Raw genomic sequence first — 137450 nt, forward strand, 5'->3', positions numbered from 1 at the left:
GTGATTGCTATTTTATGTAAGTCAGATTTGACAGTAGGAACGGCCCTAACTGAATTAAGACACCTAATTTCAATGGGGCCAAGTGGCGGCATTCAATCAACAAAGATAAAAGGGGCGTGGTTACTGTAATGGACAGAGGAGTCAAAGCAGTCCTCAAAAGAGTCTGACTTGTATGGATTTATGGCATTGGCTACTTACTCATGGTGTCCCTAGGAGTGAAATAGATACAAAACCTAATAAATATTTACTTGATATATATAAGTAGAAGAATTCTAGGTCAAATGAACAGCAGTGTAATTGAAATCACCAGAATACAGAGTCACGGCCTCTAATCAATTCCTACGCTTGACAGAGTTTAAAGACCCACAATACCTTGAATGAAGGGAAGGCTGGGTCCCCTTGAGGAAAGATTGCAATACACTGTCAAAAGCTTATACTGTTAATATTTCTCCCAACCTTCTTCAAAGGGATCTAGGGCCTATTACGAGAAAAAAAAAAAAAATTTTTTTTTTTTTTGAGAGTGGCTATTACTTAGGGAAAAGGAAATAATCAGACTTATCAGGGATTACTGGATAACTGGCTCTGAACTGACATTAATTCCAGGAGACTCAAAACGTCACTGTGGCCCACCAGGCAGAGTGGGTGCATATGGAGGTCAAGTTATTAATGGAGTCTTAGCTTATGTCCATCTCACCACAGGCCAAATGGGTACCTAAACCCATCCTGTAGTGAGTTCCCCAGCTCAGGAATGCATAATTGGAATAGATATGCTCAACAACTGGAAGAACCTCCACACTGGACCCCTGACAAATACAGTAAGGGCTATTATGGTAGGAAAAGCCAAGTGGAAGCCGTTAGAACTTCACCTACCTAGGAAAATAGTAATATCACATTCCTGGAGGGATGGTGGGATTACTGTCACCATCGAGAACTTGAAGGATGCAGGGGTGATGATTCCCACCACATCCTCATTCAACTAGCCTATTTGGCCTGTGCAAAAAAAAGATGGATCTTAGAGAATGACAGTGGAATATTGAAAACTTAACCAGGTGTTGATTACAATTGCAGCTGTTGTTCCAGATGTAGTTTCATTCTTTGAGCAAATTAATACATCTGATGGTACCTGGTATGCAGCTCTTGATCTGGCTAATGTCTTTTTTTCCGTACTTGTTTCAAAGGACCATCACAAGCAGTGTACCTTCAGGTGGCAGGACCAGCAACACACCTTCAGTTGTCTACCTCTCATCTACTTCAACTCTACAACCCTATGTCATAATTTAGTCCTCAGGGACCTTGATTGCCTTTCCCTTACACAAGATGTCACACTGGTCCATCACATTGATGCTATTAGGCTGATTTGGCCTAGTAAGGAAGAAGTTTCAAGGATTCTGGATTTATCAGTAAAACATTTGCTTGCTTAACAAAAAGAAAGAAAACCCATTGCTGTCAAGTCGATTCTGACTCATTTGCCTGCTGTTGTTGTTAGGTGCCATCGACTCAGTTCCAACTCATAGCAACCCTATGCACAACAGAATGAAACATTGCCCGGTCCTGCGCCATCCTTACAATCGTTGTTATGTTTGAGCATTGTTGCAGCCACTGTGTCAATCAATCCACCTCGCTGAGGGTCTTCCTCTTTTCTGCTGACCCTGTACTCTGCCAAGCATGATGTCCTTCTGCAGGGACTGATCCCTCCTGACAACGTGTCCAAAGTATGTAAGGGTCAGTCTCGCCATCCTTGCTTCTAAGGAGCATTCTGGTTGTACTTCTTCTAAGACAGGTATGTTCGTTCTTTTGGCAGTCCATGGTATGTTCGATATTCTTTGCCAACACCACAATTCAAAGGCATCGACTCTTCTTCGGTCTTCCTTATTCATTGTCCAGCTTTCACATGCATATGATGCGATTGAAAATACCATGGCTTCGGTCAGGCATACCTTAGTCTTCAGGGTGACATCTTTGCTCTTCAACACTTTGAAGAGGTCCTTTGCAGCAGATTTGCCCAATGCAATGCATCTTTTGATTTCTTGACTACTGCTTCCATGGCTGTTGATTGTGGATCCAAGTCAAATGGAATCCTTGACAACTTCAATCTTTTCTCCATTTATCATGATGTTGCTCATTGGTCCAGTTGGGAGGATTTTTGTTTTCTTTATGTTGATGAGTAATCCATACTGAAGGCTGTGGTCTTTGATCTTCATTAGTAAGTGCTTCAAGTCCTCTTCACTTTCAGCAAGCAAAGTTGTGTCATCTGCATAATGCAGGTTGTTAATGAGTTGTCCTCCAATCTTGGTGCCCTGTTCTTCTTCATATAGTCTTCTCGTATTATTTGTTCAGCATACAGATTAAATAGGTATGGTGAAAGAATACAACCCTGACGCTCACCTTTCCTGACTTTAAACCAATCAGTATCCCCTTGTTCTGTCCAAACAACTGCCTCTTGATCTATGTAAAGGTTCCTCATGAGCACAATTAAGTGTTCAGGAATTCCCATTCTTCGCAGTGTTATCCATAGTTTGTTATGCTCCACACAGTCGAATGCCTTTGTATAATCAATAAAACACAGGTAAATATCCTTCTGGTACTCTCTGCTTTCAACCAGAATCCATCTGACATCAGCAATGATATCCCTGGCTCCATGTCCTCTTCTGAAACCGGCGTGAATTTCTGGCAGTTCCCGGTCGATAAACTGCTGCAGCCATTTTTGAATGATCTTCAGCAGAATTTTGCTTGCTTATGATATTAATGATATTGTTCTATGATTTCCCCATACAGTTGGATCACCTTTCTTGAGAATAGGCATAAATATGGATCTCTTCCAGTCAGTTGGCCAGGAAGCTGTCTTCCATATCTCTTGGCATAGACAAGTGAGCACCTCCAGTGCTGCATCTGTTTGTTGAAACATCTCAATTGATATTCCATCAATTTCTGGAGCCTTGTTTTTCTCCAATGCCTTCAGAGCAGCTTGGACTTCTTCCTTCAGTACCATCGGTTCCTGATCATATGCCACCTCTTGAAATGCTTGAGTATCGACTAATTCTTTTTGGTATAATGACTCTGTGTATTCCTTCCATCTTCTTTTGATGCTTCCTGCATCATTTAATATTTTCCCCATGTAATCCTTCACTATTGCAACTACAGGCTTGAATTTTTTCTTCAGTTCTTTCAACTTTTGGTTTTCCATCTCCAGCTCTTTACACATGTCATTATAATACTTTATTTTGTCTTCTTGAGAGGCCCTTTGAAATCTTCTGTTCAGTTCTTTTACTTCATCAATTCTTCCTTTTGCTTTAGCTGCTCGACGCTCAAGAGCAAGTTTCAGAGTCTCCTCTGACATCCACCTTGGTCTTTTCTTTGTTTCCTGTCTTTTCAGTGACCTCTTGATTTCTTCATGGATGATGTCCTTGATGTCATTCCACAACTCGTCTGGTCTTTGGTCACTAGTGTTCAATGTGTCAAATCTATTCTTGAGATGGTCTCTAAATTCAGGTGGGATATATTCAAGGTCATATTTTGGCTCTCGTGGACTTGCTCTGATTTTCTTCAGTTTCAGCTTGAGCTTGCATATGAGCAATTGCTGGTCTGTTCCACAGTTGGCCCTGGCCTTGTTCCGACTGATGGTATTGAGCTTTTCCATCATCTCTTTCCACAGATGTAGTCAATTTGATTTCTGTGTGTTCCATCTGGTGAGGTCCATGTGTATAGTCTCTGTTTGTGTTGGTGAAAGAAGGTATTTGCAACGAAGAAGTTGTTGGTATTGCAAAATTCTATCATTCAGTCTCTGGCATTGTTTCTGTTACCAAGACCATATTTTCCAACTAGTGATCCGTCTTCTTTGTTTCCAACTTTCGCATTCCAATCACCAGTAATTATCAATGCATCTTGATTGTATGTTGGATCAATTTCAGACTGCAGCAGCTGATAAAAATCTTCTATTTCTTCTTCTTTGGCCCTAGTGGTTGGTGCGTAAATTTGAATAATAATTGTATTAACCGGTCTTCCTTGTAGGTGTATGGTTATTATCCTATCACTGACAGCGTTGTTCTTCAGGATAGATCTTGAAATGTTCTTTTCGACAATGAATGCGACACCATTCCTCTCTGAGTTTTCATTCCCAGCATAGACTATATGATTGTCTGATTCAAAATGGCCCATACTAGTCCATTTCAGCTCACTAATGCCTAGGATATCGATGTTTATGTGTTCCATTTCATTTTTGATGATTTCCAATTTTCCTAGATTCATACTTCGTACATTCCAGGTTCTGATTATTAATGGATGTTTCCAGCTGTTTATTCTCATTTTGAATCGTGCCACATCAGCAAATGTAGGTCCCAAAAGCTTTACTCCATCCACGTCATTAAGGTCACCTCTACTTTGAGGAGGCAGCTCTTCCCCACTCATCTTTTGAGTGCCTTCCAACCTGGGGGGCTCATCTTCCAGCACTATATCAGACAATGTTCCACTGCTATTCATAAGGTTTTCACTGGCTAATGCTTTTCAGAAGTAAACTGCTAGGTCCTTCTTCCTAGTCTGTCTTAGTCTGGAAGCTCAGCTGAAACCTATCCTCCATGGGTGGCCCTGCTGGTATCTGAATACCTGTGGCATAGCTTCCAGCATCACAGCAACACGCAAGACCCCACAGTACGACAAACTGACAGACACGTGGGGGATTTGTCTGCTAGAGGGTGGGAAATCAATTCCACAAAAATTTGGGTATCTTCCACCTCAGAGAAGTTTCTAGGGGTGCAGTGGTATGGGGCTTGTAGAGATATTCCTTTGTAAGTGAAGATAAGGTACTGTATCTGGCTCCTCCCGCAACTAAAAAGGAAGGACAATGTCTAGTGGGCCTCTTTGAATTTTGGAGGGAACATATTCCTCATTTGGGTGTGCTACTCTGGCCTATTTATGAAGTAACTCAAAAAGCTGCTAGTTTTGAGCTCTGTTTACAAGAGCAAAAAGCTGGAAGCAACCAAGGTGTCCATCAATGGATGAATGGTTAAATAAATTGTGGTATATTCACACAATGGAATACTACGCATCGATAAAGAACAGTGATGAATCTGTGAAACATTTCATAACATGGAGGAACCTGGAAGGCATTATGCTGAGCGAAATTAGTCAGAGGCAAAAGGACAAATATTGTATAAGACCACTATTATAAGATCTTGAGAAATAGTATAAACTGAGAAGAACACATACTTTTGTGGTTACAAAGGGGGGAGGGAGGGAGGGAGAGGGTTTTTTATTGATTAATCAGTAGATAAGAACTGCTTTGGGTGAAGGGAAAGACAACACTCAATACATGGAAGGTCAGCTCAATTGGACTGGACCAAAAGCAAAGAAGTTTCTGGGATAAAATGAATGCTTCAAAGGTCAGCGGAGCAGGGGCGGGGGTCTGGGGAACATGGTTTGAGGGGACTTCTAAGTCAATTGGCAAAATAATTCTATTATGAAATCATTCTGCATCCCACTTTGAAATGTGGCGTCTGGGGTCTTAAATGCTAACAAGCGGCCATCTAAGATGCATCAATTGGTCTCAACCCACCTGGAGCAAAGGAAAATGAAGAACACCAAGGTCACACGACAACTAAGAGCCCAAGAGACAGAAAGGGCCACATGAACCAGAGACCTACATCATCCTGAGACCAGAAGAACTAGTTGGTGCCCGGCCACAATCGATGACTGCCCTGACAGGGAGCACAACAGAGAACCCCTGAGGGAGCAGGAGATCAGTGGGATGCAGACCCCAAATTCTCATAAAAAGACCAGACTTAATGGTCTGACTGAGACTAGAGGAATCCCGGAGGCCATGCTCCCCAGACCCTCTGTTGGCACAGGACAGGAACCATCCCCGAAGACAACTCATCAGACATGAAAGGGACTGGTCAGCGGGTGGGAGAGAGATGCTGATGAAGAGTGAGCTAATTATATCAGGTGGACACTTGAGATTGTGTTGGCAACTCTTGTCTGGAGGGGGGATGGGAGGATAGAGAGAGAGGGAAGCTGACAAAATTGTCACGAAAGGAGAGACTGAAAGGGCTGACTCAATAGGGGGAGAGCAAGTGGGAGTACAGAGTAAGATGTATGTAAACTTATATGTGACAGACTGATTGGATTTGTAAACGTTCACTTGCAGCTTAATAAAAGTTAATAAAAACAAAAAAAGCTGCTAGTTTTGAGTGGGGCCCAGAATAAAAGAAAGCTCTGCAACAGATTTAGGACGCCATGCAAGCAGCTCTGCCCACTGGGCCATGTGAACCAGCTAACCCAATGGTGCTTGAAGTGTCACTGGCAGATAGTGATGCTGCTTGGAGACTCTGGCAGGCCCCTATTGGTGAATCACAGAGCAGACCCTTAGGATTTTGGAGCAAAGCCCTGGTATCCTGTGCATATGACTACTTTTGAGAAATAGCTTTTGGCTTGTTACTAGGTCTTAGTAGACTCTGAATGCTTAACCGTGGAACACCAAGTCACTGTGCAGCCTGAGCTGGTCATCATGAACTGAGTGTTGTCTGACCCACAGAATCATAAATTTGGATGTGCACAGCAGCACTGCATCTTTAAGTGGAAGTGGAATATTCGAGATCAGGCCCAAACAGGACCTGAATGTGCAGGTAAGTTGCATGAGGAAGTGGCCCAAATGCCCAGGGTCTCCACTCCTGTCACATTACCTTCCATACCCCAGTGTGCACACATGCCTCATGGAGAGTTCCTTATGATCAGTTCACAGAGGAAGAGAAAACTAGTGCTTGGTTTACAGATGGTTCTGTTTGATATGCAGTCACCCCTTGAAAGTTTGCAGCAGCAGTACTCCAGCCTCCTTCTGGGACTTCCCTGAAGGACAGTGGTGGAGGGAAATCCTCCCAATGGGCAGAACTTCGAGCAGTGCACCTGGCTGTTCACTTAACTTGGAAGGAGAAATAGCCAGATATGCGATTGTATACTGATTCATGGGCTGTGGCCAATGGTTTGGCTGAATGATCAGGGACTTGGAAAGAACATGATTGGAAAACTGGGGACGAGGAGGTATGAGGAAGAGGTGTATGGATAGACCTCTCTAAATGGTCCAAAGTAGTGAAGATATTTGTGTCTCATGTGAATGCTGACCAAAGAGTGACTTCAGCAGAGGAGGGTTTTAAAAATCAAGTGGATAGGGTGACCTGTTCTGTAGAAACCTGTCATCCTCTTTCCCCAGCTACTCTTGTCATTGCTCAATGGGCTCATGAACAAAGTGACCCTGGTGGCAGGGTGAAGGTTATGCATGGGCTCAGGATAACCTTCCACTCACCAAGGTTGACTTGGCTACAGCCATTGCTGACTGTCCAATACGCCAGTAGCAGAGTTCAGCACAGAGCCCCTGATACATCACCATCTCTTGAGGTGATCACAAGCAACCCATGGCAGGTTTATCACACTTGACCACTTCCATCATGGAAAGGGAATAGACACTCTGGATATGGATTTGCCTTCTCTGCATGCAGTGCTTCTGTCAAAACTACCATCCATGGACATATGGAATGTCTTATCCAGCATCATTGTATGCCACACAGCATTGCCTTGGATCAAGGGACTCACTTCACAGAAAATGAAGTGCAATAGTGGGCCCATGTTCATGGAATTCACTGGTCTTACCACGTCCCCATCATCCTGAAGTAGCTGGCTTGATAGAAGAATGGAATGGCCTTCTAAAGACACAATTACAACATCAGGTAGGTGGCAATACCTTGCAGGGTTGGGGCGATGCTCTCCAGGAGGCTGTATATGCTCTAAATCAGCATCCAGTATATGGTGCTGTTTCTCCCATAGCCAAGATTCATGGGCCCAGGAATGAAGGGGTGAAAATGGGAGTAGCACCACTCACTATTACCCCTAGTGGCCTATTTGCAAGATTTTTGCTTCCTGTCCTCACAAACGTATGCTCTGCAGGTCTAGAGTTCTTAAACCCAAAGGCAGGAATGCTCCCACCTGGGCACTGATCACTGATTCCATTAAACTGGAACCTAAGAAAGCCACCTGGCCACTTTGGTCTCCTTATGCCTCTGGATCATCAGGCAAAGAATGGAGTTACCATCAGGCTGGTGTAATTTATCCTTATTACCAAGAGGAAACTGAGTTGATATTACATAATGGAGGGAAAGAAGAGTATGTCTGGAATGCAGGAGATCCCTTTGGACGTCTCTTAGTACTACCATGCCCTATGATTAAAGTCAGTGGAAAACTACAGCAACCCAGTTCTGACATGACTACTAATGGCCCAGACCCTTTAGGAATGAAGGTTTGGGTCACCCCACCAGGTAAAGAACCACCACCAGCTAAGGTGCTTGCTGAGGGCAAGGAGAACACAGAATGGGTTGTGGAAGAAAGGAGTTCTAAATACCAGTGGCAGCCATGTGACCCATTGCAGAAACAAGAAATGTAATTGTTATCAGTATTTCTGCTTTATATGTGTGCATCAAATATTTTTGTTTTAACTGATGACTGCCCTGACAGGGAACACAGCAGAGAATCCCTGATGGAGCAGGAAAGAAGTGGGTTGCAGACCTCAAATTCTCATTAAAAAGACCAGACTTAACGGTCTGACTGAGTCTAGAAGGACCCTGGAGGTCATGGTCCCCAGACCTTTTGTTAGCCCAAGGCTAAATCCACTCCCATAGCCAACTCTTCAGACAGGGATTGGAGTGGACTATAAGATAGAAAATGATACATGTGAGGAGTGAGCTTCTTGGCTGAAGTAGACACGTAAGACTACGTGGGCAGCTCCTGTCTGGAGGGGAGATGAGAAGGCAGAGGGGGACAGAGCTGACTGAATGGACATGGGGAATACAGGGTGGAGAGAAGTGTGCTGTCTCATTAGGGGGAGAGCAACTAGGAGTACATAGCAAGGTGTATAAAAATTTCTGTATGAGAGACAGACTTTATTTAGTGAAGCTTCACTTAAAGCATAATAATAATTTTTTTGTTTTCTTCACTTATATAAGATGTAAACAGGGCTAGTGCACTTTTGATTGCATGTGTGTTCGTTGTATCGTGTTAGTTACACATATGACTTTATAATTTTCTTTATTCAGAGATCGTGTTTGGCTTAAGGAGATGTATACAGATGCAAAATGGACCAGTGGTGGACTATGTTGGTTAAGGTTGTGTGTCAACTAAGCTGGGCCATGATTCTCAGTGTTTTGGCACTTAAGATGTAGTTTGGCAGTTATGCAATGTTGTGATCACTTCCTTGGGAGATTCCTTGGGCATCAAATATAAGTGGACTCTCTGGACTTGAAAGAATGAATTTCCCTTTGTTAAATCCATCTGATTGTGGTATTTCTGTTATAGCAGCAGTAGATAACTAGGACAATATGCCGTCTCTACAAGGCCTACTTGTACAGTTCAGTAACACTGATTGCATTCTTGTGTTATGCACCCATTCTTGCTATTGTTTTCCAAACCATTCCTACCACTATTAATCTAAACTTAATGCCACCTAAGCAAAAACTTCCCTTTTCCCCTCTTTTCCACATCTGGTAACCACTAATGATCTTTAGTGTCTAGGCTCTTACTTATTTCATATAAGAGAGACCATACAGTATTTGTCCTTTGTCATTGGCTTATTTTCTTCAGCATAATATTTTCAAGATTCATCAATGTTGTGGCACACATCAGGACTTCATTTCTCTTTATGGTTGAGTACTATTCCATTGTGTATATAGACCACATTTTGTTTATCCATTCATGTATTGATGGGCACAAAGACTTCTTAATGCTGGGACAGGAAAAAGGACATGAACCCATGGCCTCTCCTGTACCTTCTAGTCTGATGCTACATCCATCCTGGCCCAGCTTGATCCTCCACTCATCTCTGGGCCTGTCTATTTCCACCTCCATCCTCTTATCCCATCTTAAGTATACTTTGGAAAATCTTTGGAATATTTCAAGTATGTTGTTCCTAGCAGAACCAAAATATCAACTGTGTGTATCTTCAACTCCTTAGAAACCTCAGTTCTGACCCCTATAATTTCCAAGGCCTTGGAAGTTTGATGTTTTCCCAGGATTTTCTTCTAATTCCCGGGCATTGACATTACCAGGACTCCATTTTACTCACTTTAGACTTCCCTGCAAAATCTGTTTTTGCTCATACCAACCCCAACCACAGAACTCAGTTTTCCCTTTATTATCTCCCAAAGAATCCAGTTTAAGAAATAAAGAATTCTCAGTGAACCATGTGGCATTTGTTAAATTCACTGTAGGGTTACACAGGGAAGAGGTGGCAGGACGCCCATAGAAAATAATAAACTCTTAGAGTAATGGTTCTCCCAAAACCTTTCTAGATGCTCTGTCCACGAGGCCTCTCAGCTCTCCTCCTTCCCCATTCAGTCAATGTCCCACCTGACTGGTCACTCTCTGCTGTCTCTCAGGTTCCCTTCCCGACCTAACATTTCACATTCTTTCCCATTTTTATACTGATCAATTTGCTGTCCAAGTTTATGTCTCACCTGCACATCTAAACGTGTCCTGATTTGGAGAGTGGGTGAGCCTTCTGAGCCTTCCCTTTAGCATAATCCAAATAAGAGAATATATATGTATATATTCTGACTCCAGGTGACTCCTTGTGTTACAGAGTAGACGTATGCTCCATGGGGTTTTCTTGGCTTTGATCTTTGTAGAGGAGATCACAAGGTTTTTCTTCTGAGGTGCCACTGGATGTGTTTGAACCACCAACCTTTAGGTTAGCAGTGGAGCACAAACTGTTTGCATCATCTTGGGAGCCCTGGTGGTACAGTGATTAAGTGTTTGCTGGTTAACCAAAAGCTTGGCAGTTCAAATCCACCAGCTGCTCCTTGGAATCCCTACAGGGCAGTTTTACTCTGTCCTATAGGGTCGCTGTGACTAGGAGTAGACTCGACAGCAATGGGTTTTTTTTTAATATACATGTGTGTATATATATACTCACAAACATATTGTTGTTGTTAGGTGCTGTTGAGTTAGTTGTGACTCAAAGCAACCCTATGTTCAACAGAATGAAACACTGCCTTGTCCTGCACCATCTGCATACTTGCTGGTATGTTTAAGCCCTTGTAGCCACTGTGTCAATCCATCTCATTGATACACACACACATATATATACATACATATATACACACATACATATAAATATACATATACTGTATATATATATATACGCACATACTATACACATATATATACGTACATACACACACACATATATATACTATATATATGCACATACTGTGTATATATATGGAATCCTGGGCAGTGCAGTGGTTAAGAGTTCAGCTGTTAACCAAAAGGTCAGCAGTTCAAATCCACCAGCTGCTCCTTGGGAACACTGTGGGGCAGTTCTACTCTGCTCCGTAGGGGTGTTATGAGTTGGAATCAACTCGATGGCTACACATTTGGGTTATATATACATACACATACACACTACAGGTACTACAGGTATTCCCCTACTTACTATGGATTCCTTTCCAACGACCGTTGTAAGTCAGTTCTGACTTAAGTCTAATACTTCTTTTTTGTTTGTTGGTTTTAATTATTATTGCAACACCTGCTATACATCAGTGTTTTGAACAGTGAATGATAGATAACACTAAACAACTGCAAGTGAATATCTAAGGATAATGACATCAGCAAATTACACACTGCCACAGGTCTTTAGTTCGACTCTCCAGACCCTGACTCCTTAACCACCAACCTCTTACCTCTTCCACAATGAGCCGCAGTGATTGTTTTTAGAATGAACACACTGACCTTTCTCCCCACAGGTGCAGCCACCCCTCCACAGGCCCATGTTCCAGCCTGCATGGGCTCATCTGCCAACACTCCAGCCCCCATGGAGATCCTGTCCTCCCAGCAGGTCTTGGGGCCCAGATAGTAAAGCTGGAGTACCCAGCAACCACGAAAGGCCTGGCCCTAGACTCACCCTGATTCTGCTTCTGCCAGTTCCACCTCGGCGATGTACCTGCTCCCTGGGATGCGCTGGGCCTGCTCCCACCCTGTGCTGCTCCTGGCTGTGCAGCAAGGTGCACACCAACGAGCAGATGCCGGAGCTTCTGGTAACTGAGAAGTTCCTGGGTGTCATATCCTCTGCCGTTAAGGCCTGGTGTCTGGCCAGTGGTCCTACAGCTGGGTGGAGGCCATGGCCCTACTGGAAGACATGTAGGCACTTCTGTGCCACGCCAGCAGGGTCAGACATAGTCTGTCCTTGGCAATTTCATGGTCTGCTCTCAAAGGTGGAAAATGCAGCCCACATGCAAACAAATGCATTTGTGGTTGTTAGTTGCTGTCCATTCGATTCCCACTCATGGTGACCCCGTATGTGGCAGGGTAGAACTGTGCTCCATAGGATTTTCAGTGGCAGATTTTTCAAGCATGTCTTCCGAAGCACCTCTGGGTGGGTTGCACTGCCCTCCCCATGTTAGTAGTCAATTGCTTAGCTATTTGTGCTACGAGGAGAACTAGAGAAACTCTGTCTTAGAGTAACCATCCATATACCCTGGTTAATATAAAACTGAGAGATTTATAGAAAGCAAAGACAGAGCTGGAGCTGGAGATTGACTGAATTCCATAAAATATGGTGACTCAGCAGAGACATTTTATAAGGGGGAAACAAAGGACATGAAGCACAGTACTTGATTGGTATTTACAAACTTAGATCATTGAAAGACATACCCTGATTGGTAATTACAGGCTTTGACCATTGGAAGACATTACAGGCACACCTTGGAGATATCGGTGGTTAGGTTTCAGACCACCGCAATAAAGTGAATCATATAAATTTTTTGGTTTCCAAGTGCATATGAAAGTTATGCTTACACTGTACTGCAGTCTATTAAGGGTGCAATAGTATTATATCTAAAAAAAAAACTTACATAGCTTAATTAAAAATACTTCATTTCTAAAAAATGCTAACCACCATTTGAGACTTCAGTAGCTTGTAATCTTTTTGTTGGTGTAGGTTCTTGCCTTGATGTTGATGGCTGCTGACTGATCAGGGTGGTGGTAGCCAAAGGTTGGGTTGGCTGTGACAATTTCTTAAGACAACAGTGAAGTTTGTTGTATCATAGCATTCAATGCTGTTTGATAGCATTTTACCCACAGTAGAACTTTCAAAATTGGAGTCAATCCTCTCAAGCCTTGAAGCTGCTTTATGAACTCAGTTGATATAATATTCTAAATCCTTTGTTGTCATTTCAACAATGATCAGAGCATCTTCACCAGGAGTAGATTCCATCTCAAAGAACCACTTTCTTTGCTCATCCAAAAGAACCATCTCCATACCTGTTAAAGTTCTGTCATGAGGTTGCAGCAATTCAGTCACATCTTTAGGCTTCACTTCTAATTCTAATTCTCTTGCTATTTCCATCACTTCTGCAGTTACTTTCTCCACTGAAGTCTTGACCTCCTCAAAATCATCTGTGAGGGTAGGAATCAGCTTCTTTCAAACTCCTGTTAATGCTGATATTTTTACTTCCTCCCGTGAATCACAAATGTTCTTAATGTCATCTATAATGGTGAATCCTTTCCAGAAAATTTTTAATTTACTTTGCCCAGATCCACCAGAAGAATCACTATTTATGGCAGCTATAGCCTTCCAAAATGAATTTCTTAGATAATAAGACTTGAAAATCAAAATTACTTCTTGATCCATGGGCTGTAGAGTAGATGTTGTATTAGCAGGCATGAAAACAACTTTGATCTCCACATATATCTCCATCAGAGCTCTTGGGTGACCAGGTACATTATCAATGAGCAGTAATATTTTTAAAGAATTTTTTTTTCTGAGTAGTAGGTCTCAACAGTGGGCTTAAGATATTCAGCAAACCTTGTTGCAAACAGATGTGCTGTCATTCAGGCTTTGTGTTCCATTTACAAAGCACAGGCAGAGTAGATTTAGCATAATTCTTAAGGGCCTTAGGATTTTTGGAATGGTAAATGACCTTTGGCTTCAACTTAAAGTCACCAGCTGCATTAGCCCCTAACAAGAGAGTCAGCCTGTCCTTTGGAGCTTTGAAGCCAGGCATTGAATTCGTTCCAGCTATGAAAGTCCTGGATGACATCTTCTTCCAGTATAAGGACGTTTTGTCTACACTGAAAATCTGTTGTTTAGAGTAGTCACCTTATCAGTTATCTTAGTGAGATCTTCTGGATAACTTGCTGCAGCTACGTCAACACTTGCTGCCTCACCTTGCACTTTTATGTTATGGAGAGGACTTTTTTCCTTAAACCTCAAGAACCAACCCCTGTTAGCTTCATACTTTTCTTCTGCAGCTTCCTCACCTCTCTCAGCCTTCGTAGTGTTGAAGAGAGTTAGGGCCTTGTTCTGGATCAGGCTTTGGCTTAAGCGAATGTTGTGACTGGTTTGATCTTCCATCCAGACCACTAAAACTGTCTCCATATCAGCAACAAGGCTGTTGTGCTTTCTTATTCTTGTGTTCACTGGAGTAGCACTTTCAATTTCCTTCAAGAACTTCTTTGCATTCACAGCTTGGGTAACTGGCACTAGATTTTGGCCTATCTGGGCTTTCGACATGCCTTCCTTACCAAGCTTAATCATTTCTAGCTTTGATTCAAGGTGAGAGACATGCAACTCTTCCGTTCAGTTGAACACTCAGAGGCCATTGTAGGGTAATTCATTGGCATAATTTCAATATTGTCATGTCCCAGGGAATAGACAGGCCCGAGGAAAGGGAGAGAGATGGGGGAATGGCCAGTCTGTGGAGTAATGGGTACACACATAACATTTACTGATTAAGTTTTGTCTTATATAAGCATGGTTCGTCCTGCCCGAAAACAATTACAATAGTGACACCAAAGATCACCAATCACAGACCCCCATAACAGATACAATACTAATGAAAAAATTTGAAGCATTGCGAGAATTACCAAAATGTGATACAGAGACACAAAGTGAGCACGTGTTGTTGAAAAAATGGAACCTATAGATTTGCTCAAAGCAGGGTTTCCACAACATTAGTTTGTAAAACTACAATGTCTGTGAACCACAATAAAGCAAAGCACAATAAAATGAGGTATGCCAGTACCAGATTGGTAGTAGATCATTTCGAGGTGGGATTTCCTGTGTCAGGAACTCCTAAAGTAGGATGTCCTGTAGCTGAAGCTCAAAAGGTGGTTGGCTTAAAAGGGTATACTTGTCTTAGATTGGTCGCAATGCAGCGATCATAAGAATATGTGATGGAGGTGTTTCCCAGTGTAGCTATGTCATCATTACTGGGCATTCTTTCTCAGGTGAGTTGCAGCACAGTTACATCACCATTGCTAGACATTGCTTAGTTTCATGATTATGTCTATGCGGGAAATTGCTGTTGCTAGGATGGAAATTGAACTAGTCACAGAGGATCACACTCAAACCTCATGTTGGCCACTTCAGATCTTCTCAGGTACCTCAACTTTTAAAATTCCCTTACACATTCCTTAATGGTTAAACAGGCCTTGTTGAGTTTGTTTCTTTTTTTCTTTTTGGTTCTCAAAGGATATTTATTGAAATATTTTCCTTTGTATTCTTAGCTAGCTGGGCATTCCACCGAACTACTGTCAATGCCATCTATGACATCATGAGGGTGGTGGCCATCAACATTGCAGCCCACAGACTGGGAAATCCTCAGAATCTCTTTAATAGTTCCAGACAGTTCTCTGGCTAAAAATCAGTGCCTCATGTGCCACCCAACATTGACAATCTCATCAATGTTCTCTTTCTACTGTGCTTAATATTTTTCTACTTCTTCCTGTCTCTGGGTAATTCCTTGATGACTTTAATGATCAGGGTGGATGAGAAGATGCCATCTCAACCTGGGCTTGTCTGTTCTGAATGGTCACCTTCACAGTAAACTTTAGACCCTTCCAGTCACCTGTTGCTTTGGCAATGTCTTATGTTTCTTTTTTTGGTTTATAAATAATATTTTATTGTGTTTTCATTGAAGATTTATATAGTAGTCTGGGTTCCCATTCAACAATTTCTGCACAAGTTGTTCAGTGACATTGCTCACATTTTTCACAATGTTCTGGTTCTTCTGTTTCCATAAACCTAGCTTCACTGCTCCCTTACATTCTCATCCCTTTTTTTTTTTTTTTTTAAAGTAATTGTCAACTGTTTGGTTTTCATATAAGTGATTTTTTTTTTAAGGAGCACAGTACACATGGGTGATATTCTTTACTTTTTGATGTCATCACTACCTTATTTTGAGAGGGACTCAGGGGACTGGTATTGGGGGCCGGGGAGGACATGGCACCAACTTTCCCACCTGTGCACCTCAGGTCCAAAACTTTGATTGCATTGGGGTCGAACTTGTGGTCCATTGCAAGGGCAGTGGGTGTTGGATGAACCAGATGCTGGATAACTGAAGAAAGTTGCATGTAGGCCAACTCCAAACTGAAAGCAGAGGTTGTTTCTTATTTTTTATGATACCCGTAGGCCTTGGAATCCACTCTGCGGAAACTAATACTCATAACTACAGTGTAGACCCAATGAGGGCAGGGCTTGCCTTTCTGGTTTACCGATATGTCCTAGGTGCTTAGAGTACATAGTAAAGAAGCCCTGGTGGCACAGTGGAGATGCACTTGGCTGTTATCCAAAAGGCTGGTAGCTCAAACTCACAAGCCACTCCAAGGGAGAAAGACGTGGCAATCAGCTTCTGCAAAGACTACAGCTTTGAAGATCTTATTTGGTAGATCCACTCTGTCCTGTAGGGTCACTATGAGTCAGAATCAACTCAGTGGCAACGGGTTTGAGGTGTTTTGGTTTGGTTTGGTTTGGTTTGGTTTATTGATATGGATGCTGTGAGAGTGGTTGAGGGAGGGGAGCATGGGTGGAGTATTAGCTATCTATTGCTGGGTTTACACCAAAATTAAGGTGCTTGAGACAGTAAGCATTTACTGAGTTATGAACACAAATTATGCCAAAATTTAGAATCTTAAAACAATGAACATAATCTCTCACGGTTACTTTGGGTAGGAGTTTGGGAGTAGCTTACCTGGGTAGTTCTGTCTTGGGGTTTTCATGAGTTTGCAGTCAAGACGTCAGCCACGCCTGTAGTCATCTTAGGGCTAGACTGGGGCTGGAGGGTTTACCTCCAACGTGGTGCACTTGCATGACCATCAAGCTGTGGTGGGAGCCCTCAAGTCTGCTTGAGTTTCCTCACAATATTGCTGTCAGTTGCTCCCGGAGGGAGTGATCCAAGAGAGCAAGGTGAAGCTGCAGTGACTTTCTGCTGCTGCTTCTTCTTTTTTTTTTTTTTTTAAATAATTCTTCATTGTGTTTTCCGTGAATGTTTAGATTTCTTTGGAGAATGTCTACACAAATTTTTCAGTGACATTAGTTACAATCTTTACAATGTGTGAACAGTCTTATTATTTCAGTTCTGGTTGTTCTGTTACCATTAGCCTAGCTTCCCTGTCCCTTTACAGTCTCACTTTTGTTTTAAAGTAATTGTTCACTATTTTTCAATGCCTGTCATCGACACTCACCGTTATTTCCTCAATAGTCTATTCCTTAGAAATTATTCAATATATCTAGCTCACGTTCAAGGGAAGGATAGTTAGCTTCACCTCTTGAAAGGAGAAGTGTCTACAAATCGGTGAACCTATTTTAAAACCAGCACAGAGCATGTATGTATATCACAGATGTGTGCGTCTGAATGGCCAGAGTGGGGCTTCAGAAGCAAGGGTGCTGAGAGAGGTCAGCCTCTATGTAACAGCAGCAGTGCCTGTGACAAGCCCTTGGAAACCCATTGAGAGTTAGTTCAGAAAGGAACCATGGTGGCGCAACTGTTACATGCTCAGCTGCTAACTGACAGGTTGGTGATTCCAACCTACCCAGCGTCTCCATGATCTGCTCTGGTAAAGATTACAGCCTAGAAAACCCTACAGAGCAGTTGTACTCTGTCACAGGTATCGCTATGAGTTGAAATCAACTTGATGGCTTCTTTTTTTTTTAACACACAGGCCAGAGCTGAACATGTCTTAGACCGGGGTTCTCAAATGCAGGTACACGCGGGGACCAGGCAGGTCAGGGAGTGGGAGCTGGTTGTGAATTAGGAAATGGGACGGCTCAAGAGAGGCTGCCCCTGCTCTCATCTAGCCCAGGTTGTCATAGGAGAATGTGATCCCAGTACATCTACTATTTTTCCTTAAGAATATTCACAAAGGTGGATTTTTAAAATGTGAAATTGCCTAATTTTAAAATATTTTTCACATTTTTAAAAAGTTGTAAAGATGCTGTTTTACATCTTTTGGCCGCCAGAGGGCACACTCTGCTTTCTTCAGGCTTAGGTATCACAGAGGCAGAAACTGAGGCCCAGGGAGTTCAGCAGTTCTCCTGGGGTCACACAGGAAGCAAAGGCCAGAGCCCAGGCGTGAGATGGATGTCTCTGCCCAGGCTATCTTTCCAACCATATCAGCACCTCCCCGCCTCGGATAGGTCAGTGAAGGCCAGGATTTCTGCAGCTTGGGATCTGAGTGACAGTATGTGTGAGTGTGAGTGCGTGTGTGTGTGTGTGAGTTCAAGCTCTGGTTGTACTAGTAACCTCCTTCTCAGACTGCACCATGAGCAGAAGCTCTTGAGGTAAAACAGGTAAAAACAAAGATGGCTTACCTCCCTGGACTTCCATCGGGCAGTTTGAAAACCAATGGAACAGGGATATAGGTAGTTACCTGTCCATAGCACTTACACACAGACCATGCATCACCCAGGTACCCACTCAGACATATATCCACCCACTCATACATCATACCACCAACTCATCCATCCACCTGCCATTCATCTATCACTGTACCCTCCCACCCATCTATTCATCTATCTCACCTACCCACCCATCCATGTGTCCACCCAGATACCTACTCACACTCCTGCCTGCCCACTCATCATACCACCTACCCACCGACACTTCCACCCACCCACCCACCCATGCATCCATCCGATTTCTCCCTCCATTCATGCATCACTCTACCCACCCACCCTTCTATGCATCTGTCCATTGCACCTACTCACCCACCAAGTGTCTATCCAGATACCCACTCTGACACCTGTCCCCACACTCTTACTTCATGCCACCAGCCCATCCATTCATCCCACCCATTCATCCATCTGTGCCATTCATCTACCCCTCCATTCATCCATCACTCTATCCTCTCACCCATCTATTCATTTGCATATTCCATCTATCCACCACTCATGTGTATACCCACATACCCACTCAGACACCTATCTGCACACTCATACATCTTACTACCAACCCATCCATCCACTCACCCATCCATCCATCCATCTCCCTTCCATTCACCCATCATTCTATCGTCCCACACATGTATCCATCTGTTCATTGCACCTACACAGTTACCCGTGTGTCTACCCAGATACCCACCCGACACCTGCCTGCCCATTTGTACATCATACCACCCACCCATACAACAGCAGCCCACTCATCCATCCTTCCATCCACATGCCATTCATTTATAACACTACGCTCCCAATCATCTCTTCATTGCACGTGCTCACCTACCTATGTGTCTACCCAGATACCCACTCAGACACCTACCCACACACTCATGTATCATACCACCAACCAATCCATCCATCCATTCATCCACCTGCCATTCATCCATCACTTTACCCTCCCACCCACCTATTCATCTGTCTGTCTCACCTACCAACCCACCCATGTGTCTACCAAATACTCACTGAGACACTCATCCTACCACCAGCCTATTCACCCACCCATCCATGCAGCCAACCATCCATCCTACCGTTCATTCATTGATTCATCCATTCATCCATCCCTCCATTCTTCCATCTGTCATCAATCCATCCCTCCATTCATCCATCACTTTACCTTCCCCACATCTACTTAGCTAGCCACTTACAGCCTTAAACCACCCCCCGACCCATTCATCTACCCATGCATCCATCCACCACTCTAACCTCCCACCTGTCTGGCCATCTGTCCATTTCACCTACCCACCCCCCATATGTTTACCCAGATAGCCACTCAGACACCTCCCTGCCCACTTATCATACCATCAGCCCAACCATCCATCATTTTTCCATTCTGAAGATCTAATCATCTATCTGCTTACCCCTTCCATCCACCCATCCATGCACTCACCATCTGTCTACCCAGATGCCTAGTCAAACACCTACCTGCCCTCTCATACATTATACACCAACCAACCCACCGGTCTACCTGCCTTTCATCCAACACTCTACCTTTCTGCCACTTACCCTCTACATCCACCCATCCATCCCCTCACCTATCCATCTATTTACCTGCCATTCATCCATCACTCTACCTTCCCGCTAATATAATCATCTACTTACTCCCTCTACCCACCCACCCACACATCCATCCATCCACCCATTCATCCACCTATGCACCTGCCATTCATATATCAGTCTACACTTCCACCCATCTATCCATCTGTCTACCCACTTCCCCAGTACACTCACCCATCCATCTATCCATCCATCCCTCCACCCACTATTTGTCATTTACTTTATGCCCTGCGTGGTTAGCTACAGGGGATACAGGGATGAACAGAAAGCCTCCAGAGCCTTCCCATGTGGAGCTCACAACCCAATACTCTTCCCACTCCAACAGCCCCCTGGCTGTAACTATTCCCACCTACCCCTGCCCTGTTCCTGACACCATCTGGATTTTCTTCCCAACTGTGACCTATTGGAATTCCTGACCAGCTTGTGCCCCACCTGAGCCTGCCCGGAGCTACCCAGCATGATTCTGTGCCTTTGCCCAGCAGAAAACACAGTGCTAGAGCCCAAGGTGCTGGATAAATGGGACTTGCAGGCCACCAGCCTGCCTGGCTTCCTGGAGCCCTGGGGCACTGAGTCCTGCCAGGGTGCGGCAAGAGGGTGGCAAAGCTCACACACCTGATGCACGACCACCAGGCCAACAAACTACATAAGTGTCCCAAGCATAGCAAAGCCTTCCAGCACAAGGAGCCCCTGCAGCACCATCACGCAGTCACTCTAGTGATACTGGTCTTGCCCTGCACCAGCTGCCCACACACAACTGCCAGCATGCCTGCTGCGAGTGCAGTAAGACCTTCTACTGGCACGAGCACCTGGTGAGCCACCACAAGACTACTCACTCAGGCTCAAGCATCATGACCACGTGCTCAGGAGTGGCCTCATTACTGAGATGAAGGGGTGTCTGGTGGCCATACTCTCAGGAGGCCTCCAGTCTCTGTCAGGCCAGCAAGTCTGGTCTTTCTTTTTGAGTTAGAGTTTCATGCTACATTTTTTCTCCAGCTCTGTCCAGGACCCTCTATTGCGATCCCTGTCAGACCAGTCAGTCGTGGTAGCCAGGCACCATCTCATTGTACTGGACTCAGTCTGTTGGAGGCCGTGGTAGACGTGGTCCATTAGTCCTTTGGACTAATCTTTCCCATGTATCTTTAGTTTCCTTCACTGTTCCTTGCTCCCGAAAAGGTGAGACCAGTGGAGTATCCTAAATGGCCGTTCACAGGCTTTTAAGACCCCAGACTCTGCTCACCAAAGTAGAATGTAGAACATATTCTTTACAAACTATGTTACGCCAGTTGAGCTAGATATTCCCTGAGATGGTGGTCCACAACCCTCAGCCCAGCAATTCAGTCCCTCTGGGAGTCTGGATGTGTCTATGGAGCTACCATGACCTTGCCTTGTACAGGTTGTGCTGGCTTCTGCAGTATTGCATACTGTCTTAGCCTTCACCAAAGTTTCCACTTATCTATTGTCTATTAAGTGCTTTTCCATCCCCACCCCTTCCCTCCCTCATAACCATCAAAGATTGGTTTTTTGTTTTTTTTTATGTAAACCTTTTTATGAGTATTTACAGTAGTGGTCTCATACAATATTTGTCCTTTTGTAATTGACTTATTTCACTCAACATAATGCCCTCCAGATTGATCCATGTTATGTGATGCTTCACAGATTCATCGATGTTCTTTATACTCCATTGTGTGTATGTACCATAGTTTGTCTATCCATTCATCTGTTGATGGGCATCTAGGTTGTTTCCATCTTTTTGCTACTGTGAACAATGTTGCAGTGAACATTGGTGTGCATATGTCTATTCATGTGATGACTGTTATTTCTCTAGGATGTATTCCTAGGAGTGGGATTGCTGGATCATATGGTATTTCTATTTCTAGCTTTCTAAGGAAGGGCCATATCATTTTCCAAAATGGTTGTATCATTTTGCATTCCCGCCAGCAGAGCATAAGTGTTCCAATCTCCCCGCAGCCTCTCCAACATTTGTTATTTCCTGTTTTATTGATTCATGCCAGTAATGCCAGTATGAGATGGTATCACAGTGTGGTTTTGATTTGTATTTCTCTAATGGCTAGAGATCGTGAGCATTTCCTCATGTGTCTGTTAGCCACTTGAATGTCTTCTTTGGTGAGGTGTCTGCTCATTTTCTTTGCCCATTTTTATTTGGATTATTTGTCTTTTGTTCTAGAGGTGCCAGATTTTTTGTAGATTTTAGAGATTAGACATTTGTCTGATTTGTAATAGCCAACATTTTTTCCCAGTCTGTAGGTTCTCTTTTTACTTTTTTGGTGAAGTCTTTGGATGACCATAAGTGTTTAATTTTTAGAAAATCCCAGTTATCTAGCTTATCCTCTGGAGCTTGTGTGTTGTTGGTTGTGGTTTGTATCCTGTTAGTGCCATGTATTAGGGCCTCTAGCATTGATCCTATTTTTTTCATCAATGAACTTCATAGTTTTTGGCTTTATATTTAGGTCTTTGATCCATTTTGAGTTAATTTTTTATATGGTGTGAGGTATGGGTCCTGTTTCACTTTTTTTTGTGGATGGACATCCAGTTTTGCTAGCACCATTTGTTAAAAAGACTGTCTTTTTCCTGTTTGATGGACTTTGGGCCCTTGTTGAAGATCAGGTGACCATAGATGGATGGATTTCCACCCGGGTTCTCAATTCTGTTCCATTGGTCAATGTATCTGTCATTGTACCAGTACAAGGCTGTTTTGACTACTGTAACTGTATAGTAGGTTCTGAGGTCAGGTAGTACACTTCTCCCACTTTATTCTTCTTCAACAGTGCCTTATTTATCCAAGCCTTCTTCCCTTTTCATGTAAAGTTAATGATAAGTTTTTCCATCTCTTTAAAGAATGTTATTGGTATTTGGATCCGGATTGCATTGTATTTGTAAATCACTTCAGGTAGAACTGTCATTTTCACAATGTTGAGTCTACCTATCCATGAGCATGGTATTTTTTCCATTTATGTAGATCTCTTTTGGTTTCCTGCAGTAGCGTTTTGCAGTTTTCTTTGAATAGGTCTTTTACAACCCTGGTTAGATTTATTCCCAAGTATTTTATCTTTTTTAGGAGCTATTATAAATGGTATCATTTTCCTGGTTTCCTTTTCATCATTCTCTTTATTGGTGTATAGGAAGCCAACTGATTTTTGTATGTTTATCTTGTATCCTGCCACTCTGCTGCATCTTTCTATTAGTTCCAGTAGTTTTCTCTTGAAGCCTTTGGGGCTTTCTACATACAGTATCATATCATCCGCAAATAGGGAGAGTTTAACTTCTTCATTACCAATTTGGATGCCTTTTATTTCTGCTTCTGGCCTTATTGCTCTAGCTAGGACTTCCAAAACAATGTTAAATAGGAGTGGTGATAAAGGGTATCCTTGTCTTCTTCCTGTTCTCAAGGGGAATGTTTTCAGCCTCTCTCCATTAAGAACGATGTTGGCTGTTGGTTTTGCATAGATGCTCTTTATTATGTTGAGAAATTTTCCCTCTATACCTATTTTATTGAGAGTTTTCATCAGGAATGGGCATTGGACTTTGTCAAATGCCTTGTCTGCATAGATTGAGATGATCATGTGAGTCTTTCTTTTTATTTATGTGGCGGATTACATTGATTGATTTTCTAATGTTGAACCATCCTTGCATACCTGGTATGAATCCTACTTGGTCATGGCGTACTATTTTTTTGATATGCTTCTGAATTCTATTGGCTAGAATTTTGTTCAGAATTTTTGCATCTATATTCATGAGAGATATTGGTCTGTAATTTTCTTTTTTTATAGTGTTTTTGCCTGGCTCTAGTATGAGGGTTATTCTGGCTTCATAGAATGAATTCAGAAGTATCACTTCCTTATCTATGTTCTTGTCTTAGCCTGGGTTCTCTAAAGAAGAAAACCAGTGATGTGTATAAACATTTATAGAGAGATTTATATTAAGGAAACAGCTCACATGATTGTAGGGGTCGGAACATCCCAAGTCCTTGAATCAAGGTAGAGTCCTTTCCCAATTCATGGAACCGCAGAAGCTGGTGAACCCAAGATGAGCAGGTTGGAGAGCAGGTTTCCTGCTCATAGGTTATGACAGTCGAGGAATCCCCAAGGTCGGCAGGCAAGACCACAAGGTTTCTCCTGAGTCACTTAGCTGCAGGGGCTGGCAAACCCAAGATAGGTAGGTTGGGGAGCAGGACTCTTGCTCACAGGCCATGAAAATCAGCAAATCCCAAGATGAACAGGTAAGCTGCTAGCTCAAGTGCCAAGAACCAGAGGTCAGACAAGAGACAGCTGCTGGATCCAGAACAAGCCAACAACCTTTGCAAGGTGAGCAGCAAGGAAGTAGGCAGTGGAAGGTGGAGAGATGAAGGCTGAGGTGAGCTGCCACAGCCCCCACCCCTACTGGTACCACTCAGCAGATTCCATCATGGGGGTGATCACATATTAAATTTCAACAGAAAAGTGATCACAACATTATACAACTGCCAAAACACTGAGAATCATGGCCCAGCCAAGTTAACCCACAATCTTAACCATCACAGTTCTGAAATGTTTTGAATAGTACCAGTGTAAGCTCTTCTCTGAATGTTTGGTAGAATTCTCCAGTAAAGCCATCTGGGCCACGGCTTTTTTTTGTTGCGAGTTTTTTTTTTTTTTTTTAATTACCTTTTCAATCTCTTCTCTTGTTATGGATCTGTTCAGATTTTCAACATCATTTTGTGTTAGCTTGGGTAGGTAGCATGTTTCTAGAAATTTGTCCATTTCCTCTAGGTTTTCAAATTTCTTGGAGTATAGTTTTTCATAATACTCTGTTATGATCCTTTTTATTTCAGTTGGGTCTGTTGTAATGTCCTCCATTTCGTTTCTCATTTGGGTTATTTGCATCCTCCCCTGTTTTTCTTTTGTCAGTTTGGCCAGTGGTTTGTTGATTTTGTTGATCCTTTCAAAGACTAACTTTTGATTTTGTTGATTCTTTCTGTTGTTTTTGTATTCTCTATTTCATTTATTTCTGCTCTGATCTTTATTATTTCCTTTCTTCTGGTGGCTCTGGGCTTCTTCTGCTGTTCTCTTTCTATTTGTTCAAGTTGTGTAGCTAATGCTTTGATTTTGTCCCTTTCTTCTTTTTTGATGTGTGTATTGCTATAAATGGACCTCTGAAGACTGCCTTTGCTGTGTCCAAAAGGTTTTGGTATGATGTGTTTTCATTCTCACTTGATTCTAGGAATTTTTTTATTCCATTTCTGATTTCTGCTGTTACCCAGCGGTTTTTAAGCAGGGTGTTACTCAGTTTCCATGAAATTTATTATTTTTTTTCCTTACTCTTCCTGTTGTTAATTTCTACTTTGATGGCATTGTGGTCAGAGAAGATACTTTGTATTATCTCAATATTTTTTATTTTGTTGAGGATTTCTCTGTGGCGTAAGATGTGGTCTATTCTGGAGAACGTTCCACGTGCGTTGGAAAAGAATGTGTACTTTGCAGCTGTTGGGTGACGTGTTCTATATATGTCTATGAGGTCAAGTTGGCTGATTGTGCTCTTTAGCTCTTCTGAATCTTTGTTGAGTTTCTTCCTAGATGTCCTGTCCTTTACTGAGAGTGGATATTCATGATATTCAGGAAGTTTCCTACTATTATTGTGGAACTGTCAATTTCTCTTCTCAGTGCTGTTAGAGTTTGTTTTATGTATTTTGGAGCCCTGTCATTAGGCATGTAGATATTTATTATGGTTAAGTCTTCATGATGGATCATCCCTTTAATAATTATATAGTGTCCTTCTTTGTCTTTTATGGTGGATTTTGTTCTAAAGTCTATTTTATCTGAGATTAGTATTGCCACTCCTGCTCTTCTTTGGTAGTTGTTTGCTTGATATATTTTTTCTATCCTTTGATTTTTAAGAAATTTATATCTTTGTTTCTAATGTGTGTCTCTTGTAGACAGCATATCAATGGATCATGTTTTTTTAATCCATTCTGTCACTCTGTGTCTCTTTATGGGTGCATTTAGGCCATTTACATTCAATATAATTATTGATAGGTGTGGGTTTATTGCTGTCATTTTGTAGTGCTTTTTTTGTGGTGCTAATGTTTTCTTTGCTCCTCTTACTCTCTTGTGCTGAGCTCCTTTTTGGGGTTTTTTTTTTTTTTGTAGATTTTGTTTTTATCAAGACTTTATATGTTTTTCTTCATTTTGATGTGTCGGTTTGTTAATCTCCTTTGTGGTTACCTTGAAATTTACCCTTATCTTCCTGGTTTGAATCAGCCTACTATTACTTGGTATCGCCATGCCTTCCTCTCCATTAGAAAGTTCCATACCTATATCATTTATTCCCTCCTTTATTGTTGTGATGGTCTTGTCATTTACAGATTAACCTCTCTGGTTCCCTATTGCAGTTCTTTTGGTTTTTGTTAGATCTTGAGAGTTCATTTCCTACATTGGTATCTGGCTGGTACAATCTTGTGTCCTAGTTTCAGGCTGTGGTCTGATGTTGTTTATTCCCAGACCAAAGGATTCCCTTTAATAATTCTTGTAGATTTGGTTTTGTTTTTCCATATTCCCTTAATTTCTGTTTATCTGGAAATGCCCCAATTTCACCATCATATTTGAATGAAAGTTTTGCGGGATGTATTATTTGTGGTTGGCAATGTTTTTCTTTCATGGTTTTATATATATATGTATGTATTTTTTAAAATATGTATATATCTCATCCCATTGCCTTCTTGCCTGCATGGTTTCTGCCAAATAATCAAAGTTCAGTCTTATCGTTTCTCCTCCTTATGTGACTTTGTTTTTCTTGAAATGCTCACAGGATTTTTTCTTTGTCTTTGGTTTTAGTGAGCGTGATTATGATATGCCTTGTTGTTTTTCTTTTGGCATCTATCCTATATGGAGTTCGTTGAGCTTCTTGGATGGTCAGTTTTTCATCATTCATGATCTTCGAGAAGTTTTTCTGTCAGCAATTTGTCAATGATCCTCTCTGTGTTTTCTCTCCCTGTTCTGAAACTCCGATCACTAGCAAATTTTTTATTTTGATTGTATCCCACATAATTCTCAGGGTTTCCTCATTTTTCTTTGTTCTTTTTTCTGATTTTTCCTCAAAGAGAGTTGTATCCAAGTGTTTGTCTTCAATTTCACTGATCCTGTCTTCCCTCATTTCAAACCTGCTCCTCAGCCCTTCTGAAATCTTGTTGTTTTTTTTTTTTTTTTTGGATTTCCAATTGTTTTTGTATGATTTCTAGTTGTAAATTTATTTTGGCATTTTGTTCCTGTATTATTTTCCTGAATTTTTCCATTTTTTGTCTACATTTTTAATGAATTTGTCTGCTTTTTCCATAAATTTGTGTATTTTTTTCCTCAATTTTGTCTGCTTTTTGCTTCAACTCTTGGATAGCTCTGAATATTAGAGATTTGAATTCCCTGTCAGGGAATTCTACTGCCTTTTCTTCTACTGGAAAGCCATCTAGTGTTTTATTTTGGAGACTTACTGGAACTGTCCTGTCCTTTTTTTATGTTTTGATATTGTCTGCTGTCTTTGGGACATTCAGTAGTTCTTTCCTCATTTCTTAGTTGTAGATTTGTTTGTTTCATCTTTCTTTTTTGCTTTATTTGGTTACGTCTGAGCTGGCAGGTTGTGCATTCTTTGTTGTTTGCTCATGTGTGGTTGTGATACTTTTCACCTCCTTGTCTAATGGTTGGGGCCAGTCACTCAGCTATGGTGCAGCAGGGCTGGGCCAGCTGAAAGGGAGGGGCTGGGATGGGTTGATTGTGGCACATACTAGGGCTGACAGGGCAGGACAGGAATCTGTGCTGGGCAGGTTCTTGTAGGCCATGCCTGTGCTGCTCAGAGGTGCGATGTTCAGCACACAGTGCAGGTATGCAGGAAAGAAGGGGGAGGTTGTCATGTATGGAGCTAGTACAGGTATGGGAAAGAGGAGAGAGAACCAGGAGCCAAAAAGGAAAACAAACAAACAAAAAAGAATGCAAATGGAGCTTGCCATTGGAGTGGAGAGATGAGAGCCCGAGAAATGGAGAGAAGCAAAAAGGAAAAAGGCGGGGCGGGGGGGGGGAATTGATAAAAATTTGAAAAAAAAAGAAGAAGAAAATCCCCCAGGGGTCTCACCAGTGCAGCCGAGAAGACCAGGGACGTTTTCCAAGTTGTGCAGCATAGCCAGGCTTGAGGCGGTATAGATGTCACACAGCACCAGGTATTCAGGAGACAGAAAAAGAAGTACAGACAGATGAGAACTGAGAAATGAAGAAAGACTGAAAAGGAAAAAAGAAAAACAAAGGAAAGAAATGCACCCAGGGATCCAGCCTACGTGGCTGTGCAGACTAGGGGAGTGCCTCCTTGGCCATGCAGTGCGGCCCAGTAGAAAGGGTTCCCAAGTGTGAAAAGAGAAAGAAAACAAGCATACAAACAGAACAAAGGAAAACAAAACAAGAAAAAAAAAGCCCCAGGGATCCCACCAGCGAGGTGTCATGGGCTGGGGGAGTGGATCCTCGGTCAAGCGTGGCTTCACAGCCTTTCAAGAAGAAGCAAAGATGGCACATAAGGCCAGGTGTTTAAGAGAAGTGGGGTGGTAGGAGGCACGGAAGAACCCAAAAGAGAGGGAAAAAAGTAACACTAGCTCAGGCCAGAGTGAACAGGATGAATTCAAGTGGCCTAGGGCAAAAGCAGTTTCCTCCTGGCCAAGAGACCGTGGCTAGTGGGAAGCAGAAGAGTCCAAAGGGGGAGGGGAAGGACGGTGGGGGTTAAGAAAGCATATATTGTTCATTACTGGGTGCTCTGTCTTCCGCTGGGAACTCCGTGAAGCTGCTTTCCCATATTCCCTGTCCGTGGATCTGCGATGTTGGTGGGACAAATCCAAGCTGCACAGATCCTGCACTTCCCAGCCTTCTGAGCCACAGGAGTCAGCCAGGAAGCTCGGAGGTAGAGCATATAGGAGAGGATGGGAAAGCGTGTATTTCTGGTTACCAGTGCTTTGTCTCCTATGGGGAGCTCCGTGAAGCTGCTTTCCCGTGCTCCTTGTAAGCTGATCTCTGAAAGGAGTCCAAGATGGTGAATCTGTGCTGCCTTAGCTGATAAGGAACCTTGGCACATATCTCTTCTTGCTCTAAGTCATCTGTCAGTTTCTTACTCCATTTGGTGTTTGGCGGAGTTCTTTTTCTCTTCATTTGACACTTTGGGTCCCAGGAATGATGTTTGTCTCTGTTTTACTTAGGTTTTCAGGTCTTTACTGTGGAGGGATGGTGTGATGCTTCTGTCTATGGCACGGGGTTGGCCAGAAGTCCGATCATTGCTAATTGGATTTAAAGAATTGAAAAACTGACACAGGGTTCTGCAGCAGACATTTTTGTGAATGTGAAGATAAAGAATCCATGGCTAATGTCACACACACACAGACACACAAACAAAACCCAAAACTTCCAATATCCATATCCAGGAAGATCTCGCCATGATGTAACTGGGTTCAGAGCCATCTCACTGGCAGAGTAAACCTCTCCATTCTTATATCCACAGTCCAGAAGCCAAGTTCCAAAGACAGTAGAATAGTCCCTTGTCAACTACCAGATTCTCTGCAAATACCCAAACCCCATTTTTGGCTTGTTCCCACGTTCACCTCCCAGAAATGGTGGCCAGAGGTGAACCAGCAGAGGCCAGGACACACATTATTTGAATCTCTCAGTAAACTTTTTCTGATTTTGTTTGAAATACCCACATCAAATGCATCTCAGGTCTTCAGAAATGATGAGGTGATTGTTGACTATGCCAACATCTAAGGTCACATCCACTCTGGAGAGATATATAAGTATCTCAGCAAACTCAACAGAATATAGGCCCTCCATTTCTACCACAAAGGTCCAAATACCTTATTCATTTTCATGTCTTTAATTCTACTCAGAATATTGCTAGGGAAACTTCCCTGTCTTCCTGACTAGGGAAATTTCTATACATGGAATGAATGAATGTAATTGCAACTACAAGTGCTCCTTTTTCCTAGTAGGACTTCTTCTTATATTTAATCAAGGAGTTTTCTTCTGTTTAGTGTGTAAGATCCATAAGGGCAAAAATCGTGACTGGTGTTGGTTCTCAAAATCATTCTTTCAATTAGCACAAAACCCATTAAAATATAGAAATATCTTAGATAATTTGAATGACAGAAAAAGTAATTTTACTGATTTTAGAATAATATTGAAATTATGTTTGGATTTGCTTTGCAATTTCCTTTGCCAATTATTGTTGTAGACTAGCACTTGTATTCCATGCTAGGAGACCTGAGACAAGGTGCCTATCTCTGGGGAGTCAAGGTAGAAGATTGTGTTCCTGTGGGTTTGAGTCGGGATGTGTTCGGATCTCAGCAGTAACTGAGTCCCAGAACTCACACAGAGTAGTGCTCAGAGAGGCAGGAAACTTGTTGTTGTTGTGTGTCATCATGTCAATTCCAATTCACATCTCTATCTAGCCCTAATTATCAGGATAGGATCACAGATCGGTCTTTCTAATCTATACTTAGGGTTGAGAACAACTGTTGCTTGGGGATCATAAACACTTTAGGTGCCATAATTCAGTTAATTTCTATCATTAATGGTGAATGTTTTGGCCACTTGCCTTTCCCGGGGCCTTTTTATGTTGGGGTTGCATTGTATGGAGTCTTTACTTTGGAACTTCAGTATGCTTGGGTTCAGGTGCAGACCAGTTCTCAGGTGGGGCTCCAGTTTCTTGATCTTGGAAATCAATTTCCTCAGCTGGCAATTGGACCTGATGTCATTCTTCTAAGAGACCACAGGGCAGAAAGGACACAAATCCATAGTAGTTGCTGAGACGTTGAAGAATTATATTGGGGAAACTCAGTTTACCATCTGGTAGAGATGGAAAACTATGATTTGATGAAGGAAATTGAAGGCTATGCCATTCTTCATCCTGTGTATTGGAAATCCAAGTTCTGCTGAGTGCTCCTACAACAGAGGGCCCAATGTCTACAAGTGCACACAATGGGCCTGGCGCGGAGTTAGTTGCAGAACAACACTTGCTGAGTTAATAAATTACTGTATTCCCCAGACCTTGCTTTCTCCCATGTGCTCTTTGTAGAAATCTGAGAAGTAAAAAGGAAACTATATAGGATGGCACTCACCTCTGCTAGCTTCTCCTCTGGCTCTAGCTGCTTCCACTGGCCGCTCAGGTCTGGACTGAAATCCACAGATGTGGGGCTTTTATATACAGGGTCCATTCAACCACCCGGTCACTCCCTGCCTCTCTTTCATTCACTCTGACTGATTTCATCCTGGCATAAATGGGGTTTTTACTGATGACATAGAGATGTTACTACCAGTAAAGTAGATCATTTCATCTTGAGAGTGATTTATTATACATATGGACAAATATTGCCATACTATCATCTGGATTAGATCATGAGTATTATGTCTGTCGATTTAGATTTTAAAAACAAAATATTTGGCATCAATATTCAACCTCATGAGTGGGGCTAGTTTGAAATACCTTTTGCTCACAAAAACAAAACCTCGTATTTAAACCAAGAAAATAAATTAAACCTACACAGAAGTCTTTGAAAAATCACAGTCCCTAGATCACAGTCATTCTTCAAAAGGACTTTTCGTCCATGATTGTGAAGATCTATGTTAAGCAGTTTGGTAAATAAACACCACAACGGTCCCCTAAACTCACCTAGTGAACGTCCTGTGGTTTGCTAGTTACAGTATCAATACTGAAGATATTTTTATAATTTTACTATTTCCCTTAACATCACAACTTCAAAAAATTGAGATACAATTCTTTTAAAGAAAAATCTTCAACTAAAATTTCCTTTTGGTTTTAGGTGTTTTATAGGTCATCAGGAAGTCACCAGGTGGCACTCAACTACAATTAGAAACGTTGGCAGCCCAAACCCACCCAGAGGTGCCTCAGAAGACAGCCCTGAAAACCCTATGGAATAGTTCCGCTCTGCACCATGGGGTTGCCATGAGTCGGCATTGACTTGATAGCAACAACGATGACACAGATGATCAGAGTTTGAAGGGTGAGAATGAAAAATTGGGAGATGGCAAGGGGGTCCTGAGGAGAGATGAGACTACATTTAGCTGATTAAATTAAATTGTGATTCATTTAAATAACTTGCATTGCCATGATAATCTTTGCTGTTTTTTTCTGGATATTCCGATAAATTCAAATCCAAAGCAAAGACATTCCCAGCTCTCAGGCACCGTTGTCCTTTTAAGTTAAACTGAAAAGCACACATCCTAAAACTTTTGTGTAATATTTTATTGGAAATCCTCTCACATTGCATTTTTTGATTGATTCAAAAACGAGAAATCTGTTGTTGTAGAGTCAATTTCAGCTCATAGCTACCCTATACGGCAGAGAAGAACTGCCCCATAGGGTTTCTGTGGGGTGGCTGATGGATTCCAACTGCCGACTTTTTGGTTAGCAGCTGAGCTATTAATAACTGTTCCAGCAGGGCTCCTTGTATCGATTAGGAGCTACAATGATGCTATATAAATGTAGAGTCCCTGAGTGGTGCAAACGGTGAATGTGCAAATGGTTAACGTGATCGGCTGCTAACTCGTAATGACCCTAAAAAACAGGATAAAACTGTCCCATAGGGTTTTCAAGGCTGTAAATCTTTACAAAAGCAGACTGCCATATCTTTCTCCTGTGGAGCAGCTGGTGGATTTGAACCACAGACCTTTCAGTTAGTAGCCATGTGCTCATCCATCCATCATCCATCCATCCATCCATCCATCCATCCATCCATCCATCCATCCATCCATCCATCCATCCCACCCATCCCATCCATCCTCCATCGATCCTCCATCAATCTATCATCTATCTAATCTATCTCTATCATCTACCTACCTACCTACCCACCTATCGATCTATCTATCTATCTATGAAGAGTTCCTGGACAGTGCAAATGGTTTAAGTGCTTAGCTGCTAACTGAAAGGTTGGAGGTTGGAGCCCCCAAAAGCACCTTGGAAAAAGGTCTGGTGATCCCTTTCTGAAAACCAGGCATTAAAAACCCTGTACAGCACAGTTCTATTCTGACACACAGGGGTCACCATAATTTGGAATTAACTTAAAGGCAACTTGTTTGGTGTTTTTTGTTTGTTTGCTTGCTTGCTTTTCACTTTTTCTGTGGAATCTTAACTTTTTATCTTATTATATTAATGAGTTAAATTTGTTTTAGAACTACTTTTACAATGCTTTCACATTTCTGTGAGTTTTCTTGAGTTGTAGTTTCATTGATTCTTTGTTATGAAGGATTAATCTCAATGTGTTATGTGTCAACTTGTTTTAAGTAAATCGTGAACAGAGGTTATATTCCCTTTGGTAACAACAGGTGGCCTCAGTTATGGAAAAGACCAACTCCAGTGGTTTGATTTTACCTTGGAGTCCTGGTGGCACACTGGGTAAGAACTTGACTGCTAACCAAATGGCCGATAGTTCAAATTTACCAGCAGCTCCTTGGAAACCCTGTAGGGTAGTCCTAATCTGTCTTATAGGGTTGCTCTGAGTCGGAATCTACTCAACAGCAACAGGTTTGGTTTTAGGTTTAGGCTTCCCTAGGACCCCTGTTAGCACAATGGTTAATAGCTATGACTGCTAACCAAAAGATCTGCAGTTTGAATCCATCAGCATCTCCCTGGAAACCCTATAGGGCAGAATTTATTCAATGGCAATGGGTTTCGTTTTTTTGGTTTAGGCTCACCTAACAATCTGTGCTAGTCGCTAAGAATTGAAAATTGACTTGGTGACACCCAGCAATTGATTGAGATGATCATGTAGTTGCTTTCTTTTGTTGTTAATGTGGTGTATTACATTGATTTTCTAATGTCAAACCACCCTTGCACTCCTGGGATATATACCATTTGGTCACGGTGTAGAAATAATTCTTTTAATATGTTGTTGGTTTGGCTTGCTAGTTTTTTGTTAAATATTTTTACATCTATAATCAGATGGAATATTGGTCTGTAATTTTCTTGTGGTGTTTTTGTCTGGCTTTGGTATCAGGGTAATGCTGGTCTCATAGAATGAGTTAGGAAGTATTCCTCCTCTTTTGCTTTATGAAAGCATTTAAGAAGGATTGGTGTCACTTCTATAAATGTTTAGTAGAATTCCTCTGTGAAGTCATCTGGTCTAGGACTTTTTGTTGTCCAGAGATTTTTTTTTTTTGCTGATTCAACCTCTTCACTTCCTACATTGTTGCTTTTGTTGCTGTCAACTCAGTTCCAACTCACAGCAACTCTAGGTAAAACAGAATGAAACACTGCCCACTCCTGCACCATGCTCGTAATTGTTGCTATGTTTGAGCCCATTGTTGCAGCCACTGTGTCAATCCATTTTGTTGAGGGTCTTCCACTTTTTCACTGACCCTGTACTTTATCAAGCATGATGTCCTTCTATGGGGACTGGTCCCTCCTGATAACGTGTCCAAAGTACGTGAGACAAAGTCTCACCATCCTTGCTTCTAAGGCGTATTTTGGCTATACTTCTTCCAAGACAGGTACGTTTGTTCTTCTGGAAGTCCGTGGTATATTAAATATTGTAAACACCATAATTCAAAGGTATTTCTTTTTCCTTAGTCTTTCTTATACATTGTCCAGCTTTCACATGCATACTAGGGTTTGAAAATACCATGGTTTGGATCAGGCACACCTTGGTCCTCAAAGTGACGTATTTGCTTTTCAACACTTTAAAGAAATCTTCTGCAGCAGATTTGCCCAATGCAATACATTGTTTGATTTCTTGACTGCTGTTTCCATGGCTGTTGATTGTGGATCCAAGTAAAATGAAATCCTTGACAACATCAATATTTTCTCCATTTACCTTGATGTTGTTTATTAGTCCAATTTTGAGGATTTTTGTTTTCTTTTTGTTGACGCGCAATCCATACTGAAGGCTGTGGTCTCTGATCTGCATCAGTAAGTGCTTCGAGTCCTCTTCACTTTCAGCAAGCAAAGTTGTGTCATCTGCATAACGCAGGTTGTTAATGAGTCTTCCTCCAAACCTGATGCCCCGTTCTTCTTCATGTAGTCCAGCTTCTCCGATTATTTGCTCAGCATACAGACTGAATAAGTATGGTGAAAGGACACAACGCTGATGCACACCTTTCCTGATTTAAACCGTGCTGTATCCCCTTGTTCTGTCTGAACAACTGCTCTTGGTCTATATACAGGTTCCTCAGCTGCTGCATGAGCACAATTGAGTGTTCCGGAATTCCCATTCTTTGCAATGTTATCCATAATTTGTTATTATCCACAGAGTTGAATGCCTTTGATAGTCAATAAAACACAAGTAAATACGGTTCTGGTATTTTCTGCTTTAGCCAAGATTCATTTGATATCAGCAGTGATACCCCGTTCCACAGCCTCTTCTGAGTGCAGCGGAGTTTCTGGCAGTTTCCTGTTGATGCACTGCTTCAACTGTTTTTGAAGAGTCTTCAGCAAAATTTTGCTTCCACGTGATATTAATGATAATTCCCACATTCCATTGGATCACCTTTCTTTGGAATGGGCACATATATGGATCTCTTCCAGTCAGTTGGCCAGGTAGCTCTCTTCCAAATTTCTTGGCAGAGATGAATGAGCAACTGCAGTGCTGCATTCGTTTGCTGAAACATATCAATGGTATCCCGTCAATGCCTGGAGCCTTGTTTCCTGTCAGTGCCTTCAGTGCAGCTTGGACTTCTTCCTTCGGTGCCATGGGTTCTTGATCATATGCTACCTCCTGAAATGGTTGAATGTTGATCGATTCTTTTTGGTACAGTGACTCTGTGCATTCTTTCCATCTGCTTTTGATGTTTCCTGCATCGTTCAACATTTTGTCCATAGAATTCGTCAGTACTGCAACTCGAGGCTTGAATTTTTTTCTTCAGTTTTTTCACTTAAGAAATTTCTAGCGTGTTCTTCCCTTTTGGCCTTTTAACTTCAGGTCTTTGCACATCTTATTATCATACTGTACTTTGTCTTCTGTGCTTTTTTTTAATAATTTTTATTGTGCTTTAAGTGAAAGTTTACAAATCAAGTTAGTCTCTCACACAAAAACTCATACACACCCTGCTACACACTCCCAATTACTCTCCCCCTAATGAGACAGCCCACTCTCTCCCTCCACTCTCTCTTTTCGTGTCCATTTCACCTGTTTCTAACCCCCTCCACCCTCTCGTCTCCCCTCCAGGCAGGAGATGCCAACATAGTCTCAAGTGTCCACCTGATCCAAGAAGCTCACTCCTCACCAGCATCCCTCTCCAACCCATTGTCCAGTCCAATCCATGTCTGAAGAGTTGGCTTCAGGAAGGGTTCCTGTTCTGGGCCAACAGAAGGTCTAGGGTCCATGACCACTGGGGTCCTTCTAGTGTCAGTCATGCCATTAAGTCTGGTCTTATGAGAATTTGGGGTCTGCATCCCACTGCTCTCCTGCTCCCTCAGGGGTTCTCTGTTGTGTTCCCTGTCAGGGCAGTCATCGGTTGTAGTCGGGCACCATCTAGTTCTTCTGGTCTCAGGATGATGTAGTCTCTGGTTCATGTGCCCTTTCTGTCTGAGCCACCTTTTGAAATCTTCTGCTCAGCTTTTTACTTCATCATGTCTTCTATTCACTTTAGCTACTCGATGTTCAAGAGCAATTTTCAGAGTTTCTTGTGAAAACCATTTTGGTCTTTTCTTTCTTTCTTGTGTCTTTAATGACCTCCTTTTTATTTCTTCATGTATGATGTCCTTGATGTCATCCCACAACTCATCTGGTCTTTGGTCTTTGCATCCTCTGTGTCAAATCTATTCTTGAAGTTGTCTGTAAATTGAGTATATTCCACCTGAATTTAGAGGCCACCTCACTTGGGATTTTCTATTTCTTCTTGAGCTAATTTAGTTAGCGTTTCCACGAATGTGTTCACTTCACCAGTTATCTAATCTGTTGGCATACAATTGTTCATATTTATTCTCTTACCATCTTTTTTTCCTGTAGGATCAGTTGTAATGTCCCCACTTTCTCGTTTCTGATTATAGTTATTTGTATCTTCTCTTTTACAATTTCATTGATCTTAAAAAAAAAAAAAAATCCAAACTACTCTTTTCATTGATTTTACCCATTGATTTTCTATTCTCTTTTTTATTTCCATTCTGATCTCTGTCATTTCCTTACTCTGGTGGCACTGGAAACCCTGACGGAATAGTGGTTAAGAGCTCCGGCTGCTAAGCAAAAGGTCGGCACTTTGAATTCTCCAGGTGTTCCTTGGAAACCCCATAGGGCAGTTCTACTCTGTCCTTTAGGGTCACGAGTTGGCATCGCCTCGATGGCAATGGGTTTTTATTTTTTGTGGCATTGGGCTTAGTTTGCTCTTCTTTTTCTAGTTCCTCAAGTTGTAAAGTTATTGATTTGAGATCTTCTTAAATGTATGTTTAGGTGTTTACCGTGATAAATTTCATTCTTAGCACCGCCTTTGCTGCATTCCATAAATTTTCGTATTTGTGCTTTCATTTTCTTTTGACTCTAAGTAGTTTCTTGTTTCTCTCTCAACCCATTCATTGGTTGTTTAATATTGCGTTGTTTAATTTCCACATATTTATGTATATTTGTTTTCCTTGTCATTAATTGCTAGTTTCACTGTGGTCAGAGAAGATACTTTGTATGATTTCAATCTTCTTAAATATATTAACGCTTGTTTTTTGACCTAGATATATATGGTCTTTTCCAGAAAATGATCCATGTGCACTGGAGAAGAACGTGTACTGTGGTACTGTTGGGTGGAGAATTCTATACATTTCTGCCAGGTCTAGCTGGTTTATAGTGTTTTAAAGTCTTCTAAACTGTCCATTATCCAAGCTTCCGTAAAGACAATTTCTCTGTCTTGGTCTTTAAATGGGCCATTGTTTCTACTTTCCTCGTATTTTTTGTTGTTGAAGACAGAACATTAGAATATTACAATGTGTTAACTTTCTCACTTACCCTGTGTACAGTGCTTTCAAAAGTGCAGATTTCTTCAAGAAATTCTCAGGCAGGCACAGCCTTGCCTTTGCTCACTGCTCCCTCCCCTGCTCTGAGAGAGCTCTGATTCAGGCCAAACTTCAAGCCTTCAGGCAGTTCCCGGACAGACCAGACATCCTGAACAGAACACCAGTAAAATCTGCCCTCTTCACTCAGAGCCCGACACCCAAACACCTTCGTTGTGAAAGCAAGAGCTGTGCTTCACCTCCACTGCAGCCACCCAGGTACTGTACTGGGAGGAGGGCTGTAAGGAGGTTTACCCACTGTTTAGAAGTCACTTTTTTCTTGTTTCAGTGTGAGGTTAGTTTCTGCGATCCTCTGTCTATATTTTTCAGAATTCTTAGAGTTGGGATTACAGACTTCTACTTGCTTTTCTTGTGTGTGGGAGTTGGGATCTTAGATCTTCACATACCACCATCTTCCCAGAATTCTATATCCCTTCTAAAGGTAACTAGATCCTTTTTGGTCCAGAAATAAATATTACATATATATGTAATCATAACATACATGAAATCCCATGTCTCTGTTCCCTTTTCTAAATATATATTCAGGGTATCTACCAATAACAACTATAAATTTACCTTCTCAATTGATTCTGCATAGTATTCCACTGAAGAGAAACTGTATTTTGTCACAGACTGACAAAATACGGTTTCTCTTCAGTGGAATACTATGAATGCGGAGTTTGTTATTACAAACAATGCAACAATAAACATCCTTTTTTTGTATTTCCATAATACAGATTTACCTGTCATACAATAAAAAAGCAATCAAGAACTGTTTACTACAAGGGATTTTCATTTATTCAGTAATTTTGTCTGTCTTACTGCTTTGGTAAAATTGATAATGTTCATTGTAAACAATTCTTTGACAAGTTAAAGAAAAAACCTTCCAAAACCCTCCCTGCCAGAGGAAACTACTGTTAGCATTACTAATGACAATGCTACACATTATCTCTACACGCACAATCACAGCTTTAGGTATACTTTTTAGATTGTACTAGGAATGCTCTAACCTTGTTTTCTCATAAATATGTGAGTTCCTTTCCTGTCATTTTCAGTTTATTACCATCATTTTAATGTTTGCATGTTACTGGAATATACAAAAATTTATCTAATCTTTTACTGACTGATGAATATTTACCTCCCTAATTTTAGGGTATCTTTGCATACAGTCTTTCTTACTTTTGCTATTAACTTCTAAGCAAAAGTTCTAGTACTAGGATTACCAGGTCAGGGGAGTATTTTGATACATATTGACCGAGTAATCTCAAAAAGCTCATGTTGTTCACTCCTACCAAAAGAAGATGCTCATCATGGAATCCTATATAAATGGATTTATACTTAATAAAATTTTAACCAAAATTTGACAACTTTCTTTTTTTCAACTGGAGGGCTGGCAATGGGGATGAAGTATGTGACAACTTGAGGGCAACCTGACCTAAGCCTGAATATAAATAATGAGAAGAAACCAATTATTATCAATGCAAGTTTACTAAGAAACTTTTTGTCATTAACTACTTTTAACACTTTCAAAGAGTTACAATTCAAACCCTACCTTAATGAATTAGAGTCCAAAACTTCAGCTGTGTAAACTGCAGTATCATAGTATTGCAGTCAGTAAGAAAGTCTATAAAATACAAACTAATGATATTAAAAATTATACACAATTGATCATACAGTACACAGAAGTGAAACTGGACAAAGGAAGACATTCACAAGTCTTTTGCTCCAATTTGTATTATTGTGGATAGCAGTATTATATGACTTCTATTTCAGCTGTTTATCTCTTGGAATTAATGTTAAGAGGATACTTGCAGGATTCCTTTTAGGTATAATTTAATATGAATTTAGGGTAGGGAACTAAAAATTTCAAATATTTGTGTTAATTTTGGGGTGTTTCTCCACTTAATTCCTGGGTGCCCATCACCAAGCCAGGCACTGTTCTACATAGTGGAAATAGAACGGTGAAAATTTTATTTCCTAAATGGGGGTTACATTCTAGTACCATTTTGTCCATCACTGTACTTTTGTATAAGCCCTTCCCATACTGTTCATTTTTATGTCCTCTCTCCTGAGTAGACTCTAATTTGAGAATCCGGGCATCTTGAACTCTGGCATAAAGACTGACCATACTTATGAAATGGGTCTTTTCTTGTTTGTGGAATCTGATGTTTATAAAGGAATCATCTTCCAAGCGAGTTCTTAAAACACAATATAGAGTTTCTCTTCTATGAAGATTCTTTGATGAAGCTTCTAAGCTCTCAAGGGATCACTTTCCACAATCACCGGCATGGATTCTCCAGTGGAGATGAAGATGTGAGCTTTAACTGAAGGCTATGCCACACCTCACACTTCTATGTATTACCTCCACTATGGACTCTCTGATGGTATACAAGATGTGACCTCTGGCTGAAACCCTTACAACAGACATCACATATGTATGGCTTCTCTCCAGTGTGTACCCTCTGATGTGTGTGAAAATGTGAGGCCTGACTGAAGCCCTTACCACACTGCTGACATGTATATGGTTTCTCTCCCGTGTGGACCCTCTGATGAGCACTGAGACCAGCACTCCAACTGAATTCCTTTCCACATTCCTCACACTTAAATGGTTTCTCTCCAGTGTGAATTATCTGATGCACTTGAAGATTTGATCTCTGGCTAAAGGCCTTACCACATGTATCACATTTATATGGTTTTTCTCCAGTGTGGACTCTCTGATGGGCTTGAAGATGTGAGGCTTGGCTGAATCGTTTCTGACATGCATCACACTTGAATGGTTTTTCCCCAGTGTGGACACTCTGATGAGCTTGGAGATTTGAGGCCTGACTGAAACCCTTACCACATTCCTCACATTTATAGGGCTTCTCTCCTGTGTGGACTCTTTGATGATTGTGGAGATTTAAACTCCAATTGAAGCGCTTCCCACACACCTCACACTTGTATGGTTTTTCTCCAGTGTGGACTCTCTGATGGGCTTGAAAATACGAACTCTGACTGAAGCCCTTCCCACACACGTTGCATTGAAATGGCTTCTCTCCTGTGTGGACCCTCTGATGGCTCTGAAAACTTGATGCTGAACTAAAACCCTTACCACACTCTTCACACTTATAGGGTTTCTCCCCTGTGTGGACCCGCTGATGACTATGAAGATTAAAGCTCAAACTAAAGCACTTACCACATTCGTCACATTTGTATGGCTTTTCTTCAGTGTGGACTCTCTGATGGGTGTGAAGATTTGAGCTACAGCTAAAGCGTTTACCACAATCCCCACATTTATATGGTTTCTCTCCAGTGTGAATTCTTTGATGGGCTTGAAGATGTGATCTCTGAGTGAAACCCTTCCCACAAACCTCACATTTATAAGGTTTTTCTCCCGTGTGGACTCTGCAATGAATATTAAGATCTGTGCTACGACTGAAGCCCTTCCCACAACTGTCACATCTGTAAGGCTTCTCTCCTGTGTGAATAGGCAGATGAGCATACAGATGTGAGCTCTGATTAAAACTCTTACCACATTCATGGCACGTATAGGGTTTCTCTCCTGTGTGCACTCTCTGATGAGTTTGCAGATTTGAGCTCTGACTAAAACCCTTACCACACTCATGACACCAATAGCGTTTTTTCCCTGTGTGAACACTTTGTTGACACGGAATACCTGAGCCATAACTGATGTCCTTTCTATGTGTACTACATGTAGGGGACTTCTTTCCCAAGTGTGCCTGCTGATGAAGTTCAAGACTTAAGTGATCACTGAAAGTATTTTCACACTCGTTACACTGGTAAGTTTTCTGTCCTGTGAGAATTATACTACGTTGGTTAAGAGGCGGTATCTTTAAGATGTCATTACCATAAATATTGTTGCTATAAGTCTTCTCTCGTTTGTAGACTACATTGTCATGATGGTGTGAAATGCAATTGAAAATGTTAACACATGGAGTAAATATACATAATTTGTTTTTCATTTGAGTTTGCTTACAGTTTCCCTGGTAATTCTGGGTCTCATTCAGATATATTTTACTCCAAGAATTCTGAGTTCTCCCAGTTGGAAATTCTTGATTTTCAATAACACTGGAATCACCCCCTATAAAATTCATTATATACTTGTCATCTTCAGAAACTCCTGCCCCTGCTTGGCAGAGGGAATCAAGCTGCTTGGGAAATTGAGGACTCTTTCCTTGAATATTCATCATGGAGCCTTGGCTTCTAGTTAATTTGCTCACATGTCTCCTGATACGCCAGCATGAAAGCTCTCCCAATGAAAGGCACCTTAATCCTGCTTCTTGAAGAGTCTCCATTTCATTTTGATTCCTGTCTCCTGAAAGGATAAAGAAAACAAAAAATTGAGGACAACTGCATACTTTGTCCAGATATAAATTTCACACATAGGTCTCCATATTAGTCTTTAATTCATGAAGGGAATCTTCATCTTTACCATTATATTGGATGTTCTTGGGTTTTATCAGCCTGTAGAAGCAAAAAGGTGGTCTTTGGGCTCCTAGTCACCACCCCAAAACCAAGCAGGTATTTTTTCGACGGCTTAGGAAAAGTTAGGGAACACTTTTAGGAACAGTGACACATTAACGATTTTTGTCACGTTACCCGGTTATCAGCATGTAAGTAAAAATTGAAGCTATGGGCTTAGATTGTTTTGCCTTGTCACTGAGTAGATGAAAGGGTGTCCTGATCCTTGAGTAGCTCCATCATTTAATGGCTGGGTTAAGGAAGATGAGCCCAGAGGAAACTGAGGATCACTGCGGACTTCTGCCTGGAAACTCTGAGCTAACTCCTGCTTCAGTCCTCAGCTTACCCTCAAGCCTTTCCTGACAATTCATTTGCAGGTTACATTCTTCTCCAGCAGGCAGTTGTTACGCCCACTCCTCACTTATAGACATGATTAGGTTCCAAAGACCAGGTCATTATATGAAAATTGGCATTATGTAAAAATGGAGGATGCCCACAACCAGATCACAAAATGGAGGATAACTATATTATTGCATAACTGCCAAATTACATCATTATATAACAGCCAAACAACTGAGAATCATGGCCCGGCCAAGCTGACACATAACCTTAACCATCACAACCAGCGTCACTCTCACCTTGCATCTCAGTGTTCACTGCTGCCAGGTGTACGTCGTTAATACACAAAAATAGATTTTTTACTATTGTCGTAAATGTGAAATGTCAGATAATGAGATAGTCAATAAGTAAGTAGGTGTATTGTCTTTATTATTGCTGTAATTATCTATTACATTACATGTGGTCCCCAATAGCTCTAAGCTCTGGAAGGGTGAGGTACAAGTTCACCATTGCATCCCCAGTAAGTATATTATCTTTTACGTGGTGGAACCTAGCAAGCACTTGTTTAATTCAGGCAGATAATCTCAGTAGGCTCATTAGATTTCATATGTGTATGTCAACCACATTTACCACTTAGCTTACTTACTGCTTTGAACAGGTTAAGGTATACAGACCTGTTCTTAGCAAAAACATAAAATAGCTATACACCTGGTTCTTGTATTAGATTATGACTTTGAATTCTCTGCTACCAATACCTATAAAAAGTTGGAGGGAAATAAAATTCATGAAGTACTGCACTGTACTTGGACCATATCATTTAGTACTCCTAGAGTTGGTTTTACTAAACTGTGCTTTGCCTATACTGAAGGCTACTGAAAGTGACACAGCTTTGAAACCCATTATTGTGTTTCCTTTAAGGATGGAGGAGGAGGTAGTTTACTGTGACTTCTTTTATAAGGGCTGAAAGGAAATTTTTTTTCAAGGTGCAGTACTAGGAGAATTTATTTTGAGCTAGGATTTGTATGTATAAGCCTGTGTGTGTGTTTAATTTTTTACGGATATGGTAAATGATGCAACTGCTCAGGTAGCTCTTTGCAGTGTCTTCTAGGAAACTCAATTAAATTTTTGACCTGACTTTATCTTAGGACATAAGTAGCTTATGCCCTAACTTATGTCCTATGTTTTCAGTAATAATCTTATCACTTTCATTATATACTTTTTATTCCTCTCTTTATTGCCATTTTTTTTATTGCCACCTTCTTTCCCTTCCCCTCTTCATTTCTTTATTTTCTAACTAATTTATCTTTGTATTATGCCCGTTGCTGCCGAGTTGATTCTGATTCCCGGCAATCTCACAGGACAGAGTAGAGCTGTCCCTTAGGGTTTCCAAGGCTGTAATACTTGCAGAAGCAGACTGCACGTCTTTCTCTTGCAGAGCAGCTGGTGAGTTCAAACCGCCGACCTTCTGGTTAGCAGCTGTGTGCTTAACTGCTATACCACCACAGGCTCCTCTGTGTCACAGGGCATTAAAACATCACATGTCGGTATCTATAGCACAATGGATCTCTTGGTGGTAAGGTTTGGGAACTGAGTGCAAATCTTGACTTCTCTCACTGGATCCTCGAGGCTCTCCAGGATATCAAAACTGGTTGTGGCCTATGGGGTAGCCCCTCTCCTAGATTCCATTTCCTGAAGAGACGATTGTCTTTGTTTTCCCAGAAAGGGAGTGGTCTTTCTTTCCTCTTTCTCTGGTCTTCTACCCAGTCTCCTAATCCGAAAGCATTTCTAAACTATTTTTAAAAGATAGTTGCCTGTATTATAACTCTGTGATTTAATAAAATTTTTGAGTTAGGCAGACACCAATTTTATAATAAAAGTGAGCTAGTTACTTCGGCTCTTTTTCATGTTATGTTTTGTAATTTTTTAAAAAACCACTTAAAGCATTTACAGTCATGCATACATGACATCCATTCAGGCAACATCCTACCATATATATGACTGGTTATACTTTTTATTTTTATTTTTTGAAATTCGATTCTATTTTAGAACTCTTTAAACTTAACGTTTGCAAACATTTAACCAAAAAACATTTAACAGAGGGGGAAAAAAAACTCATCATCATTCTTAACTCATGGGGTAGAAGCGGGATCAATAAGAACAGGGTTCAAGACAGGGACTCCACTTTAACCTCTGCACGGCTGCCACCCCGGGGCACAAAAATACCTTCAAAGCTTGGTAACCCAGCTCTGTGCAATGTACAGAGTCTGCTGAGTTCCAGCCTCCAGGGCTGCCTCTGGAACCTGCTGGGTGCCACCCTTCTGGAACTTGCTTGGTACTGGCCTCTGGGGCAGGCCCTTCTCTGAACTTTGTGCCTGGTACTGGCGGTGACAGTCAGCCAAGTTCATGATTATCTTGGCTACGTCCTTCTGGTAATAAGGCTGCCCAGACATCAAGATCTTGGCCTCATGTGTGGGGTCCAACCAACTCACTAGGAGGATGGTCTGTGACATGCACTCAACATGCAGGATGTGCTCTCCACTCAGACAGAAGATCACTTCCACCAGCCACACCTCAAGGTGAGCTATATACGGTATATAATATGGTGTTCACACAACATCCAAATCACATGATGTCCTATTTCACAGAACATAGCCCAGACATTAAGCAATGCATACCCGTAATTGCAGAAAGATCAGTCTTGGATCATACAGAGGATAAACTAAATACGAAAGAAATATAAGAAAGTTCCTATAGCATAAAAGTATAAGATGACTTTAGACTTTTGTTCATGTCTAAATTTGTTTCCAATGCTATTTTAGGAAATACAGGCTATATCAAATATGATGAATAGGTGAAATTAGTTGAACCCTTTAATGTTGGTTATATTATTTATATACTCCAAATAGCTTAATTTAAAAACAAGCATTGTTTATAGACATATTTGCAAAATAAATTTAAATATATTTTTATTATTTTGTTAACAAATCAAACTTCTCAAGTTATTTCTATTAAACCTTCCTGGAAAGTTGTTTCACATCCTTCTGGTCATCTAAATTTATCACAGGGCTGTAACTAAGAAGGCTGATGAACCTTCTTTCTTTTTGATTATGCTTCATGGTGGGTGCTTGGATGTTCCTTCTGTAAGAAAAGTTTAGGTGGATAAATCAGTACACTGAATCGTAGGCAGCATGAAGCCGCTAGTTTTCTGCACTAACTAATTAGAAACAGTTTCAAAATTAATTAAGGCACAGTTGCCAGCTCAGTGTTACCAAGTGACATCCCACCAAAGTATTTCACCTTTTGGAAACTTGCTTAATTGTTCTTTGGCATTTAGGTTTTTGTTTCATGGTAACTTTTTTTTTTTGAACTGCTAAGGAGATCTACAGTTACCAAGTTGATTTTTTATGCTTTTATATGTGTAATTTCTCCTCTGCTTGATACCTTTTTTCCCTTAAACTATATTCAATTCAATTTCTTTTCTTTCTAGCTTTTGCTAATTTATCAACCCATAGCGGAAGTCTCTCATGCTCCACAGAAGCTAGTTCATACAATAACAGTGTACTGATTTGCCAAGTAAGTGCCCACTCTCCAGCTAAACATTCTGTGTTTTATTTAATAAAAACAAAAGGAAATGGTTTGTTTAAATTTATCTGAAGCAGAGAAAAAGACATCTCAGAAACTGCTAAGAAAGGAGGAATTAACCTCGTTATCTACAATTAAAAGGCTCTTTTTTCACGGCTACAGCAGCTGAATCATAAGCAGCACTGACACACGTCAGGCTAAATATATGCTTTAATTACAAGGCCTCACTGTACAACGTGCATATCTGTGTAACAGTGCTCAACATGACTGATAAGGCTGCAAGGAAAACAGACATGTGCATATTTATAGTTAGAGATTTCAGTATCCCTTCCCAATAATTGGGAGAACAAGTAGAAACTAAGTGTACTTATTTTCTTGTCTACTTGGCCTTTATAGGACACTGTATCCAACATGCAGCCCCGGTGGCTCAGTGGTTAAGAATTCAGCTGCTAACCAAAAGGTCTGAATCCACCAGCCGCCCCTTGGAAACCCTATGGGGCAGTTCTACTCTGTCCTACAGGGTCGCTTTGAGATGGAATTGACTCAACAGTGACGGGTTTGGGTTTTTGTTTGTTTGTTTGTTTTATATCCAACACAGAAGAAAACATTCTCTTCAGGTACAAAAGAACATTCACCAAGAAAGACCGTATTTTGGACTATAAAACAAGTCTCAATAAATGTACAAGGATTCAAGTCACACAAAGTATACTCTCTGACCATAACAGAAATCAACGACAGAAAGAGCTCTAGAAAATCCTCAAATTGTCAGGAAATAAAAAACAACTTCTAAATAAACTGAGGATCAATGAACAAACAAGAGCTATTAGGAAGTATTCTGAAATGAATGAAAATGAAAATACAACCTATCAAAATCTGAGATACCACTAGTACAGTACTTAAGGGAAATTTATGTAGTAGGGTCTCAAAGAAACTAGAAAAACAAGAGCAAACTGAACTCAAAGCAAGCAAAAGAAAGGAAACAAATATCAGAGCAGAAACCAATGCAATAGCAAAGAAAAAACAGAAATGAATTGAAGCAAAAGCTGGCTCTCTGAAAAGAACAATAAGATTGATAAACCTCTAGAGCAAGCACGATGAGAAAAAAAAACACAAATTACCAAGAATGAGAGCAGTGACATCACTATAGATTCTGCAGATATTAAAACGTTAAAGAAATATTAACTTTAGCTAATAGATCCAGCGACTCATATGAAACAAATTCCTTTAAAGAGAGAAACTACCAAACCTTACCCAAGAAGATATGGATGATTTGAATAGCCCTAAATCTACTAAAGAAAGAAAACCTGTAGTTAAAAACCTTTCCTCAGAAAAAACTCCAGGCCTAGAAGGCTTTGCCCACAAATCCTACCAAGCTTTACATAAGAAATAACACCAATGCTAGACTAACTCTTACAAAGAAGTGAAGAGGAGTGAATACTCCCCAACTCATTTTATAAGGCCAGTATTAACATGGATATCAAAAACAGTGACATTATTCCACTACGATGGCTAAGATTAAAAAAAGAAAATAACAAATATTGGTGAGAATGTGGGGGACAGTGGAACACTTATCCATTGCTGGTGGGAATACAAAATGGTACAGTCCCTGTGGAAAAGTGTGGCAGTTCCTCAAAAAACTTAAAATAGAACTACCATAAACTGAAAACCCACTGCCATCAAATTGATTCAGACTCATAGCGACCCTGTAGGACAGAGTAGAACTGCCCCGTTGGGCTTCCAAGGCCAAAAGTCTTTACAAAACCAGACTGCCACATCTTTCTCCCACAGAGTGGCTGGTGGTCTTCAACCGGAGACCTTTTTGGTTAGCAGTTGACTGCACCACAAGGACTCCCAGACCTACCATATGACTCAGCAATTCTACTCCTGGATATATAGCCAAGAGATCTGAAAGCAGAGACTCAGATACTTGTACACCAATGTTCAATGCAGCACTATTCACAATAGCCAAAAGATAGAAACAACCTAAACGTCCATCAACAGACGAATGGATAAAAAAAAATGTGGTATATATATATATATACAACGGAATACTACTCAGCCAGTAAAAATGAAGCCTTGATACATGCTACAATACACATGATACAATATTGAAGACATTATGCTGAGTGAATTGAGTCAATCACAAAAGGACAAATATTGTATAACCTCACTTATTTAAAAAGATAAGAATAGGTAAATGTATAGAGACCAAAGTTTATTAGCGGTTACCAGGGGTGAGAGGGAGGGGTAAATGGGGGTTATTGTTATTGAGTACTAAGTTTCAGTTTACTGTGATGGAAAAATCACACTAACTAAGGGTAGGGTTGTACAGCCAATTAACGTAATGGCTATCGCTACGTTACACACCTGTAAAAAGTTGAATTGGCCAAAAGTTGTGTGACAGGTATATAAGTATAGCAACAAGAGGCTATAATTATATACCTGCTGAGGCTGCTTATGTACAACCAAATACCTCATGGGATTTGGTTCTTTAGTTTGGAGGTTTAGGGTCATGGTCTCATTGGACATCCCAGTTAACTGGCCTAATAACGTGTTCAGCGCTGTTGTTCTACCACCTAGTTCACTGTGTAGTGCTTGGGGTCTTAATAGCTTGCAAGCGGCCATTCGAGGTACAACAATTAGTTTATCTGCCTGCAGCAACAGAGGAAGAAGGAAAATCAGGAGCAGGAGGAGGAAATGGACTGTGTGGCTAACTGTCTCCATGAACTGCCCTCTGTGTCATAAGACCAGAACTGGATGCTGCCTGGCTATCATTACTGAACATTTCTATCAAAGATTCTATAAAAGAACGTTGATCAAAAAGGGGAAAACGCAGATCAGAATTTCAAATTCTCATGGAATCCACAATTTCTGGAGCCATGGAGGCTAGGGGAACTCCTGAAACTACTGCTCTGAGATGTATCATCTTTAAACGTTAAACCAAAAGCATACCCTGAAGTCTTCTTAAAATAAAAACAATGGTTTAGCTTAACTAGTACTAGTGAAGAACTTCTGCCTTGAGTGTGTGCTTTTTTAAGATCTATCTACATGGGATCAAACTGACAACAGCCAACTCAAAAGATGAGATAGGAAACTTAGGGGGCAGTGAAGTTACGTTAATTGAGGAGGAACAACTTAGAAAAGGCGGGTGACAATGATTGCACAATTCAAAGAATGTATTAATCAATGTCACTGAACTGTACATGTAGAAATCGCTGGGTTGGTGTACGTTCGACCATGCATATTCTCAACAACAAAAATAAATCAACAACCAAAAAAAAGACATTACAAGGAAAGGCAAGCAGAAACCAATATCCCTCAGGAGCATAGATACAAAAATTCTTAACAAAATTCTACCAAATCAAATCCAAGAATGTCTAAAAAGGATAATAAATTATGACCAAGTGGTGTATACTTCAGGAATGCAAGGTTGATTTAACATTCTAAAATCAGACTAAACGCTTTTCCCTGAAGACCAGGAACAAGGCAAGTATGTCTACTCTCACCACTTCTATTTCACATTATACTGAAAGTTGTAGCCAGGGCAATAAGGCATGAAAAAATAAACAAATAAATGGGATATAGACTGGAAACAATGAAATCTGTCTTTAGTCAGGGATATGACACCTATGTAGAAAATCCAAAAAAATCTACAAAAAAGCTATTAGGACCAATAAGTAAGGTTACAGGATACAAGGTTGAAATATGAAAATTAATTTTATTTCTACATGTAAGTAATGAACAGTTAGATGTTGAAATGGAAGAAACAATACCATTTATAATATAAAAAAATATTAAATACTTAGGGATAAATTTGACAAAAGGTGAACAGGGTCTACACACTGAAAACTATAAAATATTGCTGAGAGAAACTAAAGTAAGGTCTGAATAAATGGAGAGGTATACTATATTTATAGGTCAATACTATTAAGACATCAATTCTTCCTACATTGACCCATATACTCAGTGCAATCCCAACTAATATCCCAGCAGGCTTTTTTGGTAGAAATCGACAAGCTGATTCTAAAATTCATGTAGAAATGCAAAGGACCTAGAGTAACCAAAACAAATTCGAAAAAGAAGAACAAAGGTGAAGAACTAACACTCCGATTTCATGACTTCTTATAAAGCTACAGTAATCAAAACAGCATTGCATCTAGATAAATAGATCAAAAGGAACAGAACAGAGTCCACAAACAGAACCACACAAATATGGACAACCGGCTTTCGGAAAACATGCAAGAGAATGCAGTGGAAAACAGATGGTCTTATCAACAAATGGTGACAGAACAACTGGAAATCTAAATGCTAAGCATAGCCTTTGACTCATACCCGAAACTATACAAAAATTAACTGAAAGTGGATCACAGACCTAGCTGTAAAAACTAAAACTATAAAACCTCTAGAAGAAAACTGTTGGGTAGGCAAAGATTTCTCACAACGCTGAAAATATAATCTATCAAAAAAATTCATAAATCTGACTTAAAATTAAAAACTCTGCTCTCCCAAAGACAATGTTAAGCGAACACAAAGAAAACCACAGACTAGGAGAAAATATTTGCAAATCATACATCTGATAACAGACTGGTGTCTCAAATATATAAAGAACTCTCAAAACTTAATTAGAAAACAAACAACCCAATTTAAAAAAATTTGGAAAGATTTGAATAGGCACTTCACCAAGGAAGAAAACTGGTAAATAGGCACAGAAAACTGGTAAATAAGCACATAAATGGATGCTCAATTTCATTAATTATTAGGGAAATACACAATAAAACCTCAAGATAGATTACACCCCTCTGAGAATATGTACATCTCAAAAAGACTGACCATACAAAGTGTTGAAGATGTACAGTAGCTGGAACTGGGATAAGCTGCTAGTGAGAATATGAAATGACACATACGCTTTGGAAAACTGGTAGTTTCTTCGAAAGTTAAACATGGAGCAACTCCATGATCCAACCACTCCACTCCTGCTACTTACCCAAGACAAACAAAAGCCTATGGCCATACAAACACTTATATATGAATATTCACAGCAGCTTCATTTGTAATAACCAAAAACTGAAAATAAATGCCCATCAACGGATGAACGAATAAACATATTATGGTAGATCCGCACAATGGAATACTATTCGGTAATTAAAAAGAATGACACATTGATGCGATAACTCAGGTGAATCTCAGATTACCCTGACTGTAGTAAGAGAAAAAAGAATACGTACTGTATGACTTTATTTATATAAAATTCTAAAAAATGAAAACTAACCTGTAGTTACGAGAAGATTAGTAGTTGCCTGTGGAAGGGGCTGGGAACAAGGAGGGACAGGAGGGGTGGGTGAAAGGGAGGAATTACAAAGGAGGATGAGGATCTTGTAGGATTTATAGCGTTTTATTTTGCCTGAGGGTGCTCCCCAAATTGCCAGCCTTTCAGATCTGAAAGCTAAAAGCCACCACCTTATAACTTCAAGGCAGCAAAAGGAAGGGCTCAGGGAGATGGAGCAGTTGGAAATTTAGGGTAGAAATTCTGGAAGCAAGGGTGCCATAGAAAGGACCAATCTGAGTACAAATCCTACCCAAATCCCTGGCTGACTGTTAACTACCCAGGGTGAGATTTATGAGTTTGATGTTCTTTTGACTAGTGAGTGCATTACTTAACCCACACACCGTTTGAAGTGTCAGAGGTCAGAATTCAGGGCTGGAAGAAAGCTTCTCCAGGTCTTTGCACATGTCATCATAATACTTTGTCTTCTCGAGTCACCCTTTGAAATCTTCTGTTCAGTTCTTTTACTTCAGTATTTTTTCCTTTCGCTTTAGCTACTCGATGTTCAAGATTAAGTTCCAGAGTCTCTTCTGACATCCAGTTAGGTCTTTTCTTTCTCTCCTGTCTTTTTAATGACCTCTTGCTTTCTTCATGTATGATGTACTTGATGTCATTCCATAACTCGTCTGGTCTTCGGTCTTTAGTATTCAGGCCATCAAATCTACTCTTGAGATGGTCTCTAAATTCAGGTGGGATATACTCAAGGTCGTATTTTGGCTCTCATCGACTTGTTCTAATTTTCTTCAGTTTCAACTTGAACTTGCATATGAGTAATTGATCGTCTGATCTGCAGTCAGTTCCTGGCCTTGTTCTGCCTGATGATATTGAGCTTTTCCATCGTCTCTTTCCACGGATGCAGTCGATTTGATTCCTGTGTGTTCCATCTGGCGAAGTCTATGTGTACAGTCGCCGTTTATGTTGGTGAAAAAATGTACTTGCAACGAAGAAGTCATTGGTCTTGCAAAATTCTATCATGGGATCTCCCGCATCATTTCTATTACCAAGGCCATATTTTCCAACTACCTTCTTTGTTTCCAACTTTTGAATTCCAATCACCAATAATTATCAGTACATCCTGACTGCATGTTCAATCAATTTCAGACTATAGAAGTTGGTAAAAATCTTCAGTTTCTTCATCTTTGGCCTTAGTGGTTGGTGTGTGAATTTGAATAATAATCATATTAACTGGTCTCCCTTGTAGGCGAGTGGATATTATCCTATCACTGACAGCGTACTTCAGGACAGATCTTGAAGTGTTCTTTTTATCCATCAATGCAATGCCATTCTTCTTCTTGTTGTCACTCCCAGCATAGTAGACCATATGACTGTCTGATTCAAAATGACCAACACCAGTCCATTTCAGCTCACTAATGCCTAGGATATCGATCTTTATGGGTTCCACTTCATTTCTGATGATTTCCAATTTTCCTAGATTCATACTTCATACCTTCCAGGGTCCGATTATTAATGGATGTTTGCAGCTGTTTCTTCTCATTTTCAGTTGTGCCACATCAACAAATGAAGGTCCCAAAAGCTTTACTCCATCCATGTCATTAGGGTCGACTCTACTTTGAGGAGGCAGCTCTTCCCCAGTCATCTTTTGAGTGCCTTCCAACCTGGGGGGCTCATCTTCCAGCACTGTATCAGACAATGTTCCGCTGCTGTTCATTAAGGTTTTCACTGGCTAATGGTTTTCAGAAGTAGGCTGCTAGGTCCTTCTTCCTAGTCTGTCTTAGTCTGGAAGCTCAGCTGAAACCTGTCCTCCATGGGTGACCCTGCTGGTATTTGAATACAGGTGGCATAGCTTCCAGCATCACAGCAACACACAAGCCCCCACAGTACGACAAACTGACAGACGCGTGGGGGGAAAAGAGGCTTACATAACTGGAAAAACATTACATGCTCATGGACTGGAAGATTTAACACTGGTGAAAATGTCAATAAAACCCAAAGCAATCTATAGATATAATGCAATCCCAATCCAAATCCCAAAAACATTCTTTAATGAAATGAAAAAACTAATTTCTAACTTTATATGGAAAGGAAAGAGGCCCCGAATAGCTAAAACAATACTGAAGAAGAAGAGCAATGTAGGAGGCCTCACACTTACCGATCTCAAAACTTACTATACAGCCACAGTAATCAAAACAGCTTGGTACTGGTTCAATGGCAGGCATATAGACCAATGGAATAGAATTGAGAACCCAGAAGTAAATCTGTTCATATACAGGCAGCTAAAGGGTCGAAATTCTTTGAATGAGAATGAAACAGTCTTTTTGACAAACGGTGCTGGCAAAACTGGATATTCATTTGCAGAAAAATGAGACAGAATGCATACCTCATAACATGCACAAAAACTAACTCAAAATGGATCAAAGACCTAAATGTTAAAGCTAAAACTATAAAGTTCCTGGAAGACAACATAAGGACAAAACTAGGGGACCTAACTTTCATCATAAATAGCCTATCAAACACAGCTAGAAAAGCACAAACAACAGAAGATAAATCAGATAACTGGAGATTAAAACATGTAGAAAACTTCAACAACACAACAACAAAAAGACAAGCAATCCAATCAAAAAGGGGGCACAGGACATGAACAGAGACTTCACCAACGAGGACATTCAGGTAGCCAACAAATACATGAAAATATGCTCATTATCAGTAGCCATTATAGAGAGAGAGATGCAAATCAAAACTACAATGAGAAAGTGTCTTAGTTATCTAGTGCTGCTATAACAGAAATATCACAAGTGGATGGCTTCAACAAAGAGAAGATTATATATCTCACAGTCTAGTAGGCTACAAGTCCAAATTAAGGGCATCAACTCCAGGGGAAGGCTTCTCTCTGTCGGCTCTGGAGAAAGACCCTTGTCATCAATTTTCCCCTGATCCAGGAGCTTCTCAGCACAGGAACCCCAGGTACAAAGGACGTGCTCTGCTCCCGGCACCTCTTTCTTGGTAGTATGAGATCTCCATGTCTCTCTGTTTGCTTCTCTCTTTTATATCTCAAAAGAGATTGACTTAAAACACAATCTAATCTTGTAGATTGAGTCCTGCTTCATTAACATAACCACTGCTAATCCCACCTCATTAACATCATAGAGACAGGTTTACAACACACAGGAAAATCACATCAGATGACAAAATGGTGCACAATTACACAATATTGGGAATTACGGCCTAGCCAACTTGACACACATTTTGGGGGAACAAAATTCAATCTGTAACAGATACTATCTCACCCACCCCTACAAAAATGCCAATGATCAAAAAAACAGAAAATGACAAATACTGACAAGGGTGTGGGGAGACTGGAACTATTATACGCTGCTAGAGGGATTGTAAAAATGGTACAACCACTATGGAAAATGGTATGGAACTTCCTCAAAAACATGAAGTAGAAATACCCTATGATCCAGCAATCACACTCCTAGGTATATATTCAAGAGATATAAGTGCAGTGACACAAATAGACATATGCACACCTGTGTTGATTCCAGCACTATTCACAATAGCAAACAGATGGAAACAACCTAACCGCCCATCAACCGATCAATGGATAAACAAATTGTGGTAATTACATAAAATGGAATACTACACAACTATAAAGAATAATGAGGAGTCTGCAAAACATCTTATAATGTAGATGAATCTGGAGGACATTATGATGACTGAAATAAGTCCAATCACAAAACAACAAATATTTTATGGTCTCACTTTTTTATAAACATGAAGGACCTATAATATCTAAAACTTTTTTTTTTAAGTTGGAAGATTTACTCTACCTGATTTCAAGAATTACTATAAAGCTAGTAATCAAGCAATCAAGACAGTGTGATACTGGCATAAAGATCAGAGTCCAGAAAAAGACTCCCACATATATTGACAATTAATTTTCAACAGCTGCCAAGGCAATTCAATTAAGAAAAGATAATCTTTTCAAAAAAATGGTGCTAGAAAACTGGATCTCCCTATGGAAAAAAATGAACCTTAACCCTTTCCTCATACCATACGTTAATATTAAGTCAAGACAGACCATAGTTTAAACCACAAAATAACTTTTAGGGAAGAAAAAAAAAACATAGTATAATTTTTCAATCTTCAGGTGAGCAATGATTTCTTAGGACACAAAAGCCATACAAAATAAAAAAAAACCAACTGAGAAATTCAACTTAATAAAAAGTAAAAGCACTTGCTCTTACAAAGGCAGTATTAAGAAAATTAAAAAGCCATGCAAAGACTGGGGAAAAAATACCTGTCAACACATGCATGTGTGTATCCAATATACATAAAGAACCCTTACGACCCGATAATAAGAAGGCAAACAAACCAATTTTTTAAAAACCAGGCAAAGATTTGCACACAGACATATCACGAAAGAAAATAAACAGTCGGGCCACACCTGAAATTATGTTTAAAATCACAAATAATCAAAGGAATGGTAATTAAAATTACAATGAGATATGTCTCAGTTATCTTGTGCTGCTAGAACAGAAATACAAGTGAGTAGTGTTAACAAACAGAAATTTACTTTCTAAGAGTTTAGGAGGCTAGAAGTCTTAATTGAGGGTACTGGCTCTAGGGGAAGGTTTTCTCCCCTTGTCAGCTCTGGGGAAAGGTCCTTGTCTCTTTGAGCTTCTACTCCTGGGCGATCTTTATGTGGCTTGGCATTTCTCTTCTATCTCTTTTTGCTAGCTTGTGTTTAATTTCTTTTATGTCTCAAAAGAGATTGACTCAAAACAACACCCTACACTAATCCCGCCTCACTAACACAACAAAGAAAACCCATTCCCAAGTGGGATTATAATCACAGGCATAGAGGATTTACAACACATATTTTGGGGGGACACAGTTCAATCCATGAGAAGATACCATTACACATCCATTAAACCCAGACCCAGTGCCGACACATCCATTAGAATGGCTAAAATTAAAAAGTCTGATTATACCAGCTAGAATTCTCATACACTACTCGTGGGAATACAAACTGGTACAGACACTTTGAGAAACAGTTTGCCAGTTCATTAAGTTAAACATGCACCTACCATAAAAAAAAAAAAAAAAAAAAAAAAATTTTTTTTTTTTTTTTTTTACCATATGACCCAGCATATTCCACTTCTACATATTTCCCCAAAAGAAATAAAAATATGTCTACACAAGGACTTCTACACAAATTCATAGCAGGTTTGCTGACAGTAGCTAAAAACTGAAACAATCCAAACATCCTTCATATGGTAAATGGACAGCCCCCCAGTACCCCAGTGCCGTCAAGTCGATTCTGACTCATAACGACCCTATAGGACAGAGTAGAACTGCCCAAATGGACAGGGAAATGCCAAATGCAAACTAAGAAATACCACTCAGCAATAAAATGAAACGAACTGCTGATACCCAAACTACTGTTCATCCCAAAAACATCATGGTAAGAGAAAGGCCCGTAACCCACAGCCGTTGAGTTGATTCCGAGTCATAGTGACCCTATAGGTTAGAGCAGAACTGCCCCATGGGGTTTTCAAGGCTGTAAATCTTTATGGAAACAGACTGCCACATCTTTTTCCCACGAAGCAGATGGTGGGCTCAAGCCACTGACCTTTTGTTTAGCCTCTGAGCACTTAACCACTGTGCCACCAGGGCTCTTAAGAGAAAGAAGCCAGACATAAAAAAAAAACAACACACTCTGTGTCTTGGCTTCCTAGTGCTGCTGCAATACAGAAATACCACAAGTTGAGCGGCTTTAAAGAACAGAACTTTATTTTCTCAGAGTTGGGAGCCTAGAAGTCCAAATTCAGGGTACAGGCTCTAGGGGAAGGCTCTGTTTGTCGGCTCTGGGGGAAGAACCTTGTCTCAGCTTCAGAGCTCTGGCTTTCCTGGATTCCTTGGCAATCTGCATGTGGCATGCATTTAGTCTCTGTGTCTATCCTGCTCCTTATAATTCAGAAGTGATTACCTCTAGGACACACCTTACACTGATATGGCCTCATTAACATAACAAAGAAATCCTATTTCCAAATAGAATTACATCCACAGGTATTTTGGTGATGACACAAACACAATTCAATCTATAACACGGTATGATTCTCTTTGTACAAATTTCTGGGAAATAATGACAGAGAGCAGAACAGTAGCTGCATCAAGGGTGCGTGGAAGGGACTGAGAGCAAATGAGCATGAGTGAACTTTTCTGGGTGACAGAAATGCTCTTTATCTTGACTGCTGTCTTAGGCTGGGATCTCTAGAGAAGCAAAACCAGTAAAGCATGTAAGTATAAACAGAGAGAGATTTATATCAAGGAAATGGCTCATGTGATTGTAGAGGCTGGAACCTGTCAAGTCCGTGGATCAGGATAGAGGCTTCTCTTGATTCACGTAACTGCAAGGGCTGGTGAACCCAAGATCAGCAGGTCAGAGAGCAGAGCTCTTGCTCACAGGCTGTGAAGATCAATGAATCCCAAGACTGGCAGGCAAGACTGCAAGCTTCTCCTGATTCACGTAGTCGCAGGGGCTCGCAAATCCAAGGCTGGCAGGTGCGGGGGCAGGGCTCCCACTCGCAGGCTGTAAAGATCCACAAAACCCAAGACTGGCAGATAAGCTGATAGCTCAAGTCCCAAGAACTGGAGATCAGATGAACAGGAGGCAGCCAAGGATCCAGAGTGAGCAAAAAGCCAGAAGACCTGCTTACATTTGGATGCAAGCCACACCTCCAAGGGAACTCCCATCTACTGACTGGCTACTCCCAGCAGATCTCATCATAGGAGGAATCACATATAAACACTGAGAATCATGGTCCAGCCAAGCCGACACACAATCGTAACTATCACAACTGTGATACTAGTTACATGACTGTATACATTTATGGTCGAAGTGGGAACAATTTGAGCAACAAAATCAACAATGCAGTATTGGATTACCGTATTTTTATGCAAATAATGCAAGCGTTATACATTTTTTGTGAGAATGGTGCAGGATCAGGCAGTGTTTCGTTCTGTTATATGCAGGGTCGCTATGAGTTAGAACCTACTCGACGGCACCTAACAACATATGTGTGTGCATATTATTTACATAACTGCGCTATTTGAGAAAAGTACAGTATCACCCAAAGTATAAAATAAATATGAGTCCATGCTAATCACAGAATGGGCATTAAATAACAATAAGGAGATAATGTCATAGACAGATAACTGATGTATTTGTAGGTGATATGACATACCCCAGCAAAAATAAGTGGAAGAATAGAAAAAACAGGAACGGCAGAAAGCTGATGATTATTCACATGGTAATGGATTTTTTAATGGATATTTATAGAGTTTGTTGTACTATTGTCTCTACTTTTCTGTGTACTTTACTATTTCTACAATAAAAAGTTTAAAGTCACAGAAAGGAAAAAAAAAAAAAGAACATCCAGGCTAGGGTAAAGTAGGACAGCAAAAAATTAACTTTTAAATTCCCAGTTCAATGTACAGTAACAAAAAAAGAGATGTGGGAATGAAGGTGAAAACTGAACTGAACTGTGGGATTATAAATGGTACCCCATCAAACCTTTTTAATCACATATGCCCTTTAGTTCGGTGATTTATTGTATGATTAACTTAACTGAAAACCAGGTAGATTCCAACTCATAGCGACCCTGCACAACACAGGAGAACTACCCCATAGGGTTTCCAAGGCTGTGATCTTTATGGATGCAGGCTGTCGCATCTTTCTCCCATGCAGCGGCTAGTGGGTTCAAACCACCGACATTTCCGTTATCAGCCAAGCACTTTAACCACTGTACCACCGGGGCTCCTAACTTAACTGAGGACACACACAATTTTAGAATTAACCCATTTTCTGTTTTGTAAATTTCTGAAATTCTTCCACTTCTGTAATAGATATCGCACTTTTCAGAGAATGCCAGATTGGTGGTTCAGGTGTTCATAAAGATGTTAGCAAGCATTTAAGGAAAGGATCTAGTAAGACCAAACGGTTTAAAAAAAAAAAAAAAACAACACATAACTAAATTGAAAATTAAACTGCTATTTAGAAACAAAAACAAAACAACAACAAAAAAATTCAAGGGCAAATAGGCTTCAAATCCTGATTCACGCACTTACAAGCTATGTGGCTTTTTCAAGGCATGAGCTTCATTTTATAAAACACAGAGAATACATCACCCATGTGTCGCTATGGAGCCCTGCTAGTGCAGTGGTTAAGACCTCAGCTACTAACCAAAAGGTGAGCAGTTCGAATCCCCCAGCCACTCCTTGGAAACCCTGTGGGGCAACAGAATCAACTCAACAGCAACAGGTTTTTTATGTGCCACTATGAGTCAGAAGTAAGGCCTGGCAACCTGCTTCCAAAAGGTCAGAGCCTTGAAAACCCTATGGAGCAGCTCTGCTTTGCAACAGTTCTACTCTGCAAAGTCATGAGTCGGAATTGACTCAACGGCAACTAACAACAAAGACGTTGAGAATGAAGGGAAGATGACATTTTAAACAAGGCAGTGAAGAAAGGACTCTGATGGAGTGAGTTGAGCACAACTACATGGTGCCCGGTGAATACCACCAACTGCTCTGACGGGGATTAGAACACAGGGTCCCAGACAGAGATGGAGAAAAACGTAGAATAAAGTTCTAACTCACACACACACACAAAAAAAGACCAGACTTATTGGTCTGACGGAGACTGGAGAAACCCGAAGAGTATGGCCCTCAGACACCCTTTTAACTCGGTACTGAAGCCACTCCCCTGATGTTCACCCTTCAGCCAAAGATTAGACAGCCCATAAAACAAAACAAGACTAAACGGGCACACCAGCCCAGAGGCAAGGATGAGATGGCAAAAGGGGACAGAAAAGCTGGACAAATGGAAATGAGGAACCCAAGGTTGAGAAGGGGAGAGTGTTGACATGTCGTGGGGTTGGCAACCAATGTCACAAAATGATATGTGTATTAATTGTTTAAAGAGAAGCTAATTTGCTCTGTAAACCTTTGTCTAACCCACAATTAAAAGAAAAGAAGGAAAAGGCCTCTGACGAAAGGACTTCTGAGCAGAGACGTGAATGAAACAAGAAAGGGAGCTGGGAGGTTTAAGGGATAGGCCAGTCTAGACGGAGAAAAGACAGTAAAAGGCTCTGATGCAGAAACATAATTGGCATATCTGAGGAACAGGTGAGGCTAGGGCAGACTAAGGAAGGGGGACACGAGAGGAGAAAAATGTAGAATGAAGCGCAGAGAAACACAAATCAAAACCACTGAGATACCATTTCACTCCCACTAGAATAGCTAAGAACAAAATTAAAAAACAGAAAATAACAAGTGTTGGAGAGTATGTGGGAAAACTGGAACCCTCATCATTGCTGGTGGAAAGGCAAAACAGCGCCATTGTGGAAAACAGTCTGGTGATTTCTCAAAAACTAGAGGTAGAGCTGCCATATAACCCAGCAATTCCACTCCTAGGTACATACCCTAGGGATCTAATGGAAATGACACAAACAGACATGTGCACACCTATGTTCATCACAGCACTATTCACAATAGCAAAAAGTTGTAAACGACCTAGGTGCCCATCAACAGATGAACAGATAAGTATAAAATGTGGTACACACATACAATGGAATACTACTCAACGATAAAGGAAAATGAGTTTCCACATCTTGGAACACGGATGAACCTGGAGGACATTATGTTGAGCAAAATAAACATGCCAATCACAGAAAGACAACTGTCATTTCATATGTTTATGAAATGACATAAATAGGTAAACATACAGAAACTAATGTTTCTTTGTGGTTACCAGGGATGAGGTGGGGATGGAGAGAGGGAGAGGTACTCCCTAGGTAGTAGTCACTTTTTGTTTAGAGTAATCGGAAAGGCACCATTTGTGGGTGAAGTTCGCACAGCATGACTGATGTAAACGATGCCAATAAGCTGCACACAGGGAAAAGAATGAATGGGCAAATGCTAGGTTCTACAGTTTTATAACAATAAGAACAACCAAAAAAAAGCAGGGGGGTGGGGAGGAGCTACAGATGCTGATACTAATTAGACATAACCAATCATCTCATGGAATTAGTTCTCTTGGTTTGGAAGCTTAGGGTCGTGGTCTTGTGGGACAATCCAGTCAACTGGCATAATACAGCTCTTAAAGTTTAGGTTCTACCTCCCAAAATGGTGAGTAGTGTCTGGGGTCTTAAACGTTTGTGAGTAGCCATCTAAGATACAACTATTGGTCTTTATTCATCTGGAACAAAAGAGAAAGAAGAAAATCCAAGAATCAGAGAAGAAATTGGACTACAGGGCTAACTGTCTCCATGAACCCCTGCATCCTCCACCCTGGGACCAGAAGAACTAGATGGTGCCCAGCTACCACGGAACTTTCTGATCAGGGACAGAGCAGATGAATCCTGATAAAAAGGGAGAAAAATGTGGGATGTAACTTCAAAGCCTTAAAGAATCCAGACGTACTAGACCTATTGAGGCTGGAGGATTCCCCAAGGCTATGGTCCTGGAGTTGCTCTTCAAACCCTAAATTGAAACTATCCCTGAAGTCTCCGTAACAGTCTAGCCCAAAGAGTAAAGATTGCCACCCTTGAGTAGTTTGCTTAAAATGCATATATACACACACACACACATATACACACACACACACACACACATATAAGACCAATGGGTCAACAGTATTTTAAAACAGATGATAAGGTTGGGAGGCAGGAAGATTAAATAAATGGAAGTGAAACAACCAGGACAGAATAATGAGAATGTTGACACACTGCGAAGAATGTAACCGATGTCAATGATCATTATGTCTAGAAACTGTGAAATGGAAGGGGGTTTTGCTGTGTATATTTTCACCAAAAAAGAAAAGGAAATCTTAAAAAAAAAAAAAATGTAGCACGATCAAGCAAGGTGAGGTCCCTGGATGGCGCAAATGGTTTGCACTCAACTGCTAACCTAGAGGTTGGTAGTTTGAACCCACCCAGCGGTACTGAGTAAGAAAAGGCCTAATGATCTGCTTCAGTTGAGGTTACAGCCAAGACAACCATTTGGAGCAGTTCTACTCTGTAACACATGGGGTTGCCATGAGTTGGAATCAACAGCAAACAACAAAGCAAGGTAAGTGAGCAAACATTATAGGGCCTGACAGGATTTTACTCTGGTGAAACGGGAAGCTAGTGGAGGGTTTGAAGCAGAGGAGTGACGTGATGTTTTCACAGGGTCTCTCCGGTTGCTGTGTGGAGGAGAGACTCCCCAGAATAAAGGCAGAATACTGAGCTGTTCCCTCCAAGGACACTCAGCCACATAGTTCTCACCTGAACGCCTGACTCTTTGGGTCTGGGGCTCCTTCGTCCAAAGCTTCTCCTCTCTCTCTAACTGTGATATCACATCTGGCTTGAAGGACTGATGTCCTGTGAACAGACAAGGAGATATTTTTAAATGAAAATGTTAATGGCAAAGATTACTGAAATGTTTGGTTCCAATCCCATAATCTAAAGCTCCCCTCCATCAAGAGTTTTTCAAACATTTTTTATTGTGACCCATTGTAAGAAATATAGTACACACATATACATACACAAATATATGTAAATGAAAAAAATAAAAGATTTAATTTTTTCTTTTTTGCTTTCATCATATTCCTTCCAGAGTTTCACATTACTCTGCAAGCAGCTACAGTTATTGCCACAGTGTGCCCTGCTCTACCTAAGACGCTCTAATATTGCTATTCTATCCTATTTTATTAAAAACAAGCTGATGCAACTTACTTTAAAAACTTCATGACCTGGCAATGGATCATGACCTACCATTTTTTGAAGGATATATGAAATAAAGAGCCAGGAGCAGTCAAACTCGATTGCTCATTTACAGTTTGTTTATAAAAGATAAACTTTTGCCTTGGGACAAAGACCAGAAATGTCTTCATGCTCCAAAGGGATTGGAAAGCTTGGGTCGCTGAACTTCCCAAAGCCTTGAAATAGTGGGTGAAGGCCAGAGATGCTGCTAATATCCTACAATGCATAGAACAGCCCTCCGTAACAAAGAGCTACCTGGCCCAAAATGTCAACAGTGCCATGGCTGAGAAACCCTATTCCAGGGGCTGATGCCAAGTTACAGAAGGCGCCTTCCTCACCCAGAGAGACCAGGTTCCTGAAGTTCTCCAGCATCACGTCTCGGTACAGTGTCCTCTGGGTGGAGTCCAGCAGCCCCAGCTCCTCCTCAGTGAAGACCACAGCCACGTCCTTGAATGTCACTGCGTCCTGCAACATCAAACACACACAATCTCAATCTCACAACCGATGTCCCTGGAAGGACAGCACTGAGGAGGTGGAAAGGATTTGTAGCAGCAGGAGCTAACTTTTAGTAAAGTTTTTCCCCGTCCCCTTTAACCAGTAAAGCCAGCTGCTGTGGAGTCGATTCCAACTTACGGGCCCCGCATGTGTCACAGCTGAACTGTGCTCCACAGGGTTTTCAATGGCTGATTTTTCAGAAGTAGATTGTCAGGTCTTTCTTCTGAGGCACCCCTGGGTGGACTAGAACCTCCAACTTTTCTGTTAGCAAGTGAGCGCTTAACCATCTGCTCCACCCTGGGACTCTCATCCCACAACTACAACAAACGTGCTGCCAAATAAATAAATCAAAGAAAAAAATACCTTGTGCAATAAACATGGTGTCCTTTGTACAGCTAAATCCGTCAGCTGTAATTGTCAAATCATGGCCTATACACATTTTCCACTGTGACAGATAGTGCCAAATTTCATCCCAACAGTGTTTGGTAGTACTTTTATCTCCTTCTCTCACTGGGTGTTACCATTATTTTGTTAATACCTGCCAACCTAACAGGCCTTTAGTAACCTTCCAGGGCTGGTATGAAGTTAATTATCTGTGTTCTTAAGAAACGAGCCTTATCTCAACTGCAGCAGCATTTCAGTGTCAAGGTTAAGAGCACAGGCTTTGAGGACTGACTGCCTCAGTTCACATCCCAAGGCTCTGTCCACTACTAGCTCTGTGACCTTGGACAAGTTTCTCATCTTTACGCTGTTGTTAGGTGCCACTGAATAGGTTTTGACGCATAGTGACCCCAGTATGACAGAATGAAACAGTGCCCGGTCTTGTGCCATCCTCACAATCATTGCTGTGTTTGAGCCCACTGTTGCAGCGACTGTGTTAATTCATCTCGTTGAGGGTCTTCCTCTTTTTCAGTGACCCTCCACCTTACCAAGCATGATGTCCTTCTCCAGGGACTGGTTCCTCCTGATAACATGTCCAAAGTATGTGAGATGAAGTCTCAACATCCACACTTCTAAGGAGTGTTCTGGCTGCACTTCTTCCAAGACAGGCTTGTTCATTCTTCTGGCAGTCCATTGCAGAAGAATATTCAATATTCATTGCCAACACCATAATTCAAAGGCATCAATTCTTCTTCAGTGTTCCTTATTCAATGTCCAGTTTTCGCATGCATATGAGGCAACTGAAAATACCATGGCTTGGGTCAGGTGCACCTTAGTCCTCAAAGTGGCATCTTTGCTTTTTAACACTTCATAATAGTACCTACATCACAGTATCTGTGAAAGAATTCAATGAGTGAATATATGTTGAGGACTTAGAACAGTGCCTGGCATACAGTAACTGCTCAATAAATGTCAGCCATCACTATTACTACCATCATCTATTTCATCTCCTTCATGGCTGCATGTATGACATAAACCTGATGAGCTATAATCTAATAACCCATTCCAAATGTGTTCAACTAAAATATTTGGAAATTTATAAACAATGCTGCAAAAAACATATTTTTACATAGATCCCAGCCAACCTGTCTGGTTAATTTCTTAGAATAAATTCCCACAAGTGGTAACTGCACTGTCAAAAAATAAACACTTTCATAATTTTGCTAGTATAATGGCAATCTTCCCAATTAACTCTTCCTGCAAGAGATTATAAGTGTCCTTATTTGTCCATATTCTGGCCAAAACTGGATATCGCCTAATTTTTAAATTTTAGGCAATTTGATAAGTGGTAAAGAGAGTTCTTTGTACACAAGGTAATTATGAGCCCAAGAGACAGAAAGGGCCACATAAACCAAAGACTACACACTGGAACGACCCCAGAGGTCATGGTCCCCAGACCTTCTGTTAGCCCAAGGCATGAACCATTCCCGAAGCCAACTCTTCAGACACGGATTGGACTGGACTATGGGAAAGAAAATGATACTGGTGAGGAGTGAGCTTCTTGGATCAAGCAGACACATGAGACTATGTGGGCAGCTCCTGTCTGGAGGGGAGATGAGAGGGCAGAGGGCATCAGAAGCTGGCCGAATGGACAAGAAAACAGAGAATGGAGGAAAGGAGTGTGCTGTCTCGTTAGGGGGAGAGCAACTAGGAGTATATAGCAAGGTGTATATAAATTTTTGTATGAGAGGCTGACTTGATTTGTAAACTTTCACTTAAAGCACAATAAAAATTTTAAAAAGAGAGCTCTTTGTAAAAAAATTTCTAGTTAATGTATTTTTAAAGACCTTCTTTTGCTATATATGTTTTCTCATATGCTGCCTGTTCATGTCCTTTGCTGATAACCCTATTGGGGTATCTTACGCATCAGTAAGGGATTCCTCAGTGGCATAAACAGTTTATGCTTGACTGCTAACCTAAAGGCTAGTGGTTTGAACCCACCCAGTGGTACCACGGAAGATAGGCCTGGAGATCTGCTTCTGTTAAGACTACAACCAAGAAAACCCTACAGAGCAGTTCTACTCTGCACACATGGGGTTGCCATGAGTCAGAATCGACTCGATGGCCACTAACAACAACATGCATCAGTAAGATTCCTATTGAGAATATTAAGTTTTTTCTTACCTTATATAACCTATTAACACCCCCCCCCCATCTCCTTTTTGGCTCATAGCTTTGTGTCCAATGCTTTTTTGTATGAAAATTTAAAATTTTTATCTGAAGGCTTTGCTCATCTCTGCATTTGTTTTAGCTGCAGCACTGAGCATCTCTGTGCTGAACAACTACAACTAGTCTGACAAAGAAGAGACAGGCAATGAGAAGGACAGCCAGTGAAGGGCAATGTTCTTCCTGGAATTCTCCACTCGCTAGGACACAGCACGCCCTTGCACAACGTTGCCATGGGTCCTGAATGGAGCACTCTCTTTTCTTCATGGGTTTCTCCTCTCACCCAGATGGAATACCTCAAGTCTCCGGCTTTGGCAATAAAAACTTCAGTGTCAGCTGAACACTGAGAGGACTTCAGGAAGTATTTGCAGGTTCACAAACCTTTTTTCTTTATGTTTAAAAGCAGGTAAGACCACCTACATCCTCATACAACTGCTCCACAGAGGATATGCCTGGCAAGTCTCCTAGTGCCACTAGGCTTCTAAAACTAAGTACATACTTCGTTAAAATATAATTAACATGTTAATGATTAAAACAGATACTTAACTATAACACATACGTGGTTTGACTCAGAATTAAAGGAAGAATCTAGCTCTTCTTTGAAAACAACTAGAAGGATTTTCTCTCAGTTCAGTATCGGTTGGACCCTAATGTACCAAACCATACCCTGGACATTCTTTCCACAAAATATGTGACACCATTTATGTGAGAAAATAATTGAGTCCTCAGAACCTTAAGGAAAATAAAATTGCAGAATTCTCAGAACTAGAATTTCTGACAGGAAAACTGTCATTGCGAAGTTTTTTAAAATGGTAAAATTTAAAAAACAGAAATATCTACGAAAAGGGAAAAATAAAATTAGGTAAACTATGGAAAATGATGTGGCCATTTAAAATGTAGGGGATACAAAAACAAATTAAAAAAATTCAAAATCCTGATTACAAATGTATACTTGTAAATAAAAAGGAATGTGAATAATGTAAACAGCTGATTCGTAAACATGTTGATGATGTACGTGGGAGATATATTTCATTTTTTTTTTAAATCCTATTAATTTTTACACTGTTATTTGCCAACGGAGTTTCTGAGTGCAAAAACAGTTAATGCACTAGGCTGCTAATCCAAAGGTTGGAGGTTCCAGTCTACCCAGGGGTGCCCTGGATGAAAGGCCTGGTGATGTACCCCTGAAAAATCCACCCCTGAAAACCCTGTGGAGCACAGTTCCAGTCCGACACCCATGGGGTCACCATGAGTTGGAACTGACTCCACAGCCAATTTTTTTTTTTTTTGCAAATAAACAAAAACAACAGCCTGGCATATAACAACCCCTCAAATGCCTTTTGGAACCTTCTAATCTTCCCAAGCAGGAGAAAACTGTGCCTAATCTTTGTGAAATGAGACGTCACTTTAGAAAACCAAAAGGCAAACTCAACTTACCTGGAGCTTTGTCATTTTTCTCTTCTTCCTCTTGGGGAAAGCCAGAGCTCTGAGAAGGCAGAACTGTCAAAGGGAAAGATGGTATGAGAGCTACGCCAGAAGCCCTGCTAGTCCATATGGCACCTGATGGAAACAGAAAGAAGTCCCTTTCTCTAGTTACCTACAGCTTAATGAGGAGAACAGAGGCTGGATTCTAGCTACCACTGAGCCCCATCAGTCAGTTTTCGTTCATAACAGCCTTAACCCAAGTGCTTCTTGTAGGTCCCAGAGTACTCCTCCTTTAACTAGATCTCAGAGGAAACAAGAAGCAGACAGGCAGTATAATGCATTAGGACCAAAATGCCCGGATCTAACTCCCACTTACTTTAGCCCTGGTGGCATAGTGGTTAAGAGCTACAGTGAGCTACGGCTGCTAACCAAAAGGTCGGCTGTTGGAATCCATCAGTTGCTCCTTGGAAACCCTATGGGGCAGCTCTACTCTGTCCTGCAGAGTCATTATGAGTCGGAATCAACTTGACAGTAACGGGTTTGGTTTTCCTTTTTTTTTTTTTTTTTTTTTTGGTTCTACTTAATACTTTCTACTTACTAACGGTGCAAACCTTGAGCAAGGTATGAACCTCTCTGTGCCTCAATTCAGCCATTTGTAAATAGAGACAATAATGCCTGCATTCCCTACTTCCTACAGCTTCAGATCCCCAAAAAAACCAGACCCAGTGCCGTCGAGTCAATTCCAACTCATAGCAACCCTACGGGACAGAGTAGAACTGCCCCAAAGAGTTTCCAAGGAGCGCCTGGAGGATTCGAACCGCCGACCATTTGGTTAGCAGCTGTAGCACTTAACCACTACACCACCAGGGTTTCCACAGCTTCAGATAAGTAGGTGTTATTATGCTTCATTTACCACTGTTAGTTTGTTGTACTGTGGTGGCTTGCAGGTTGCTATGGTGCTGGAAACTATACCACCAATATTTCACCCATGGTGAACAGGTTTCACTGGAGCTTCCAGACTAAACCTGGAAAGAAAGGCCTGGCAATCTACTTCTGAAAATTCATCAGTGAAAACCCTATGGTTCACAACAGAATACCGTCTGATATAGTGCTGGAGAGGCCCTGGTGGCACAGTGGCTACAGCGAGCTACAGCTGCTAACCAAAAGGTCGGTAGTCCGAATCCACCAGCCACTCCTTGGAAACCCTATGAGACAGTTCTACTGTCCTATAGAGTCACTATGAGTTGGAATCGACTCAACAGCAACAGGTCTGTTTTTTTTTATAGTGCTGGAAGATGAGTCCCCGCAGTTGGAAGGCACTCAAAATGCACAATGGCTGCAACAACGGACTTGAGCATTCCAAGGATCCTAAAGATGGCACAGTACTGGACAACATTTTGTTTTGTTCTGTTGTACCTCGGGTCGCCAGGAGTTGGAGCTGACTTGATGGCAACTAACGTTATGCTTCCTAACACCATCCTTGGAAATGTGCTTTCCAGAAAATAAACCTTTTAAGAAACTCAGAATTCAGAAGTGATGGCTCTGTACTGTAAGTTAACGACCCTCAGAAAAGTCTAATTCTGACTGGTTGTCTCACATAAACAGTTTATTGTGAAAGCTGGAACCTGTGTAAGGTAGAAACCTATCAGAGAAGGAAGACTCAAATACCTTTCACTAAAAACAGCAATAGAAAAGTGGTAAGACTGCACCCGTCAAAGGTGAACAACTTGTGAGACCCAGAAAAACAAGGCAGCCCCTTGGAATTCTGGCTCTCACAGGTTTCATTGTAATTGCTCCTTTTCTCATGATAGTTAAATCCCCATGGATTTGTTTCCCTCTTGCAAATTTTATTAAGCTGGAAGAGCCTCAACAAAGCCTCTTCTCCTATATGCACGAAGGTAAACAATGACAAATAAAAAACTAAGACACTAAGAAATTGTAACATGGGGCTATTAGTAATAACAACACACCACCACTAAGCACTTACTAACACCTCACTACATGTCAGGCACTCAGCAAAGCTGTGATCACAATTGTTGTGTCTCTCTGTTCGGGACAATCCAGAGGACATGCCCCAGATCCAGCAGGAGTGAATCCTCTCCTCCGCCCTAAACAAGGAGTCAGAAGGAGTCCGGGAATCCAGGCACAGTCCTGGGTCGGGTAAGGATCCGAAAGGAGGGCCGATGGCGCTGCAGCTGGCGCTCTGACCCCATCCCAGGCTCACAGGAGCTCCCAAGCCACGGGGCGCCTCTCTGAGTATTATGAAAGAATTAAAAGTATAACAGCCAGCATTTTACCACGTACTAGACACTGTTTTAAGCTCTTTACACATTTTATCTCATTTAAGTTTCACAAGAACACTATTAGGACGGCACGAATCCTTCTTGGCGATGAGAAACTGCGGCAAGGAGAGATTCGGTAAATCGCCCAATATTTTACCACGACGAAGATGCAGAGGTAGCTGTTAGGCGGGGAAGAGGGTTGGGAAGCAGAGAAAGCGGGAGACCCTCAAACCCGAGGCACGACGTGAGCCTGCCCCAAACGGAAGGCTCCAACAAGGGGACGCAAGTATGCTGCAGCCTCTGCTTCCCAACCCAGTCATATGATGGTGGCTGCGGCTTCTCTTGCCCGAGGCCGAGGACCAGGTCACCGCTGGCCCCATGCCCAGGCCAAGAAGGCTCAGAAGGATGGCGGGGCTCCTGGCTGACTCACCTCCCTGGGAGCAATCACGGCCCCGACCTCGCCTTCCTGGAGCGGAAGTACCTCAATTACACACAGCTCCCGTACTACACTTCCCAGAATCCCTAAGAAGGAAAGCCTTGAATCTCACCAACCTCCTGGACTACATGCCCCAGAATCCTCTGCGGGCCAGCATTTCCTGCCAGTTGGCCTCTGTTTTCGCTAAAGCCAGGTTGGGTTTGAGTCACTTCTCTGGTTCCATTTTGCTTTATTCATTTATTAAAACTCATGAGAAAATAATTACTAATTTTAAAAAGGAAAAGCGAAGCTTTCATTACGAAAATAAATTAAGAGCAAAGTTTTTCTTAGGGGAAGCAAAGCGTAAGAGAAAAATGGAGAACCTAAAATTGACATAAGGATGGCAAGATTTCGTCTCACATGCTTTGGACATGTTATCAGGAGGGACTAGTCATGCCTAGTAATGTAGAGGGTCAGCGAAAAAGAGGAAGACCCTCCATGAGATGGATTGACACAGTGCTGCAACATATGGGCTGAAACTTAACCATTGTGAAGATGGAGCAGGACAGGGCAGTGTTTGTCTTGTACATAGGTTTGCTACGGGTTGGAACCGACTGGATGGCACCTAACAACAACAAAAGTGAGGCCGAACTGCAATGGACACCAAACTTAACTCTTTAGTTACTACTGGTTTAACGATATAACAGCCACTTTTCATGCCCATGGACCTTGTAAGTAGTAGTCATTTCTGTTTCTAATGCTTTTTAGGGTCAAGGTGGATCCCTTTTGAAATGTGTGAAGCTCAGCAGACCGGAGCTGGAGCCTCATTGTTGTGTAGGTTGAGCATTCTAGTACGTGATGCTTCCTGGATGTATTCATTTTGTAAACTTTTGTCAACTTTTGCATTTTTTCCTTTATTTCTGTGAAATAAGGCTTGCAAGCATAACTACGGCTTTCCTGTGTGATAGCTAGGGAGCCCTGATGGGTTTTGTTTTGGTTTTTCTGTGTCATATTTGGAAAACCAGAGATTTCTCATGTAACCTAATGAAAAACAAAACAAAAAAACCAAACCCGTATCTGTCAAGTTGATTCCAACTCATAGGAATTGAATCAACTACATCTGTAGAAAGAGATGATGGAAAAGCTCAATATCATCCATCAGAACAAGGTCAGGGGGCCAACTGCGGAACAGACCATCAATTGCTCGTATGCAAGTTCAAGCTGAAACTGAAGAAAATTAGAACAAGTCCATTCCACCTGAGTTTAGAGACCATCTCAAGAATAGATTTGACATGTTGCACACTGATGACTGAAGACCAGAAAAATTGTGGAATGACATCAAGCACATCATTCATGAAGAAAGTAAGAGGTTATTAAAAAGACAAAAAAGAAAAGACCAAAATGGATGTCAGAAGAGACTCTGAAACTTGCTCTCAATCATCAAGCAGCTGAAGCAAAAGGAAGAAATGATGAAGTCAAAGAACTGAAGATTTCAAAGGGCGATTCGAGAAGACAAAGTAAAGACATGTGCAAAGACGGAAACAACCTAAGTTCCCATCAAGAGATTAGTGGATAAACAAACTATGGTACATACACACAATGGAATACTATACAACAATAAAGAACAATGATGAATCTGCAAAATATCTCACAACGTGGATAAATCTGGAGGGCATTGTGCTGAGTGAAAGAAGTCAATCACAAAAGGACAAATACTGTATGAGACCACTATTATAAAAACTTACAAAAAGGTTTACACACAGAAAGAAACAATCTTTGATGGTTATAAGGGAGTGGAGTGGTAGGGATAGAAAAACACCAACTAGGACAATAGGTAACTGGTGACTTTGGTGAAGGGTAAGACAGTACACAATACTGGGAAAGTCAGCACAGCTTGACCAACGCAAAGTCATGGAAGCTTCATAGACACATCTAAACTCCCTGAGGGACTGAATTACTGGGCTGAGGGCTGGGGACTATGGTCTCAGGGGACATCTAGCTCAATGGGTATAACATAGTTTATAAAGTAAATGTTCTGAATCCAGCTTGAATTTCTGGCAGTTCGCTGTTGATGTACTACTGCTGCAACTGCTTTTGAATGATTTTCAGCAAAATTTTACTTGTGTGTGATATTAATAATATTGTTTGATAATTTCCACATTCTGTTGAAACACCTTTCTTTGGAATGAGTACAAATGTGGATCTCTTCCAATGGCTTGGCCAGGTAGCCTTCTTCCAAATTTTTTGGCATAGATGAATGAGCACTTCCAGCATTGCATCCATTTGTTGGAACATCTCAATTGGTATTCCATCAGTTTCAGGAGACTTGTTTTTCACCAATGCCTTCAGTGCAGCTTTGGCTTCTTTCTTCAGTACCATCAGTTCCTGATCATATGCTACCTCCTGAAATGGTTGAACATCAACCAATTCTTTTTTGGTACAGCGACTCCATATAGTCCTTCCATCTTCTTTTGATGCTTCCATCCATGTCATTATGGTTGACTCTACTTTGAGGAGGCAGCTCTTCCCCAGTTGTCTTTTGAGTGCCTTCCAACCTGAGGGGCTTATCTTTCGGCACTATATCAGACAATGTTCTACTGCTATTCACAAGGTTTTCACTGGCCACTTTTTTCAGAAGCAGACTACCAGGTTCTTCCTCCTACTCTTGGTCTGAAACCTGTCCACCAAGGATGACTCTGCTGGTATTTGAAATGCTGGTGGCAAAGCTTCCAGTATCACACCAACATGCAAGCAACCACAGTACAACAAACTGACAGGCATGTGGTGGTACCAGATACTCAGTTTCCAAATATTTTCTCCCATTCTATGGGTTATGTCTTCATTTTCTTGATAAAGTTCTTTGATGCAGAAAAATTTTTATTTCATGAAGTCCAATTTTTCTTTTTTATTGTTGCTGCTTGTACTTGGTATCATATCTGAGAACCTATTGTTGAAAACTAGATCCCAACACTTTACTGTTACATTTTCTTCTAAGAGTTATCTGGTTTCAGTTCTTTTATGTTATCAATCCATTTTGAATTAGTTTTTATGTATGGTGTGAGGTTTGGGTCCAAATTCACTCTTTTGCATGTGGAGATTAGTTATCCCAGCACATTATTGAAGAAACTATTTTCCCTATTGAATAGACTTGGCATCCTTGTCGAAAATCAATTGACCGTCAATGGAAGGAAAGGAAGTTCGTTCTGGACTCTCAGTTCTATTCCACTGATCTATACATCTACCCTTATACCAGTACTACTCTGTTTCGATAAGCGTCATAGTAAATTTTGAAATCGGGAAGTGTAAGCCCTCCTACTTGTTTTTCTTTTTCAAGGTTGTTTTGGCTACTTGGGGCCCCTTGGAATTCTATATGAATTTGAAGATTGGCTTTTCTATTTCTGCAAAAAATGCTTTTCAAATTGTGATAAGAATTCTGTCGAATCTACAGGCCACTTTAGATAGTACTGACACCATAATAATATTAAGTCTTCCAATCCGTGATCATGGGATATCTTTCCATTTAATTGGGGCTTTAATTTTTTTCAACACTGCTTTATAGTTTTCAGTATACAAGTGATTCACCACCCTGGTTAAATTCATTCCTAAGTATCTCACCTCCCCAGTTAAATTTGTTCCTATTTTATTCTTTAGATGTGACTGTAAATGGAATAATTTTTTCTTCATTTCCTTTCCAGATTGTTCATTGTTGGCATATAGGAACATAGCTGATATTTGTGTATTGCTCTTGTACCCGGCAACTTTGCTGAATTCACTTATTATTTCTAGTAGTTTTTGTGTGGATTCTTTGAGATTTTTTATGTATAAGATCATGTCCTCTGTGAATACAGATACTTTTACTTCCTCCTTTTCAATTTGGACAACTTTACTTCTTTTTCTTACCTAATTGTTCTGCCTAGAGCTTCCAGAATGTTGAATAGCAGTGGTTAAAACAGGCATTCTTGTCTTGATATGTTAGAGAATTTCTTTTATTCTCAATATTAATGATTCTTGGCCTTTTTTTTCTTCAACAGTCTGCTTAGAAGTTTCTCCCTTTGTTTAAACTTTTCGAAGAATCAGTCTGTCTTCGTTGATCTTCTTTATTAAAATTCTGCTTTCGATTTTATGAATTTCTGCTCTTCGTTATTTCTTGCCTTCTTCTCTGGGTTTAATTTGCTCTTCCTCTGGTTCCTTGTGGTGGCAGCTTAGATGGTTGATTTCAAAAATTTCATGCTTTCTAATATAATCATTTAATGCTATCAATATCCTTTAAGCACTTTGGTAGCTCCATCCCATGAACCCTGATACTCTGTGTTCTCATTTTCATTTAATTCAAATTATTTTCTAATTTTTCCTCTTTGACCCATGGGTTCTTTAGAAATGGGTTGTTCAACTTTAAAATTTGGGGGGATTTTTCAAACATCTAGTTTAATTCCATTGTGGTCAAAAAACATACTCTGCTGACATGGATTGAATTATGTCCCCCCCCAAAACTGTGTGTATCAATTTGGCTGGGCCATGATTTCGGGTATTGTGTGATTTTCCTATATGTCGTAAATCCTGCCTCTATGATGTTAATGAGGGAGGATGGGCGGCAGTTGTGTTAGTGAGGCAAGACTCAATCTGAAGACTGGACTGTGTCTCGAGGCAATCTCTTGAGATATAAAAGAGAAAAGTGAGCCGAGAGACATCTCAAGGCAATCTCTTGAGATATAAAAGAGAGAAGTGAGCAGAGAGACAGGGACCTCATACCACCAGGAAAGCAGCACTGGGAGCAGAGCACGTCCTTTGGACCCCAGGGTTCCTGCGCAGCCAAGCTCCTAGTCTGGGGGAAGACTGATGAGAAGGCTGACAGGGAGAAGAAGCCTTCCCCTGGAGCTGACACCCTGAATTTGGACGTTTAGCCTACTTCACTGTGAAGAAATAAACTTTTTTTTTTTTTTGTTAAAGCCATCCACTTGTGGTATTTCTGTTACAGCAGCACTAGATGACTAAGACACTGCATACTTCTTTTAAACTTGATATGGTTTGTTTTATGGCCCAGAATATAATCTATATTGATGAATGTTCCAAATGCACTTGAAAGGAATGTGTATCTGGCCATTGTTAAATGAAATGTTCTACAAATGCCAAATAAGTCAATTTGAGTGAGAGTGTCCCTCAGGTCTTCTATATCCTTACTAATTTTCTGGCATGTTGTTTTAGAGAAGAGTATTACGTTCGCAAACACTAACATGAACTTTTTTACTAGTTTCCGCTTCATGAATCTTGAAGCTCTATTGTTAGGTACATAATATTTAGGATTGTATGTCTTCCTGGTGAATTGATCTTTGATCCCTGATAGTATTCCTTGTTCTGAATTCTTTGTTGATATTAATATAGCTAGTCCAGATTTCTTTTGGTTAGTTTTAGCATGGCCTAGTTTTTTTTTTTTTTTCATCCTTCATCTTTTACCCTGTCTATATTGCTGTATTTAAAAAGTTTCTTTTAGATGGCGTATAGTATATAGCTGGGTGTTGCTTTTTTTTTTTAATTCCATCTGACAATCTATGTCTTAAGTGGTATGTTTAGAGCATTAAAACGTAATTACTGAAATAATTTTATTTGAACCTACCATCATGCCAATTGTTTCCTATTTGTGCATGTGTTAAGTGTTAATTTCTCTGCTTTGCACTGTTTCTAGGATTCCATTTTATCTCCACTAATGGCTTATTAGTTATACCACTTTTTAAAAAATTTAAGTGGTTGGTCTAGGGTTTACCATATACATCTAACTTTTCACAGTCTACCTACAAATAATAGTACGTGAATTTATGTAGTATATTGCAGTATACTTCCAGTTTTTCTCTAACCTGTTTTGTGGTGGAAACCCTGGTGGCATAGTGGTTAAGTGCTATGGCTGCTAACCAAAAAGTTGGCAGTTCAAATCCACCAGGCGCTCCTTGGGAACTCTATGGGACAGTTCTACTCTGTCCTATAGGTTTGCTATGAGTCGGAATCCACTTGATGGCAATAGGTTATGGGTGTTTTGTGGTATTGTTGCAATCCACTTTACTTTCATATATGCTATGAACTCACAAAACCTTGCTCCTATTTTTGCTTTATCTTTCAGATTGATTAGAAATAAGAAAAAATATTGTATATTTACCTTCAGGTTAATCATTTCCAAAATTTTTCATTTCTTTTGGTAGATCCAAGTCTATTTCTGTATGATATTCTTTATGCCACTAGAAATTCCTTTAATATTTCTTGTAGCGCAGGTCTGCTGGTAATGAATTCTGTCAGCTCCTGTTCATCTGAAAATGTCTTTACTTTGTACACTTTTTTGAAAGATTTTTCTCCCTTGGGCTTAGAATTTTTGACAAGGTTTTTTGATTGAGAGCTTTAAAGTTGTCCCTGCATTGTCTCCTGACTTGCAGACTTTCTGATCAAAAGCCTACTGTGTCCCCCAACTTTGTTCCTTGTATATAATGTGTCCTTTGTCTCAGTCCACTGTCAATAGTTTGTCTATATTGTTCATTTTCAGCTGTTTGGCAATAATGCATCTAGTTTGTTTTTAAAACTCTGCTCGGGGCACTCTGAGGTTCTTGGATACGGTTGAGGTCTTTTATTATTTTTGGAAAATTGTACTCTTCAAGTACTATTTCCTCTCCATTCTCCCTGTCCTCGATGCCTGGGTTTCTAATTATACATGTATTAAACCATAGGATGTCTCATAGTTCTTGGATGCTCTATTCTGCTTTCTTCACTCTTTTTTCTTTGTGTTTTAGTTCAGGTTATTTCTACTGACTGATATTCAAGGTCTTTGACACATTCATCAGGTGTGTTGAGTTTACTCATTAGCCTTTCAAAAGCATTCTTTATGATACATGTCCTAGTATTCCTCATTTGACTCTTAATTTCCATTGCAGATCTGTTCTCTGCCCTGTTCACTATAGCCTTTAACATGTCAATCAGTTACAGAAAACTCCATTAATTCCAAAATCTGGGTCATATCTAAGTTTGGTTTTATTGATTCCTTTGTCTCTTGGCAGGATTCTTTTTAATCTTTTTTTTTTTTTACTGAATGCCAAATAACTAAAAAAAAAACTAGTAGAGACTAAATAGTATTTTTTGCCTGGAAATGGGCATCTGTTCTGCTAGGATGTCAGGGTGGGGCGTTGAATTGATCTGCTCAGGAATCGAGCTGGATTTGGGCTTTGTTGTTGCAACGGTTATCTTCAGTGCACCACTGGCTTCAAATACCTCTAGCATCACCTTGTACTTAGGGTAAGGGCTGGAGTGCTGGAGGATTGTTCTGTTCTTGCTCCACCCTCAGCTTTTGGCCATTCCTGTGTACCTGTGCCACATAAGGATTCTCTCTCCACATTCTTGCCCTTTTCCCAGTGTATCCTGCTGTTGCTTGTCAATAGGGTCAAGCTAGTTTGTTGATGAGGATCAGAGAGGTTCTCTGTTGTCCTGGTTTAAGCTCAGTCTCAAGCAGGGATAGATAAAATCAGAGACTGTATGCACTGTGAGGAGCTAGAACGACATAACGCTAAAATGAAACAAGCTCTTTCCCTTGGTTGTGAACAAAAAAAAGTAGATGCTGCTGCCATCTTGTGACCAATTGGAAGACAAGAGTTCACACAAGAGGACTGAGGTGAGAGAATTAAAGGAAATCCACATAGAGCCCTGAATCACCCAGACCTAACTCTTGCCCTACCTGCAGTTTTTTCATTTACGCCAACTAAGAAATCTACTTTGTTTTGTTTTGGTTAAGCAACTTTGAGTTAGGTTTCCTTGCATTCTCTTTACCTTGCCTTGGAAGTGATAACAGCAAAGATATGTATTAAAGGCCCTGGATTTCAGACAACAGTGTCTATCTTGAAATAGAACCTTGGACGCCAGGTAGAAACACTGCCTTGGTCATCCCATTCATCCAGTCAGAGGAATCATATCATGAGAAAGGATTAGTATCTCAGTAGTTGTTTATATTCTATTTTACAGACATTGCTCTAATAAAATTGGTAAATGTTCATCATAAATATTTTTTAACGAGAGAAAACCACTGGATACAAATGGTAATTTTTTACAATTATTGTGAATTATTTTCAATGCTCTGCTGAAATTCCCCAGCTGTTCACGCAAATGGACTTCAATGGAAATATGGAGAAAAATCAAGTACTAAATCTTTGACATTTATTAATAAAGTATTTGTCATCTGTAACCATTTCTGACACTTTCCAAATATTATAGTAAAACCCTGCTTGAAAACACAGGACAAAAGTAAAAGTTCAATCACATAAAATGTTATGTTCTGCTTTTGAGAAGTTAACTAGAAACAATGTTTATCAGTTTTTACTGTTAAAGCACACACACGCATATACACACACAGACATCTAAATGTAAACTGATGGCACGCTGTATAGAAAGAGACCAAATGTTAAGAAATTTAGCACATCCCTGAGGATGGGACAAAGGACAAGAACCGATCCCAAGAGAATCACAAGCAAATTCATGTTATTTCATGTTGCAATATTGCTTGATATTTTACATTTCAAATATTTATTTGAAGGTTACTTACAGTATTCCTTCTCCAAATACATTTTTAAATGTATTTTGGGGGGTGGACAAACTTAATAAAATTTTCAAACACTGTTTTGCAAACTTGTACTCATTTAACAGAAAGTACTGAGCATCTACAATGAGTTACTCAATGACATGGTTTTGTAGACTTAGCAGTGGACAAAATGCCTTCCCTCACAGAGTTACATTCTAGTGGACATGGATTTGGGCATGTTCATCACTGTACTTATAAAAATCCTAGCTCCTGTGTAGTAACTGATAGTAAGGTTTTGACCAAATCCCTGTGCAACACCTGTCATTAGGCTTCTCTGCTGCGTGGTCTCCGGACCATTGTGACTAATGAGGTTGGGCAGAAACATTACATTTTTCATTAAAATGAAGAATGAATGACATAGAAAAAGTAGAAATTTTTTTTTTTACTATAAATGAGAAATTTCCAGATCCCATTTGAAGGCTTAAAACACAACAAAACATGATTTTACAGAATTTTATTCCTGTACTGTGGATTCTCGGATGAGGGGTAATCCTTATTGCTGTCTTCACTTTTACAGAATTTATCACTACTATGGATTCTTTGATGAATTAGAAGTCCTGAGCTCCAACGGAAACCCTTACCACATGCTTCACATTCGAATGGTTTCTCTCCTGTGTGGACTCTCTGATGAGCTTGAAGGTTGGACCTCTGACTGAAGCCCTTTCCACATACCTCACATTTGTATGGTTTCTCCCCAGTGTGGACTCTGTGATGGGCTTGAAGACTTGAATACCCACTGAAACCCTTACCACATTGTTCACATTTATAGGGTCTTCCTTCTGTGTGGACCCTCTGATGTGCTTGAAGGCGTGAACTCTCACTGAAGCCCTTTGCACATACCTCACATTTGTATGGTTTCCCTCCTGTGTGGACCCTCCGATGTGCTTCAAGGCGTGAACTCTGGCTAAACCCCTTCCCACACATCTCACATTTATATGGTTTCACCCTCGTGTGGACTCTCTGATGGCCTTGAAGATATGCTCTCTGACTGAAGCCCTTCCCACATACCTCACATACATACGGTCTCTCTCCAGTATGAACACTCTGATGACTTTGAAGGTATGATCTCTGACTGAAGCTCTTACCACACTCATCGCACTGGTATGGCTTCTCTCCTGTGTGGACTCTCTCATGGGCCATAAGAGTTGAGGCCTTACTGAAGCCCCTACCACATTCTCCACATTTATAAGGTTTCTCTCCTGTGTGAACCCTCTGATGAATTTGAAGGTTAAAGTTCCAACTGAATCCCTTCCCACATTCCTCACATTTGTAGGGTTTTTCTCCAGTGTGGACTCTCTGGTGGCCTTGAAGGTGTGAACTCCGACTGAAGCCTTTACCACACTCCTCACATTTGTATGGTTTTTCTCCAGTGTGTACTCTCTGATGGCCTTGCAGGTATGAATTACGACTGAATCCCTTTCCACACTCCTCACATTTATATGGCTTTTCTCCAGTGTGGACTCTCTGATGAGCTTGAAGGTATGAACTCCGACTGAATTCCTTACTGCACGCCTCACATTTATAAGGCTTCTCCCCTGTGTGGACTCTCTGATGAACTTTAAGAACTGATTTATGACTGAAACCTTTACCACATGCACTGCATTTGTATGGCTTCTCTCCAGCGTCGACTCTCCGATGATCTTTAAATTCTGAACTCCACCTGAGGCCATTCTCATATCCTGTATAAGGTTTCTCTCCAATGTGGATTTTCTGAGGGCCCTGAAGATACGAAATTCGACTGAAGCTATTACCACATGCATAATGTTTGTATGGCTGTTCCCTAGTGTGGACTATCTGAAGGTTCTGAAAACGTGAGGCCAGGCTGAAGTCATTATCAGCCTCCTCAGAATTATACAGATTCTCTCCCATGTGAACTCTGTGCTGACTGTTAAGATTTGAACTACGAATGAAGCTCTTCCCACACTCCACACCTGTGTATAGTTTCCCTTCGGTGTGGATTTTCTGATGAACTTGAAGACATGAGCTCTGATCAAAGACATACCCATTCTCTTCATATTCATGGGGTTCCTTCCCAGTATGGACCCTAAAAATCCTATTAAGGTCTAAGCTATGGCTGAAGGTTTTATCACAAATGTTGCATCTACGGGACATCTCTCCTGTGTGAGTAAGGTCGTAAGTGTTAAGAGAGGGATACTGATTGAAGTTCTTACCATTTTCACATTTGCAGGGTTTGTCTTCTGTTTGGACTCTCTGATGAGGCTGCAGATGTGAACTCTCAACAACACGATCATCCCTATGAACACTTTGATGAATATGAAGAACTGAGCTATAGCTGAAGCCCCTTCCACACGGGCTGTACATATGGGGCTTCCCTTCTAAGTATAATGGCTGGTGAACTTCAGAGCTGGAGACATCACTGAAGGCTTTTTTATACTCATTACCCCAGTAAGGCTTATATCCTGTTTGAATTAAATCCTGATTAAGTAATGATACCTTCATGGTGTCTTTTCCACAATCATGGCAGCTGTAATTTTTTTCTGTTTTGTGTATTCCCAGATTGTCATTGTAATATGGGATCCAACTGATACCGTCACACTTACAGAAATTATTTTTCACAGGAATTTGCTGACATCGACACTGATAATTGGGTGATTCAGTCAGATACATTTTCCTCCAAGAATGCAGGGCTCTCCAAGATGGAAAGTCTTGACTTTTTATATAATTGAAACCATTCCCTTTATGAGTCAATATATAGTTCTCATCTTCAGAGATCTGAATCGGTATTCCTGCCCAAACCTGGCAGGAGGAATCATCTTGTTTTTTTAAGTGAAAATTATTCCCTTGAATTTTTCTCGTGGAATGTTGACACCTGGTTAATCTGCTTGCATCTTGTTGCCAGGTCTGCCAGGGGGAAAGCTCTTTGGGGGAAAGGTAATTTAATCCCAATTCTTGAATTCTCTCCATCTTATGTTGACTCCTGCTTTCTGTATGTTGACTCCTGCTTTCTGTAGGAATAAAGAGAATTCAGAAATATGGACAAGTGAGTGCTTTATTCAGTGATTTCAAGATTTTATACTTCAGTCATAACATGAAACTTGAATGAACCACAGGAAAATTCATGTCATGATCTCTAAGCATACTTAAAAAATCTTCTTTGGCTGCACCAGGTATGTAAGTTGGATCTATTTAATTCAAGCTATCTGTATGCTTCAAAATGAGGGCTCTGCTATACAACCTGGACAGGTGGTCCTGTTAAAAGGCCTAATAAAGCTGTACCCAGGTTATCACGGATTGCTTGGAGATCCCAAGAAGAAAACCCTCTCAAGTTGGAAAGAATGTAATTGCAAATAAATGCTTTTTGTCCTGATAATAACTTTTTCTTTTTTCTCTGCTACATGGGCATGATTTTTAGTTTGTTTGAAGGAGGTTGCATGTCAAATGCTAAATGCTGTGCTGAAGAAAATAAACAAAGGCCTTTAATATATGTTTGAGGCATTATGTAGCGTCTCTCTAATGAGCAATTTCTCTTCACAAGGATAATAAACTCTCCTAAGTCACTAGAAGTCGTTACCAGTTTTTAACTCCTTTCGAAAGCAGTTTCACAATTACCAAGGGCCACAGCATAGGTCAGAATGTGAAACTTTGTGAGGGTCTTCAACAACAACAAAAAAACACTAAAAAAATTTTAAAAGGCTGAGGAGGGGTAAGCACAGCCTTGTTTCAAGGCACCTGTAGGTGGCCTTTGCATCAACTCACCAAGCATGAACAAAACTCAAGGGACCCTGACTTTAGCCTGGGTCATTTTGCTAGACAATTACTTCAACGTTTAGGGAATGTGAGGCACCAGAATAGTTGAAGATAGGCATGTTTGGGTGGAAACAGCTTATCACCTAGTTATTAAAGCTCAGATTAAAAGCAGACAGATCTTCGTATCCTGATGGGAAGTATCCTCCATGAGGACAAATGTTTTAAACAGAGTTAAAGAAATGACATACATGCTTCTAACAGTTGGTAGTACATCAATTCTCTATAGTCTCCAGAAAACAAAGCATTAAAAGGGGATTTTTTTTTCATAACATGAATACTAACCTTTAACATAATAATTCTTCCTTGTTTATTTATGTTTATGTGTCTCTCCACACTAGGCGGTAATATCTATAAGGAGAAACACTTTGTTTTGTACTCTGCATTACCCTCGCTGCCTGTAACACTATCTAGTAAATAGCAGTTGTTCAATAAACATATAACAAATAAATCAGTTTGAATCATTTGTGAGAGCTTAAGCTTACTCACAGAATAAGGGCATTTACAAGTAAGCTATTTTTAATGGAAAAGGAACTGGCAATGCCGATTTTGCTGGAAAGTTGAAAGGCTGAGGAAGAAGCAAGGCCCACGCTAAAAGTGTTGCTGCTGATGAGAAAAACAATGGTGGCAAGAACCTCTTGTAGATGTAATGAAAGGCATAAGACCTAAGGTCACACACAGGTCTATGGATTGAGTCTTTTTAATTTTAAAAATAAAAATGGTTTATTTTTTCTTTAAGAAAATCTTACCTATAGCCTCATGCTATCTTCAACTTAATCAAAAAGGAAAAAAAAAAAAAAGGCCACACTGATGACTACCTCACTAGGCTTTGTGGCAATGCACTGATTGCGAGATGACACTTAAGACATGCCCATCAGTACTCACCTGGACTTAAAAAACATGCAGTATAATAATGCACATGGGGGCACAGTTACAGATAGACATAACCAAACATCTTGTGGCACTGAATTTCTGGGTTTGAAGGATTAGGACTACAGTCTTGTGGGACATCTCAGTCAATTGGCATATATAGTTCATAAAGTTATATTCTACATCCTAGTTTGGTGAGTAGTGTCTGGGGTCTTAAAAGCTTACAAGTGGCCATCTAAGGTACAACTATTGGTCTCTCCTCAGCCAGAGCAAAAGCGAAAGAAGGAAACCAAAGACTTAGAGAAGAAACTAGTCCACAAGACAGTCTACATGAACCACGGCCTCATCCACACTGAGACCAGAAGAGCTAGATGGTGCCCGACTACCACTGCTGACCATTCTGATCAGGGCCACAATAGGTTCTGATAGAACGAGAGAAAAGCATGAAAGAAAACCTCAAATTCCCACCCTCCCAAAAGAGAACTAGACCTACTGGACTGGTACAAACCAGAGGACTCCCCAAAACTATTGCCCTGAGATACTATTCTTTAGACCCTGAACTGAAACTAACCCAAGGTCACCTTGTAGCTAAATAACAAATTGACTCAACAAATAATGAGTATCACCTGTAAGTACTGTGTTCCTTTTAAAAATCACCTACACGAGACCAAACAGTCAACAATTACTTTAAAAAAAAGATAAGCACGTAAGGGAGCAGGGGAGCTAGATTAATGAAAATAGAACAACCAGAACAGAAGTAATGAGAATGTTCATGCATTGTGAAGAAAGTAACCCATGTCACTGAACAACCTGTATAGAAATCGTTGAATGAGAACCCAAACTTCTGGGTGAACCTTCACCAAAAACACAGTAAAATATTAAGAAAAAAAAAAAAAAGATGTTTAGTGACGTCTCTAACTTCTGACAAGCAAAGTTTTCAGTTATTACATTAATATTTTATCACCTAGAATGAAATGAAGGGACATACTATAGAAGGTATGTTAGATAAAGTAAAGGCTGCCTCCTGGCTAGATAATCATAATCCTATAGTTTATATGCACATATCTTATAGGCAGACTCAATATACACCCATAAAGATATATTCTAATGTTACAAGTATGAGTCTTTTGGGACTAACTTACTAGTTTGAACACGTGAAGGCAGCATGTTAGTCAATGTCCAATTTCTTACAAAGCAACTGTTTTAATATAAATTAGCATATAATTTATGACACAATAATCTTAAATACATGAAAAGATTAAACTCTTCCATTCACTAGTGATTTTTACAATGTGAAAAGAAGACTAAAGGAAGGAAAAAAAGATCATTTCACTTAGTTTCAAGTTCTTAGGGGAAAAAAAAAATCACACATTTAACATTAACTTTGATTTCCTTTAGTAAATGGTACAAAAAGAAACATCTTATTCTACATTTGTTATTTTCTTTCCATAACTCAATATTTACGGTGTACTTTACTATCAAAGGTAGCCATGCTGATGAGAAAACTGTGCTAAATGAAGTTTACGAATATACATTATTTGATGGAGAAAACAGGTAATGCAAAAGACCACTGAAAGACCTCATGTGAGGCAAGAAGGTTGAGAGTTTATTGTATCTTCTTAGTAATCCTGCTTTAGCACTTACTTAGTCTTTCTAAGAGTCGGGACAGCAGAAAGGAATACACTGGGAAGGAGAACTGAGATTAGCTTACAGCTCCTTCAGGAAGAAGAAAATGCAGGCCTGTGGTGACATGAGTTCCTTTATGTGGTCTTTTGTCTTTGTTCTTTGGAAAAACAGCTTGAAACATTATTCCCTTAAGCCATGAGGCTTTCCTTTGCCCTAGTTTTCCACCTCAGAGTGTTTTGTCACTTTTGTCCAAGTTGATTGACATTTCTTGGGTAAAGCTGTAAACTTGCTTTTGATACATTTTGTCTGCCCCTGGGCTGCAGACTGCCCTTGAGGGGTACGCACCTTGCAGGGACTGGTCACTATACTTATGCAAATGAAGTGACTATAGCCTACTGCGCAAATGAAGTGTCTACGGCCTACCAAGAGGGGATTGGTCAGTTCATGGCCCTGGAGGCAGGGCCATGCCTTGAAATTGATGAAGAGTTGGCTTATATATGCAGCCAACACCACAGAGGTGGGCAGAAATAAGGAAGAAAGACAAGAGAAGAAGCAGAGAGAGAAGAGGCAAGGAACCTCCTAAAAGAGCTAACACAGGTTGAGGGCTGTAACACCAAAGACAACAAGAGGCCCAGAAGAGGCCCTGTGGCAGAGGTGGTGGTAACAATAGAAACCTGCTCTTAGGAATGCAGTTAACAGAGTTGAACAAAACCGTTACACTAGTTATGAGCTGGGTCAGTTCGCAGTGGAGAGACCAATGGCAGGGAAGCTGAAGGGGGTGAGGCCTGGGTGGCTGAGAGGGGGCACGCACAGCCAAAATAAGGCGTGTCCTGAGGAGGCTGAGAGAAGCCTGTCCTGAGAGAGATGAGACGAGCCTATCCTGAGGGAACTGAGAGGAGGCCTGCACAGCAGGAAGAAGGGCCTGCTTGTCTGCACGTCAAAGAGGATCTGAGAGAACTGTCCTGCACTGAAAGTGGGAGGGATGTGCTCTCCACATCGGGGGAGCCTTCCAGGCTTTGCCTGCATGCTTCCTGATCCTGAGTGTAGCCTATTGATCCTGATCTCAAGTTGCACCTGCTGATTGCTTAACAAACCACTTAACTCTAAGTACGGTCTATGAGTTCTGTGCGGCCATTGCAATGAATTATCGAACCCAGCAGAGAAGTAGAGAGTGCCGTGGAAGGGACAGCTGTTGTCAGAACTGGTAAAAAGTCTGGAGTGTGGAGGTATACCTGACCTCCACCTCAAAGGGATCTGCCTTGGGCTGATCTTGATTTGCATTATCCCCCCTGAAGTTAGACAGGTTCTCACAGCTACTACTAGACCATTTTCACAGGGCCACAAAGATTTGCTAATCAGAACATGAATGTGCACCCCTGGTGAGAGGCAGCACTAGCTCTCTGTGGGAGACTTCCAAGGATTATACCGCGTGCTTACTGAGGCCAGAGAGTTGCTGCTTTCTATTCTCTTGCTCTGGAGAAAATCGAAATTGCCAAATACTTTACTGAAAAGTTTGAGTGGATTCAGATATCTAGCTGGAACCAGCAAATTACCAAAAGGAAATAGAACAAAAAGCAAGATAACTTGCAAAGGGCACCTTATTACTTGAAATATGGAGATTACTGAAAGTATCTCTTGGTTAATGAAGTCAATAACTTCAATATAGTGAGATGATGACATTGGAAAAGAAAAATAAATGATTTGCTATGGGAAAAAAAGAAAAGCCCAGAAGCCCTTTGTTTGTGGAGCAATGACGTTTCCTCCAGTGTAGAGGTGCCTGCCTAGTCCAATGGACCAGAAACTTCTCTCTCCATTCCTGCTGGGAATTTTAGATTGCATCAGTAACAACCAAGAGTCTCAGAGGGATGCAGTGTTAAGGTGAAACTGGTGAAGGATTACTTTTGAGAGGCTCATCCCAGCAACAGCTGTGGAAGGCTCCAACACACTGCTGAGCGTGCACTTCTGACAGAATCAAGCAACCAGTCGGTTCCATGAAAACACGTCTTTGTTTGCTTATCTGGACTGACTAGTTGGTTTTATGCAGACATGGATTCCAAAGCCTCTGTTTTACCATAAGTGAAGTGATTTTTCCTATCATCTTCCAAATAGAAGACAAATTTAGTGACTGGTGAAGGTTGTACTTTTGAAAACAGATTACATGATATCATTAGGTCGAAAAAACTTGAAACTTACAACCTGTAACGGAGCCCTGGTACCACAGTGGTTAAGCGTTCAGCTGCTAACCAAATGGTCAGCAGTTCAAATGTACCAGCCGCTCCTTAGAAACCCTATAGGGCAGTTCTACTCTGTCCTGTAGGGTTGCTATGGGTCGGAATCGACTCAACGGCAATGAGTTTATAACCCGTAACAGCGAGAGAACACTGCATAGTTTATGCACAGGAACCATTTGTCAGGCTTGAAATCAATTCAGTAGGCTGTAACGTGCAATTAAAAAAGACAGGATAGAAAATATCAGAGTGCATTGTGTGTAAGGGCATGCTGCATGAAACGCTTATTTCAGGTGCGCACAGATATGTATACATACATAGGTCTGTACTGGGCTGCGTACACTACATACTGACAGTCACGGCCAAAAGACTATGAAAACCACTCGATTAATGGTTCAGGAAGGAGCCCTGTGGTGCAGTAGTTAAGCATTTGGCTGCTAAACGAAAGGTCGGCAGTTCGAATCCACCAGCCGCTCTGAGCAAGGAAGATGTGGCAGTCTGCTTCTGTGAAGATTTTCAGCCTTGGAAACCCTATGGGGCGGTTCTACTCTGTCCTACAGGGCTGCTAGGAGTTGGAATTGACTCAACAGCAACAGGTTAAATAGTTCAGAAAGATGTAAAATCTTTATAAGACAATTATAAGGTTCAAATGGAAAGTTCAAATGTGAAAATTTGGAAAAATGTCAATAGGGAGGTGTGTATCTCTTAGTTTCATGCCTACATGGATTGTAGGTTGAAAATATAAGTGTGCCAACCCCTGCTCTGAAGGGTGTACTGTACAATGTACGAACCTGAAACTTAATGGAGGTGGAAAGAAAAACTATAGAATTAATTTACTTTGGCATTTTCTAGTTCCTCTTTTTTCCCACCCAGGACCATCCTTATCTACACAGTTGACAGTGGCCTTTGATGTCAGTCTTGAGGACTCAAGAAACATTACCAAAATATTTGGATTCTTCTCAGGGAACATCCAGCGCAATTGGCATAACAGAGTTTATAAAGAAAATGTTCTACATCCTACTTTGGTGAATAGTGTCCGGGGTCTTAAAAGCCTGTGAGCGGCCATCTAGGATACTCCACTCGTCTCACCCTTCAGGAGCAAGGAAGAATGAAGAAAACTAAAGACACAAGAGTAAGATTAGTCCAAAGGGCTAACGGACCACATCTACCACGGTCTCTACCAGACTGAGTCCAGTACAACGAGATGGTGCCTGGCTACCACCACTGACTGCTCTGACAGGGATCACAATAGAGGGTCCCAAGCAGAGATGGAGAAAAATATGGAACAAAATTCTAACTCAAAAAGAAAGACCAGACTTGCTGGCCTGACAGAGACTGGAGAAACCCTGAGAGTATAGCCCTCGGATACCCTTTCAGCTCAGTAATGAGGCCACTCCTGAGGTTCATCCTTCAGCCAAAGACTGAACAGGCTCATGGAACAAGACAAAAGGGGTGTACCAGCCCTGGGGCAGGGACTGGAAGGCAGGAATGAACAGGAAAGCTGATAATAGGGAACCCAGGGTTGAGAAGGGAGAGTGTTGACATGTCATGGGGTTGTTAACCAATGTCATACAACAATGCGTGTACTGTCTGATGAGAAACTAGCTTGTTCTGAAAACCTTCGTCTAAAGTTCAATTAAAAAAATGAGAAATAATAACAAAAAAAATTTTTTTTTGGACTCACAGAAACATCCAACTCAAAAATTCTACTTCACAAGTATACCCAGGTCAAGAGATTGATTAGGTACTAAAGGATGAGAGGGAGAGAGGAAAGAATGGGAAGATAAAGAACAGGGAATATGAATACAGAAATTATTGCCAACGCAAGAGTGTCTCACTTGAGGCTGATGCATAAGAACAGTCAATTATAATGCTGGCATTGATCATTTTCGATACTTAATTTAGATGACTAGCTATTCTTATCTATTAGGAGCCCTGGTGGCACAGTGGTTAAGAGCAAGGCTGCTAACCAAAAGGTCAGCAGTTCAAATCCATCAGCTGCTCCTTGGAAACCCTATGGGGTAGTTCTACTCTGTACCACAGGGTCACTATGAGTCAGAATCGACTCGACAGCAACAAGTTTGGTTTTTGGTTAGTTTTTATCTATGAATGCCCAAGGATTAGAACAGGCATTCATCACATGACAAACAACAATCTTGAGTATTCTTCAAGTACACTGGTTTATTCTATACCTATTAGCTATCTCTCGAAGGACAGGAGACAGGGACGTCCATGCACCTACTAACCAATTCATTATTTTAGGCAAAGAGAAGGGCAAGTCAAGGAACTGGAAGCAAAAGCATAAGCGACAGGTCTGAAGGGCAGCAATGGGGCAGTGCAGCTGGAAAAAACTGACTGAGCAAAAACAATAATGGAGCTGAAGGGACAGACAACTTGGGGTCTAAACGACCACTTTAACTACTCTAAAACTTATAGTATGAAATGGAAATCCACTGGAGAGTTTTAAACAGAGAAGTAACACGCCTCAAAGTGTGTCAGAAGGGGTCCTCTGGCTGCTGCGTTATTTCTGCACAGTACTCACCGGAACACTTATCTCCTCGGGTTTCTGGCTCCATCATCGAAAGCTTTTCCTCTCTCTCCAACTGGGATATCAGGTCTGGTTTGAAGGGCTGATGTCCTATAAAAAGGCAGGAGGCCAAATGGTTTTAATTTTGATGAAGTCCAGCTTTCACTTTTTTCTTTTCTGAATCATGCTTTTGCTGCCATATCTCAGAACTCTGTCTAAACCAAAGTTATGAAGACTTTCTCCTATACTGTCTTCTAGAAGTTTCATAGTTTTACCTTTTTCACTAGGTCTATTATCCATTTTGAGTTAATTTTTTGGAAGATGTGAGGCATGGGTCCAGGTTCACCTTTTTGCATGTATATGACTGAATGTTCCAGAACCATCTGTTGAAAAGATTATACCTTCTCCATTGAATTGCCTAGACACCTCTAGTACATCTGAAATAGTTCAGGACTGCTTCTTCCATACCACTTCAATAAACAAATCTATTAAAAAGTGTCCAGGATAACAATTCATGTTCCCATCCCCCTACCACTGTACCCCAAACTGAGGGTATACAGTTATATTGTGTATTTCTTAGCTACTTCCTTGATTTCTTTCTTTCCTTTTTCTCTCAATGTAGTTATGGTATTAATTTCAAATACAGTTGAGTTCATTTGTTTCATTTTCCTTCAAGTTTTAGTTTATCATCCCTTTGCATTCTTATAATTTTTGTAATGTGTTAAACTAATATATTTCTAAAAGTTCAAACTAGACAAAAAGGTATACTCGAAAGGTGTGACTCTCTCCCACATTCCTTCCATCTTATTACCTCCCTCCTACTATTTGTGACTAGGCTCGGGCCTGAGGACCGAGTGGGGCGGCGGGTTCGCGAGCCCGGGAGGCCGGGGCAGGGGCGGAGGTGGCAGCGGCGGCGGCGGCAGTGGAGGAGGTGGCGGCGGCGGGGGCCGGTACTGGACCTGGCGGGATGAGCGAGGCGGAGGTGGCATTGGTGGCGACAGCGGCCCCGCAGCGACCGTGCCCGTGACGGCTGCAGGGGTGGTAGCGGTGGTGATACCGGTGCCCGTGGGGGAGCCTCAGAAAGCAGGCGGCTGGGCGGGCGGCAGCGGGGGCGGAGCTGCCTCGGGCCCCGCTCCTGGGACCCCCTTGGCGCCAGGACGCCCGCACTCCTGGTAATCCGGCGATGGCGGCCTCGGGGACCCCCATGCCCCCGGCCCGGAGTCAGGCGGTCAAGCCGGTGCTAGCAATCCAAGTCCTGGGCACCGTCCAATGGTTCAACGTCCGGAACGGTTATGATTCATCAATAGGAATGACACCAAGGAGGATGTCTTTGTTCACCAGACAGCTATTAAACGAAACAACCCCAGGAAGTTTCTGCGCAGCGTTGGCGACAGAGAGACTGTGGAATTTAACGTCGTGGATGGAGAGAAGGGTGCAGAAGCTGCTAACGTCACTGGGCCTGGCGGGGGGGGTGCCAGTGAAGGGCAGCCGCTATGCCCCCAAAGACGTAGGTTCCGCCAATTCATCCCCCGGCCTTGCCCAGCTGCCCCAACACCCATGGTGGCAGAGGCTCCTTCAGGTGGGACGGAACCAGGCAGCCAAAGAAACAGGGCCGAAAACTCTGGGCAACGGCCCAGACGGCGGCGCCCACCACCCTTCTTCTACCGACAGCGATTTGTGCGAGGCCCTCGGACCCCCAACTAGCAGCAGCCTACAGAGGGCACTGATGGCGTAGAACCCAAAGAGACAGCCCCACTGGAGGGGGTCCAACAGCAGGGGGATGAGCGGGTCCTCCCACCCAGATTCTGGCCCAGATACCGAAGGCCTTTCCGCCCCAAAACCCCCCAGCAGCCTCAGACAGAAGGTGGGGATGGTGAGACCAAGCCCAGCCAAGGCCCCGCTGATGGTTCCCGGCCTGAGCCCCAGCGCCCACAGAACCGCCCCTACTTTCAGCGGCGACGGCAGCAGCCCCCTGGCCGCCAGCCCACAGCCCCAGAAACTTCAGCCCCCATCAACAGTGGGGATCCTCCCACCACCAAACTGGAGTAAGGACACCCAGAGCTAGCTAGCATCTGGTATCTGCCAGTTTTTCCAACCCACCTGCACCCTTCTCCCTCCCCCTTTCCCATCATCTGTGACATCAAAACACCAGCATTTCCCGGTTTCCTTGAGACTCAGGAGGGCCAAAGCAACAGCCTTTTGCTTTTTTTTCTCTCCCCTACCAAGGGCTGAAGGAATGGATTCATCATCATTCAGAGGTACCAACTCCCTCTCCTAAATCAGGCTGAGAAGGAACCAGCCAGCTCTTACCACCTCCTGGTTGTTTTTCTTTCCCACCCCGGTTTATTTTTTGTTTCCCCTCTACCTACCCACCTCTGAAGCCACCTTATGAACTCTCATGTGCCACCTGAGCCTCCAGTAAAAACAAAAACAGGCAAAAAAAAAAAAGACAGGTGATCCAACAGAATGTGGAAATTATCGAACAATAACATTAATATCACATGCAAGTAAAATTTTGCTGAAGATCATTCAAAAGCAGTACATCAACAGAGAACTGCCAGAAATTCAGGCCGGATTAAGAAGAGGATGTAGAACGAGGGATGTCATTGCTGATGTCAGATGGATCTAGGCTGAAAGCAGAGAATACCAGAAAGAAGTTTACCTGTGTTTTATTGACTATGCAAGGCATTCAACTGTGTGGCTCATAACAAATTATGGATAACATTGCGAAGAATGGCAATTCCAGAACACTTAATTGTGCTCACGAGGAACCTTTATAATATAGACCAAGAAGCAATCATTTGAGCAGAACAAGGGGATACCGCATGGCTTAAAGTCAGAAAAGGCGTGCATCAGGGCTGTATCCTTTCGACATACTTATTCAATCTGTATGTTGAGCAAACAATTTGAGAAGCTAGGCTATATGAAGAAGAACGGGGCATCAGGACTAGAGAAACTCATTAACCTGTGTTATGCAGATGACACAACCTTGCTTGCTGAAAGTGAACAGGGCTTGAAGCACTTACTGATGAAGATCAAAGACCACAGCCTTCAGTATGGATTGCACCTCAACATGAAGCAATAAGCAACATCATGATAAATGGAGAAAATACTGAAGTTGTCAAGGATTTCATTTTACTTGGATCCACAATCAATGCCCATGGAAACAGCAGTCAAGAAATCAAATAATATATTACTTTGGCCAAATCTGCTGCAAAAGACCTCTTTAAAATATTAAAAAGCAAAGATGCCACTTTAAGGACTGAGGTGCACCTGACCCAAGCCAAGGTGTTTTGAATTGCCTCATATGCACGTGAAAGCTGGACAGTGAATAAGGAAGACCAAAGAAGAATTGATGCCTTTGAATTATAGCATTGACAAGGAATATTAAATATACCATGGACTGCCAGAAGAAAGAACAAATCAGTCTTGGAAGAAGTACAGCCAGAACGCTCCTTAGAAGCAAGGATGGCGAGACTTCGTCTCACAGACTTTGGACATGTTATCAGGAGGGACCAGTCCCTGGAGAAGGACATCACGCTTGGTAGAGGATCAGCGAAAAAGAGGAAGACCCTCAGTGAGATGGACCAACGCAGTGGCTGCAACAATGGGCTCAAGCATACCGACAACTGTGAGGACGGCACAGGACTGGGCAGTTTCATTCCACTGTATATAGGGTTACTATCAGTCAGAACTGATTCAGCAGCACCTAACAACATTATAAGACTTCATAATTTTCTAATTAATCCTTCCTGTGCTTCTTCTGGAAACCCTGGAGGCGTAGTGGTTAAGAGCTTAAGCTGCTAACCAAAAAGGTCAGCAGTTCAAATCCACCTCGGATATACACATATTCATTTGTTTCCCCTTCTTTCTTACACAAAATGTAGTATACAATTAATGCTCTTTTGTATTTTGCTATCTTTAGAAAAAAACTCCTAAAAGTGGATTGCTGGAGAAAGGTAACTACATATGTCATTTTGCATTCCTTCTTTCAATGTAGGAAAGTGCTTTTCCCCGCACACTTTGCCAAAATAGCATACTGTCGATCTCATGGGTGAGAAATGATATTGCACTGTAATTTTAATTTACCTTTCTCTTATTTTGAATGAAACAGAACATCTATTTATATATACATATTTATATGTACATCTGTGCAGGAATGTATATATACCAATTATGTAGATGTACCTTTTATTTACCTTACCTTACTGTAGGGTACAAAGTAATAATAATAATAGTGCGTATGTGTGTGCATATATGTATGTATGTATGAAAATATATACTTACATACCTACCTAGGAAACACTGGTGGCACAGTGGCTAAGACCTGTGGCTGCTAACCAAAAAGTCAGCAGTTCAAAACCACCAAGTGCTCCTTGGAAACCCTATGGGGCAGTTCTACTCTGTCCTATAGGGTTGCTATGAGTCGGAATCGACTCCATGGCAACAGGTTTTGTGGGTATACCTACCTAAATACATTCATATACACATACAGAGAAAGAGAAACAGAGAGACAGAGATCTCCTAGCTCTGTACCCTGAAACAGACCTAACCTTGGTGCTGAATACCATTCCCTAATAAAAGCCATCAGGGCTCCTTAGAAAAATGGATGATTCCAGAGCTGGGGCAAAGTAAGTAAAAGATAATTATATAACATGTTGTGCCATAAAATGAGGAAGTGGTCCAAAAAATGTTGGGGTCCAGTCACAAAGATACAGGAGCTAGCTTAAAGCTTATGCTGGCCAAATCTAGGACAACTTTACCACCAAGATAATTAACTACAGTAATAAAGTATAAAGAATTCAGAAACCCCAACAAGTAACAAATAAGTAAATAAATGGCTGAGAAGAGAGGGCTCTTGCTTACCATGGAATGCTAAACACTAACTGCTAAATGTGACAAACTGAAACCAAACCAAACCTGTTGCCACTGTGTCAATTCCGACTCTTAAGGACTGCATCATCAGGGCTCTACTAAATGTGAAGGAAGTACTAATTTAGAAAATCATCATTTTGTAATTTTCCTGGTTATGACTGGATAAGGCAAGAACCATCATGGGATGCTAAATCTACAAGGAGACTTTTATGAGGATACTTGCTGGTCTTAAAGTGTTGCCCCATGATTTCAAAGGGGGGAAAAAAAAACAGTAATTATACAGTGGAGAAACTGGACATCTTGACTGAGCGATCAAAATTAAAAGCACCAATGAGAGGCAGATGGACACTGGGGCCTCTAGAGGTGATGCAAAGGAGCCCTGGTGGTGCAATGGTTAAGAGTGCAGCTGCTAACCGAAAGGTCTGCAGCTGAAAAGACCTGGTCATCTGCTGCAATAAAGACTACCGCCTAGGAGACCCAGTGGGGCAGCTGTAATCTCTCCTATAAAGTTGCTATCAGCTGGAACCAACCCAATGGCAATGGGGTAGATGTGATGCCCTCAGAAAGACATACCACCACCTATGAAGTGTTCCAGTCAGAATGGGTAATCTCAATCTAACTGTGAGGAAACATTAGAAATATTCTACTAAAAATGATGGAGGCGGGGCTAACTATATTCTTAAAAAATGTCATTGTTCTCTCTGTTAACCTAAAACTAAAACCATCCCCAAAGCCAACTCTTCGGACAAAGATTAGACTGGACTATAAGACATAAAATGATACTGGTGAGAAGTGAGCTTCTTAGCTCAAGTAGACACATGAGACTACATGGGCAGCTCCTCTCCAGAGGCGAGATGAGAAGGCAGAGGGGGACAGAAGCGGGTTGAACGGACACGGGAAATACAGGGTGGAGAGAAGCAGTGTGCTGTTACATCATAGGGAGAGCAACTAAGGTCACATAACAATGTGTGTATAAGGTTTTGAATGAGAAACTGACTTGAATTGTAAACTTCCACTTAAAGCACAATAAAAAAAAAGTCATTGTCGTAAAATACAGAGAAAGGCCATGGAAATGTTCTAGATTAAAGGAGGCTAAAGAGACACAACTAGATCCTAGACTAGATCCTGTTCTAGAGGGAGAATATATGCCATAAGGAATATAACTGGCTCTATTGAGAAAACCAGAATACAAACAAAAGATTAAAGTATTATATCTGTACTATGAGTATGTAACGGAATATTCTTATTCCTATGAAATATACAGTGAATATTTAGGGGTAGGAAACCCTGGTGGTGCGGTGGTTAAGTGCTATGGCTGCTAACCAAAAGGTAAGCAGTTCAAATCCACCAGGCACTCCTGGGAAACCCTATGGGGCAGTTCTACTCTGCCCTATAGGGTCGCTATGAGTCGGAATCGACTCGATGGCAACATTTTTTTTTTTTCAGGGGTAAAGGGCCATGTTGTATGAAATTACCCTTAAACAGTTCAGAAGAAGTATGAGTACATATACACACACACTTTTTCTTTCCTATATCCACATAAATACATGTGGAAAGAGAAAGCATGAGCATATACAGTAAAGCAAATAGGATAATATGTTATTATAGGTGAAACTGGATAAAAGGTGCCTGTGGGTGTTCTTTGTATTATACTTTTACTTTTGTAATTTTTCTGTAAGTTTGAAATTACAAATACATTCTTAAAAAACAAACAAAAAAATCAAGTTACTCAACAGTTATTGTCATTCTGAAAAACAAAAAAACCTGGAGTAACTCACTAACTTGATTTCATAATAATAGCCAAGGACCCCAGTTTACTCATTTACAGCTAAAAAGATGGACTCTTCTAGAGAAGAACACCTGAAACATCTTGTCTGTGTTGCACAGGATTTGCTAGGATGCTCAGATGCCCAAGCTCAGAACACCATTTTATGAGTCCTAGAGCTTTAGTTTTAGTTTTATGGGGCGAGTTGTACTCTGTCCGGTAGGGTCGCTATGCGTCGCAATCAACTCGACAGCACTGGGTGGGTAGAGCTTTATAAAAGGAGCTCTGGATGCTAACCGAAAGGTCGGTGGTTTGAACCCTTCAGCCACTCTGCGGGAGAAATATGTAGCAGTCTTCTTCCATAAAGATTACATCCCTGGAAACCCTATTGGGGAGTTCTACTCTATCCTATAGGATCGCTATGAGTTGGAATCGATTCAATGGCAATGGGTTAGAGCTTCGAACAACTGAGCACACAAAGATACCCCAGGAGGCTCATAGTGAGTTACAGAGGGCGCCTTCCTCACCCACTGAGAGCAGGTTCCTGAAGTTTTCTAGCATCACGTCTCGGTACAGTGTCCTCTGGGTGGAGTCCAGCAGCCCCAGCTCTTCCTCAGTGAAGACCACAGCCACGTCCTTGAACGTCACTGCTTCCTGCAACATCAAACACACACAACCTCAATCTTACAAACAACATCTACTGGAATAAGAGCAGCACTGGGCGAGTTTAAAGGATGGGAAGCTGCTCTGGGTTCTGAGGATTTAAGTAGCTGCCTTCTGTTTGCCTTCCATACTCCCAATTCCATTCTCCAAAAGGGCTGCGAGAAAAGAAATCCTTGCACTTTAAAATGCTGCCTTTTGCTAGCACGCCTACAGGTAAGGGTCTGGAACTCTACTGCATCCTGGGTTACTAATATTTTAAATCTTATGAATAATGGCATTTATCCCAGAGAAGCTTTCTCAATTTACTCCCAACAGTGTCTGATGCTGTCTGTTTTCCCTCTTTCCCACACACATCACTTATTACTTATCACGTTCACCGGCTATCCGGCACCCTAACTGCTCACGTATGTAGCCGTTCATCCTCTGGGCTACATCTGTGGGTTACAGTGTTCACGGGTTATGGTACGGGCACAGCTCTGGAGCCTGCCTACTTGTGTTCACATCTGAATACTCTGCCCTGTAGTAGCTGTGCGATTTTGGACAAGCTCCTTATCCTCTCCTCATTTATACGTTGAGATCTGTATCTTTGAGTCCCCGGGTGGTGCAAGCAGTTAAGCTCAGCTGCTAACCAAAAGGTTGGAGGTTCGAGTCCATCCAGAGGTGCCTTAGAAAAATGGCCTAGCAATCTACTTCTAAAAAATCGGCTATTGAAAACCCTATGGAACACAGTTCTACTCGGACACACATGGGGTCACCGTGAGTTGGAGTCCACTCAACAGCAACCAGTTGTCTGTATCATACGGTACCAGCAATAAAATGAGTGACTATATGTAAAACACTCAGGAAAATACCTGCCACATAGTAAGTGCCCAGTAAGTATCAGGCATTATTATAACCACCATCATCGCCGCTTTCATCCCACTTCTGTCTGCTTAGCTCCTTAAAATAAACTCCAAAATGTAGGAATGTCAATGTCAAAGAATATTGATCTTTAAAGTTTTGTAATCATAACGGCAGGTTTTTCCCACCAAAAAAGATTTTTCTAATTTATTGTTCCAAGAAAGTATAAATCCCTAAACCTCTACACCCTGGTCAACACTGGACATAATCACTTTTTTAAAATCTTTGATAATCTAGAAGTAAATTTGAGAAGTTAAAACAAGTTATGTTTAAGACATTTCACAAAGCTGATGTGTAACAAACATCCTCTTACCCTGCTGCACATCTCTACTTCTTGTTTTGTGATAACATTTATTTGGGGGCTATTGAGGCTTTTTCATAACATTTATTTGGGGGCTATTGAGGCTTTTTCTCCCATGTATCTTGTAAACATTTTTCACCGCACTTTTGCCATTTGTCTTGTAACTTTTTGCTGCAGGGAAATTTAAAATTTGCAAATGAAGACCCGTTCAACGCTGTATTTACTCTGGCTGGAGCTCTGAGCATGACATTCTCAGGTGTCTGAATGGAGAACTATGGGTGCTTTTTGTTTGTTTTTTTTTTTGGCTTTCTTTCTGCCCAAATGGTGTGTCTGATATTCTTGACCTAGAAAGCAAAGGTTTTGGTGTTGGGTGGACACTTGTCTTCCTGTAGGAACTTGAGCAGGGTTTGAACCTACATGAACCTCTTATCTTCACGTTAACAGTGCAGAGGATTCCAGTCCGCCCTCAGATAGCCGTTCAGAGCAGTGAATACTGACACAGATGGAAAGTGCCTGCATGTCCTATAACATGACCAAAAATTTTAAATTTTTAAGTACATGTATTACTCTAATAAAAAATTAAAACACAAATAATGAAATACACACACAGACACACAGACATATACACTGAAAGCTTCAGGAAGAAAGACTTTAGCACTTCTTGTATAAAAAAATCTAACACTAGTTTTTTCTGAGTTCAGCTTCAGTCTGATCCTATTAGACAAACCATATTTTACATATTCTTTTTACAAAGTACTTTAAGGCATCACTTAAGAAAATAAAAAAAATTTTTTTCAGTTTGTAGTCCATAGAACATTAAAGACAAATAATTTCAGAATTGCTTTTTGAGTAAAGATTCTATATAGGAAAATGGATATACAGTGGAAAACTGCAAGAATCCTCAAACCTGTGAACATGGAATAGTAAAGAAAACAAAAAGGTAAAATCATTCACAGAAATAAAATTAACCCATTGCTGTTGAGTCAATTCCAACCCATAGCGACCCTATAGGACAGAGTAGAACTGCCCCATAGGGTTTCCTAGACTGTAAATCGTCACAAAAGCAGACTGCCACATCTTTCTCCCACAGAGCAGTTGGCGGGTTCGAACCGCTGACCTTTCGGTTAGCGGCCAAGCGCTTTAACCACTGTGCCACCAAGGCTTCTTCAAACAAATAAATAAAAAGGTACAATAATTCACTGATATAATATCAACTGATAACGATTCAGTACTATAACATTAAGTAAAAAAAAATTCAAAATTATTTTTTTACAGGTTTGCTTTTTATTTTATTTTTTGTCATTGTTGAGAATACACGCCACAGAAAATACACCAATTCAACAGTTTCTTCATGTACAATTCAGTGACATGGATTACATTCTGCGAGTTGTGCAACCATTCTCACTCTCCTTTTCCAAACTGTTCTCCGTTAACATAAACTCACTGCCCCCTAAGTTTCCTATCTAATCTTTTGAGTTGCTGTTATCAATTTGATCCCTTGTAGATAGTTCTTAAAAGAGCACAAAAATAGTATCTATTATTACAAGTATAGTTACGAATGCACAGAATAAAACAACCATGGAAAAAACAAGTGATTTGCAAGTGGGATAACAATGTCTGGGTCTTTCTCATTTTTTATTTCTATTCTCTTTTACATTAATCCAACGTAGCCCGTTGCCGTCAAGTCGATTCGGACTTACAGCAGCCCTACAGGACAGAGCAGAACTGCCTCATCAGTTTTACTAGGCTATAAACCTTTATAGAAGTGGATTGCCATATCTTTCTCTTGCAGAGCAGTTGGTGGGTTTGAACCGCCAACCTTTCAGTTAGCAGCCGAGCGCTTAACCACTGTGCCACCAGGACTCCTTTCAGATTATTACTTGAGAAATAAAAATGATTAAGAACAAATAAAAATTAAAAAGCTAATTAAAAAAAACAAAAGCAGGAGACAGGCACATAAATGCTATTAAATTCTTAACCGTTGGCAAGGAGAAGATGTGTCCACTCACTGAGAAATGAGATGACATGTTAAGTGACAGAAATAAAAACCCAACTCACCTGGAACTTAGTCATTTTCTCGTCCTTTTTCGAGGGAAAGGCAGAGACCTGGGAAGGCAAAATAGGGAAATAAGAAAGAAGCCATGAGAGAAAGGCAAATCTTTGTGCAAACTAGGAAACGGTGCTGCTTCTCCCAGGCAGACACAGCCACACACGGCATATGGAGCAGAGTGTGGCTAGATTCCAGCTACCACTGGGCTACTCTGGCTGGGTGCCCTAGAGCCTGGGAACAACCTGTCCAGTTGTGCCAGCAGCCCCCATGCCCCTTGACGCTCCCAGGGTACTCATTCTGGTCCTGCAAGAGGTAGGAAAGGTAATAGAATGTACTGGCTAAGAGTGGACTCAAGACAAAACGCCTGTGTTCAAAACCTGGCACTGCTAAGCTTGCTGAGTAGGCTTGGTTAAGTTAATTAACCTCTATATTTCAGTTGGGTCATTTGCAAACTTGGGGTCGTAACAGTGCCAACATTATAGGGTTTTGGGTTAAGGGCTGTACGCGTGAGGACTGGGGGAAAGCTGTTATAACTATACTTGGGTTCTCTATTTCCTTGCAGCTGCAGAGACGCAGGTACTACTTTGCATCGTTAACACTGTCCTTGCAAATACGTGTTGTGAAAAGTCTGGACTGCAGAGAGTATTGCTCTGCCCATGGAAAGTCACCTAGAACTCCTGAAATGTCCGCAACTCTGGCTTCTTACTTCGCAAGTTGTTGCCCTGGTAATAAATTCTGTTTAGACATTGAGATCATTCTTCTAAAAGTCTAACGGCTGGTGAATATTCTTCCTGAAGCCAGAGAGGCTCAATAACATATCCCACTTCCCCCATGCACATGGACATAAGAAAAGACCAAGGAAAACTGTAAGCTACTATATATCTCAGGTTAAACAAAAAGTATGACCCTAAAAAAAAAGAAAAACAAATGGACATATAAAAAAAAGTATAACCCTCTGTCTCAATTTAATGAAGTCACACCCAACTCACTGGCTGGGAGATTGTGTACTTATCCGTGTAAAGTGTTGGCTGCCTGCTTGATGCTTGAGAGGATCCGGATACCAGAAGTTTAATTTCTTGAGTTCTTCCTCAAGGTTTGTTACCTTGTTTACCATTCTCAAGCAACTTCAAGGTCATCCGTGGAGGAGAAAGAACTCAAATAAGGGCTAAGCATGGACTTCACATAAGACAGAGCCTTTTAGCACCATCTTAGAGAGGGGCCTCCTGCTACTCTGGTAGGGCCCTCGTGTCCTCCCAAGGCCCTGCCACATGGGCTGCTGTAACAGACTCCACAGAATGTACGCACAACTATCCCAACAAGTGTTGACTTGGCTGCATAATCAGCAGTGAAAGAGCCAAGTTTTCTTTCATTTACCCAATATTTACGGATCACCTGAAAGGGATAAGGTTCCCAGATCTCTAGTTGTTCACAGCCCAGTGTGGGAGGTCAATGAGAAAATCAGCAGTTAGGCTACACGCTCATAAATGCTAGAGTTTGCACGGGGTCCTCTGGGGGTACACAGAAGGGGTCCCAAAATGCAGACCGGGTGAGGAAGTGAGTCGGACATGCCCAACAGAGAAAATGGGGCCTGATCTCAGTCCTTAAAAAGAGCGGAGTCAGCACAACGCTGAAACAGCTTGAGAATCAGAGGGTACCCAGGGCAAAAGAGGAAGCAGAAAAGGTGGTGAGAAAGCAAGGGGCCAAACCATGTGCTTCAGGGGTATGACTTTATCCCACCTTCCCAACGATCCAAAAAGTTGGGACAATTTTTAACTCCTTTTGACAGTCGGGAGCCCTGGTGGCGCAGTGGTTAAGAGCTCAGGCTGCTAACCAAAAGGTTGGCAATTCAAATCCATCAGCCGCTCCTTGAAAAGCCTATGGGGGAGTCGTAACCTGTCCTATAGGTTCGCTATGAGTTGGAATTGATTCAACAGCAACAGGTTTGGTTTGGGCGGGTTCTTTTTGATGGTAGAAAATATTGGGTCATTGGGATTTTAAGTTCCTTGCTCATGATTACCCATTCAGCCAGCAGAACGGGCAGAATTATTAGCCCAGAGCCCATGTTCTCAACTACTAGGATAGGAGCTCTCAACCGGCCAGCTCACTGGTCTCACTGGGGAGTTTTAGAAAATAATACTAAGGCCCAGGTCCCTGTCCAGAGCTACACGTCAGGCTCTGTGGAGGAAGGGGTTTTATTACCACCTTCCAGGTGGTTACAGTTTTCAGGAAGGGATAAAAACCACAAACCATTAGAGGAACAGAGGTAGTTCACAATCCATAAAATTAACCACTAGGCCACTCAGTCTCTCAAGGAGTAAAGAGAATTCTCAGAAGGACACACAATGAGGAGCAAGGCTGGGCCTGGACCCAGGCTTCCTGATTCCCAGCTACCCCCTCCTTTCCACTGTGATGCTTCTAGAGCCGTCTCTAAGAGGAAAGAGCAGCAAAAAAAGAAAGAAAAAATTGTGGATGACTTTGTATGTGCACACTCAGTATGAACATGGGCTACGAGTTTAGACCTGTCTAATTCAGCAACAGGGGTCACTCTGATCATCAAAGGGACTTTGAGAATACAGAAGACAAGGTAATTCATGTTAAATACGCATTTAAACAGGGGTCATCCTATAGAAAGAACATTCATGTTTCTTCATGTGTTTGACAGATTACAAAAAAACTAAACCTGGAAGTGGACCACCTTAAAACATCTGTGAATGCCCAACATTAACGAGTTTTAATTTTCTCGTGCAATGTATACACTCTCCTCTGTCATGTAAAGTTAACACTTACTTATAAGTTCGTATGTGCCAGGCACTACTCCAAGATCAAGGACAGCAGCTTTCAGTATGGATTGCACCTCAACATAAAGAAAACAAAAATCCTCACAACTGGACCAACGAGCAACATCATGATAAATGGAGAAAAGATTGAAGTTGTCAAGGTTTTCATTTTACTTGGATCCACAATCAACAGCCATGGAAGCAGCAGTCAAGAAATCAAAAGATGCATTGCATTGGGTAAATCTGCTTCAAAAGACCTCTTTAAAGTATTGAAGAGCAAAGATATCGCCCTGAAGGCTAAGGTGCGCCTGACCCAAGCCATGGTATTTTCAATCGCATCATATGCATGTGAAAGCTGGACAATGAACAAGGAAGACTGAAGAAGAATTGACGCCTTTGAATTGTGGCGTTGGCGAAGAATATTGAATATACCATGGACTGCCAAAAGAACAAACAAATCTGTCTTGGAAGAAGTACAACCAGAATGCTCCTTAGAAGCAAGGATGGCGAGACTGCGTCTTACATACTTTGGGCATGTTGTCAGGAGGGATCAGTCCCTGGAGAAGGACATCATGCTTGGCAGAGTACAGGGTCAGCGGAAAAGACGAAGACCCTCAACGAGGTGGACTGACACAGTGGCTGCAACAATGAGCGCAAGCATAACAACAATTGTAAGGATGGCTCAGGACCGGGCAGTGTTTCATTCTGTTGTTCATAGGGTCGCTATGAGTCGGAACCAACTTGATGGCACCTAACAACAACAACATGGTTTCCTATAAGAAATCTGCAGACATCTCACTCATTGCTCTGCCAGATATGTCATTTTTTCCCTAGCTACGTTCAAGAATTTTTGTTTATCTTTGATTTTCAGAACTTTGATTATGATTAGCCAGGAGTGATTTTCTTCATGTTTATTGTAGTTGGTGTTCACTGAACTTTGTGAATCTGTAAATGTCTCTCACCAAATTTGGAGGTTTTCAGCCATTACTTCCACACAAATCTTCCTCTCCTTTCCTTCTGAGACTCCAATTACATGGATATTAGACTTTTTGACATTGTCCCAGAGGTCCCCGAGGCTCTGCTCATTTTTTCAATGCTTTTTACTCTCTGTTGTTCAGACTGCATAATTTTCAAGTTCACTGATTCTTTCTTCTTCCATTTCTAATCTGCTACTGGAAATTCTTTATTTTAGATACTGCATTTTAACAAACCTTAATAATTTTAAAAGAAATGAAGTCATATAAAGCATTTTCTCTGGCCATAATAGAATTAAACAAGAAATCAGTAACAAAAAGATACCTGGACAATCTCTAAACATTTGGAAATTAAACTGTACACTTCTAAGCAATCCATGGTTAAGTAGAAAGTCACAAAAGAGATTACAGAACATTTTGAATTGAATCAAAATTAAGCTCCAACATCAAAATGTATGCAACACAGTTACTGCAGATTTTATAGAGACATTTATAGCAATGATGTATATATTAGAAGAGAGGCCTTGAATCAATTATTTAAGCTTCCAACTTAAGAACTAGAAAAAAGGGCAAATTAAACCTAAAGCGAGCACATAATAAACATAAGAAAGATATCAATGAAATTTAAAATAAACATAACCCAGAAATCACTGAACTTGAAAACACAAAAATACTAGATAGCATCAGGGATTAGCAAATTGTGGCCTATGGACCAAATTCAGCCCACTGCTTCTTTTTGTAGTCTGTGAGCTAAGAATGATTTTTACATTTTTAAGTGGTCAAAAAAGATCAAAAGAATAATATTTTATAAACCATAAAAAAAACATGAAATTCAAATTTCAATGTCCATAAAGTTTTACTGGAACACAGCCACACTTATTTGCTCATGTATTATCTATGGCTGTTTTCACACTACAACAGCAGAGCTGAGTTGCTGTGAAAGAGACTTGTATGGCACTCCCATTTGTTTGCACTGCTGCTAAGCACCATACAAATCACAGGGAATAGTCTGTATGGAATAATACAGGCAGAAACTCTTCCAAAGAGGTTGAAAAAACACTAACTCAGTAAAATCTGAAGTGGAATCTGCTAAGATGTGCTATAACTGATAGTGGGAAAAACGTTGTGTAGAGCAGAAAAAGGCAACTTAGTTGAACAAGTGTATACAGATTGTGAAACTGTAAGGTGTTTAAAGCCTATGGTTATTGACTGTATTATTTATCAGCAGATACTCTGTAGAAAATATTTCAATCTGTCATGTGTTACTGAACCATTCATCCACTCTTATGGACTTAACCATCATCAATTCTGTGCATTTTTGTCAGAAATAGAAGCTGAATATCCTGATCTGCCCTACCACGAAGCAGTTCAAAGGCTTAGCAGCAGTGAAGTCTAATTGTGATTTTTTTGCGCAGGGCTGCGAACTAACCATTTCTGAGTGAGAAGAACTGCCTTCAGCCACTATTACTGAATGCTGAATAGCTCTGGAAATTGGCTTTTACTGCAGACTTGATAATGTTTCTTAGTGAATTCAACCTAAAATTACAAGGCAAAAGAGTACTTTACTTGAAACTTATACTGTGGTAAAACCATTTAAACAATAACTAGCACTGTTTGAGTTCCAAGTAATGACAAGCTACTTTCTATATTTCCAATGTTGTCAAAAGCTAAAACAAATGAGATCTGTATTCACACACAAATTTGTCAGTATACATTTTCTGAACTTAAACAGCATCTGATGCAAGGGCAGAACAATTTTCCATATTTCAAAATCCATCTAACTGTGCAGTTGAAGAGCTTGCTCCTAACTTGCAATTGGAAATGATTAATCGGTAATGTAATGACATTCTAAAAGGCACATATCAAGAGAAAAATCTAAGAGAATTCTATATTAGTTTCCTATTGCTGTTTGTAACAAATTACTAAAAACTTAGTAGCTTAAAATAAGACAATTATCTGACAGTTATGGAGTTCAGAGAGCTGAAATTAGTTTCTCTGGGCTATAAAGTCAAGCATCTGCAGGGCTGGTTCTATCTAGGGGAGAATCCATTCCCTTGCTTCTTTCAAATTGTAAAGGCTTCTGGAATTCCTTAGCTTGGGCCATATCACTCCAATCTCTGCTTCTGTCATCACATTGCTTCTCTTAACTTTGATCCTCTCATCCTCCACTTATAAGGACACTTGTAATTACATCAGGCCCACCCAAATAATCCAGGATAATTTCCTCACCTCAAGATCCATAACTTTATCATATATGCAAAGTCCCCTGTACCGTGTAAGATAACATATTCACAGGTTCTGGGAACTAAGGACATGGACATCTTTGTGGAGCCATTATTCAGCCTTCCACATCTTCTGACTGATTTGTATGCTTGATTAAAATCATATCCTTGTAGTACTTATTCATGTAAAAGGACATTTTCAAAGATAAAATACATAAAATCTCATTACGGATCAGATGAACATTTGCAGGCAGTTTTGATGATAGGGAATACTAACCTTGATCTTCAATTAAGCAAAATGTTATCCACACAAAAAGAATTTCATTCTTCTTATTAGCACACCTGTATTTAAAAAAAAGCTATACTCAATCATTATATTTTAAATGTTGTCAATAAAAATTTGTGGACATCTGTTTTCTCTTATTACATAAGTACCTAAATAATACTTCTTATTTTGCCACTTGTGTAGCAAAGCTGAAAATATTTACGATCTGGTCCTTTACAGAAAAAAGTTTGCTGACCCCTAGACAAAAATCAATTAAACAAAGAGCAAGTTTTTTAAAAAATATCAATAAAACTGGTAAACTTCTAGCCAGACTGATAAATACAGGACAAAAATTACCAAAAACAAGAATGAAAGAGGGAACATCACTACAGACTTAACAGATATTAAAAGAATAATAAGGGGATGTTATAAGAAACTACACTCATGAATTCAATATGGTAGATAAAATAACTTAATTCCTTAAATGACACAACTATATAATATTGATGAGTCAAATCAAAAGAGCACCCACGTAAGTGGAAAGATGTAACACTTCTTGGGTTTAAAGACTCAATATTGTTAAAATATCAATTCTCCCCAAACTATATCTATAAATTAAATACAATCCCAACTAGATGGAACACCCAGCAGGACTTTTTTTTTAACATATTAAGCTGGTTCTAAAATTTATATTCACAGGCAAAGAAACTAGAACAGTAAAAATAATTTAAAAATAAAAAACAACTTTGATGAATTAACAATGATTTCAAGACTTACTATAAAGCAGCAGTAATCAAGACCACATGGCGTCTATAAACAGGCACACAGATCAATGGCACAGAACAGAGCCCAGAAATAAACTGAGGTCAACTGATTTTTTACAAAGATACAAAAACAATTCAACGGATAAAAGATAGTCCTTTCAATAAAGGGAGCTGAAAGAATAGAATAACCAAATTAAAAAAAGAAAGGAAAAAGAAAAAGTGAACATCGACCTATACTCCATACTTTATATAAAAATTACCTCAAAATGGATTATATCATAGACATAAATGTAAAACTATAAAACTTATAAAAGAAAATCTTACATACAACATCAGAAGCACAACGTGAAAAGGAGAAAAACTGATAAATCGTCAAATTTCAAAACCACACTCAAACTACTACATACTGCATCAATTTCATTCATACGACATTATGAAAAAGGCAAGGTGAATAGGTCAGGGGTTTCCTGGAGTTAAGAGTGGGGAAAGAGTTTGACTACAAAAGGATAACATGAAATTTTTTTGGGGGGGGAGGGTGATGGAACTGTTTCATATTTTGATCGTGGTGGTTACACGACAACACATTTGTCAAAACTTAGAATTGTACACCAAAAAGAATAAATTCTACTGTATGTAAGTGTCATGTATTGAATTATGTTCTCCAAAAATATTTTTCAACTTCGCTAGGACATGATTCCCAGTATTGTGTCAATGTCCAGCATTTTGTTATCTAATGTGATTTTCCCGTGTGTTGTAAATCCTACCTCTATGATGTTAATGAGGCAGGACTCAATCTACAAAATAAGGTTGTGTCTTAAGTCAATCTCTTTTGAGATATAAAAGAGAGAAGTCAGCAGAGAGACAGGGGAACCTCATACCACAAAGAAACAAGAACAGCAAATGAGCGCATCCTTTGGACACAGGGTTCCTGTGCTGAGGAAGCTCCTAGATCAGGCGAAGATTGATGACAAAGACCTTCCCCCAGAGCTGACAGAGAAAGACTTCCCCTGGAGCTGGCACCCTGAAATTCAGACTTCTAGCCTCCTAGACTGTGAGAGAATAAATTTTTGTTAAAGCCATCCACTTGTGGTATTTCTGTTACAGCTGTACTATATAACTAAGAAAGTTAAACAATAAATGTTAAGAAAGTAAGTGAGGCTGTTGTACAAGTACATAATCACTTGGGGCTCTTGTTAAAATGAAAATTCTTGAGCCCACTTCCAAAATTTAAGTAAGTATGTTTGGGACTGAACCCAGGAATCTGCCTTTGTACCGATCTCCAGGCGATAATGCTGCTTGAAGATAGCCAGAGAAAAACAATCCATTACCTACAGAGGTACAACAATTGGAAAGACTGCAGATTTCTCATCAGAAACCATGGAGGCCAAAAAGAAGTAGAAAGAACTGTAAATCTAGAATTTTATATTTGCCAAAAATAACATTCAAGAATGAAAGTGAAATAAAGTGCCTATCTACTAAAAGAATTCATGTCCACATACCTCCTCTAAAAGAATTGCTAAAGGAAAATCTTCACACAGAAGGAAAATGATAGTAGAAAGAAACTTCGAACAACAGGAAGGAAAAGGAGCAACAAAATTATATCTTGTATAATATTGTGGAGCCTTGGTGGTACAGTGGTTAAGAGCTCAGGCTGCTAACCAAAAGGTCGGCAGTGTGAATCCACCAGCCACTCCTTGGAAACCCTATAAACCAAACCAAACCCACTGCCATCGAGTCAAGGCCAACTCATAAGTGACCCTGTAGGACAAAGTAGAACTGCCCCATAGAGTTTCCAAGGAGTGCCTGGTGGATTCACACTGCCGACCTTTTGGTTAGCAGCCGTAGCTCTTAACCACTACACTACCAGGGTTTCCTGGAAACCCTATACAGTAGTTCTATTCTGTCCTATAGGGTCGCTATGAGTTCAAAATCGACTCAACAGCAATGGGTTTGGTTTTTGTTTTTTTTTTGTTCTTTTCTTGAGTTATTTAAAATATTTGTTGGCAGCAAAAACTATAACATTGTTTGATGGGTTTTCAATGTATGTAAATGTAATATATGACAACCGGCACATAAAAGTAATACAATAAAACCTGTGAAAGCCGGAACCTGTATAAAGTGGGATCCTGTCAGAGATGGAAAACTCAGCACTAAAAGGAGGTAGGATTCTTAATAGACAGTGATAGTAAGCACCCTGTCAAAGGCAGAAAACTTGTGACACCTGGAAAACCAAGGAGTCCTGTCAAGTTCTGGCTCTCACAGGTCTCACGGTACATCGTTTTTCTCTGGCTGATTCTAAGTTTCTTCATCTTTACTTTTCAGCAGCTTGATTATGATGTGTCTGGGTATGTAACACTTTGAGTTTATCCTGTTTGGGACTTGATCAACCTTTTAAAAGAAGTCTGTAAGTCCACCTTAAGAAATCAGGAGAGTAAAATAAACCCAAATCAAGCAAAGGGAAAAAAATAAATAAACTTAAGAGTAGAAATCAATGAAATAGAAATATGGTAGAGAAAATCAATGAAACCAAGTTTTTTTGAAAAGATCAAAAACATTAATAAACCTCTAGTAAGGCTTTTAAAGAACAAAAGAGATGGCCGAAATCACCAATATTAGAAATGAAAAAGTGTTTATCATCACAGAACATGTGGACATTGAACGAATAATAAGGAGAGCCCTGGTGGCGCAACAGTTAAGTGATTGGCTGCTAACCAAAAGGCTGCCAGTTCAAACTCACCCAGTGACTCCATGGGAGAAAAGACCTAGTGCTCTGCTCCCGTAACAGCCCAGGAAACCCTATGAGACGGTTCTACTCTGACACATAGGGTAGCTATGAGTTTAAATCAACTCGACAGCACCTAACAACAACATGAACAACTCTACACAAATTCAGAAATCAGCAATGAAATAAGCCAATTCCTAGAAACTTAAAACTACCAAAATGTACCCAAGATAAAATAAAGCAGATAGTCCTATAACTATTTAAGAAATTTATTTCATATTTTAAAATCTTTCAAATATACAATATGCAAAGGCATTTGACTATGTGGATCATAACAAATTATGGATAACATCGAGAAGAATGGGAATTCCAGAACACTTAATTGTGCTCATGAGGAACCTTTACAGAGATCAAGAGGCAGTTCTTCAGACGGAACAAGGGGATACTGATAGGTTTAAAGTCAGGAAAGGTGTGCAGTAGGGTTGTATCCTTTCAGCATACCTATTCAACCTGTATGCTGAGCAAATAATCTGAGAACCTGGAGTATATGAAGAAGAACGGAGCATCAGGATTAGAGCAAGACTCGTTAACAACATGCGTTACACAGATGACACAACCTTGCTTGCTGAAAGTGAAAAGGACTCAAAACACTAATAAAGATCAAAGACCACAGCCTTCAGTATGGATTGCACCTCAATGTAAAGAAAACAAAAATCCTCAAAACTGGACCAATGGACAACATCATGATAAACGGAGAAAAGGCTGAAGTTCTCAAGGATTTCATTTTACTTGGATCCACAATCAACAGCCATGGAAACAGGAGTCAAGAAATCAAACGACACATTGCCTTGGGTAAATCTGCTGCCAAGGACCTCTTTAAAGTGTTGAAAAGCAGAGATGTCACCTTGAAGACTAAGGTGTGCCTGACCCAAGCCATGGTATTTTCAATTGCATCATATGCATGAAAGCCCTGGTGGCGTAGTGGTTAAATGTTATGGTTGCTAACCAAAAGGTTGGCAGTTCGAATCCACCAGGGCGCTCCTTGGAAACTCTATGGGGCAGTTCTACTCTGTCCTATAGGATCACTGTGAGTCAGAATCGACCAGACAGCAATGGCTGGGGTTTATCCTATGCATGTGAAAGCTGGACAATGACTAAGAAAGACCGAAGAACTGACACCTTTGAATTGTGGTGTTGGCGAAGAATATTGAATATGCCATGGACCGCCAAAGAATGAACAAATCTGTCCTGGAGGAAGTACAACCAGAATGCTCCTTAGAAGCAAGGATGGCGAGACTGCGTCTTACATACTTTGGACATGTTGTCAGGAGGGATCAGTCCCTGAAGAAGGACATCATGCTTGGCAGAGCACAGGGTCAGCGGAAAAGAGGAAGACCCTCAACTAGGTGGATTGACACAGTAGCCACTGTGACTAAAGCATAGCAATGATTCTAAGGATGACGCAGGACTGGGCAGGCTTTCATTCTGTTGTACAGACAGTTGCTATGAGTTGTAATCGACTTGACGGCACCTAACAACAACAACAAGCCCAGATGGTCTCACTAGCAAATTCTACCAAACATTTAAAAAACAAATAACACTAATTCTTCACAATTTCTCCCTAAAAACAGAAGAGGAAGGAACACTTCCCAATTCATTTTATGAGACCAGAATTACCCTGATACCAAAACCAAAGACAGTACAAAAATAGAAAACTAGAGCCAGCACTGCTCATGAACACAGTTACAGAACTTGTCAACAAAATATTAGCAAATTGCATCCAACATATACATTACTAAGTGCTGACGAGGATATGGAGCAACTGGAACTCTCGTACATCATTGGTGGGAAGGCAAAGTGGTATAGCCGCTTGGGAGAAGGGTTTGGCAGTCTCTTATATGGCTAAACATATACTTCCCGTATGACCCAGTAATCCCTCTTATAGGCATAAACACAAAATCTGTACATGAATGCTTACGGCAGCTCTCTTTGTAACTGCCAAAACTGGAAACAACTCAAATATCCTTCAACAAGCAACTGGATAAACTGCTAGATCTACAAAATGGAATATAAACTAGCAATTTAAAAAAAAATGAAGTACTGACACATGCAACAACTTGAGTGAATGTCAAAGGCATTATGCTGAATGAAAGAATCCAGTCTCAAATGTCACATACGGTATGACTATTAATGTAACAGGAAACCATGGTGGTGTAGTGGTTAAATGCTATGGCTGCTAACCAAAAGGTTGGCAGTTCAAATCCACCAGGTGCTCCTTGGAAACTGTATGGGGCAGTTCTACTCTGACCTATAGGGTTGCTATGAGTCAGAATCAACTGGACAGCAACAGGGTTGTTTTTTTTTTTTTTTTTTCATTAATATGACATTCTCAAAAAGACAAGACTATAGGATTATAGTGGTTGTTGGTGGTTACAACTGCAGAGAGGAGTGACTACAAAGAAAAAGCAGAGGAAAGTTTTTTGGGGTGATGAAACTGTTCTGTGTCCTGATTATCTGCTACTGATATGAATTTACACCTCTTTGAAAGTAATAAAATTGCACATCAAAAGGGAAAAACTAGTCAATTTTTACTGTATGATACTTTCATTAAACTGTTTCCTTGTCTGTAAAATGAAGGTAAGTTCTTATAAGACCCTTAGTATGGCATTTAGCACTAAATGTTTAACTCTTACATTATTATTCGTTTGCAAGGACTCCTCACACCCGCTCCTTTGTTTATTTGAAAAGTATTTGCACATATTGTGGCAGAAGGGTTTGCTGAAGGAAAAATAATCTCCAGTGAAAACAGAGATGACATAGGAGGAAGACGGATGCTGAATCCTACTCAGATCTCTGCAGTCAGGAGTCAAGGGTCACACACAGGCTTTTCAAGGAGTCAAGGCTGGGGAAGAAAAGAAGGTTGGGAGAAATAAGAACTGTTGTTGCCTTCCTTCAAAAATTACGGTGGACATTCCCAGAAAATAGAATAGAGAGTGACCCACTCCTAAAATTAAAAAAATAATTAGTTAAAAAAAAGTCATTAGGAATCCAGGTACACCCTTGTTTCCTTCAGGGATCAGGCAAGAGCCAGGGGCTCACGTTGCTGGAGCTGACTTCATTCCCGGCTTATGGCAGCTTTCAGGGCACTGGGTGCTTCTCCAGAAACTAGTCTAAGGAGAGAGGACTCCCCCCCAGTAGCGCAGTGGTTAGCGCTGGGCTGCTAACCAGACGGATGGAGATGCAAACCTAGATGTTTTCACTGACAAATTGTGCTCCACAGAAGATGTGGCAGCCTGCTTCCATGAAGACTGCAGCCTCGAAAACCCTAGGGGGCAGTTTCACTCTGGCAGTTCTACTGTTTTTGGTTAGTAACAAGAGACCTACCTTTTACCAAATGTCAAGTCTGTTCTAACCATTTTACTTGTACGACCTCATTTAACTCTCAAAACAACTCTATTAGGTAGGTACTAGCACCATTTTAAAGAAGAGGAAACGCAGGCAGAGGGATTAAGATGCTGCCGAATATTACACTGCCAGGTAGCGGCAGTGCTGGCTGGTGGTTGGGAAAAGGGTTAGGGGAGCGCAGAACCCGAGACCCTCACTTCCAGCGATGCAGAACCCGGTCGGGCCCTAAGCCGGGGGTGCGTGAACCACCCCACACTCTAGAAGCCTCAGAGGGAACATAAGCCCCTTTGCCTTTGGCCGAAGATTCTCCTCCCCAAAGCCTGGGGGCTACTGATCCACAGAAAGCGAAGAAAAGGTCAGTTTGTGCGCGGGAAGAGGGACGGGGGAGTGGAAGGCTCACCTTTCTGAGAGAAGGGGAGGGCTCACCTTTCTGAGAAAATCGAAGGCCGCGGCTTCGCCTACCTGAAGCGGAAGTGACTCTGTCTACCCAAACCTCCCGGACTACGCTTCCCAGAATTCCCGATAGGAGCAGGCCACAACCTCGGCCTCTGGGAGCGGAAGTTCTCCCACTACACCGTGCTCCCGGACTACGCTTCCCAGAATTCCCACGAAAAATTCTGCATTCCAACGGCGGAAGTGCTGGGTACTATTTTGATTCTATTTCACACCTTTTGGGTGTGAACACAAATACCATAGCTTTCCCCTCTTTGAGGCGAAACATTTCTAAAAGCCCGGGACACTAATTTATGCTTCACATTACCCCAAGCGGAAAGCCTGGTGGTGTTATGGTTAAGAGCTATGGCTGCTAACCAAAAGGTGGACAGTTCAGATCCACCAGGCGCTCCTTGGAAACTCTATGGGGCAGTTCTACTCTGTCCTATAGGGTCGCAATGAGTCCGAATCCACTCCACGGCAATGGGTTTGGGTTTGGGTTTGGGTTTGGGTTCCCCCAAGCAGGCTGAACCTTAAAGCCACCTTTCCTAGAGTAGATGTCTCTGACTCTTAAGATCCCTTTGACAACGGTACCCAGGACCCTTTGCAGGCAGGCCTTGCCTTTTTCTTCTTTTGGATAAACAGTTTCACTCTGAATCTCTCTAGCTAGTGGACCTCAGCCCTTCTTTTCCTTTTTCTCAATGATTTTTTTTCACATGTGGCAAAAGGAATAAATACGAATGTCAAATAGAGAAGAAGCTTGAAAAATGAGATTAAAATTAAAAACATTATAAAGGGGAAGGTAAGCGTGGACTAAAAATGCAGATCTTGAAAGGGGATCACAATATTTGACTGGATTTCCTCTTTTATTGAGTATGTGCCTGTATGCACCTAGAACTCTACTAGTGTTACCTGGCATAAGCCGTTCATTCCAAGATCCCCAGAAGCCACACAAAAAGTGATGCAAACTTTATTAGATTATAAAGTAAAGCAGCAAAAGCTTTTGGCTTTTCCTTGGCTTTAATTGCTCATTATGAAATGTGGCGCATTAGGCGAGTGGAAGGACCTGCAGTGACACACAAAAAAATTTTAATATAAAAAGACAACTAAATTATCAAAATTCTTTTTGTTCAATTCAGGCATTATATCACCTATGTCCAGCCTGTTCTAGATACAATAGTGTCTTAGGTGCCACTGGGTTCCAATTCATAACTACCCTATGTATGACAGAACAAAACACTGTCCTATCCTGTGCCACAATTACTGCTATGCTTAAGGCCATCGTTGCAGCTTCTGTGTCAATCCAGCTTGTTGAATGTATTCCTCTTTTTCGATGATCCTCTACCTTACCAAACACAATACCTTTCTCCAGGGACTGGTCCTTCCTGATAATATGCCGAAAGTACTTGAGAACAATTTTCACCATCCTCACTTCTAAGGAGTACTCTGGCTGTACTTCTTCCAGGACAGACTCGTTTATTCTTCTGGCAGTCCATGGTATGTTCAATATTCTTTGCCAACACCACAATGAAAAGGTATTCATTCTTCTTCGGTGTTCCTTATTCATTTACCAGCTTTCAGATGCATACAAGGCTACTGAAAATATCATGGCTTGAGTCAGGCACACCTTAGCCTTCAAAGTGACATCTCTGCTTCTCAACACTTTAAAGAGGTCTTTTGAAGCGGAGTTGCCCAATGCAATACGTCATTTGATTTCCTGACTGCTGGTGCAGGTGCAATGAGCATTGATTGTGGATGCAAGTAAAATGAAATTCTTGGCAACTTCAATCTTTTCTCCATTTATCATGATGTTGGTTATTGGTCCAGTTGTGAGGATTTTTCTTTATGTTGAGGTGTAATCCATACTGAAGGCTGTATGCTTTGATCTTCATCAGTAACTGCTTCAAATCCTCTTTGAAGCAAGCAAGGTTGTATCATCTGCATATGGCAGGTTGTTAATGAGTGTTCTTCCAATCCTGATGCCACCTTCTTCTTGGTAACTCCAGCTTCTCATATTATTTTCTCAGCACACAGATTTAATAAGTATGGGGAAAGATACAACCGTGACGTATACCTTTGCTTATTTTAAACCACACGGTATCTCCTTGTTCTGCTCGAACAACTAACTGCCTCTTAGTCTATGTTCAGGTTCCACATGAGCACAATTAAGTATTCTGGAACTCCCATTCTTCACAATGTTAGCCATCATTTGTTACGATCCACACAGTTGAATGTCTCTGCATAGTCAATAAAACACAGGTAAATATCTTTATTGTATTCTCCACTTTCAGCCAAGATCCATCTGAATCCAGCTTGAATTTCTGGCAATTCCCTGTCAATTTACAACTGCGACACATTTGAATTACCTTCAGCAAATTTTTACTTGTGTAATATTAATGATATTGTTAAATAATTTCTGCACTCTGTTGAATCGCCTTTCTTTGGAATGGGAATAAATATGGATCTCTTCCAGTCACTTGGCAAGGTACCTGTCTTCCAAATTTCTTGGCATAGATGAGTGAGCACTTCTGACACTTTATCTATTTGGTGAAACATCTCAACTTGTACTTGGTCAATTCCTGGAGCCTTGTTTTTTGTCAATGCCTTTGGTGCTTTTTTTTTTCGGTGCAGGTTGGACTTCTTTCTTCAATACCATCAATTCTTGATCATATGCTATCTCCTGAAATGGCTGAACATCGACCAAATCTTTTTGGTACATTGACTCTGGATTCCTTCCATCTTCTTATGCTTATTGTGTCATTCAGTATTCTGCCCATAATCTCCTTCAATATTACAACTTGAGGCTTGAATTTTTTCTTCAGTTTTTCCAGCTTGAGAAATGCTGAGCATGTTCTTTCCTTTTGGTTTTCTAACTCTAGTTCTTTGCACATTTCATTATAATACTCTGTCTTCTTGAGCCACCCTTCGAAATCCTCTGTTCCACTCTGTTGTTGTTGTTGGTTGTTGTTGGTGGTGGTTGGTGGTGGTGGTTGGTGGTGGTGGTGGGTGGTGGTGGGTGGTGGGTGGTTGTCGTCGGTGGTTGTTGGTGGTGGTGGTTGGGTGGTGGTTGGTTGTTGTTGTTGTTAGATGCCATCCAGTCAGTTCCAACTCATAGCGACCCTATGCATAACAGAACAAAACACTGTGTGGTCCTGCACCATCCTCACAGTTGTTGTTATGTTGGAGCCCATACGTTGCAGCCACCGTGTCAATCCATCTCCTTGAGGGTCTTCCTCTTTTTTGCTGACCCTGTACTTTACCAAGCATGATGTCCTTCTCCAGGGACTGATCCCTCCTGATAATATGTCCAAAGTATGTTAGATGTAACTTCCAAGATAGATTTGTTTGTTCTTTTGACAGTCCATGGTACAGTCAATATTTTTTGCCAACACCATAATTCAAAGACATCAATTCTTCTTTGCTCTTACTTATTCATTGTCCAGCTTTCACATGCATATAAGGTGATTTAAACACCATGGCTTGGGTCAGGCACACCTTAGTCCTCAAGGTGATATTTTTGCATTTCAGCGCTTTAAATAAACGAGGTCTTTTGCAGCTGATTTGCTCAGTGCAACGCGTCTTTTGATTTCTTGACAGCTGCTTCCACGGGTGTTGCTTGCGGATCCAAGTAAAACAAAATCTTTGACAACTCAATATTTTATCCATTTATCCAGTTGTGAGGATTTTTGTTTTATGTTGAGCTGTAATCCATACTGAAGGCTGTGGTCTTTGATCTTCTGTCCTCTTCACTTTCAGCAAGCAAGGTTGTGTCATCTGTGTAACACAGGTTGTTAATGAGTCTTCCTCCAATTCTGATACCCCGTTCTTCTTCCTATAGTCCCGCTTCTCAGATTATTTCTTCAGCATACAGATTGTATAGGTATGGTGAAAGGATACAACCCTGACCAATTCTTTTTGGTATAGTGACTCTGTGTATTCCTTCCATCTTCTTTTCATGCTTCCCAAGTCATTTAATATTTTCCCCATAGACTCCTTCAATACTGCAACTCAAAGCTTGAATTTTTTCTTCAGCTCTTTCAACTTGAGAAATGCAGAGTGTGTTCTTCCCTTTTGGTTTTCCATCTCCAGGTCTTTGCATGTCATTATAATACTTTGTCTTCTTGAGCTGCCCTTTGAAATCTTCTATTCAACCTTTCTACTTCATCATTTCTTCCTTTTGTGTTAGCTACCTGACGTTCAAGTTTCAGAGTCTCTTCTGACATCCATTTTGGTCTTTTCTTTCTTTCCTATCTTTTTAATGACCTCTTGCTTTCTCCATGTATGATGTCCTTGATGTCATTCCACAACTCGTCTGGTCTTTAGTCATTAGTGTTCAACATGTCAAATCTATTCTTGAGATGGTTTCTAAATTCAGGTGAGATATACTCAAGGTCGTACTTTGGCTCTTGTCGACTTGTTCTACTTTTCTTCAACTTCGACTTGAACTTGCATATGAGTAACTTTTTGGGTTTTTTTTTTTATGAGTAACTGGCTGTCTGTTCCACAGTTGGCCCCTGGCCTTGTTTTGACTGACGATATTGAGCTTTTCCATTATCTCTTCCCACAGATGTAGTCGATTTGATTCCTGCGTATTCCATCTGGCGAGGTCCACGTGTATGGTCGCCATTATATTGGTGAAAAAAGGTATTTACAATGGAGAAGTTGTCAGTCTTGCAAAATTCTATCATGTGATCTCCAGCATCATTTCTATCATCAAGGCCATATTTTCCAACTACCAATCCTTTGCTTCCAACTTTCAAATTCCAATCTCCAGTCATTATCAATACATCTTGATTGTATCGTTTAATCAATTTCAAACTGCAGAAGTTGGTAAAAATCTTCAATTTCTTCAACTTTGGCCTTAGTTGTTGGTGCATAAATTTGAGTAATAGTCGTTTTAACTGGTGTCTCTTGTGGGCATATGGATAATATCCTGTTACGGACAGCACTGTACTTTAGGACAGATCTTAAGATGTTCTTTTTGATGATGAATACGATGCCATATGACTGTCTGATTCAAAATGGCCAATACCAGTCCATTTCTGCTCACTAATGCCTAGTGTATCGATCTTTATGCATTCTATTTCATTTTTGATGACTTCCAATTTTCCTAGATTCATACTTCGTATCTTCTGCGTTCTGAATATTAACGTATGTTTGTAGCTGTGTCTTCTCATTTTGAGTGGTGCCACATCAGCAAATGAAGGTCTGGAAAGCTCGACTCCAACCATGTCATTAAGGTCAACTATACTTCTGCCTTAGTGAAGGCCGTTCTTCCCTAGTTGTATTTTGAGTGTCTTCCAGCACTACATCAGACAATGTTCCACTGCTATTCATAAGATACTCACTGGCCAATATTTCCAGAAGTGGACCTCCTTCTTCCTAATCTGCCTCAGTCTGGAACCTGTCCACTGAAACCTGTTCACCGTGGTTGACCCTGATGGTATTTGAAATACCTGTGGCATAGATTCCACCATCACAGCAACACACAAGCCAGCACAGTATGACAAACTGACAGACAAGTGGTTTTAGGAATACGGCAACCAGCTGAAACCAGTGAAACCATGATTTTCATTAGGTGAGGTGGTGAGGGCTGGACTCTGTAAAAATGGCTAGGGGCAGTGTCTGACCTCCCCCAACTCCACAAGGGGGAAGAAGAACCTAGATCAACAACACAAGGCTGACTGCCATGAGGTGGAGGCCACACAAGCCTCCTCTCTCTTCCACCTTTACTAATTCTGACACCAACCATCCCACACACAGCACTCTCTATTTCTCTCCTGGGTTCAATAATTCATTGAAATGGCCACACAGAACTCACAGGCCATGTTAGGAAAGTAACAGATAATTCAGGCTCAGGAACAGTCAAGGATACAGTTTTTCCATCAGGACAGCCTCTTCCCAATCATGCTCGAAGGCCCATCTCTCTTTGGTCCTAGGCCTCTGCCCAAAGGCACTCAGCTTTCTCTCTCCATGGGCCGGGAAGCCCACCACACGGTCTCCTGCTGCTGGGTCTCTCCTGCTGGTTTCTCCTTCCTTGGTGGTGGTGGGCTCCTCCTCTCTACTCTGGAATTGGCTTTTAAAGCAAAACTGACCAATCACCTTGGTAAGCCACAATTACCCTATCACGCAATCACCTGGGTGGGATTTACAAGACCATTGCTAGAAAGGCCACACACAAACGTAATTAATCACACCACAGCCCTCTAAAAGCAACACTGGGAGAGTTCCACTTGGATCTAGGGCCACTAATATAAAGCCGGTTCTAGGGGGTTGGGCTAGATGAGAGCTGCCTCAACCCCAGAAAATAATAAACATAAGGCAGGACTGGTTTCCAGGAGGGCACCAGGAAATCACACAGCAATGCATCTCACAGGCTCAAAGCCCTTACAATAGTCTGCTGTCGCCTGTTCATAAGTATGACAGAATAAGGAGAGTGACAATGGATTGTTGTTGGAATAGGTGCAGTTGATTCAGTTCCAACTCACAGCAACCTTATGTACAACAGAACGAAACACTGCCCGGTCCTGTGCCATCCTTACAATCGTTGATATGCTTAAACCTATCACTGTAGCCACTATGTCAATCCATCTCATTGAGGGTCTTCCTCTCTTTCTGTGACCCCCTACTTTATCAAGCATGTGTCACTCTCTGAGGACTGGTCCCTCCTGATAACATGTTCTAGGTACGTGAGACAAAGTCTTGCCATCCTCACACCTAAGGAGCATTCTGGGTGTACTTTTTCCAAGGCAGATTTATTAATTCTTCTGGCACTCCATGATATATTCAAAATTCTTTGCCAACACCATAATTCAAAGGCATCAATTCTTTGGTCCTCCTTATTCATTATCAGCTTTCGTATGGATATGACACAACTGAAAAATACCATGGCTTGGGTCAGGCACACCTAAGTCCTCAAAGTGACATCTTTGCTTTTTAACACTTTAAACAGGTCTTTTGCAGCAGATTTTCCCAATGCAATACGTCGTTTGATTTCTTGACTGCTGCTCCCATGGGCACTGACTATGGATCCAAGCAAAATGAAATCCTTGACAACTCAACACTTTCTCTGATTATCATGAATTTGCTTATTGGTCCAGTTGTGAGGATTTTTGTTTTCTTTATGTTGAGGTGTAATCCATACTGAAGGCTGTGGTCTTTGATCTTCATCAGCCTGTGCTTCAAGTCATCCTCGCTTTCAGTAAGCAAGGTTGTGTCATCTGCGTATCTCAGGTTGTTAATGGTTCTTCCTCCAATCCTGGTGTCCTGTTCTTCATACAGTCCAGCTTCTCAGATTATTGGCTCAGCATACAGATTGTATAAGTACAATGAAAGGATACAACCCTGATACACATCTTTCCTTATTTTAAACCATGCAGTATCCCCTTGTTCTGTTTGAATGACTGCCTCTTGGTCTATGTACAGGTTCTGCACAAAGGATGGAATTCCCATTCTTTGCAATGTTACTCATAACGTATTATGATCGACATAGTTGAATGCCTTTGCATAGTCAGTAAAGCATAGGTACTCATCTTTCTGGTATTCTCTGCTTTCAGCCAGGATCCATCTGACATCAGCAATGATATCCCTCATTCCACATCCTCTTCAGAATCAGCTTGAATTTCTGGCAGTTCCCTATCGATGTACTGCTGCAACCATTTGCAAAAAATTGATACACAGGACTACATAATTTAAAAATTAAAATTAAAAAATTCTGCTCTGCAACAGAAATACTTAACAAAAACCCCAGATAAGAGAAAATATTTAAATACACATATCTGATTAAAGACTTGTACCTAGAATATATAAAGAACTCTTACAACTCAATAATAAGAAAACAATGGAAACAATAGGTTAAAAATTCAAAATATACTTAAAAATAGAAGACATATGAATTGCCAAAGAGCACATTAAAAAAATATTCAACATTATTAGTTGTCAGAGAAACGCAAATTAAAACAACAAATGCAAAATCCTTACTTCCAATCCACACAATGACTTTCCGTAAAATGGCACAGTGGCATCAGAGGTTCTCTTACTTTCAGGAGGAGGCAAGAATCATCAGCATCAGCCCAAGGCTGATTCCTATGAGGTGGAGGTCAAACGTACTTCCAAACTTTTTACCAGTTCTGATACCAGCCGTCCTTCCCACAGTACTCTCTACTTCTCTGATGGGTCCAATAATTTGTTGCAATGGCCACACAGAACTCAGACAATATTCATAGTTATGGAGTTTATTAGGGAAGCAGCAGGTTACAATTCAGGATCAGGAATGACGCAGGATATATTTCTTTGATCAGGACAGCTTCTTCTCAACCATGCCCATAGGCAAGGCCTCTCTCTGGCCCTCTACCCTCAGGCTGGCTTCTGCCCTGCTTGGGCAAGTGTTACAAAGTCTTCAGTGCTGCCAATAGGTATCCAGAAGCACCCCACTCTGCCAGTAAACCTCCTGCCCAAAGGTGCTCAGCTCTCTCGCTCCGTGGGTTGGCGAGCCTAGCTCTGCCGACAAGTGCCTGGAGGCACTCCACTCCTCCAGGAAGCCTCCTGCCCTCTCAGTCCTTGGGTTGGCACACCCACTGTAGCCACCTTGCTATAAGCCGGGAAGCCCACCACACCATCTTGTGCTGGTCTCCTGGTTCTGCTGCCACTGTTTCTCTGCTGATGCTTCTCTCCATCATGCACCGTCTCTGGTGTTACAGCTCTATGTCTCCTGGGTTTTTGGAGGTTCTCAGCGCAGGAACCCCAGATCAAAGAACGTGCTCTCCCTCTGTCTCTTCTTCTTGGTGGTAGTGAGATCCTCCCTTTCTGCCTCTGGGAGGACTCATTTTAAGCCTAGCAGAATAGCAAAACTGACCAACCCCCTCGTTAGGATTCCATACACTTTATTTGCATGGACCCACCCCCACAAGGGTGCCATGCACCTTATTTGCATTATTAGCAAGCTGTCCAATCCCCTTAGTGGGCCACAAGCACCTTATTTGCATAGTCCCATCCAATCATTTGGTGGGAGTTACAAGGCCATATAAAAATGATCCATTGCACCTCACTTTCCATTCACACCAAAAGTACAGCAATCGGGGAAAAAAAAAAAATCCTTGTACTTTGTTATTAGTCCTATAGGTAAGTCTCTAGAACTGTAATTGTTAGGTCATGGGCTATACACATTTTACAGTTTGACTGATGTTGTCAAATGCCCCAGAAAAGTTTTATCAATTTAGTTCCAAGAGTGTTTGATAACTGCCTGTCATTTCTCTCTCCAACACAAACATGCTCTGAATAATATATCTTTTTTTATTGCAACATCACTAACTCCTCCAGGACTGATAAGAAATTGGTCCTCTGTGTTCTCAAGGCACATGGCACATTCATCTATCTATTCACAGTGTCAAGGTTACAAGGCAGATTGCCTCGTTAAAATTCCAAGGCTTCATCCCTTACTAGTTGCTCAAACAATTCATCATTTCAATATCTCCATCTGTAAAATGGTGCCTATATCAGAAAAAAAAAAAAACAAAAAACCTCATTGCCACTGAGTCAATTCTGACTCATAGCAACCCCACAGTACAGAGTAGAACTGCCCCATACAGTTTCCAAGGAGCACCTTTTGGTTAGCAGCCATAGCTCTTAACCACTATGCCACCAGGGTTTCCCCTATATCACAGGGTTACTGAAATAAGGCATGAATAAAAATATGCAAAGCACTCAAAACAGAGGTGGCACATAAGCAGTTGACTACTAACCCAAAGGTTGGCAGTTCAAACGAGGTGCCTCAGAAGACAGGTCTGTCAATCTGCTTCTGAAAGGTCAATGCCTTGAAAACCCTATGGAGCAGTTTTACTTTGTTCACATGGGGTTGCCACCAGACAGAACTGACTCGAGGCAACTAACAACAACATTATTATTATTATCATCAGTATCAACTTCATCTCATGGTTCATGGGATTCCATGGAATGAATGATTAAAATATATTTAACCCTTCCAAATGCACATTTAGTTTTAAATTCCTTCTTATTAAGAACAATGCTGCAAAGAACTTTTTACTACATCTTAGCCCATTTGTTTAATTATTTCTTTAGGATGAATTTTGAGATGTGAAAATTACAACATCAAAAAATGTTGCTGTTGTTAGGTACCATTAACTTGGTTTTGGCTCACAGTGACCCTACGTACAACAGAGCTAAACACTGCCCAGTCCTGCGCCATCCTCACAATTGTTGTTATTCTTGAGACCATTGTTGTAGCCACTGTGTCAGTCGACCTCGTTGACAGTCTTCCTATTTTTCGTTGACCCTCTACTCTACCAAGCATGATATCATCCTCCAGGGACTGTTCCCTTCTGATAATACGTCCAAAGTACATGAGACAATGACTCACCATCCTTGCTTCTAAGGAGCACGCTGGCTGTACTTCTTTCAAGACAGATTTGTTTGTTCTTCTGATCTGCAGTATATTCGATATTCTTGGCCCACACCATAATTCAAAGGCATCATTCCTCTACAGTCTTCCTTATTCACTGTCCAACTTTCGCATCAAAGAATACACACCTTTAAAATTTTCAACCTGCTCCATAGGGTTTCCAAGGCTGTAAATCTTTACATAAGCAGACTAGCACATCTTTGTCTCGTGGGGCCCCTGGTGGGTTCAAACCACTGACCTTTAGGTTAGCAGCCTGACACGCTGAACCCCTGACCTTTAGGTTAGCAGCCTACCACTCTGAACCACTGACCTTTAGGTTAGCAGCCTACCACTCTGAACCACTGACCTTTAGGTTGCCATGAGACAGAACTGACTGCGCCACCAGGGCTCCCTACTAAAACAGCAGATTCTCTTACCAAAAGTTTTTCCTGTTTCCTGTTCTTTTAAAAATGCAAGTATCCCTGGTTCCCCATAAAATGATTAACACTAGTTGTTACCAATTTTGTTTAGTTTTTAATTTTGGTAACATGAACAGTGAAACAACTCATTTTATTTGACAATTAATAATCGTGTTTGCACATATTTATTAGCCATCTTTATTACTTCTTTTGTATCTTGTGTACTCTTATCCTTTGCTTATATTCCTATCGAGGCTTCATTCTCTTATGAATGTCTTAAGCGCTATTAAGGATTTTAAGCCATTTTCTAGCATATATGTTGTCATTATCTTCAGCCCCGTTTCTTTTCTTCTATATCTTTGTGCATGGTGTCTTTTATTTGTTCATTGCTGTATCTGCTTTGGGGCCGTGGCAGTACAGTGGTTAGCTTAGCTGCTAACCAAAATGTTGGTGGTTCAAGTCCACCAGCTGCTCCTTGGAAACCCTATGGGGGCCGTTCTACTCTGGCCTATAAAATCGCTATGAGTCGGAATCAACTCAACAGCAACGGTTTTTTGTTTTCTTTTGGCTTTAGCTTGTCCTGTGCACCTGTAACAAGAAGCAACTTTTCCGGTGTGCCATCACTATTCTGAGCATTTTAAACGTATTAATTTCATTTAACTCTTGCAATTGGGACACTGATTTACAGAGATTAAAAAACTCGTCCAACGTTATACCGCTAGGGATTCGCAAAGCCAAGCCTACCAAACGGAAGCTCTGCCAAGCCATGAGAAACACAAATCGACACCACCCCTAGCTCTCCGCCGGCCTCCACTTCTCCTCGTCGAGGCCGAGGGCCCGCCACCGTTGGTCCTTCGCCCAGGCTGAGAAGTCACGCAGGCGTCGCCAGGACTCGTCTCGCCTCCACGTGGGGAATTATGGTCGCATCCTCCCTTGAAGCGGAAGTCCCTGCGATTCACTTCCCAGAACCCCAGCCCATACAAAGCCATACTCTGCACTCCTAAAGTCGAAGTGCTGTCGACGCTGAACTCTTGGGTTACTTAGAAACCCAAAGCGATCCTAGAGCGCAGCCCCGCCTGCCTGAGACGGAAGTGCTTCCGACTTCTCGGGCCTTCTGGACTACACTCCCCAGAAGCCTCTGCGTGGTCGTACTTCCGCTTTCTCACAGCTTTTTCTTTTAGCTGAGTAAGTTCTCAGTCATTTCTATAGCACTCTTAGGCACTGTTTTGTTTTGTTTTGTTTTTTAGTGCTTGGCCTTTTTCTCATTTTGTAATTTTTTTTTTCCTCAAGGAAAAGACCAATACCTGTGAATACAAAGAAAATGTGGCTATTTAGCGGGAAGGCGAAACTTTTAATATGGAAAGAAAACACATTCTAGCAGAAAGGCGATGCGCACGATGAACAAGATTCTAAAGGTGACTTGGCTATGCCGCACTGGACATCGACCTTAAGGAATATGGGATATCAGACTTAATTTGACACAGTTGTTTTGTTTCGTTGTGTGTTCTTGTGTTCATCTACGCCTCTGATAGTGCTACCTTGGGAAAAACTATTGATTCCGAGATGCCAAGCGTTCAGAAGAAAGAGTTCCAAACACTTATCAGTCCATAAAACAGAAACAGCAATGAAATGTTTCTGGCAAGTAAAAGCAGCACTGACAAGGAACTGGAGAAAATACTGTTAATACTAGAAAAGGTTACTTCCTTGAAATTGTTCCTTTCAGTTCAAATTCAGGCTTCTTCTCACCTACTCCTGTCTTGTTATTTGACGTCATATATTTAATATGAATGTTTCTTTTCTACCAATCGGTTTAAATCAGGTGAGGTAATGGTTATTCTGGAGGAAGGGATAGGTTGGCGTGGAACTGGAGTCCAGATGACTACAGCAAGTGAAACTACAGGAAGTATGTACATACCACTTTGCTTCTGGGCAGGAAAAAAAAATTTTTTTTTTTTAATGAAACTTTTAAAAAGAATACAAAAGTATTGAAAATAGTAACATGAATCACTAAATACACTTACTCTAAATTCGACACTTAATCAGCATTTTGCCACCCTGGCTTCACCTATTTTTGATTTTGTTAGTAAAGTATTTTAAAGCAAATCCCTGACATGATGTGTTTCCTTCCAAATACTATGATATGTATCACTTAAAAATAATGACATTTACTTAAATAGCCACAAAGCCATTACTTTATGGAACAAAATTAATCCATCTTAATACTATCCAATATGCACCCCTATTCAAATTTTTTGCGTTTATTGCAAAAATGATTTTAACAGCTGGTTTATTCCAATCCATATCAAAACAGATAAATTCATTATATATGGCTGTTATTTCACCTGAGGCTCAATTATTACAAAATTCTATTCCCCCAAACGCAAATGACCCTGGGTGGCACAAACGGTTTGAGCTTGGCTGGTAAACAATAGGTTGGCAGTTGGAACCTACCCAGCAGTACCGTGAAAAGGCCTGACAGTCTGCTTTCGTACAAATTACAGCCAAGAAAATCCTATGGAGCAGTTCTACTCTGTAACACATGGGGTCCCCACGAGTTGGAATTGACTTTATGGCACAATACAACAACAGCATACCCTTCTCAACCCACCACCACCATTTCTCATGTACTTGATGTGTTGTAGAAATCACCTTAGCTGCTAAATTAGGTATCCTATATTCTGGATTTGTCTCATAACTTCTTCATAATATTTTTTTAACTACGCATCCCCTAAATCTCCTATATTTTCTGTAAAGTAGAATTTTGGCTTAAAGACTAGATTAGACTCAGGTTCATCCTGTTTTGCAAGAATACTTCTTAGGAGGGACTGGAAATAATTTGAACAAGGAACCATATTCTGTTCAACTAAGCCATCTCAAAATCTGGACAAGTTTCCCTCTGAAGAGAAATAAATAACAGCAAATATGTAAAAAGGGACAGGGCTTAAAAGAAGGAAACCACTATAAAGAATCAGATTATGTGATACCATATATAACAAATTCCATCCTGCTAAAAGAAAATGATATTTGATTATCTCCTTTTTGAAGTTCCACATATATTAAACGGGATAAAATAAAAGGACAGATTTTTTTCATGGAAATCCACTAGGGTGAGCTAGGCATTTAAGACTACTTTTCTCCTGGGGGCATTTGTCAATTTCTTAAGGTAGAAGGCTGAGAAGCTAATAGTCGGACCCAGGGCCTGCCAGAGGTGGGGTGGGATGACCTTGGTAAAAACTAATAAAATAAAAAACAAAGGAAAAAAAATCTGAGTTTTTTGCATGGAACTCCAAAGGGCTGTATCCTAGAAGATAGGGTGAATGCGAAGTAGACCTAACATGGCATGTGCTAAAACCCAGGTACATGTCAACTCAATCCCCAGTCCTGTATTGTTAGAAAAAACTCTGGTAAAGATAAATAAAATCTTTTCTGGGTTCCATAAGCATCAAATCATTTTTATACTTTTTAAAAAACTTTGTATTTTGAAATTTTATTTGACATAGATTCACGAGAAGTTGCAGAGATAGTAGAAAGTGGTCCCACGTACCCTTCACCCAGTTTCCCGTAGTGGTTACATTGTACATAATTATAATAAAAACCACTGCCATCGAGTCAATTCTGACTCATAGCGACCCTACAGGACAGAGTAGAACTGCCGACCTCTTGGTTAGCAGCCGTATCACTTAACCACTACACCACCAGGGTTTCCATAATTATAATACAAGACAAAATTAGGAAATTGATATTTGTATAATGTGTGTGCATGTTGTTGCTGTCATAGAGTAAATTCCAACTAATGGAGTTTGTAATGGATTGAACTGTGTCCCTCAAAAATATGTGTCACAAGGTAATTATGAGCCCAAGAGACAGAAAGGAACACATAAACCAGAGACTACATCAGCCTGAGACCAGAAGAACTAGATGGTGCCCAGCTACAACCGATGACTGCCTTGACAGGGAACACAACGGTGAGCCCCTGAGGGAGCAGGAGAGCAGTAGGATGCAGACCCCAAATTCTTGTAAAAAGACTAGACTTAGTGGTCTGACTGAGACTAGAAGGACCCCAGAGGTCATGGTCTCCAGACCTTCTGTCGGCCCAAGACAGGAACCATTCCCAAAGCCAACTTCTGATAGGGATTGGACTGGACTATAAGGTAGAAAATGATACTGGTGAAGAGTGAGCTTCTTGAATCAAGTAGACACGTGAGACTATGTTGGCATCTCCTGTCTGGAGCAGAGATGAGAGGGCAGAGGGGGTCAGAAGCTGACCGAATGGACACGAAAATAGAGAGTGGAGGTAAGGAGTGTGCTGTCTCATTAGTGGGAGAGCAATTAGGAGTATATAGCAAGGTGTATATAAATTTTTGTATGAGAGACTGACTTGATTTGTAAACTTTCACTGAAAGCACAATAAAAAAAATTTTTTTAAATATGTCACCTTGGTTAGGCCATGTATGGTTGTCTTCCATTTTATGATTTTCCTATATGTTATAAATCATAATCTCTGCCTGTGGTTAAAAGGATTAGGGCGGAACTGTAACACCACCCTTACTCAGGTCATCTCCCTGATCCAATGTAAAAGGAGTTTCCCTGGGGTGTGGCCTGCACCACCTTTTATCTCTTAAGAGAGGTGAAAGGAAAGGGAAGCAAGCAGAGAGCTGGGGGCCTCATACCACCAAGAAAGCAGCACCAGGTTAGGTATGGTTGACTTGGTTTCAGCTCATAGAAACCCTACATACAACGGAACAGAGTGTGTCCTTTGGACCTGGGGTCCCTGCACCTGAGAAGCTCCTCAACCAGAGGAAGACTGGGGACAACGACCTTTATCCAGAGCCTACAGAGAAATAAGCCTTCCCCTGGAGCTGACACCCTGAATTTGGACTTTCAGCCTACTTTACTGTGAGAAAATAGCCACTTGTGGTATTTCTGTTATAGTAGCACTAGATAACTAAGACAGAGTTGTATGTTTGTATGTTACACTATCACATGTAGACTTGTGTTACCACCACCACAATCAAAATACAGAAATATTCCATTGCCACTGTTTTGAACTGTGTCCCCAGAAAATATACATTGTAAATCCTAACCTCTAAGCCCGTGGTTAATAATCCCATTTGGGAATGGGTTTTTTCTTTGTTACGTTTGAGGCAGAATTAGTGAAAAATGTCTCTTGAGTCAATCTCTTTTTAGATATAAAAGAGGTTAAAACAAGCAAGCCAGAGAAGCAAAGATGTGGGAAGACACATGCCAAGCCACATTAAGATGGCCCAGGAGCAGAAGCTCAAAGAGACAAGGACCTTCCTCGAGACCCAACAGAGAGGGAAAGCCTTCACCTAGAGCCGGCACCCTGAATTCAGACTTCTAGCCTCCTAAACCACGAGAAAATTAATTTCTGTTTGTTAAAGCCATCCACTTGTGGTATTTATGTTACAGCAGCACTAGGTAACTACGACAGAATGTGGTACTGGAAGAGATAACTAAAATGTGAAGGCCTGACAGAATTGCCCCTAAATTTTCTTTTAAGAATTTTATGGTTTTGGTTTTCATATGAAGTTGTCAAGGGTTTCATTTTACTTGGATCCACAATCAACATCCCTGGAAGCAGCAGTCAAGAAATCAAAAGACACATTGCATTGGGTAAATCTGCTGCAAAGGACTGCTTTAAAGTGTTGAAGAACAAAGATGTCACCTTGAAGACTGAGGTGCAACTCACCCAAGCCATGGTATTTCCAATCACATCATATGCATGTGAAAGCTGGACAATGTATAAGGAAGACCAGAAAAGAATTGACACCTTTGAATTGTGGTGTTGGTGAAGAAAATTGAGTATACCACGGACTGCCAAAAGAACAAACAAATCTGTCTTGGAAGAAGTACAACCAGAATGCTCCTCAGAAGCAAGGATGTGAAGACTGTGTCTTACATACTTTGGACATGTTGTCAGGAAGGATGAGTCCCTGGAGAAGGACATCATGCTTGGTAAAGTACAGGGTCAGCGGAAAAGAGGAAGAAACTTAACAAGATGAATTGACACAGTGGCTGCAACAATGGGCTCAAGCATAACAACAATTGTAAGGATGGAGCAGGACCCGTGTTTTGTTTTGTTTTGCATAGGGTCACTATGAGTCGGAACCAACTCAATGGCACCTAATGACAACAACAACAGTTTTCACATCTAGATCTTTAATCCATTTTGAATTTCTTTTTGTGTATGCTGTGAGGAATGTATCCTGTTTCACTTTTCCCTATGTGACAACCTAAATTTCCCAGCATCATTTATTTAAGACACTTTTCTTTCCCCACCGAACGAACTCAGCAGCCTTGTCAAAAATCAGTTGACCATAGATGTGTGGGCTTATTTCTCGGCTCTCAATTCTATCCTGTTGGTCTATGTGTCTATTCTTATACCAGTACCAGGCTGTTTTATTACTATAGCTGTATGATATTTTTAAAATCAGGAAGTGTGAGTTTTCCTACTTTGTTCTTCTCTTTTAACATTGCTTTAGCTACTTGGGACCTCTAGCCATTCCATATAAAGCTGAGTATTGCTTTTTCCATTTCCGTAAAGAAAGCTGTTGCAAGTTTGATTGGGATTGCATTGAATCTATAGATTGTTTTGGGTAGTGTTGACATCTTAACATTAAGTCTTCCAATCCATGAACAAAGAACATCTTTCTATTTATTTAAGTCTTGTTTAATCTCTTTCAGCACTGTTTTACAATTTTCGTTGTATAAGACTTCCACATCCCTGATTAAATTTATCCCCAAGTATTTTATTCTCTTAGATGCTATTGTAAATGGAATCATTTCTCTAATTTCCCTTTCAGGTTTCTCACTGATGGTGTATAGAAACCCAGCTGACTTTTTTTTGTTGACCTTGTACCGTGCAACTCTGCTAAGTTCCTCTACTAGACCTAGAAGTTTTCTGTGGACTCTTTGGGATTTTCTATATATAGGATCATGTCATCTGTGAATAGAGATAATTTAACTTCTTCTTTTCCAATCTGGATACCTTGTATTACTTTTCTTGTGTTATAGCTCTGGCTAGGACTTCTAAATCCCACAAAAACATGGAATCTATGAAGTATGAATCTAGGAAAAATGAAATCATCAAAAATGAATTGGAAGTCACAAAAATCGATATCTAAGATATTAGTGCCCCCATGTGTCTGTCAGCTTGTCATACTGTGGGGGCTTGCATATTGCTGTGATGCTGGCATCTATGCCACCAGTATTCAAATATGAGCAGGGTCATCCATGGTGGACAGGTGTCAGCTGAGCTTCCAGACAAAGACAGACTAAGAAGAAGGACCTGGCAGTCTACTTCACAAAACAGTTAGCCAGTGAAAACCTTATGAATAGGAGTAGAACATTGTCTGATATAGTGCCGAAAGATGAGCCCTGCAGGTTGGAAGGCAGTCAAAAGACTAGGGAAGAACTGCTTCCAAAAAGTAGAGTTGACCTTAGTCATGTGAATGAAGTCAAGCTTTTGGGACCTTCCTTTACTGATGTGACACAAGTCAAAATAAGAAGAAACAGCTGCAAACATCCATTAATAACTGGAATGTGGAACGTATGAAGAACGAATCTAGGAAAATTGGAAATCATCAAAAGTGAGATGGAACACGTAAACATTGATATCCGAGGCATTGGTGTGCTAAAATGGACTGGTATTGGCCATTTTGAATCAAACAATCATATGGTCTACTATGCCGGGAATGACAACTTGAAGAGGAATGGCATAGCATTTATCTTCAAAAAGAACATTTCAAGATCTACCCTGAAGTATATAACACCATCAGTGATAGGATAATATCCATACTCCTACAAAGAAGACCAGTTAATACGACTATGATTCAAATTTATGCATCAACCACTAGGGCCAAAGATGAAGATTTTTACCAACTTCTACAGTCTGAAATTGATCAAACACGCAATCAGGATGCATTGATATTTACTGGCAATTGGACTTCGGAAGTTGGAAAAAGGAGGAAGGATCGGTAATTGGAAAATATGGCCTTGGTGGTAGAAATAACACTAGAGATCACATGAAAGAGTTTTGCAAAATCAATGACTTCTCTGTTACAAATAGCCTTTTTCAACAACATACGTGGCTACTATACACATGGACCTTGCCAGATGGAATAAACAGGATTCAAATTGACTACATCTGTGGAAGGAGACAATGGAAAAGCTCAATATCATCAGTCAGAACAAGGCCAGGGGCCAATTGTGGACCAGACCACCAGCTGCTCATATGCAAGTTCAAGTGGAAACTGAAGAAAATTAGAATAAATGTATGAAAGCAAAATTACGACATTTAGCATATCCCACCTGAATTTAGAGACCATCTCAAGAATAGATTTGACACGTTGAACACTAATGACTGAAGACCAGATGAGTTGTGGAATGACATCAAGGATACCATACATGAAGAAAGCAAGAGGTCATTGAAAAGACAGGAAAGAAAGAAAAGACCAAGATGGATGTCAGAGGCAAACTCTGAAACTGGCTCTCGAACGTCGAGCAGCTAAAGCAAAAGGAAGAATTGATGAGGTAAAAGAACTGAACAGAAGATTTTAAAGGGTGGCTCGAGAAGACAAGTAAAGTATTATAATGACATGTGCAAGGAGCTGGAGATGGAAAACCTAAAGGGAAGAACACGCTCGGCGTTTCACAAGCTGAAAGAACTGAAGAAAAAATTCAAGCCTCTAGTTGCAATAGTGAAGGATTCTATGGGGAAAATATTAAACAACCCAGGAACCATCAAAAGGAGTTGGAAGGTATACACAGAGTCATTATACCAAAAAGAATTAGTTGATGTTCAACCATTTCAAGAGGTGGCATATGGTCAGGAACTGATGGTGCTGAAGGAAGAAGTCCAAGCCGCTCTGAAGGCATTGGTGAAAAACAGGCTCCAGGAATTGGTGGAATATCAATTGAGATGTTTCAACAAACAGATGCAGCACTGGAGGTGCTCACTTGTCTATGCCAAGAAATATGGAAGACAGCTTCCTGGCCAACTGACTGGAAGAGATCCATATTTATGCCTATTCCCAAGAAAGGTGATCCAACTGAATGTGGAAATTATAAAACAATACCATTAATATCACACGCAAGTAAAATTTTGCTGAAGATCATTCAAAAAAGGCTGCAGCAGTATATTGACGGAGAACTGCCAGAAATTCAGGCTGGTTTCAGAAGAGGACGTGGAACCAGGGATATCATCGCTGATGTCAGATGGATCCTGGCTGAAAGCAGAGAATACCAGAAGGATGTTTACCTGTGTTTTATTGACTATGTAAGGGCATTCAACTGTGTGGATCATAACAAATTATGGAAAACATTGCAAAGAATGGGAACTCCAGAACACTTAATTGTGCTCATGAGGAACCTTTACATAGATCAAAAGGCAGTTGTTCGGACGGAACAACAGGATACTGATTGGTTTCAAGTCAGAAAAGGTGTGAATCAGGGTTGTATTCTTTCACCGTACCTATTCAATCTGTATGCTGAGCAAATAATCCGAGAAGCTGGACTATATGAAGAAGAACGGGGCATCAGGACTGGAGGAAGATTCATTAGCAACCTGCGTTATGCAGATAACACAACCTTGCTTGCTGAAAGTGAAGAGTACTTGAAGCACTTACTAATGAAGATCGAAGACCATAGCCTTCAGTATGGATTAGACCTCAACATAAAGAAAACAAAAATCCTAACAACTCGACCAATGAGCAACATCATGATAAACGGAGAAAAAATTGAAGTTGTCAAGGATTTCATTTTACTTGGATCCACAATCAACAGCCATGGAAGCAGCAGTCAAGAAATAAAAAGAGGCATTGCCTGAATGCTTCAAAGGTCAGCGGAGGAAGGGCGGGGGTTTGGGGACCATGGTTTAAGGGGACTTCTAAGTCAATTGGCAAAATAATTCTATTATGAAAACATTCTGCATCCCACTTTGAAATGTGGCGTCTGGGGTCTTAAATGCTAACAAGCGGCCACCTAAGAAACATCAATTGGTCTCAACCCACCTGGATCAAAGGAGAACGAAGAACACCAAGGTCACACGATAACTATGAGCCCAAGAGACAGAAAGGGCCACATGAACCAGAGACTTACATCATCCTGAGACCAGAAGAACTAGTTGGTGCCCGGCCACAACCGATGACTGCCCCGACAGGGAGCACAACAGAGAACCCCTGAGGAAGCAGGAGATCAGTGGGATGCAGACCCCAAATTCTCATAAAAAGGCCAGACTTAATGGTCTGATTGAGACTAGAGGAATCCTGGCGGTCATGGTCCCCAAACCTTCTGTTGGCCCAGGACAGGAACCATTCCTGAAGACAACTCATCAGACATGGAAGGGACTGGACAGTGGGTAGGAGAGAGATGCTGATGAAGAGTGAGCTATTTGTGTCAGGTGGACACTTGAGACTATGTTGGCATCTCCTGTCTGGAGCGGGGATGGGAGGATAGAGAGAGTTGGAAGCTGGCAAAATTGTCACAAAAGGAGAGACTGGAAGGGCTGACTCATTAGGGGGAGAGCAAGTGGGAGTATGGAGTAAGGTGTATATAAACTTACATGTGACAGTCTGACTTGATTTGTAAATGTTCACTTGAAGCTCAATAAAAGTAAAAAAAAAACACACACACACACACACACAAAGAGGCATTGCATTGGGCAAATCTGCTGCAAAGGACCTCTTTAAAGTGTTGAAGAGCAAAGATGTCACCTTGAAGACTAAGGTGCTCCTGACCCAAGCCATGGTATTTTCAATCGTATCATATGCATGTGAAAGCTGGACAGTGAATAAGGAAGACCAAAGAAGAATTTATACCTTCGAATTGTGGTGTTGGCAAAGAATACTGAATATACCATGGACTGCCAAAAGAACGAACAAATCTGTCTTAGAAGAAGTACAAGCAGAATGCTCCTTACAAGCAAGGATGGCGAGACTGACCCTTACATAACTTGGACATGTTTCCAGGAGGGATAAGTCCCTGGAGAAGGACATCACGCTTGGCAGAGTACAGGGTCAGCGGAAAACAGGAAGACCCTCAACAGGTGGATTGACACAGTGGCTGCAGCAATGAGCTCAGGCATAACAATGATTGTAAGGATGCCTCAGGACCCGGCAGTGTTTCGTTCTGTTGTGCATAACTCACTATGAGTTGGAACCGACTCGATGGCACCTAACAACAACAACAATTTCACTCAGCATAATACCTTCCAGATTCCTCCATGTTATGAAATGTTTCACAGATTTATTGTTGTTCTTTATCTTTGCATAGTATTCCATTCTGTGAATATACCATAATTTATTTATCCATTCATCCATTGATGGGCACCTTGGTTGCTTTCATCTTTTTGCTTTCGTAAACAGTGCTGCAATGAACATATGTGTGCATGTATATGTTCATGTAAAGGCTCTTACTTCTCTAGGATATATTCCAAGGAGTGGGATTGCTGGATGTATGGTAGTTCTATTTCTAGGTTTTTAAGGAAGCACCAAATTGATTTCCAAAGTGGTTGTACTATTTTACATTCCCACCAGCAGTGCATAAGTGTTCCATTCTCTCCACAACCTCTCCAACATTTATTATTTTGTGTTTTTTGGATTAATGCCAGCCTTGTTGGATTGAGATGGAATCTCATTGTAATTTTGATTTGCATTTGCCTAATGGCTAATGATCGTGAACATGTATCTGTTAGCTACCTGAATGTCTTCTTTAGTGAAGTGCCTGTTCAAATATTTTGCCCATGTTTTAATTGGATTATTTGTCTTTTTGTTGTTGAGTTTTTGGAGTAACATGCAGATTTTAGAGATCAGGTCCTGATCAGAAATGTCATAGCTAAAAACTCTTTCCCAATCTGTGGGTAATCTTTTTACTCTTTTGGTGAAGTCTTTGGATGAGCA

The 137450-nt window shown here is 40.9% G+C and overlaps 1 protein-coding gene and 2 pseudogenes across 1 annotated transcript; 1 reads left to right on the top strand and 2 right to left on the bottom strand.

The window, feature by feature from the left end:
• Nucleotides 1–15536: 15536 nt before the first annotated feature.
• On the bottom strand, nt 15537–16379 carry LOC100676014 (large ribosomal subunit protein uL11-like; annotated as a pseudogene).
• A 17205-nt stretch (nt 16380–33584) lies between these two features.
• LOC100665670 (zinc finger protein 112) lies at nt 33585–107968 on the bottom strand. Its single transcript, XM_064293499.1, is given in 11 exon segments — nt 33585–40635; nt 40637–42608; nt 63287–63382; nt 64102–64228; nt 68303–68365; nt 71003–71081; nt 80035–82552; nt 90618–90713; nt 97770–97896; nt 101165–101212; nt 107407–107968. Coding segments are annotated over 10 exon segments (5169 nt in total). The 5' UTR covers nt 101180–101212; nt 107407–107968; the 3' UTR covers nt 33585–40559.
• LOC100654288 (Y-box-binding protein 2-like) lies at nt 91570–92955 on the top strand (annotated as a pseudogene).
• Nucleotides 107969–137450: the final 29482 nt, after the last annotated feature.

Source organism: Loxodonta africana, chromosome 11, assembly GCF_030014295.1.
Source record: "Loxodonta africana isolate mLoxAfr1 chromosome 11, mLoxAfr1.hap2, whole genome shotgun sequence".
Classification (NCBI taxonomy): Eukaryota; Metazoa; Chordata; class Mammalia; order Proboscidea; family Elephantidae; genus Loxodonta; species Loxodonta africana.